General features: G+C 35.4%; 19 protein-coding genes across 31 annotated transcripts; 14 read left to right on the top strand and 5 right to left on the bottom strand.

The window, feature by feature from the left end:
• The first annotated feature begins 676 nt into the window (after positions 1–676).
• On the top strand, positions 677–2935 carry LOC116015650 (60S ribosomal protein L4-1-like). Its single transcript, XM_031255788.1, has 2 exons — positions 677–1865; positions 2601–2935. The coding sequence occupies exons 1-2, from the start codon at positions 750–752 to the stop codon at positions 2712–2714; spliced, it is 1230 nt and encodes a 409-aa protein (XP_031111648.1). The 5' UTR covers positions 677–749; the 3' UTR covers positions 2715–2935.
• Positions 2936–3265: 330 nt separating this feature from the next.
• LOC116015649 (pentatricopeptide repeat-containing protein At5g02830, chloroplastic) lies at positions 3266–8697 on the top strand. The gene is made up of 12 exons (XM_031255787.1): positions 3266–3876; positions 4260–4347; positions 4716–4920; positions 5195–5302; positions 5686–5850; positions 6064–6645; positions 6733–6798; positions 6886–6966; positions 7131–7228; positions 7506–7713; positions 7976–8036; positions 8142–8697. Exons 1-12 carry the CDS (start codon positions 3291–3293, stop codon positions 8504–8506), a joined length of 2613 nt encoding a protein of 870 aa, XP_031111647.1. The 5' UTR covers positions 3266–3290; the 3' UTR covers positions 8507–8697.
• Positions 8698–8755: 58 nt separating this feature from the next.
• LOC116015653 (thioredoxin-like protein AAED1, chloroplastic) lies at positions 8756–11620 on the bottom strand. Its single transcript, XM_031255791.1, has 9 exons — positions 11378–11620; positions 10522–10663; positions 10371–10416; positions 10097–10156; positions 9877–9913; positions 9624–9703; positions 9434–9525; positions 9183–9243; positions 8756–9031 (listed from the first exon to the last, which is right to left on the bottom strand). Exons 1-9 carry the CDS (start codon positions 11568–11570, stop codon positions 8960–8962), a joined length of 783 nt encoding a protein of 260 aa, XP_031111651.1. The 5' UTR covers positions 11571–11620; the 3' UTR covers positions 8756–8959.
• Positions 11621–16519: 4899 nt separating this feature from the next.
• On the top strand, positions 16520–19312 carry LOC116014942 (adenylate kinase-like). The gene is made up of 4 exons (XM_031254911.1): positions 16520–16816; positions 17457–17597; positions 18325–18597; positions 18818–19312. The coding sequence occupies exons 1-4, from the start codon at positions 16520–16522 to the stop codon at positions 18959–18961; spliced, it is 855 nt and encodes a 284-aa protein (XP_031110771.1). The 3' UTR covers positions 18962–19312.
• Positions 19313–20612: 1300 nt separating this feature from the next.
• Positions 20613–22003, top strand: LOC116014936 (two-component response regulator-like APRR7). 2 transcript variants are annotated; one of them, XM_031254906.1, is made up of 5 exons: positions 20613–20831; positions 21005–21166; positions 21277–21410; positions 21511–21623; positions 21833–22003. In XM_031254906.1, exons 1-4 carry the CDS (start codon positions 20645–20647, stop codon positions 21616–21618), a joined length of 591 nt encoding a protein of 196 aa, XP_031110766.1. In that variant the 5' UTR covers positions 20613–20644; the 3' UTR covers positions 21619–21623; positions 21833–22003. The 2 variants fall into 2 exon arrangements, with proteins under 2 accessions (XP_031110766.1, XP_031110765.1); XM_031254905.1 differs by having other exon boundaries at positions 21511–22003.
• A 4939-nt stretch (positions 22004–26942) lies between these two features.
• Positions 26943–31247, top strand: LOC116017900 (WRKY transcription factor SUSIBA2). Of its 6 annotated transcripts, none has more exons than XM_031258562.1 (7): positions 26943–27082; positions 27228–27274; positions 28283–28492; positions 28605–28736; positions 29057–29775; positions 29943–30101; positions 30638–31247. In XM_031258562.1, exons 3-7 carry the CDS (start codon positions 28283–28285, stop codon positions 30822–30824), a joined length of 1407 nt encoding a protein of 468 aa, XP_031114422.1. In that variant the 5' UTR covers positions 26943–27082; positions 27228–27274; the 3' UTR covers positions 30825–31247. The 6 variants fall into 6 exon arrangements, with proteins under 6 accessions (XP_031114422.1, XP_031114425.1, XP_031114424.1 ...); XM_031258565.1 differs by having other exon boundaries at positions 28264–28492; XM_031258564.1 differs by having other exon boundaries at positions 28239–28492.
• Positions 31248–36444: 5197 nt separating this feature from the next.
• LOC116016640 (probable serine/threonine-protein kinase PBL7) lies at positions 36445–39821 on the top strand. Its single transcript, XM_031256996.1, has 5 exons — positions 36445–36639; positions 36911–37107; positions 37827–38016; positions 38129–38520; positions 39200–39821. The coding sequence occupies exons 1-5, from the start codon at positions 36558–36560 to the stop codon at positions 39521–39523; spliced, it is 1185 nt and encodes a 394-aa protein (XP_031112856.1). The 5' UTR covers positions 36445–36557; the 3' UTR covers positions 39524–39821.
• Positions 39822–56474: 16653 nt separating this feature from the next.
• Positions 56475–60840, bottom strand: LOC116014808 (thylakoid membrane protein TERC, chloroplastic). Its single transcript, XM_031254761.1, has 14 exons — positions 60532–60840; positions 60363–60446; positions 59500–59612; positions 59315–59391; positions 59017–59104; positions 58788–58868; positions 58608–58664; positions 58220–58301; positions 58058–58107; positions 57730–57786; positions 57561–57639; positions 57272–57330; positions 56913–56970; positions 56475–56841 (listed from the first exon to the last, which is right to left on the bottom strand). Exons 1-14 carry the CDS (start codon positions 60689–60691, stop codon positions 56750–56752), a joined length of 1137 nt encoding a protein of 378 aa, XP_031110621.1. The 5' UTR covers positions 60692–60840; the 3' UTR covers positions 56475–56749.
• Positions 60841–62088: 1248 nt separating this feature from the next.
• Positions 62089–65421, top strand: LOC116017071 (protein MODIFIER OF SNC1 11). Its single transcript, XM_031257591.1, has 6 exons — positions 62089–62536; positions 63338–63418; positions 63513–63638; positions 63756–63813; positions 63899–63957; positions 64116–65421. Exons 1-5 carry the CDS (start codon positions 62238–62240, stop codon positions 63932–63934), a joined length of 600 nt encoding a protein of 199 aa, XP_031113451.1. The 5' UTR covers positions 62089–62237; the 3' UTR covers positions 63935–63957; positions 64116–65421.
• Positions 65422–66869: 1448 nt separating this feature from the next.
• Positions 66870–69580, top strand: LOC116016501 (dirigent protein 17-like). Its single transcript, XM_031256792.1, has 2 exons — positions 66870–67070; positions 68792–69580. Exon 2 carries the CDS (start codon positions 68814–68816, stop codon positions 69291–69293), a length of 480 nt encoding a protein of 159 aa, XP_031112652.1. The 5' UTR covers positions 66870–67070; positions 68792–68813; the 3' UTR covers positions 69294–69580.
• A 210-nt stretch (positions 69581–69790) lies between these two features.
• LOC116016499 (kinesin-like protein KIN-5D) lies at positions 69791–76509 on the bottom strand. The gene is made up of 22 exons (XM_031256791.1): positions 75870–76509; positions 75300–75429; positions 75053–75211; positions 74465–74944; positions 74296–74393; positions 74065–74221; positions 73909–73978; positions 73734–73810; positions 73598–73651; positions 73440–73520; positions 73243–73354; positions 73063–73149; positions 72798–72973; positions 72553–72714; positions 72356–72463; positions 72082–72240; positions 71900–71983; positions 71607–71812; positions 71423–71524; positions 71225–71334; positions 70999–71150; positions 69791–70245 (listed from the first exon to the last, which is right to left on the bottom strand). The coding sequence occupies exons 1-22, from the start codon at positions 76043–76045 to the stop codon at positions 70039–70041; spliced, it is 3147 nt and encodes a 1048-aa protein (XP_031112651.1). The 5' UTR covers positions 76046–76509; the 3' UTR covers positions 69791–70038.
• A 2824-nt stretch (positions 76510–79333) lies between these two features.
• LOC116015576 (pentatricopeptide repeat-containing protein At2g37320) lies at positions 79334–83085 on the top strand. Of its 3 annotated transcripts, none has more exons than XM_031255681.1 (3): positions 79334–81362; positions 82126–82268; positions 82720–83085. In XM_031255681.1, exon 1 carries the CDS (start codon positions 79444–79446, stop codon positions 80935–80937), a length of 1494 nt encoding a protein of 497 aa, XP_031111541.1. In that variant the 5' UTR covers positions 79334–79443; the 3' UTR covers positions 80938–81362; positions 82126–82268; positions 82720–83085. The 3 variants fall into 3 exon arrangements, with proteins under 3 accessions (XP_031111541.1, XP_031111542.1, XP_031111540.1); XM_031255682.1 differs by having other exon boundaries at positions 82126–82518; XM_031255680.1 differs by having other exon boundaries at positions 82126–83085.
• A 4314-nt stretch (positions 83086–87399) lies between these two features.
• On the top strand, positions 87400–90277 carry LOC116015245 (ABC transporter G family member 20-like). The gene has a single exon (XM_031255274.1). It carries the CDS (start codon positions 87713–87715, stop codon positions 89969–89971), a length of 2259 nt encoding a protein of 752 aa, XP_031111134.1. The 5' UTR covers positions 87400–87712; the 3' UTR covers positions 89972–90277.
• A 1701-nt stretch (positions 90278–91978) lies between these two features.
• On the top strand, positions 91979–94003 carry LOC116017204. 2 transcript variants are annotated; one of them, XM_031257739.1, is made up of 5 exons: positions 91979–92296; positions 92796–92874; positions 92948–93035; positions 93158–93263; positions 93611–94003. In XM_031257739.1, exons 1-4 carry the CDS (start codon positions 92000–92002, stop codon positions 93246–93248), a joined length of 555 nt encoding a protein of 184 aa, XP_031113599.1. In that variant the 5' UTR covers positions 91979–91999; the 3' UTR covers positions 93249–93263; positions 93611–94003. The 2 variants fall into 2 exon arrangements, with proteins under 2 accessions (XP_031113599.1, XP_031113600.1); XM_031257740.1 differs by having other exon boundaries at positions 93582–94003.
• Positions 94004–94081: 78 nt separating this feature from the next.
• On the bottom strand, positions 94082–97005 carry LOC116017203. The gene is made up of 4 exons (XM_031257738.1): positions 96707–97005; positions 96362–96537; positions 94686–94884; positions 94082–94522 (listed from the first exon to the last, which is right to left on the bottom strand). The coding sequence occupies exons 1-4, from the start codon at positions 96786–96788 to the stop codon at positions 94293–94295; spliced, it is 687 nt and encodes a 228-aa protein (XP_031113598.1). The 5' UTR covers positions 96789–97005; the 3' UTR covers positions 94082–94292.
• Positions 97006–97698: 693 nt separating this feature from the next.
• Positions 97699–100945, top strand: LOC116015476. Its single transcript, XM_031255556.1, has 6 exons — positions 97699–97950; positions 98897–99032; positions 99883–99970; positions 100106–100153; positions 100319–100434; positions 100537–100945. Exons 1-6 carry the CDS (start codon positions 97761–97763, stop codon positions 100670–100672), a joined length of 714 nt encoding a protein of 237 aa, XP_031111416.1. The 5' UTR covers positions 97699–97760; the 3' UTR covers positions 100673–100945.
• A 1404-nt stretch (positions 100946–102349) lies between these two features.
• LOC116017270 (protein CANDIDATE G-PROTEIN COUPLED RECEPTOR 7-like) lies at positions 102350–104076 on the bottom strand. The gene has a single exon (XM_031257817.1). It carries the CDS (start codon positions 103965–103967, stop codon positions 102666–102668), a length of 1302 nt encoding a protein of 433 aa, XP_031113677.1. The 5' UTR covers positions 103968–104076; the 3' UTR covers positions 102350–102665.
• Positions 104077–108182: 4106 nt separating this feature from the next.
• On the top strand, positions 108183–114069 carry LOC116016251 (phosphatidate phosphatase PAH1-like). 2 transcript variants are annotated; one of them, XM_031256409.1, is made up of 11 exons: positions 108186–108670; positions 108906–110572; positions 110669–111261; positions 111352–111425; positions 111680–111764; positions 111913–111999; positions 112341–112413; positions 112566–112609; positions 112687–112815; positions 112900–113001; positions 113656–114069. In XM_031256409.1, exons 2-11 carry the CDS (start codon positions 109087–109089, stop codon positions 113713–113715), a joined length of 2733 nt encoding a protein of 910 aa, XP_031112269.1. In that variant the 5' UTR covers positions 108186–108670; positions 108906–109086; the 3' UTR covers positions 113716–114069. The 2 variants fall into 2 exon arrangements, 1 of the variants encoding a protein (XP_031112269.1); XR_004097714.1 differs by lacking the exons at positions 112900–113001; positions 113656–114069 and having other exon boundaries at positions 108183–108670; positions 112341–112451; positions 112687–112752.
• Positions 114070–116551: 2482 nt separating this feature from the next.
• LOC116015513 (myosin-11-like) lies at positions 116552–124077 on the top strand. 3 transcript variants are annotated; one of them, XR_004097630.1, is made up of 19 exons: positions 116552–116846; positions 117503–117721; positions 118425–118520; positions 119014–119066; positions 119272–119368; positions 119508–119581; positions 119765–119879; positions 120160–120270; positions 120662–120738; positions 121433–121499; positions 121672–121737; positions 121894–122001; positions 122091–122221; positions 122446–122512; positions 122605–122660; positions 122736–122832; positions 123034–123104; positions 123194–123738; positions 123842–124077. XR_004097630.1 is itself a non-coding variant. In XM_031255605.1 (18 exons), exons 1-18 carry the CDS (start codon positions 116709–116711, stop codon positions 123666–123668), a joined length of 2118 nt encoding a protein of 705 aa, XP_031111465.1. In that variant the 5' UTR covers positions 116552–116708; the 3' UTR covers positions 123669–124077. The 3 variants fall into 3 exon arrangements, 2 of the variants coding, with proteins under 2 accessions (XP_031111465.1, XP_031111466.1); XM_031255605.1 differs by having other exon boundaries at positions 123194–124077; XM_031255606.1 differs by lacking the exon at positions 116552–116846 and having other exon boundaries at positions 117601–117725; positions 123194–124077.
• Positions 124078–133192: the final 9115 nt, after the last annotated feature.

Genomic DNA, 133192 nt, shown 5'->3' with positions numbered 1-133192 from the left:
TTTGTGGGGGGGGGGGGGGGGGGGGTGTTATGATTTTTTTTTTTTTAATAATTAAAACCAGCAGTTGAAGTGCTTGGAATGATCTATCAATAAGTCAAATTTTCTTGAAGCTTTTCCAAATAAAAGAAAATTTTAATTTTTCAAAGGGTACGTTTGGTCATAGCAAAAAATATATATTTGTGCACTAAATACTAGTAAGATTAATAGTTGAACATCAACTAGAAAGCTATTTATGTACACTAAGTATTACTCATTCCATTTAATGAGATGTTGAGTCACCGTAATTTATTCATCTATTATCTTATAAAGTTAAGGTGTGGAGTTATAGGAGCAAAATTATTTTACTTTTTATGGACAAAATACTAAGGAATAGACTAAAAGTGATAAAAACTCTACTTCAAAAGTTTATTTTTATACCAACTTAAATCCCAAATCATATCCTCATTTAGTCATTTCAATTCGATTTGGAACAAAAAAACAAAAAGGATTGATTTGAATGAAATGAGTTTAATTTCGGAGCTTCACCCATAATTTTTCATTGGGCTCTAGTATTTAAACTAAAATAAAGAATTTTAATATGGGCCACAAAACAAAATGGTATAGCCCAATGGATTAAGAAATGATTTCAAAGCCCAGAAACGGCTGCACACTATTTATTCTCACTTCACCAAGTGACCTAATTTTCACCCTCTTCCCCAAAACCCTAGCCATTGTCTTCCTCACTCTCCCCCTCCCCGTGTGCCGTCGCAATGGCCACAGCCGCCGCACGCCCTCTCGTTTCCGTTCAAGCCCTAGAGAATGACATGGCCACCGACGGAGCAAGCGCCACCAACTCCGTCGCTCTCCCCGGCGTCATGAAGGCTCCGATTCGCCCCGACGTCGTAACCTTCGTTCACTCCAACATTTCCCGGAACTCCCGTCAGCCGTACGCGGTGTCGAAGCGCGCCGGCCACCAGACCTCCGCCGAGTCCTGGGGAACTGGTCGCGCTGTGTCCCGTATCCCCCGTGTTCCAGGCGGCGGAACTCACCGTGCCGGCCAGGGAGCGTTCGGAAACATGTGCCGTGGTGGAAGGATGTTCGCTCCCACTAAGATCTGGCGCCGCTGGCACCGGAAGATCCCGGTGAATCAGAAGCGCTACGCCGTCGCCTCCGCCATCGCCGCCACCGCGGTTCCTTCCCTTGTCCTTGCTCGCGGCCACCGAATCGAATCGGTCCCTGAAATCCCCCTCGTGGTCTCCGATTCCGCCGAGGGAATTGAGAAGACATCCAACGCCATCAAGGCTCTCAAGCAAATCGGAGCGTTCCCTGACGCCGAGAAAGCTAAGGACAGCCAAGCAATCCGCGCTGGCAAAGGTAAGATGCGTAACCGCCGCTACATTTCCCGCAAAGGCCCTCTGATTGTTTACGGAACCGAAGGCGCTAAGCTAGTAAAAGCCTTCCGGAACATTCCTGGTATTGACATTTGCCACGTGGACCGCCTCAACCTCCTGAAGCTCGCTCCAGGAGGCCATCTCGGCCGCTTCGTTATCTGGACGAAATCTGCATTTGACAAACTGGACGAAGTTTATGGCTCTTTCGACAAGCCTTCGGAGAAGAAGAAGGGTTACGTCTTGCCTAGGCCTAAGATGGTTAATGCTGATCTTGCTAGGATCATCAATTCTGATGAGGTGCAGTCTGTTGTGAGACCAATTAAGAAGGAAGTGAAGAGAGCTACTCTCAAGAAGAATCCATTGAAGAACCTGAATGTGCATCTCAAGCTTAACCCTTATGCCAAGACTGCCAGGAGAATGGCCCTTTTGGCTGAGGCTCAGCGTGTTAAGGCCAAGTCAGAGAAGCTTGCTCAGAAGAGACTACAAATCACAAAGGTATGAGCTTTAAGTAATTTTAATTTGAACCAGTTTACAAGTAGTTGAATTTATCACATTTCAATGCTTAATATTATTGTGTGCAATATCTAAGTCATGTCCCCTTATTTTGACCATATTGATTGATCTTGCAATAGTGGTATACATGTCTTTATATAGAATTGCCTTAGTATGCTTGCTTGGTTTGTCAGTAAATACCTATTGTTTCTTGAAATGTTGATTCCATTTGCCCAATTTTGAGCTCTAGTCTGGGATTCCTAAACATCCTTCTTGTGTTGCCACAAAAGGCCAAATCCCTAGCCCCGTCCCCACACCCCGCCCACCTTATTTGTGAAGGTGGTAAGTCACGGTCACTTAGTGGCCCATTAGTTGGGAGGACCAGTTTAGCCTTCCTCCACACATTGGCTGTGGGTCCTTTGGACTTGCCCACAATTTGCTCACGAACCAATTGAGCTACCCGCTACCTGTGTAGGCACATCCTTCTTGTGTTGTCTAGTGATTTAAATGTTTTAGTTTTGTTCTCTGATTAATCCAGCATTCATTGTGCTTGTCTACAGCTTAATCTCTGTTGATATCTTATATCTAGCAGTATATGTATATGTTGAGAAGTTGTTTTTCATTAACATGTTATTCTTTTTGTTCTTTAGCTTTGTTTTCCATGCTTACAAACAGCACTATCAACTTCTGCATAATGTTTAAATGATGGGGATTTGACTTAAATTTCTTGTATTTTAGGAGGAGGCATCTGCAATCAGGGCTGCTGGGAAGTCCTGGTACAAGACAATGATCTCCGACAGTGACTACACAGAGTTTGAGAACTTCTCAAAGTGGTTGGGAGTGTCTCAGTGATTCCATGTTTCTCAGAGAACTTTTACTTTCTAGTGCTGTTTAGTGTTGTTTATGCAATTTTGTGATGAGACATTAATGAAACAAAGCAGAAATGGGGAATTCTGGAAGGGAATTGCTTTGCATTTTTGCCAAGTTTCCCACTTCATTATCAAACAGATTTGGCTTTTAGAATTTTGTTGTGAATTGATAAATTTTATAATTTTGTTTGTTTTCTTTCTTCCTCTTCCAAGTTTTCTTTGGTATATGCCTTTTTGTTACTGTTTTATGGTTTAACTTAAAAGAAGAATTTGGATGTAATGAAATTAATATGAACAATGTTTGGGAAAATCTTAATCAAGTTGGACAAGTTGTTGATTCTTAGCGGGTGTGATTTATTAAATTTTTTTGTTTGAGTCAGTCTAAGGCTTTTTTACAGAGCAAATGTATTTTTTAAAAATTTTGGTTTAAAAATTACGCAAAAAATAGTGAAAATTAAGCAATTTTATTATTTAAAAAAAGAAAAAAAAGAGAAAAAATGACAGAAGAATCCCTTTTAAAATCAAGCTTCTCCTTCACTAAAGAAACGGTTGGCCAGGAATGAGAGAAGCGTTAGTAATCCTTCCCTCCTCTTCCGTTTCTCTCCCGCCGCCCAACCCCGCTGCTACTCCTCCGCCGCACCGCTGCCGTAACCACCGGCCGTCCACCAAGTCCAAACCTAAACTAAAGCCTAAGAAGAAATCCAGTCCCTGCAACTCAGCCTCCACCTTCTCCGCTTCTTCTCCACCTCCTCCTCTGCTCACGCCCACTCCCAAATGGGACTCCACCGCCTCCTACCACCGCAGGAGCCTCAAATTCTACGCGGAAATCGCTTCCCGCCACGCCGAGGACGGGAGATTCCAGGATTTCATGATGATTGTGGAAAGCGTCGTCGTTTCTGGAACCGATGCTGCGAATTTTGCGAGGTTGCTGAATGTGAACCTCATTTCTCTTGGAATCGTGAGGATGATCGAGGAAGGGAAGCTAGGGAGTGTTGTCGAGTTGCTGAGTAGTGTTCAGAAGCTGCAAATTCATCCTCCTCTGCTGCTCGATGGAGCTGCTATCACCGCGCTTCACAGAGATTGTCAGCGCATTGTGAAGTGTGGCAAAGAGGAAGAAATTGTTACATTGATGGAAACACTCCAAGGTAAACACTTTTTGGTGCTCACTAAGCACAGTTGTTTAAGCATGAAGTACTGATGTCTCATTGAGAGGATTTATCAAAGATTTGTGTAATTTAGTAGTTCTACCTTTTTTTTTACTGAAGAGGGAAACCGCACGCAAGGGTTTGCACTCGCATTGTGATTACCAGTTGGTAAACCAGCCTAAGTTGTCTATATAGCTCTGATAGGCTCAAACCACCAGCTCAAAGAAGGCCAGTAGGTTACTGGTTACTCCCACTAGCAGTAGAACTTGTAACTTTGTGGTTATGCCAGTCAATAACCTGACCAATTTAGCTGGGTTGTCGCTAATAGTTCTACTTTGTGAAGATGAATGGTGTTTGATTTGTGTGAGATTACCTGGTTTCAGGGTATGGTTTGCCAATTAAAGAATTTGTGGAGCCCTTGGAAATCATAAGGCTTTGTGTCAGAAAACTAAACCCAAGTGCTGCCATCAGGTACAGGAAAAGCTACATTTGAATACAAGGAATTTATCAACTGCTTTCAAAGTTCCTCAAAATTAGCATGTCACTATGTCTGATGGATGTCCATAAATATGAAAGCTCTGATCTTTAATTTGGAGAAACTAGGACTGGATGAGTTTCTATTGAACTTTTTTTTTCTTTCTATAGCATAATTATTAAAGGTATATGTTACTACCCCATCATCACACTTATTTGTACCTTTCTTGGTGATATCAATTTTGCTCTGTAAACAAGAACAAACTTCTGAACATAGAATTTTACGGGGTGACTGTTGATTATGGAGTATTTGTTATCTTTTAGTTAATGCTATTGCCTAATGCCTTAAATCTGATATTCTGCAGGTATGCACATATTTTTCCACATGTGCAAATTTTGTTGTGTACCATAATTCATGAATTTGGGAAGAAAGGTGACTTGGACTCTGCCCTAACCGTGTTTGAAGTATCCAAGCAGGATTTGGATTCTCCTAATATGTTCGCCTACCGGATAATTATAGATGTGTGTGGTCTCTGTGGTGAATACTTGAAGTCTAGGCCCATATACGAGGTACTAGTCTTGCAAATCATACATAGGCTTGTATTAAACCGTGTTTAAGCTAGGACAATATCAATATAGAACCACTGTTTGATCTAAATCTAAAAGGCAGGAAGGAACTATAATCTCATAATCTTATTGCAATTATTTTGAGTTTAATTAATATGTTTGCAAAATATGTTTTAGAATTGACCAATAAGGGTTTCAACTTTATTTTATTAGATTCAATGCCTTGAAATTCTTCCTGGATAGGTCCATGATTCAATTATATATAATGCCAGTGCAGGAGTTAATTGCTCAAGGTGCAACCCCAAATGCATATGTTTTCAACAGTCTCATGAATGTAAATGCTTGTGATTTGAGCTACACGTTATATCTATACAAGGATATGAAGGCAAGTTTTTGTTATTTTCTTGTTTGCACTCTCAAATTCTCTCCTATCCAAGCCCTCCCTTGAAGATACACATGAATCTTATATGAGAAGGCTATCTTATATTCTCCATATTGGGAAAGGCTATCATTTATGATACTGAAGTAAAATACAGTACTTCTTCCATGACTCAATAGAAGTTTTGATCACAGGTTTCCATTGGTTTCCTTCTTATCTACTTTGTTGTTCACTTGTTCTGGTTAAACCATTAAAGTTTATACACTGGATCTTGTTTATTCTTCATGAATATACCTTCAGGTTTCTTCTTGTTACTTGAAAGCTTAAGTGATGGAAGGGAATCATTTGTTCATTTTATTATTCCTTTTTCACTTTTTTTTTGTATCCAGAAACTAGGTGTTACAGCTGATACGACATCTTATAACATCCTTCTGAAATCATGCTGTCTTGCTGGAAGAGTCGATCTAGCCAAAAACATTTATAAGGAGGTGAAGTGCTTGGAGTCAGCAGGAGCATTGAAATTGGATGTCTTCACATACAGCACCTTAATTAAGGTATTTTCCTCTTTAGCTATCATGTATAGATTCCAAATGCATTAAGAAACCATGTTCAACATTTAGACCTCAGTATAAGAGTATAAAGGGCACCATACACATACAAGAATGAACGCCAAGTGGATAAAGACAACACTTGAAGCCTAAATAGCAATGTTCTCATATGCAAATGCCATTCTCAGTCAATTTTTAAACCTTCTCCTCAATGTTTAGGTCTTTGCTGAAGCAAAAATGTGGCAAATGGCTCTTAAAGTCAAACAAGATATGCTATCAGCAGGTGTTGCTCCCAATGTTGTTACATGGTCATCATTGATCAGTGCATGTGCCAATGCAGGTCTTGTAGACCAAGCAATTCAATTATTCAAAGAAATGCTTCAAGCCGGTTGTGAGCCTACTGCACAATGTTGCAACATCATCCTTCACGCTTGTGTTGAAGCACGCCAATATGACAGGGCATTTCGGCTTTTCAGGTCCTGGAAGGAAAATGGGCTGCAGAAGGATGATTATGGAAGAAATGCGGAAAACAATATGGGGGTCAACCTCGGGCTTGGAAATTGTGCTGGGGTACCAAACTGCACATCTTCCTCAAGTCTAGAACAGTTCTCTATTAGAGTTCCGTTTATACCCACAACATCAACTTATAATACTTTGATGAAGGCATGTGGCACTGATTATTATCGGGCCAAAGCTTTGATGGATGAGATGAAGACAATGGGTCTTTCTCCCAACCATATAAGCTGGTCCATTTTGATTGACATATGTGGAGGTTCAGGAAATGTACAGGGGGCATTGCAGGTAAAAGTGTCTCCTACTTGTTGTTGTTGTTGTTGTTTTAAATCTATTCCTTGTGAACTCTATAATAAATGTCTCGTTGCAGTGCAGATCTTAAGATCCATGCTTGATGCTGGCATTCAACCCGATGTCGTTACTTATACCACAGCTATCAAGGTTCAGAGCTCAATATGCTTAAACATGAACACACGATGATTCTCATTTGAATTTCTTAGATCATGAACTTCCCTCTTATTTCCACAGATTTGCGTGGAACAAAAATCATTGAAGACTGCATTTTTGCTATTTGCAGAAATGAAAAGATTTCAGATAAAGCCTAATATGGTGAGTTAGTACTCTTTGGACTTCAAATACTGGAAGAATTTTTCATTTGAAAACCGGCATATTTGATTTCCAAACGACTATGGATCTTATTAACAGATCTGTACAAGCATTTTCGCATTTGGTATCAATTCTTGTTTTAAAAACTGGGAACATTTTCATTTTAGGTGACTTACAATACACTTCTTAGAGCTCATGGTAGATTTGGGTCCTTGGAGGAGGTAAAACAATGCCTAGCTGTATATCAGGACATGCGGAAAGCTGGGTAAGAGATTCACTCAACTTAGAATCAACATCACAATTCAATAACTGGCAATTTTTATCCCTTTTGGCATTTTTGCATTTGAAATCTTATCCTCAACAATTAAAATGCTAGCTCTGATGTAACTTTTGCCCTATGTAGCATTTCATACTCAATGACAACATAGTTTTGGCCTGCAGATACTGTATTTGCAGAATTGCAGTATAACACTTGCTATTTTAAAAACAATGTCTGCATATACGTTCTTCATTTTCAGCGTTTTATGATGTCAATCTTATAGGTACAGACTCAATGATCACCATCTCAAACAACTGATTGAGGAGTGGTGTGAAGGTCTAATACAGAATCGCCATCGGAAAGAAGGGCAACTTGCTTCCCAGAATAGGATTGATCTAGATCCTAAAAGTCTGCTTCTTGAGAAAGTTGCTGAACACTTGCAGAAGAGTAATGCTGAAAGCCTATCTATTGATCTTCAGAAACTTTCTAAGGTATATACTCAAAGTGTGGATAATCACTGATAGATTTCTACAAGAAAATGGTTCTGGGCTATGATATATTAATTTCATTCAGTATGCAACTCTGTATGTTCACGGCTCAATGTGATTCTAATTTCCTACCACCAGACAAACAACTTATGATATTTGTATCCATTTATAGGTTTTGAAAATTTCACATTTAAAAATCTCTCCTTTTTTGTCAATTCACACAGTTGCTGCTTGATATCAGATCTTTCATACTCTGCACTTGCAGGTTGAAGCTCGCATATTGGTTCTTGCAGTTCTGAGAATGATGAAAGAGACATCCAATCCAGGTCAGGAAACAATGTTTCCGTCTTATATTTTCAACGTGGACTCTTAACACAAACTATAAAAAAAACTTCACAGAGACATTAATTTCAAATTGGTTTCATCTGCAGGAGATTTAACTACAGATGATGTGCAGATCATATTAGGAGTAGATCAAGTAGGCACACCTGCGGCCAATCATGGAAGTGGAGTCAAGGAAACAATAATCGAACTCTTGCAACATGATTTGGGTCTTGAGGTTGTTTCAACAGGATCCAAAACCGAAACTGACAGAAATTATGGCGAGATAAACTCTGCAGATGAATCTTCAGACACAGAGGAGAACAGAGAAAGCGGTGTTTTGCCATCACAATCAGATTTTCCTACAAGGAGACCTGCAGTTCTACAAAAGTTGAAGATAACTAAGGAATCATTGCACTCTTGGCTACAGAGAAGAATGGATGATTCTGAAAGGCAATCCCCTACTGATATGTGAAAAATCAATCTGTAAGATTCTTTTTGTCCTTTGATCTGTAAAGAGTTTCATTTGTTTCTCTTTTAGTAACAGAAATTATAGCACTGTAAATTAGACCTCATGGTACTTCACTGAAATACACTGCTCTGTATAATCATAAACACACTGTTATTGAAAAAATAAAATAAAATTGCCCACCTGTTTCAGATGTACAACTTTTGTTCTTGATATAATTTCCAATTACTTTCTTTATGTTGAGCTGCAACTAAACAAAGGATTAATGCTGTCATAGCATCCCTATTACGGCATCAAACTGCAAGACATTTGCAGAATTTATAACAACAGCCAAATATTTGCATTTATATGAAATGTGCCTTGTACAGGTATAGAATCGGTATAGATCCCGGATTAAAGAACGAGTTATATATATTGGGTATATTTACGTTAACAAGTGCTGGTGCAAGAATAACTCGATTAAGGAGTACTTTGCAAGCAACAAGCCCTCAAGATATCTTCGATTGGTGGATCATCTCCTGCTTCTTTGTCCTGCGAAGAAGTTGAATTAAAACATCAGGCTACATATTAGTACATATGTGTTCATTGCATCATTGATATTCGACTAATATAGTAATATCATATCAAAGCTCCCACAGAGAGAGAGAGGGAGAGAGAGAGAGAGAGAGGAATAAGAGCTAACCTTATGGATGTACAAGAAGTTAGTTTTACCCGGACCTGCAATGACTATTCCACCTTGTTGCCTGAAAAATTAACCAGTAAAAAGGGCTTCGACTTAGTGTACTTATCAGGAACACTTAAACGTCTAATTCTGCTTGTTTTTCAGCTAAGTAAGCTTAATTCTTAATGAATGCCAGGGTAAGATTATACGTAATCCTTTCACCAAAAAGATAGGAGGGCGAAATTCAACCATGTGGTCAGATTATTACATACCAACCACCTCTTTCCCTTGTGTCTTTCTCAAACGAAAGCTCCCAATCCTGTCTGTAACCTTCCATGTATAATTGGATGATTTTCAGACCCGCCTAGACTAACATATATGCGTGTGTTAAAATTTGAAGCATACGGATTCAGTATAAAAAGAAAAAACTGAAAAGCCAGAGAAGATTAAACGATTATATACCCCGGGAGTGAATGTGGTTAAAACGCCAGACACAAATCTCAATGCCTTATATGATGCATAGCTAGGGTCTGCATAAACCTCTGAAATAAACATAGAACTTATATGAAAACATTTGAACAAAGCCTCAAGGAAACTATGGATGTTGAAACATTGGGCTTAGATCTTCTACAAAGCTTAAAATGGTACTAATCCTATTTGCATCACGCGGCAAAACGTAGAAGGTTTAAACAATTGAAACTCTTAATGAACTTACCTCCCTTGAATTTCGTTTGTGCATAAAATGTCTTGGCCTAGAAAACAGAAAAACGTTTGTAACTCTGATGAGTTCAATGAAATCAGAAAACAATGGAAAAGTTAAAAGAAGGCATGGAACTAAAAGAAATTATAGCAGGCAATCAATCAAGTTCGGTAAAAGAAAATCAATAAGCTCGATGCATGGATAGCTGAAGACTAGAAGGCTCGTCATAGGATACCTGATCGACACTACCAGGCCCGATCAAGACAAGTGCCACACCAGCTGCATCCATCTTATCCTGCGTGCCATAAGAAGAATCAAGAGCGTCCCTGATTATTCACGAACAAGTATTCACTATTTTATTGAAACACAGCCATTATCGCCAATCTATTTATTGAGTCTCCTTTCATCGATTTCCAAATTTTATAATAAACCATTATCATTAATCACGATCATATAATGAGTATCAAAATAAGCCAATTGAAAATAGGCACTCTTGGTTCTACCATTACCTTAACTGCAGCAAGATAGTCGGCCCTTTTGCGACAAAGCACACATCTGCAATTACAAACTCGGGAAAACTTTCAATTAGTTACTTTCTGCTTTGTTCATTGGTGACACATCTCACTGGAAATGAAGCACAAGGGACCTTAGAACAGTTACCCGAAATGGCGGGCAAATGCAACTACAGCTCTTCTATCTTTCCACAAATCCGAAATAGGTATTCCTTGTCCATTCAAATCAAACACGGTCACATTGTCCAACACATTGACAGTCTCCTCATTCACAACATTAGACTCGGTTCCTACCAACAATTAAAAGTATGCTCGAATGAAACCGTTAAGGAAAATCCAAGTCACAAGTTTGTGACCGATATTTGTGTGCACAGGTCTCTATGCTATACAATTCAAATTTCTCAAAAGAAATGAAATTGTATATATACTACTGCAAACCCATACCCCATTTCAAATGTGGGACAAATGCTACTCACAAGCCTTTCCGCTCCATTTTTCCCAACTCAAATGAGTAGACCTTAAGAATCAATTTCTCATTCCCCATCCACTCATTATACATTTTGTGCCTATAAATATAATATATCAAATTAAAATCTCTCGTTTGCACTCCCTCATGGGAGGGGTGGGTTCGAGGCTCAGTGTAGGCAATATTGGCTCTTTGTGCTGCATTTGGTTGACAAATTAGTTATGAAGAGATACTATATTGTAACAGAGTCAATAGTCCTAAAAAAAAATCTCTCATTAACAAGAACTCAAATCCACTCTCACCCGACCTAAATCGAAAGTAGACCCCACTAAATATTATACTACAAAACAACCACTTCAAATAATTTTTCCAACATTAATTTTTTTTTTTCCAACATTAATTAACATCTAAGTATAGGGTATAGAGTATAGTTCACAATAACTAATAGCTTCAATATTTTAGTGACAATTCAACATGCTTTCTTGGAAATTGGGATAGCATGAAGGAATATATGCATAAATAGAGAGCAGAAGCTTACCTGCAGAGCTGGAGATAGCACATATTCTGTTGGGTTTTGTTGGAGCTGAGGGTTTAGTAGTGATGGGTTTTGGGCTAAGGTTCAGAGGAAAGCTGAGATTTTGATGAATTGGGTTTTGATAAACGTTGCGGCCAGAAAGCAGCATGGTACCGCCATAGCTTCGCGTTGTTGTTGCAGAGAGAGATACTGCCATGGCTGTAGTGTTCGAGATGGCAGTTCCCGGGAGAAATCAAGAAGAAGTAGACGTGGCAGTGTTGTGATTTTGTGGAAACCCAGGTTACACGTGGCAAACATTTTTTCTAAATTAATTTTTTTTTTTTAAAAAAGTCAAAAAAAAAGAAAAGAATTTTTTTAGTACTACTAGCTATGTTTTGTAACATAGTAGTACTAAAAAAATTCTTTTCTTTTTTTTTTACTTTTTTTTTTAAAAAAAAAGTCAAAAAAAAAAAAGAATTTGGTCTGTTTGCTAGAACCTAAGGTGTCAGGAGACCAAGCTAACCGTATTTGTATTAGCTTTGGCTTTGAGGAATGGATAAGAGTTGAGGCTGTTGGATTCTCCGGGGGCATCTGGATCTTTTGGAACCATCCTCTGAGAATACAAGTGTTGAACACACATCCCCAATTCGTCAATCTTCAAATAAAGGAAAACGACTCCGAACCGTGGCTAATATCAATAGTTTACGGCAGCCCCAACCTTTCACTACGGAAGAAGCTGTTCTCGGACCTCTCGTCCAGAAACTTCAATTGTCAACAATGCTGGTTAACATGCGGAGACTTCAATTCGGTCACATGCAGAGATGAAGTGAGTAATTCAGGCTGCTTTAATATGGCAAGATGCTCCGAATTCAGACAATGGATTTTCCGCGAAGGACTCATAGACTTAGGATTCACGGGAACTGAATTTACATGGATGAGAGGGAATAATTCTGATTCTTTTAGAGGTGCAAGGCTAGATCGGGCCCTAAGTAATGTGGAATGGAGAACTAGATTCCCAAATGCAAAGGTGGAACATCTCCCAATAGTAAACTCCGACCATGCTCCCCTGTTAATCCAAACTGACCCCCGTCCGGATGTAGAAGCAAGAAAGGCATTCAGATTCAACATAGCATGGTTAATACATGCAGATTTCATCAACTGTGTCAAAAGGTCATGGGATACTGGCAAAAAGATTGAGGAGAACAAACAGACCACCGCAGAAGCTTTACAAGCATAGAACAGAAGCACGGTTGGAAACATTTTCCAGAAAAAGAGACGTACCCTCGCAAGAATCAAAGGAGTTCAGAGAAACCTGTCATCACAGGTCTCAAATGGTTTAATAAGATTAGAAAGGAAGCTTAGGGAGGAACTGCAAGAAACACTCCAACAGGAAGAATTACTGTGGTATCAACGATCAAGAGAAGAGTGGATAGTTTCTGGGGATTGTAACACAAAGTTCTACCACACGACTACCTCGGTGAAGAAAAACAAAACAAGGATCAAAGCACTACGGTCTGAGGAGGGAACTTGGATCTCAGATAGAACCCTTCTTTTAGACCATGTCCGCAGCTATTTTAAGAGACTATTTTCAGATGAGCAAAGTAGGAACAACCAGCCGCTACCACATGGTCGGTATCCAGCTCTAGGTGATCAAGATTGGGAAGAAGTGAACCGCCCATTCCATCCGGAGGAGATCAAGCAAGCCCTTTTCGACATGAACCCTTGCAAAGCTCCAGGACCGGATGGATTCAGCGCCGGTTTCTACCAAAAAACATGGGAAGTCACTAGGGGTAGTCTGATTGAGTTTGGCCTTAGATTCTTTTCAGAAGGAGAACTGTCGCAGGGATGCAATGATACCATTATCACCCTTTTACCGAAAGTGCCGAATCCAGAAAGTGTCAGACAGCTTCGCCCAATCGGTTTATGCAATGTTACATACAAATTGCTTACAAAAACATTGGTGTTACGTTTGAAAGAAATCTCAAAAAAACTAGTGGGACCCCACCAGTCGAGTTTCATACCTGGCAGACAAATTTCAGACAATATCATCATCTTCCAAGAGGTGCTCAATACGATGAGGATGAGGAAAGCAGCCGTGGGTTGGTTAGTGATGAAAGTGGACCTAGAGAAAGCATATGACAAAGTAGCATGGAGCTTCATCAATGATACACTATTGGATATAGGTTTCAATGAAAGTTGGAGGCGCAACATAATGAACTGCGTCACCACATCAAGGCTGGCTGTCAACTAGGATGGTCAAGTCTCAGACTGGTTCCACCCGAAAAGAGGAATACGACAGGGAGACCCCATCTCACCTCTACTTTTTGTTTTATGCATTGAGAGGCTTAGCCATATTATCATTGATTCTATCTCTAATGGTAAATAGAAAGGGGTTAAACTTAGCAGACAAGGCCCTAACCTTTCACATCTTTTTTTTGCAGACGATATGGTGCTGTTCGGGGAGGCAACAATGGAGCAAGCTGTTGAGATGATGCGATGCTTGAACTTATTCTGCGAACACTCTGGCCAGACAATCAGTGTGGATAAGTCCTCTTTATTCTTCTCCAGAAACACAAAAACAGAAGACATACAGAATATTGTCAACCATACAGGAATTACAAAGGTGGAAAACCTTGGTAATTACCTAGGTATTCCGGCGATCCACGGAAGACTTAAAAAGGATACATATGCAAGCCTCATTGAGAGAGTTCAGAATAAACTAGCAGGATAGAAGGCAAAAACTCTGTCACTAGCCGGGAGAGTCACCCTAGCACAGGCTGCTCTTAGCTCCATCCCCTACTACACCATGCAAACCACACTGTTACCTAAAGGGGTGATTAAGAGTATTGAGCAATTGATACGAAGCTTTGTATGGGGTAACTTATCCGATTCAAGGAAGACCCATCTAGTTCACTGGGATACTGTGACAAAGAGCAAAGATAACGAAGGTTTGGGGCTCCGCAAACTTGAAGCAATGAATGAAGCTTTTTTAATGAAGCTTGGATGGCGCATACTTCAGAATGAAGACAGTCTGTGGATCCAGGTCCTCAAGGCTAAGTACTCTATCTCCTTGACGGACTGCACCGAGTGGCGTCCCAAAACCAACATGTCGAACGTGTGGAAGGGCATACTAAAAACCGCCCCAAAGCTTCAACAAGGAGTAACTAAGCTGATCAGAAATGGTCAAAACACACAATTCTGGGAAGAAAGCTGGCTCGAAACAAATCCTCTGGCTAGTTATGCAATAGCTCAAATACCTCATTCAGAATTAACAAACACAGTGGCAAACTACTGGGACGAGATTTCTGGCTGGGACTGGGGCAGATTATCCCACTTCCTCCCGGGAGCGCAATTGGACAAACTAGCAGCAGTCATGCTAGACAAAGAAATGGAGGCAGAAGACTCAATTGGTTGGAAGAATGAGGAGTCCGGTAGGTTCTCGGTCAAATCGGCATACAACATTGTCATAAAAAATCCAGACTCCTACAGCCTAGGTGACAGAATTGAGGTTGCAAAGTGGAATGCAATTTGGAAACTAAAAGTACCAAGCCGGATGAAAACATTCCTATGACTAGCCCGTCATGAGAGGATTATGACAAACAGCATGAGGACACAGAGAGGCATCGCATCATGCGACAAATGCACATTCTGCGAAGACAAAATAGAAGACATTGATCATGCCATCTGTAGCTGCCCATTGGCGGAGCTAGTTTAGAGAAAGGTGCAGCCGACAAATTACATGAAGACAAGGCACATGCCATTCAAACCATGGCTAGACTGCGGCATTGCGAACAAAGGAACCAGTAACATACCACAGTATGACAATATCCTCTTTACAGTCACACTGTGGTGGATCTGGAAATGGCGGAACGAGCTGGTGTTCAGCAATTCAACCCAACCACTTCAGTCGAAAGTCCAATGGATCCACAGACAAGTCGAAGAAGTGAATGCAGCGTTTGCCAGAGCAAAGTCCCAATTAGGTATATCCAATGGTGAGACGTGGGGTTTATACAATTGGGAGAAACCAAAAGTCAATGTAGTTAAGATCAACTTTGATGGAGCCACAGACTCTATGACAAACACTGCAGGCTGCGGAGGCGTCGCGAGGGATGCAACGGGAGCATGGCTGGGAGGTTTCACAAGCAAAATAGGATCCTGTTCTCCAACACAAGCGGAGGCTTGGGCACTCCTAAGAAGCATCCAACTTGCAAAACAACTAGGTTGCAAAAAAGTCATATTCGAAGGTGACTCAGCCGAGATTATTAACGGTATGACAAAAGATCAGATGACCAACTGTGTCGTGAGAAATATTTTCAGAGCCTGCCATCAAGAGATAAAATCGTTGGAAGCATGGAGGATGAGCCTAATACCCAGGGAATCGAATAAAGCTGCGGATCACATGGCGAGATCATTCACCAAGTTTCCTAGAGGGATGCATGTGAAGACCAACCCTCCAGATGAACTAGCCCCTGTGCTCGAGAGCGATAGAGCAGGCTACCCCTCATGGCGCTTTATGTATAATAGTAGTTAGATTGTATTCACATTGCGGGTGTCCCCCTTCCAAGTTCAAATAAAAACTATGTTACAATTTACAATAAAAATTTTTCTTTTTTTTATGAACATATACTACATTGTAACAGAGTCAGTTAAAAAACTAATGACAGAACAGACAATGATAACATTAGGACCAAACACGACAAAACTACCACACTCGCCAAATAACTCATTTTTAAAATTTTTAAACAAACCCTAAATTTTAAACTTTAACTACTTATAGTTGAATTCAGTTCCACTCACATTTTTCTTGCCGTTGGGGCGGCTGCTCACCTTTTTCTTACGTATAAGTTACGCCGTTATAAATTTGGCATATGCTTACAGAGATGCGATATGCTAATTTAACGGCATTGGCTTGCACGTGTTAATTTTAGAACTGAAGGGCATTTTCGACAATTCATTCCCTAAATATCGTACTTTTCACCCCAATGACCCGAAAAGGGCGGATCGGGTCACATGGACACGGGTAGGACCACGTGACCCGTTTATCGTAAAGCCTACAATTTCACAAATCGTTTCCTCAATTCTCCCCTTTTTTCCCAGCTTCACTGGAGTCGCCTCTTCCGGTCTTCTCTCCCGCGCCGCCGCGGCCGTCTCCAAAGCTTTCCGGCAATGGCTGCCATGAACCGTCTGCTCAGATCCCCATCCTCCTCGCTTTCCCTTGCGCGGAGGTGTTTATCCACCGCCGCCGCATCGGAGACAGTGAAATCGCAGCCCTACATCCACACTCCTCTCGCGACGGGGCAAGATCCCAAGGCTAAAAGCGTCCAGTGGGTGTTCCTAGGCTGCCCCGGCGTCGGAAAGGGGACTTACGCTAGTCGACTGTCCACTCTCCTCGGCGTTCCGCACATCGCCACCGGCGATCTCGTCCGTGAAGAGCTCAACTCGTCTGGCCCTCTCTCTAAGCAAGTACGTTGACTTTCCATATCTGTAGGGGATCATATTATGTGAAATTTGATAGTAGAAGATTAATTTTTAAAAAATATTGTGAAAGCGACAATTATTATTTAAAGATGTGTATTTGGTGTTATACTAGGTTATAGATATAAAATTATACATCTGTGTACAAGTATTAACATGTGAATCTCTGTTAAACGACTGATTTGATGTGTTAATGGCAAAAAGGAGCCCTAACTTGCTGTATATGACCTAGCCAAGCGTGTCCACTGTTATATTTAGGTTTCTGTTTACTGAAAATGTATGAGAAATTTGGTCATGGAAGAAATGTTGTGGGAATATAAGGAAGAAAATCCCAGGCAATCTTTTGAGTTTCGTGTGAGCCTCTTATCTCAGAGGAATGTATTTTGTAGAACTTCGGGCTTGACCCTCCTCTTGATCCAAAAAGAAAAATAAAAATACCAGGCAATCTTTGAGTTGAGATCTGGTGTTTCTCTTTTCCCATTTTTTGAGATATAGAAGCACCTCGTATAGTGTAGCTTTTATTGAACTAGTATTATAGTGTTTTTTAACTTTGCTCATGTGTGCTTTGTCCTCCTTCCATCACTGTTTGCTCATACGTATTGGCTGGTTTCCTTTTTTCCGGTTTCAGCTTGCAGAGATTGTAAACCAGGGGAAATTGGTTTCTGATGAGATAATACTAAGCTTGCTGTCAAAGAGACTAGAGGCTGGGGAAGCTAGAGGTGAATCAGGGTTTATACTTGATGGGTTCCCTCGAACAGTGAGACAAGCAGTAAGTAGTTTTTCTATTTTTAAAATGGAAATATGTGTGTTCATTCCACTTTGATAGTATGAATTGCATTTTTCTTCCCTTGTATGCTATATATATTAGATGCCTTGGACCTAATCACATTAATTGATTGTCTAGGGCTTGGCAAGATACTCAAATATTGTTTGATTTTATGGACGTAAATAGTAAGAGATGGTGACCATGTTCTGAGATTATGGCCTTGTTTGGCAATACCGGTAGACAATTCACTCTCCTTTTGGGAGAGTGGGGAGCATACATTTAATGCCTAAGGGAATTTTGGGAACAAAATAGCATTTTGACAAAACGCTAAAGGGAAATGCTGCAGTTTGCAGCGTTTCCCAAATCCGCGGTTAGCCCCCAAATAAGCTGTTAACCGAACAAAGTTTTTGGCATTTTGACCAGGTCAAACCACTAAAGCAGTCAAATCCGTTAAAGTTTGGTCAAACACCATTTACCAAACAAGGCATATATGGATGTTTCTAGTTGAAGTGGAAGACTTTAATTGGAGCACAATAACATCAGTTGATTATTACATTCATTGTGATTGCTTCCACCTCCTAGTGGGACTAAATATGCTTTTAATTTTGAGGGAAACATACTTGCATTCGAGCATCTTAATTATTAAAATGAAAATATCCTTTTTTTTTTCCCATGTGATTACGTGTTAGTTATTTATGGATCAGCAATGTGTTTGTTATTAATGGATCAGGAAATATTGGATGAAGTGACAGACATTGAGTTGGTGGTTAATCTCAAGCTCCCAGAAAGTGTATTAGTTGATAAATGCCTCGGGCGAAGGATTTGCAGTGAATGTGGGAAGAATTTCAATGTGGCATCAATTAATCTCAAGGGCGAAAATGGGTCTCCTGGAATGAGCATGGCCCCTCTACTTCCCCCTCCACAATGTGTTTCAAAGCTAGTCTCTCGAGCTGATGATACTGAAGCTGTTGTTAAGGAAAGACTTCGTATATACTATGACAAGGTATTGCTTAAAATGAGCACTGTTCAATACAATCTTACAAAGTGACAACAAATAGAAGTTTCTTTCTACGAGTCCAATAGTCGTTGACATTAAAGCACCACTGAATTTGCGCCACCCCCATCCCTCACCCCACAGGGTGTAAAATTATGCTGCTGTACTTTGTGTTCTTGCCATGGAGATTAACGATAAGATTTTGCTTTATACTTGTTGACACTTGCAGAGTCAACCGGTGGAGAATTTTTATCATAGCCAAGGGAAGCTGCTGGAATTCAATTTGCCTGGAGGGATACCAGAATCTTGGCCAAAATTGCTCGAAGTTCTCAACCTCGATGAACACGATGACAAACTATCAGCTGCAGCTTAGATCTCCGATCAATTGCTTATTCCCTTTGCATGATTGATGCATGCATGCTTAACATTTTATTCAATTTTGCCCCTTTGACTGTCTCAGTTTCTGAAAAATAACCAAACCTAAAGTCCCCTAGCCAAGTAATTGTGCTGGACAAATAGTAGAATTTCTAGAATTGCATTTTTTTCTAAGAGGTATGTTGTACCATAGTATCGGTTTAGTTAAATGAGTTGCCATTATTTTTCCCCCTGAAAAGTGCCGTGTAATAAGCTGCTAGTAGCATAGACACTTCATATAATTTTTCCCCCAGGCCATTAAGGTGGTCTTCATTGATCTATTTAAGAAGAGTTTCCTTTGTTCCTTAAATTTTTTTGTACTCCAATTAGTGACTTTTTGCTCATCATAATTTATATTAGATTTTCAAGAAGTAGATGAGGGTATTTCATCACTACTACAATCTTGAGTTCTTGATTGGCATAGTGTGAGAATTTTATCCTCTTGTGGGGTGGTTCTTTGTGAGAAGTGAGCATCATGTATTAGTTCTCTTGATTAAAGGACTGTTATTTTGCCTTTTACACCTAAAGTAGTAGAAAACATTGGCAAAGAATTTTGCCTTTTGCATCCAAGTAGTAGAAAACATTATGATTTAATTCTTCCACTAGGGAGTGAGGGATTTTGCCTTTTACTAGTAGAAAACAAAGGAGAAAGGCTATTTAATGAAGAGGGAAAGTGCTTTGATTGGTGCATGCCAAATCTTTTATCAAGCATAAAACCAATTTCTTTAACTAAGCTAAAATAGAGATTAAATTCAAGTATAGTAGGTCATGATAATAAACTCTTGTTCACTCGACGATTTTAATTTTTAAAGATGCATAAGAATAAATGTAATGACGGGCTATGCTTATTCATTTTGCTAGTGATATATGTTAAGTCCTAGTGCGTTTTATGCTTATGGAATATATAAAACACACGGGTACATGTAAATTTTTTGAGTAAGTTTGTGCGTGACCCTGAGATATGTAATACTTTTTTAGTTAAAATATAATTTTTATGAGTGCATAGAACAATATTACGGAGTACATTTTAACTAAAAAGTATTTTAGACTTACTCTAATTTTTTTATGTAAATAATAAGTTTTAATTTATTTTAAAAATAACGTCTATAACTAATCTCCGCAACAGATTCTCATTTTTTTTCGGATTTTCCGCCTAAATAGAAAGTTTCTCAAAATCTTTTAATTAAAACCAAAAAAAAAAAAAAATCAACGTACACATGCAAAAACACGCGGGAGCTGCCACGTAGTCACCCTAATTTGTCTCCGCCGTTAGATTTGGTAAACGCAAACTATCAATCTTTTCCACGTCACAGTCTGAGCCATCTCCAACTTTTAAATTTCTGTTAATTCCTAATTTACTTTTTTTTTTTTGGTTTATTATTAATACTCCTTTCTTCAGTTCTTGTTAACTGTTTGATTTTTCGCTATACATCCCAGGCATGTCTGCTCTATCTTTTTCATCCTTTTATATTCTGCATTTCAATCTGTGATATGTTTTGCAATAATCAGTCATTATTTGATGATAAATATGAATTAGATTGTGATTATTGATAAGATTTTTTTTTAAATGATCAGGAAGTTGTTTCAATGATCGTCTATGGCGTAAAGGAAGAATCGGTCGATAAAGTGAAAGGATTTGGAGATGGAGATCCATGCGAAGGAAGAAATGCACGTAACCGGGGACGACGACAAGGAGTTGATGGTTAATAGTGCGAGTGAATTCTGGGAGACGTTTCTTCATGTTACGTCCATTAGGGTGCTGGTGGTGGAGAACGATGACTCCACGAGGCGTGTTATCAGTGCGCTGCTTATGAATTGCAATTATGAAGGTTAGCTCGATTCGATTTAATTTCCTCCAGTGCTTTGATGCAGTGTTTAGGAATCTAGATTGAATATTCATATGCTTGATCGTCAATGGATATGATCTAGTATTGCATAATTGCATCGTCCTTTATCTGACTCGGATCAATAATCCATATTGAACTTTACTGGTTCAGTGCAGTGATCGGAGCTTCAAACGGATTGGAAGCATGGAAGATTTTAGAAGATGAAACCAACCAGATTGATCTTGTGCTCAGTGAGGTAGTAATTCCTTATTTGTCAGGCTTAGATCTTCTCTGCAAAATAAGGAGTCACAAACCGCGCAGTAATATTCCCGTGATTAGTAAGTAACTCCTTTCAATTCTCATCTGTTAAAACTTCTGATAGATAGTGTACAAATTGATGCATTACTCTCTGATCTTTCTGAGATTCCTGAGTTGTTAATTTGTGCAGTGATGTCCTCCCACGATTTGATGAGCTTGGTCTTCAAGTGTTTGTCAAATGGCGCAGTAGACTTCCTGGTAAAACCTGTTAGGAAGAATGAGCTTAAGAACTTGTGGCAGCACGTCTGGAGAAGTAGCCACAATGTTAGTCGAAATCAATGAAGTTGTGCTATCTTTCTTTTTTAGACCACACAGAAATTAAAATTTCTGCTTTTCTCAATGTCTTCATTTCTTTGTTCCTCAGTCTAATGGCAGTGCAAGTGTGGGTGGGAAAGAAACCAAAAGCTCTGACGACGATGGCGAGGATAGTAGAAGCAGCAGCGACTTGAAAACCGGTGGTGGCAATGAATGATGCAGGTTCCATGATTTCCTTGTTTTCATTGGACTTAGTACAAAATCTCATGTTTAACTAATTAGGGTTCATCTTTTTGAGGCTGTGTTGATATGCCACTTAGATTATATTCACCAACTCTTAGAGAAGAGATGTCCTTATCATAGAACCAATAAGTGAAATTTGAGCTTCTGTTCTGTTCCTCATACTATCTAGTTATCTATTTTTTTCCCAGATTGCTACTGTAGTATAGATGACAAGTCTGGGCAAATACCACATTGTAGCAGGAACATTCATGAACAACAACTGGCTAGAAATTTTGTGTGTTGAATAAGATAGTTTTAGAGGATTTCAAGTTCAAATACTATACATTTTGTAAAACTCTGTTCTGTGGCTCAAGCTGGTTATAATGTAAGGAATTAGTTAGCAGAAATTACCTAATATGTATTCCATAACCAAGTGAAGTTTTCTGAGGCATTTCTATTACAATGTAACTCTATCTATAGTATCTGCTCAATATGACTATATGAGTAAGCCAACATCTTTGATTGGTATAAGATTCGAACATGTGACCTGTCCGTTTAAAATGGTAACAATGATGTCTTCGGATCACAAGATACTTGACATATATGAATTGTTATTCTCTGCATTTTTCTTGTAAGGTTGTGTACGCATATTAAAATCATAGTTTTCATCTCTTCAATGCAACAAACCCAAAGGAATTACGTTCAGATTGTAGAATGCAATAGAAACATGATAATTTAGGGAGCTTTGTCCATTTTTAGGTTTTCTTTTTCCATAAAGTTTTTCTTTATAATTTTATTATATGTGCCGGGTTAAATGGATAACATACCAATGACCTTGTGGTCTAGTGACACCCGGTGTCCTAACTGATAACATTAATTCGGATAGGCAAAATTACGGGGTTCAAATGGTAGTCCCATTCTCAATACACCGTTGTTGATGTGTATGGAGGGAGTGATGATAGTCCATATAATATTCATCCAAATTTGGGCACTTTTTTTTAAGTAGGAGTGACAGTGAAGTAAGTGATAATTGAGATATATAAATATATAATGTTTTTTTAATTATTTCTTAAATTGAAAAAATGAGAACTATTTTAAAAAATAAAAAATGGAAAGCAGTGCAATGCTCTCGATCGAATCGAATGTTGATAAAACTTGTTTTTTCATCCATTTTCAACCTTCTGCTGGTAGCTTTTATCTCCAAAATGCAAATTGATTACTCCACTTGCAATATAATACGATTAAATATTGGTGCAATATAATTTATGTAGCATCAACTTTGTCCGAGACTTGAATCTTTATAAATAATTGTATTTTAATTTATATTGTTACAATTTCGTAACACTTCAAGAAGAATTGACGAATCAACTAATTTTATGATACAACCTGCTACCTGTCTATTATAACTTTTAATTATTAATTATTCATTTGAAAACCTGGAAGAAAATAGAATCAGTCAGCATGAGCAACTCAATTGACTAAAAAGCCCAGCAGTGGCCCTATCAGCACCAGAATACAGCCACGAGAACGCGCAAACCTAGATCCCCTCCCACGAGCATTTACACAATAGATACACAACAAACACTATTTCTCGATCACATCCAAACCCTCATTTCATCCAAACCTCACAGATTACACACCCCCTCCCCTATCCAAATAATTACCCCCTAACCTCACAAATTACACACCCCGCTCCCCTATCCAAATAATTTCAACGAAATTCCCCCGCGATATATCGGATTTCAATTGTGAGATCAAATTGAGATTAAAGAAGATGAATTATACACTAAGCCATTTAATTGACTACTTTACCCCTTCATTTAACGTCCACTTAACCTTCATTTGACGGAAGGATCATTCCAGGAACAAATTCAATAGTCAAATGTCTTTATTGTCCAAAAAAGACGATGACTAATTTTAGAAAATCAACATAGTCGGGGGACCATTGCTGAAATTAACTTTATTATTTTATTAATTAATATTAAATTTTAATATAATAAAGTAATGTGCTTTTAACGAAAATATATATAATAAAGTAATAGATAATATATTTGAGATAAAGTAATAAGACTCAAATCTAATTTGAAAGTAACCTGATTTGCTATCAAATTGAGAATGGAGTTACTCAAATTTATAAACATTTATTGGCACTAACAGCTCCTCTCTCTATATATATATATATAGCCCACATATCATTAGCAAATGAGTAAGATTTTTTTAAATACAATTTAGATATTTAGTTTTGTAAAACATTTTGAAAATATTTATAATGGTCTAGAATATTTACCTATAAAACCATCTTAAAATACTTTTTCCTCAATAAAATATTTTATGATTGATAACACATAAAATGCATACACTTGACACATGTTTATTATTTAAATATTTGCATTTCCTAATTATTATTGTATTAAAATGATTTAATTTCTTTCATTTTTAATGTATTAGAAAAACATTTTCAAATTATCTCATGATGAAGGTTGATGATCAACTTGAATCAAACGATTTGTGTGATGAACATTGTTTGTCTAGAGATCTTAAATGATAAATTCTCTCTCGATGCATTGAACAAGTGCTTGACACGTCAGGCATTATTGGATAACAAATCAACTTTTTCATTTCAACCCTCCAAAATGATTTAGATGCACCTCTAATTGCATACTTATAAGTACTCTTCTTTCTTTCCTTTTTTTTTTTTTTTGAAAACTGTACTCTTCTTTCTTCATTTTGAGTAATTTAGGAATGCAGATTACTTAAATATTGTGCCACCTAACAACTAATCATCCTATTTATGTGGTATTAACATTTCTTCATATGGAAATCATGAAATTTGGTCAAATTATCTTCAACTTAGGGAGAAAGAGAAAATTTCAGTGATGATAAATAAACCTCGTCTTAGATCAATATGAAGTCTTCATCTAAAAAAGAGACGTCTTCATCTAAAAAAGAGACAAAGTCTTTTGTCTCGATTTGAGACAGAATATCAAGGGCTTTTATCTGAATTTGCTTAGTCTATGGGATATCTTCTCTGAATTTGCTTCTCATCTAAATTTGATGTGGAAGAATTTGAAGGAGGTTCGTCTAAGATGGAGTTGTTGATGCTATAATGTCATCAAAGTTATAGATTAAATATAATATTCATTCTCTCTCTATCTCTTTTAATGTTATTCCTTACAACAAATGTTCTATATATATTCATATTTTATTAAAAATTGCATTCGATTAATTCAAGAAATACGCAACATTAGCATTTACTTTATTAGGGCGTCAACAAATCACACAACTCAAGCGTTAAAGACTAACAATTTTTAACTTAATCTTATGGTTTGGATTCTCTATCATCTTTTATCTATGATGCATTTTAATTTCTTCATTTAAGGCTTCTTCATTGAGGAGTTTTATCAGTTTTTTAGACAAACATGTTGATTTGAAAGAGATATGTGAGACGAGAGATAATTCACGAGTTATTCTTTTAAAAAAATTGTATGATTTTTATATTTTATAAAAAAATGGTTTGCTCTAATCTCCTGTCTTGCACACGAAGCTTACCCAACGGGTGTGTGCATTTCATATGTCCGCCAGGTTGTCATCATTATTGCACGATTTTTTTGTTTCCTGTTTTTCTTTTCTTTTTTTTTTTTTTGTTTCCTTTTTTTTTCTAGTTTCTCTTTTCTTGTTAGCTTGACAAAAAACTCAAAATAGGACAACTTTAAAAAAGTTGGTTAGATTGTTGACTTGCTAACCAAAAGATACAAACTCAACTCCTTGCGTGAACGCCTTTTTTACTTTCTTAGTGTGGATCGATCAACTATAGACAATTTAGACTTATTTATCTTTCTGTGATCGTTTGTTGACAATAAATAATTATGACTTTCCCTCATCATAAAAAAAAAAATCAAAATAGGCATTCACAATTGAGCTCACCCTTAATATGGAGTATGCTTTTTTTCAAAGTTCCAACCAAAAAAACATATTGGTTTTGGGATTAAAAATAGAGCTATGGAGTAATTAAAAACTTTAAAAATAAAATGAGAGGCACATGAGGTGTTGAAAGTAGAAGGCTCAAGTGTTCAACTACCAATCAATGTTTCAATTCCACGGTTGTTGAACCATCGCCACCGCCCGCACGCGCGCGCCCCGCCATTACCCGCACGTGATCTCTCTTCTCAACTAACATTCCAACCCTCTCAACAATATTTCATTTTCGGATAAATGATGTCTAATAACACATCAACACCTTTAAAAAAAAAATCATTTATTTTGTGTCAAAAATTTTGGATTTTAATTTCATCATTTTAAATCTCTAAGACTTCGACAAATATTTCCACATTGATTATCTGTTACAATTTCATCAATTTAACTTTAATTTATAAGATGATTTCGTAATTTTAATATTCCATTCTTATTTAAAACTTGATCATAAATTGAATAATATTTTTTTTTAAAAATTAATACTATAAAATTACCAAATTATCTTAAATGATTACACTAATTTAATAGAAAATGTAACACATGACCAAGTGTGTTAATGTAGTAATTACAAGTTATGAACTAAGCATGATCATACTTTATATAACCATGGAAAAAAAATTACGGAGTATAAACTAATGAAAAATATCCATTAAGGAGTCTACATGTCTCGGGTTCAAGTCTTAAAAATACAGTTTCGAACATAATTAGTCTTAATGTATATAATCTTAGTATTTCAATAAAAATAATAATGGCCTAAAAGAAATGTTCGAGTGTGTATAGAGTATAATTCTTGTATTAGAAAATTGTGAATTTAGTCCTTACTAGTTATTAACACTTTTTCGATCTTAGTGTAGGATTGCGGTTTCCATCGTCATTAATTAATTAATTAATTAATAATAATAATAATAATAATAAGATAATGATTAACTTTATCCGATAGCCAAAAATAGAGTGAGTTGGCCACTCATTTGGGAGGTTCTTTTGGCTCAAAGCTAAAATCCAAAAAATAAAAGTAAAAACAAGCCTATATAGAAAAACACCCATACTTATTTGCATAGACGTTGTTTCGCATACTTTTTTTTTCAAGTGATTCACTGTAACATACATTTTATAACACATAATATATATTATTCTAAAACATAATGTATATTATTATAACTCATAAAATATATTTTTTTATCTTAAAAATTTCATTATTATAATATATAAAGTATATTATTTTAACTCATAAATTTCAACAACGTTATTTTGGACCGTGGTCTAAACAGCTGTATTTGGTGAAAAACACTCACAAAATCCCATAACCAATAGGTCATTGTTCCAAGTCGCAATCACAATGTCATAAATCTTTAGCACAAAAATGAAGGAAACATCAGTGTCATGATAAGGGCAACCATTTCTGCACAGTGCAAATCAACAAGTATCAGTCTTCTGCTCTTCTCTTTCTCTCTCTGGGTTTGGTCATTGGTGTGTATGCATTTATCTTGGTGAGCATTTCAAGATTCTGTCTGGGCTTTATTTGTTCTTTTAGTGTCATAATTTGAAAATTGAAAATATTTTCCAGATATTTGTGTCTCTCTCCCTTTTTAAATTATTTTTCCTGTTGTTGGATTCTGGGTTTGTTTAATGCAGGTAAAGTTGAATGCTTCTACAGCTCTGTTAAGTGCACAGGCCTCATTGTAAGTCTAATCTTTCTTGTCTTTCTGTTTTTCATTCCAATTTCCAATCTTAATTTTCCCAAAGAACATATGCATGCTATTTAGGTTCACTCTTTTTGGTTAAAGAAAAGGTCACAATTTCTTTAAAGGATTAGTTTGGGTGAATTGTTGTTGCTTTGATTTGATTTTAGATTTTGCATTTGGGTAAAATCTGGGCTAGTCTGATCTTTCTGTTTATCATTCCAATGTCAATTTTCCAAAAATATATATATATATATATATATATATATATATATATACATGATATTCAGGTTAAGTGTTTGTGGTTAAAGATGTTTCCTTTATTTCTAAAAAAGCAACTTTGGGTCAATTGTTGCTTTGATCTGCTTTAATTTTTAAGGTTTTGCTTCTGTTTTTCATGTTAATATGGAGAATTTGGCTTGGGATGTTCTGAAAATACTTCCTAGATGGCTCTGTTTGATAATTCCTTTTTTTTTTATTTAAGAAAACTATAATTCCCATTAGTTTCATCATAAGAATGATAGTTCTTGCCAAAGACCTTGTAGTTGTAGTCTTAGGTTCAATTGATTTCCCCTTAGATGTAGCCAAAAATTTGAAAGAGAGAGAGAAGGACGAGGAGGATGAGGAGAAAGAATGATGGTTCTTGATTTATTGATTACGGCATAAAACATGTGTAATATTTGAGGTTATATACTTATATTCTGTTAAGAATCCCATATTGAAAAATAAAAGAGAAACATATGAGTTTATAAGGCTATGAATTAGACTATCTAATTGATTAGATTCAGTCTTTCTGTGTGGTTTGATTATAATATAATAAACTTGAGATATCATGTGATGCATTAGTAGTTTGGTGTTGTTATCCCGATTAGACGAGTTTTTAGTTAGTTTCAGAAAAGATTTAAAGTCGATAAAGAGTGTATAGCTGATGCAGAGCCAGTGTTTATTGTTTAGGGACGTTTAGTTCAATCTCATGTATGAGTTGACAGTAACCAAATTTTGTTGAAGATGGAGATCAAAGAGGTAAAGAAGATTGCGGTAGCCAAACCTGTTGCGACGAGGCCTACTTGTTCTGCCTATAGACCGTTCTCCGAGCTTCTTTCTGGTGCAATAAATGGATCATCCACCGGGGGCTGTTCTCAGACCGCAGTCATAGCTGCCATTAGACCGAAGACAGTGAGATTAAGGTCAGCGGGGAACCAAACTTTAGGTGGAAAGGTATCTCCTGGGTGGTAATATCTCAAGTTACAAAGATCTTCCCTTTTTTGTTCCTACCACAGGAAACGCCCTCTTTTATGATTTTTATTCTCTCGAGATTTGGTATTCTCAGGTCGAGATGCCTGGCACTTCAGCTTGGTCTCCTCCCGCTAATGTGTTGAAATCAGATGACAAACCGACCATCGTATACAAACCCATGCCAAAGCTACTCTCCAAGACAACTTTTCCTCAAAATTTAAACATGGTTAGTGTCTGGTAAATTTTTTCTAATATCTCTAACATTAAATTAGCTTTTCTGTGCCTGGTTGCACTCCCATATAGAAGGGGTGGGTTCGAGTCTCAGTGGAGGCGATATTGACTCTTTGTGCTTTAGTAGGTTGAGAAAGTAGTTATGAACAGATACTGCATTGTAACAGAGTCAATAGTACTAAAAAAAAAAATCGCTTTTCTGTGCTAGTGCTAGTTTTGTGCACTGTGCTAAGAATGTTTGTTCACTTGAATATTAAAGTTTTGTATTACAGTGAGGGAATTAAAGTATGGGTGATGGTTTTTCGTTCCTTTTAGAGAAGCTCTACATCGAGTCAGCAAAACGAAGCAGCTGAGGAGACGAACCAAGTCAAACCATCTGACATCAGATTAGAAGCTCATCAAAGTTTATCATTGAAGTCAGGAACAGAAAAAAAACCGGTTGAAAACTCGAAAATGGCATTGCAGAACATAGAAGAGGATGAGCGTTCTGTGTTTCAGGCCAGTGGCGTGGACTGTCTTTCGGGCGATGGATATAATTGGAGGAAATATGGACAGAAGCAAGTTAAGGGAAGCGAGTACCCGAGAAGTTACTACAAGTGTACACATCCAAAATGCCCCGTGAAAAAGAAGGTCGAGAGATCAGTAGATGATCAGATTGCAGAAATTGTGTACAAGGGTGAGCATAACCACCCTAAGCCTCAGCTTCCAAGAAGCAACTTGCGGGATGGACAACCGAAAGGGGTTCTCGTCTCTGAGGATACTTGTAATGAAACCAATAACCCCGCAAGGAGCGAGCAACTTACTCTACAAAATGAGCCTTGTGGACCTAGCACCGAGCATAAAAACAACACCATGTTGTCCACACGCTCAACTTATTCTAGCGGGGCTCCTCCACCGTGCTATCCCATTACATCTGCTGCAGCATTCCATGGTGAGGTATCAACTCCCGAAAACTCTTGTGCTCCAAGTGGGATACATCGAGAAGGAAGTCAAGGATTGGAGGCAGAAGGCGATGAACTAAAAGGAAAAAGAAGGCAAGTAATGCATATAATTCAAGTATAGAAGGCAAATGCAAATGGTTGACCTAATATACTTTACCTTATATCTAAATATGCTTTGATTTCTATATGCTATATCATTTCTTCTTTTTTATATTGCTTTCATTAAGGCATTAATCTCATTTGTAAGTAATTTACACCAGGAAGTGCGGGAGCCAAACCAACGATGGAGCGACACTCGGGAATGGTGCAATGGAGACACAGACTGTTGTCGGGAGTACAACTGATTCTGAAACCACGAGGGATGGATTCCGCTGGCGAAAGTATGGGCAGAAGGTAGTTAAAGGAAATACGTACCCCAGGTAAATTTACGTAATTTAGGGGCAGATGAATTGGCACTTAGTTTACAGTTTCCCATGCTATTAATGGCAGTGTGATTCTTTTAGTATGGGATCAAACTCTTTCAAAAGAGCCTCAGTTAATATAATCATCGAATACAGTGACAGGATCTCTCGGTTGTTATTTTGATCTATTGGTACATTACGCCTCTGTGGTTGTTACATCATTAATAACAAAATCAACATTAAACAATCTATAAATCCTTCAATGTTTTATGCATATGGTGCTTCTATTCCCTCCCTGCTAGCAATAGAAATAGCGCTATTCGCCAAAGACCTTGTGGTCTAGTGGCACCCGGTTGCACCCCACATTAGATGGGGTGAGTTCGAGCCTCAGTGGAGGTGATACTGGCTCTTTGTGCTTCATTTGGTTGAGAAAGTAGCTATGAACAGATACTATACTGTAACAGAGTCAATAGTACTAAAAAAAAAAGTAAAAAATATAGCGCTATTCTACTAGCTTGCCTCTGACAAATCTTTACGTTGCAATCGTGATGCAGGAGCTATTACAGATGCACTAGTCCTAAGTGCAATGTGAGGAAGTATGTGGAGAGAGCCCCCGATGATCCAAAATCCTTCATAACGACCTACGAGGGAAAACACAACCACGACATTCCAACAAGGAACCCAAATCCCGAAGCATCGAGATCAAGCACAAGGGCTGCAGCCACGAAAGAAAAATCATAGCCGCGATCAGACAAACAGCCATATGGCACCTGTTGAAAAGCGGGGGCTGGAAACTTACTGCATTGGTCAAGAAATGTCTCTCTTTCTTGCAAATTGTCTTATCTATCATGCAAAGACTTACTAAAAGATAGTTTTTAGCACAGGTAACTCGAGTATAACCTTACCGCTATTTTGAACAGTATGATTTGAAAGGCTTTAAAATCATCAACCTGTGGAATTGGAAGCCATTTTGGCTTGGCTAGCCCAGGAATCCAGTCATGATATTTTCTTTCTTTCATCATTCTTGACTGTTTCTTTACATTCCCTTTTAGTCATGGACCACTGGGCTAAGTGGCTGTCTGTTTTATTACTTGCATATGATAGGGATGGAGAGATGTAAACCAGAGTAGATGCCCAGTTTATTCTCAACTTTATTTTTTGTCATGTTTGTTTCCTAGAGTTTGGCAAATTATTCCAGGGACTCGGGTCCACCTTACAAAATACACAATTTACATACTGAATATTCACAATTTATATACTGAATGTTCACAATTTACATACTAAATGTTCACAATTCAGTGATATTCTATTGAATTTTATCACATGAGTTGCACAGCCAATAGACATGCAAGCTAGATGGGGGCATTTTTTCTCATAATATTTGGCCACTCGCAACCCTTGATAAAGTCTAGCGGGATATCATCGGAAAAGACTGAAAGTGAGGAAAATAATAATAATGCACCAGTAGTGACAATTTTTTAGGTCATGCACCATTAGTGAAAATAACATCAAACTCGTTGGACCAAAAGTGACAAAAAACTCTATCAAGTTACACCTATGTACCAAAACTTAAGCACAAAATTGTTGGGTGATGGGAAAAACTCAGAGCCATTATTCAAGATTGTGCACTGGGTAAACTCCGTCTTATAACTCTAGTCAGAAAATAATCACAATGAGGTAAATCGACCTAGATTGCTCACAGCTAACCGGCTCAAATCAAGAAGACAAACAAACCGCTACCATTAAAAGTTAAACTTAAAACCTTATGATAAACACAAATTTTTGTACCATGTGTGAAGTAGATGATTTCAGCTTTGAATGATTAATATTTGCTTATAAAATCAAGTAATTTACAAATAAATGAATAATTAATAAATACGAACAACTGTACTTTAATGAGTCATTAACATTTTTTTTTAAAATTTTATATGCATCAAATCTTATACAATCTAAATATGTGTTATATGATAATCTAAAAATTGAGGAATAAGGAGCTGTAACACAGCCTAATGGTACAAAATTTGATATGAATTGAAAAGTTCAGCCCTATGAAAATAACAGCATCAGCAGCCTGCAGAAAAAGATACTTGCATTATAATTAACAGCTGTCATTACAAACGTAAGCCACATCTTTTAATAGTAGTATATGCAATGCATTAAAGAAAACTGGAATTTTCTATTCCTAAAGAAAATGACTGTCTTGACTTGTTAAAGTGCGCGTGTATATATGATAAAATGAGAATAGTTCTTTCTACAAAGTAAAGATTGATATCCATTGGTGTTCATTAATAGTTGATGGTAGAGAAAATATGGAGAGGGTTCAGGTTAGAACATCTTTCACGTAAAAAGTGATGATTGATATGATCCATGCATTTGGATAGATCTTGAATGTTGTTGAAAAATGAACAGTAAGAGAAATGGTCACACTTGTGTGAGATGTCTCACGCGGGTCGGGTCGGGTTGAATCAACATGCAAATGTCATACTTATATGCTCAAACGTAATACGGAGTACTAATTAGGAATAAAATTTTTGTCACTTATAAGGAAAAATGTAATACTTTTGAAGAAAAATATATAGTAATAATTTTGCATTTTGATATAAAAATATTATATTTTTCATCAAAAGTATTACATTTTCCATAATAAGTAATGCCCCCTCACTTATAAGGAAAAATATAATAGTTTTAAATCGAAATGTAAAGTATTACATCTGTCATTATAAGTAACAAAAAATTTGTTCGGAATTAGTATTACATTTGAACATATAAGTATGCCATTTGTGCGTATAAATATCACATTTCCATGATGATCCGAGCCGGCCCGATCTGATCCGACTCGACCCGACCCGCATCAAAATGAGACGCTTGATTGTAGCATATTTCATAACAATTCAAATACCCGGAGTATTCCGGGGTATCGATCCACAGGAAAACGGGGCATACCGAACACTAGTTACTAATATATTCTTATGAAGCTAATCCTAACGAAATGGTGTTTGGACGATTGCGAATATCATAATAAATGAGAATAAAGAAAGCTTAGTTGATGAAAACAATATAGAGAGAGTGGGAATTTTCGGGTTTAAGTGTTTAGTCTCCTAATGCCATACTAGGGTGAGATATGTAATTTGGGTTCTAACAAATGTGGATGATTGCTTTCACAAAGGGGAAGGAATTACTCCCATAATTCAAACCCACAATAAGGAACTAATCAAGAACAAGCAATCTAAACGAAATCCCTTAACAAAATTGCCCTCTCCCAAGGTGCAAAAGTCAAGTGCAAGAGTGAGTGCTCTAATACATGCCCTAACTCCCATCAAGACACAACTATAGCAAGATACAAGTAATTTAGGCCTTTAATCACAAGCATCACAATAGAAATCACAATTGCATCATAAGTATAAAACCCAAATATAAAACATAACATTAAAACATTAAGAACAAGGCACAATAGGTTCATAAACAACTTTCACCCAAAAATTCCTAATAAGTTTAGCCACTCATGGCTAGTATTGAATTTAAAGCACAAATGTCAAAAGAGTTTACAAAAACTAAGAAAGTAAAGGAAAGGGGAAGAAATTCTCCCGAATGTAGTCTTCCTAGCTTCTCCTTCTCCCTCCAAAGCTCTTGTAGCTCCTTGATGGTGAGTATCTTCTCCAAAAGTGGTGGATCCCTCCTTGCCTCCTTGAAGAGGAAAACCCCCTTTACTCTCACTCTTTTTGTCTCCAAAAACACAGCTTAGGTCAAGGGTTTTGGGAAAATGAGCCTTTTATAGTGGGAGCAAAAATAAGGGCAAAATAGGTAATTCCGCGCAGCAGAATTTTGTGCTGTCACAGGATTCTCGACGCGTCGAGCCTTGAAGATTTTCCCAAAAATTGTTACGGCAATTTCTCGACGCGTCGAGCCCTGACCTTGGCTCAACAACGTTGCACACTGGAAACTCTGGACGCAAATCTGATCCTGGATGCGTCGAGACCTCAATGTAAGCATTCTTCATCCATATTGACTCCCAATCATGCCTTCGAACGTTCCTTTGCTTTGCATTTGATCTAAAATGGTTTCAAAACACTAACAAACACCATAAAACACTCAAATCAAGAATGAAACCATATCTAATAGAGAAAGCAAGGAATATGCATTGAAGATAGCAATTTAATCCATTTAAGCTCACAAGTTGATTCAAATTCATTAGAAAAATATGCACAATTGAGATCATATCAACGCTCACAAGTATTAGTATAAGAGAGGGTAAATTTAAATTTCTAACAATTATAAAATTAATTTTCTAAATTTTTACTAAAATTATCAATCATTCATAAACATGATGGACGACTATGATACAACATTTTTTATGGGAATACGTTGTTCGTATTTGAACCCACATCTTTATATATTTAACAAGATATATTATACAAAGTACATGAAATTCTTTTAAAAAAATAAAAAAATTCATATATACATATACACACACCACGGTTTACCCGTGTGAACTGCGAGCTTTATTTTCTCAATAATTTCAACATTGGGACAGAAATAGTGAAATATTTTCAATTCACATACCGCACGCCACCTTCCACGTATAAAAAACGGCACTCAATCCAGAATTGTGAGTCACAAAAACGTTATAAAGTTCATTACGATAGATACATAACATTTATTCCAATCCTATATAAACTTCCACATTAAATTAAATATTTTGTCACTATCAACAAAATATTCATGATTGATATATCATATAATTTGATTTATAAATTGATACGTAGTATTTTTTTTTTTAATTTATGAAAAAGTTTGCAGTCGTTACTCGAATGTGCACCTAATTGGTAAAACTGTAAAAGACTGAGATAAATCATCCTTAGTTTCCATAAATAATTAACTCAACTTAACATGACAACTAATACTTATAAATTAATATTCTATATAGTACACTAGCTACTTTTTATTTTGACAAATAAAAATAATATATTTTTACAGATGGCATTTTACAATTTCCTATAATTAGATAATTGCATTTTCATATTGTCAAGACTCAAGAACAGTATAAGCTTACTCTTGCTTGCAAGAAATCCAAAAATCATATTTTAATTTCCTATGCAAATATAAATATTATTGGAGGCCCACTCATTAGTTGCTGAAAGTTTCAAAGCTCCTGAGATTTTTTTATGCATTTTGAGCCAACTCATTTAATGAACCAATAAAATACTGCAATTTTTTTTAATAATTTTTTTTTCATGTCTAATACAATTTACCTCTTTTGTATGATTTCTGAGTAATTACATAAGAACAGAGTTTACTTGATGAACACTTATAAATTATTTTCAGTTTTTGCATTTTTTTTATTTATACATAATGTATTAACTATTTATATTATATTTTACAACTTTTTCTCATATAGTTATAAGATTATGCAGTTTTACATTTATTTTGATTATATAATTTAACATACATTTTTATTCATTTGAATTTTTTATTGCGAGTATTTGTAACTAGTATTATATTATGAAATAACATAAAATAGTATGGAGTACAAATTTAATTGTAAGTAGTAATATGAAATTTTTTTACAATATCATGTTATTTGCATAGTTATTCTTTGTACTTTGTAACTTATACTAGTCCTATGTATCTTTAGCAACATACAAAATATAATATTGCAAAGCACGTGATATTATAATTCACGACATTATAAAATTTTTCAGAATAATAATAATAATCTAGAATATTTATTATATGATATATAGTTATGAACTTATACTCTTTTTGTTTAGTAGACTAAAATTGTTACACATAAGAAATTAAGAATACAACAAATATTGCCAACAAGACATCAACTAATATTTTTAAGGAGGGCGTCATATCACCGAGTGGCCATAGATTTGATTCTTAACGATAGTATCGTGATATTTAAATTTTTATAGTTTATTGTAACGTGTCGTGATAATTTATTTATATATATACTATTGATTATTATATTTATTATATATTTTTCAATTAAAATAAATGCAAACTCGTTGTACTCCTCATCAGTCACCAATAAAAAAACAAGATTTGATAAAAAATTTCTATTTTAATTTCAAAATTCCAACCACTTCAACCCCAGCAACAGTTGACAAATGCATTGGCAGAAAATAATTATAAAATTAGGTTTAGTCTTGAAAGACAAGGATCTACCACTAGAGAAAAATTAATAATAAAAAAATAAATTCTTGAAAATAAAAAAAGAAGCTTTAGGAAGATAAAGACAAACGATAGATGACAGACAAAACCATGTCAGAGGTAGGAGACCAAGTCAATCACCTAAGACATGGGATTTAATCACTAAATCACCTAAGGATAAATCAATGAACTTTAATCGCTTACTTGTACACATCACTCTGTTCTCGTTCTTGGGGTTACCTTTTTTTCTCCACAGAGCTCTCTCTCTCTCTCTCTCTCTTCGTTCTCAACAAGTCGGAGGAGCAGAGAGATAGATAGATGGGATGGTTTCCATGTTCCGGGCAATCGGCGAGGAAGAAAGGCTGCAAGAACATCGCAGTAATCGATCCTAATCCCTCCGGTAATCATTTCAGCTTTTACTCAGCTAAAAATGGAAGTTTTGCTAGGTTTTTAACTTTGTGTGTGTGTGTTGTGAATTTATCAAAGTTGTGTTCTTTCGTGTAATTTAGGTTGAGCTGTGTATGGGTTATGGTGGGTTTTGGCTATGGAATGTTGGGTCGGGTTGATTTTTAGTTGTGATTTTGTACAGAGGAAGTTATACTGTTCTTGATATTCGATGGCATGCGTATTTAGTTCTCTACTTGTTGGGTGTCTCTTTTGTGTTGCGACAGACAAGTCGAGGTCGAGGTCGAGGAATTCATTGAACTCGCAGGATGTGTCTGTTAAGGATGGAGGAGCCAATCAAATTGCAGCCAAGACTTTTACATTCCGTGAATTAGCGGCTGCCACTAGAAATTTTCGAGGCGATTGTCTGGTTGGAGAGGGTGGTTTTGGAAGGGTTTATAAAGGGCGACTTGATTCCAACCAGGTTTTTCTTTAAACCCAAGATGATAGGGAAATTATAATTCCTGTTTAGAACTTTCTTGTTGTTGTTTGAGATATGCTTGGCTTCAATTTATGTGAATTCATGTGTGAAATGGCAAGTTTATGGTGGAAATGAATCGAAAAACTTCATTGATAAATTTAAGGAATACTGATATTGATATTCTTGCCCTTGTCCACAAAAGGCGAAATTCCATCGCCCCAGGGCCCCCACACCCTCACCTTGGCCCGATAGGACAGGATGAGTAAATCACGTTGACTCAACGGCCTATTTGGTGAGAGGACCAGTGTCTAGTGCCCACAAGAAGAGAGGGTGAAAATCCCATACTGCGGCTTGTCCACAATCTCCCATCTATTATTGGGTTGGCTGGAGGTTTATCGAGCTAAGCCATGGTTGCAACATGTAGTTTGCATCGAATTAATGCTAGGAATCAGACTGTTGTAATTTTCTTGTCACATCTTCTGCTATGAATCGGTCATTTCTTGAAAATTCCAACTGTCACTGTACATTGCTGACTAAGTGGATCTTGAATGGCTTGTGTCAATTGATTTCTACTTCCCCAATACTCTCCAACTGAAATTTTTCTCAAGTTATCTTTTGACAAATCCATTGAATTTTTCAACCATTGCCTTGACTTTATAGTTTATACATTAGCTGTGCATTACTTAGTGCGTGATTTTTAAAACTTTTGAATTTTGAGGTAGGTTGTTGCCATCAAGCAACTTGATCGAAATGGATTGCAAGGAAACCGGGAGTTTCTTGTGGAAGTCTTGATGCTAAGTCTGTTACACCATCCTAATCTTGTTAATCTCATTGGCTATTGCGCTGATGGGGATCAAAGACTTCTGGTCTATGAGTACATGCCATTAGGGTCTTTGGAAGATCATCTTCATGGTACTCATCTCGCTTTTCTAGGTGCTCCCCCGAGAGTTTGGGTAGAGTGTTGAGGTCACCATTTACCTTCTAATTCTTTTTGTTTTATTCTATACTGTCCTTTTCCCCGCAGATCTTACACCCGGGAAAAAACAGCTTGATTGGAATACAAGAATGAAAATTGCTGCTGGAGCTGCAAAAGGATTGGAGTATTTACATGACAAGGCTAGCCCACCAGTGATATACCGTGATTTAAAATGCTCAAACATTTTGCTTGACGAGGGTTTTTACCCTAAGTTGTCTGATTTTGGCCTGGCCAAGTTGGGGCCTGTAGGAGACAATACACATGTGTCTACCAGGGTTATGGGTACTTATGGATATTGCGCTCCCGAATATGCTATGACGGGACAGTTGACTGTAAAGTCAGATGTTTACAGCTTCGGGGTTGTACTTTTGGAAATCATCACTGGAAAGAGAGCAATCGAGAACTCAAAAGTTGGAGGGGAGCAGAACCTTGTCTCATGGGTATGTAAGAGAATTACCCATCTTATCTTAGACGTTCTTTTCAATTCTCTTGATCTCTTCGTCAAGTCATAAGGTTTTTTCATCCTTTAAAATGAACATCCAATTGGTTGAGGTGTCGAGGAAAACCCACAGCCACTACCCGAGAGTGTGCATTGGGTAAACCTCGCCTTGTGATTTTAGTTGGCAAAGGATCACAAGGAGGCAAACCAGTCTAGGTTGCCCATAGCTGATCGGCCCAAACCAAGAAGGTTGGAATTTGAACTCATGACCTTGTGGTTACAAGTTTATGGCCTTGTTTGGTAAATAACCAGCCTATCAGCCAATTTTGGCTTATTTGACCACTATTAGTTGTTTGGTTAATAAGCTTTTTGTAACTCCAAAATACTAAAATTCTAAAGGCTACTCAAACAGCCTTTTCAATTAGCTTTTTGAGAAAAGAAATTATACCAAACAGCTATCAGTTAACAGCTAATCTATCAAACAACTTTCTACAATCAGCTAATGTTATCAACTAATCATACCTTCTAACCCAATCAGCTAACAACAATTTACCAAACAGGGCCTATATCTTTAACCTTCTTGGCTGGAGTTATCCCCAATATGCTGATTTGTTGTTGTATGCATATGTATCACATGATGTAAATTCTTTCGATGCTCAAATTTGTATTCTGAATTCCAGGCAAGACCTTTATTCAAAGATCGGAAGAAGTTCAAGCAGATGGCTGATCCAATGCTGCAAGGTCAATACCCGTTAAGGGGCTTGTATCAAGCGCTTGCAGTAGCAGCAATGTGTGTTCAAGAGCAGCCCAACATGCGCCCCGCCATAGCAGATGTTGTTACAGCTCTTAGTTACCTGGCTTCACAAAAGTTCGACCCCGAGTCCCAAGCAGCTCAGAACACACGCTGGTCGCCTTCGGCTTCACCTCGAATGAAGAAAGATAGCGATAAGAAACAAAACGGTACCAATGGATCTGAAAGAGATCGAACCACAAGATTCAAATGAGAAAGTACATGCGGTCACTTTGAAATATTCTCTCCAAGCCTAAATCAGATGAATTATTATGGTCAACATATTTCGAAACGTAAAACAGGCTGGTTGGCAATTTTGTAGCCTATATCCCTCTGTTTTCTTCTACTGCTTAGGAGCTTGCTTTGTTTACATATGTATAGGCAAACTACATTATATTACATATATTTGATTAATTTTTATTTCTTGTTGTATCTACATACATTACCCTCGTGTAATTGAGTTTCTGTCATACATTAGTTACTACTTACTATGATATGTTTCTTTACACGAATTTGTTCTACACACAACCATTGATCCTAACACGACACTCACACATACACTAATGTTTGATTTTAGTTGACAACCTTTTTCTTGGTGCTCGAATAATGTGTTGTATGCAGGTATTGGTGAAGATGATGGATCGAAGCATTCAAATCACAGGTTTCGGGTTTTATCTCGTAAAAGGCGTGGAAGAAAAACTCCAACACAGAAGGACAGTACCCTGCAGCTTGGCAACAAAACTACAGCATCCATCAGTAAGGTACATTTGTTAATATTGCAGTAATGATTAATCCTCAAATTTGTTTATTTTTGAAAGAATATGCAGTTCCATTGCATAAGATTCAGGCTGGTATAATGTAGTGTACAGAATAAATGTGACTATAGCAGACAACACTTTCCCAATAACTTCTTTCACCTAGTATCCATCATTGTCAGAGTTCAAAACCAGGAGTTTGATTTGAAATATATATGGCTTATTTTGAAGGGGTCAACCTATTTAACCTGTTGTGAACTAAACTTCAATTTTTATTTTTTTTTTCTTTTATGAGGTTTTCTCCTCGCCGGCAAAAGGAGGTAAACCAGCCTAGGTTAGGGTTTGAGGATTGAACCTCCAACCTCTCGGTTGTAGGTAGAGCATTCTTACCACTTGGGCTGTCCTTACGGACAACTTCATTTTTTTTGACATACTGTACTGGTATTCATACCCCGCAAAAAGGGATCAATTCAGTTTGGGGACAACTCCAACTGAGTTGGCCGGACAGTTGGATTGGTAACCATAAGGTTTCAAGTTCGACTCTCCATGGGAGTTGTCTATTGGCTTTCTTGGTTTGAGTCGGTCAGCTATGAGCAACTTAGGCTGGTTTACCTTCTTGTGGTCTTTTGTCAGCTAGGGTCACAAGGTAGATTTAACCCAGAGTGCACTTCTGGGTAGTGGTTGTGGGCTTCCCTGTAAATCAAGGCCATTAATTCATATAAGGGCAATTAAACTTGATTATTTACAAAGAAGATGGTTGGGTAGTAATTCCAAATAAATAAATGAGAATAGGTAGAAATTAAAAGCTATTGAATATGAAAAGGCAATTCCAGTGAAATAAATGAGAATAGATAGGAAATTAAAAGCTATTGAATATGAAAAGGATGTTGACGAATATTGAACAGAGGAAATAAATGAGGTGTTGTAAATGCTTGTATGAACAATTCTGGTGTTATGAAAAGACTTGTTCCAGGATCAAGTGCTCTTGAAAGCTATGTATGTTGTTGCTTCTTTTTTTTTTTTTTTTTTTTTACAAATTTTCTTTTGATCGTATAAAATTTGCCGAAAAGGTAAACACCCAAAATCACCAAAGAGTAGTAATTGGCCCATAATAGCAATTAGCAAAACGCGGGAGCGAAATGAGCAAAAATAGAAGCATATATGAAGCAGATAATATATGAAATTTTGAATGAAAATAATTTATGTATCAATAGTCTTATAAGTAATCAACTTTTCCTAATATATATATATATATATATATGAAGTCATACAAAATTTTATAACAATTTATATAATATATATATATATATATATATATATATATATATATATATATATATGAAGTCATACAAAATTTTATAACAATTTATATAATATATATATATATATATATATATATATATATATATATATATATATGAAGTCATACAAAATTTTATAACAATTTATATAATAGCGATTTAGTGTTTAGAATTTAGAATATTTAATGTCACCCTGGGTATATATATAGCTTTTAAGAACGTCAAGTAGATCAGAATGACGCATTAGCTAGGGTTTAAAATAACATATCCTAATGGTGACTTAGCTCTAAGATGCTATATATATATATATATATATATAGTAGAGTTCAGATGCGGCCTGCTCCTTAGGTGTAATTGTACAGCTATTTTGCAGTCATTAGATTACAGCAAGTCAGCAAATCAACGCTCAATATATATGTATTAAAATACGCACCATTTTACATATTAAAATGCACCAGATGACAGATTAAATACATCATTCCGCACTATAACCAAATGCACATATTCACTTAAAATGCACCAACATACGTAATAAAACGCATCATTCTACGTATTAAAATGCACCACAGCGTGGCTCATGTTAGATTATAAACATGCACTATTACACATATTAGAAACATGTGTTAAAATATGCACATTCTACGTATTAAAATGCATCACAACGTGTGCTAAAATGCACAATTCTACTTATTGAAAATCCACATCCTAGATTATAAACATGCACTATTACACTTATTAGAAAACATGTGTTAAAATACACACCATTCTACGTATTAAAATGCACCAGAGGACGGATTAAAACACATCATTCTACAACACAGTTACACACCATTCTATGTATTAAAATGCACAAGAAGACAGATTAAAACACATCATTCCACAACATAGTTAAATGTACCAACATACGTAATAAAACGCACCACACCATTTACTAAAGTGTACAATTTCATTCACGTAATATAGATAGTAAAATTACCATAACACCCTCCACTTAACATAGGCGAATTGCAATTTCCTAAAGTGTACAATTTCCGATCCGATGACAAAAATGCAGCCACACGATCGCATGGGAGCTTCATGCCACATATGAGCCTATATATCTATATGCATATGTTAATATTTCAGTAAAACAACATCTTTCCGTGAGACGGTAAGACACAACATGATTACACACAGTATATTACAAACACTATGACCACTATATATATATAATTAAAAGTTAACTCTAGACTCTGGAGGGAATTGGATGACACTATGACAACACACTATAGACGCATAAGTTTGGATTTATATGTTTCCGATATCTCTCATGATGATATTCGCCCGTTACTTATGGCTCACGCGGTTGGGATGGTTCAACCTCGTTTCTCGTAATATGATGTTTTAGTTAGCTGTTTTTTGTCTTCATTGGAAAAGAAAAGAAAAAAACGCATCATTAATTAATTGTAAGCATCTTTAAAGTGCGTATTTTGGGGAAAATAATACAGTGTAAGTGTGTAACACATTTAGCATCTTAGAGTTAATTCACCATTATATATATATATATATATATATATATATATATATATATATATATATATATATATATATATATATATATCTATATATATATATATATATATATCTATATATATATATATATATATATCTATATATATATATATATATATATCTATATATATATATATATATATATCTATATATATATATATATATATATCTATATATATATATATATATATATCTATATATATATATATATATATATCTATATATATATATATATATATATCTATATATATATATATATATATATCTATATATATATATATATATATATCTATATATATATATATATATATATCTATATATATATATATATATATATCTATATATATATATATATATATATCTATATATATATATATATATATATCTATATATATATATATATATATATCTATATATATATATATATATATATCTATATATATATATATATATATATCTATATATATATATATATATATATCTATATATATATATATATATATATCTATATATATATATATATATATATCTATATATATATATATATATATATCTATATATATATATATATATATATCTATATATATATATATATATATATCTATATATATATATATATATATATCTATATATATATATATATATATATCTATATATATATATATATATATATCTATATATATATATATATATATATCTATATATATATATATATATATATCTATATATATATATATATATATATCTATATATATATATATATATATATCTATATATATATATATATATATATCTATATATATATATATATATATATCTATATATATATATATATATATATCTATATATATATATATATATATATCTATATATATATATATATATATATCTATATATATATATATATATATATCTATATATATATATATATATATATCTATATATATATATATATATATATCTATATATATATATATATATATATCTATATATATATATATATATATATCTATATATATATATATATATATATCTATATATATATATATATATATATCTATATATATATATATATATATATATATATATATATATATATATATATATATATATATATATATATATAAAGGAATTTAAATAAAACAAGGTCTGTGGTCAAGCGGCATGAAATGGGATATATATGGACATATACTACATGTAACAGAAGTAAGACGGAATGACCAGATCGATAATCAATATAAATGAACTCTTCAATACAAGACGGAGTGACAAGACTAATAATCAATATAAATTAACTCTTCAATATAAGACAGAGTGACCTAGCCGCTCTTTACATGAAAGTCTATTTAATTTTCACATAAATCTTTTATATATGTGTGTGAATAGAATAATGAGCATTAAAAAAGTTGTCGTAGTTACCAATGACTCTATTTTAAAGATAATCAGAATTTAAAACTATTAGATCTCGGAATTCATGATTTTTAGGAGGCAAAAATAAAAAATAAAAAAATAGAAGGATGATGCATGGTAGTCCTAAACAAATTAAACCACATAAAAATGTCGCCAATAATGTATTATATTACAATAATAATCTTGATCAAAAGGCAGCATCATAAATCATAATTCATAATTCATAAACATTAAACCAACACAATCTAAGTCTCAGTTCGATCAATCTTAGGATCTCGATCCAATCCACATAATATCATCATCCGCATTTTATTTTAATTTGTTGTCATGAGTACTTTTCCGAAATCCAGGTTTTCCTTTCTCAGCAGACATGCATAAGCATCCACCTCACGAATCATTAGTTCTTGCTTCACCTCCCTAAACAGCTGCTCATCATCCACTCCCCCCTCTTCTTCCATCACCATCTTCATGAAGTAATTGAGACCATTCGATCCCTCAACAAAATGCTGCCGGAAATTATAGCCGCCGGCCACCTTTTTGCCGTTTTGTAGCATGTCCATGAAGGAAATGGCGGGCTTTGACTGTGCCCTCGGCTCCAAATCGCCACCGAACGCTAATAATTCTATGAACGAGATATCTTCCATCTTCGGCAGCGGGATTTCCCGGCGGGTTTTCAGGGGTTCATTAGACGGCGGTATTACGACGCTGGGATACACTTTTGCCTTTGAAACTTTATTAGCACGAAAGTGACCGACCACCGGTTGCGGCGGTGGCATAAAGCCTGCGGGGCAGTCCCGCTCGGGCCGGGGCGGATTGAAACGACGGGACTGGGAAACTGGCACGGGCAGATTGTGCAGAGGGGTGTCTGCAAGTTGGGGAGATGCGATAATGTTGGAACGGAAGAGGGGAGTTGGGACGGCGGCGCCTCCGGTGCAGACACGGCAGGCGCAAGTCAAGAGGTGGCCGGAATTGGCGTCGGCCCAGTCCGTGACGGTTACCTCCGGCGGCGGCGGCGCGTGTTGTTTTGAGGGAAGAGCGGTTGCTTTTTTGTTGTGACTATATTTCTTGCGCTGATACATGACAATCCCTTTTTCTTTCTTGGACTGATGATCATCTCCTGATTTCTTTTCTCCACTATCTTTACTCATTTTGCTTCAATTCTCAAATTCTAATCCCACAAATTTTTCACTTTGCTCCAACCTACATAATTCTCAAAACATTTCATCATCAACAACCTCAAAACAACAAATTAAAATTAATTTCACGAGAATATCCACTTCTAAAAATAGAATGAACATTGGGCATTTATCACTAGCTATATATATGCAACTTCACTATAACCTAACGAAACAAAGTGGAGTAATAATCAAGGTAAACAACAAATGATGAGCACTATTATTAGAGTGGTGTTCGGTATGTACCGAATGATGATAGGTATCAGATGACTATTTGAGTATCAGAGCGCTTGGGGGTGTGGGGACAACACTCCTTCAGTATTATAGTATTTTTATACATGTACATGTTTAGATAGGCATATAAATACGTTTTTATCACCATCACAAATAATAAAAGAATAGCTTCGTTCTCATAGAGTCAGAGACTTGAATATTATATTGTGGAATCATGTAAATCTTGTCTTTTTTACTTTTTTGTTATTCATGCTCGTACTCGTTAATCTCAACCGAGGGGTAACAGGGATCCAAACAAGGTCATACTAAATTAAATAATAGAAGGAATTGGGGAGCATACATTGGTTAGAAGATGTGGCACTAAAATATAAGACTATGGCCAAATATAGTATAAGAATATATATATATATATATATATATATATATATATATATGCATTTAAGTTAGGAAATTTATCAAACAAACAATTCCAGAAATTATAAAAAGTGAGGGCGAGCCACAACTGTCCATCAAGTTTATGATTTACAGTTTTAATAATAATTATTAAAAAAAAAAGATGTAGTCACCGAGACCTTGTGGCCTAGTGGCATCCGATTGCACTCTCATATGGAAGGGGTGAGTTTGCCTCTCAATGGAGGCGATATTGACTCTTTGTGCTTCAGATACTTCACTCTAATAGAGTCAAAAATTGATCACCCTCCTTTCTTTTTTCAACAACGCTTCTCCCCAAATTAAAATCAAATCAGACATCACATTTTACTTGAGGCATCTTCTTACATGAACCCTCACTATATATATGCCAAAAAAAAAATCAAAATAATAATAACATACAACAACAACAACAACAATTTGGTCATTTTAAACTCACCTTATTTTTATAATTTTAAAACAAATGATATACTCTTCCATTACAATTTGGGCATATTTTCCCATTTATATCGACATCCAATTCAATACTTAATATGCACAATTACAACATACAATAAATATAATAACTACAGTAAATAATGATTACTAGACAAAGGCGTCTCTGGTGAAACTTGAATCCAAACTCTCTTCTAAGGTCAGGAATCTCGATATCTTTTTAATCAATAGACAAGAATTCATTGACTATATGTTTCAGATACAATTTCATTTCCCTTTGAGTTTAAGTTATATTCCCTTTGAATATCTCCAAAAATAGCTTATTATATGTTCTTTAAAAAAATAAAAATAAAAAACGTGAAAAGACGTTCAAAACTGACGTATCATTCCAATCGTTTAAACTTTTTTCTATAAAAATCAACATTTTTAATCTTTCCGCTGTGAAATTGATTTTTTTAAAAAATAAAAAATAAAAATAACTCAGAAGTCTGAAATATCGATTTTGCTCTTGCTAATAAAATTAATTTGTATTTGTAACATAAAATGAAGAATGATTTCATCTGAAATAATTTTTTTAGCAAATCAAAATGCAAAAAAAAAAAAAAACAAAAAAAAAACAAACAAACAAACACACACACACACACAACACAACACATAAATTCTAAAGGATGTTTACCTGAAAGCTAGCAACGTTGTTACAGCGAACTTCGTAGAATCTTGATCCACGACACGCCGACATCGACATCATGCGTCAAACATCGTATATCTAAGCAAATGTTTTTTTTTCCTGTTAATCAAAAAATGAAAATTAAAAAAAATAAATAAATAACTCGAGGAAGATATACAACAAAAGAAAATAAAGTACACCTGAGAGTGGGTGCTTGTTTTGGTGTTGTGGCCTCTTATTTTTGCTAATACCAATACCATATTTATATTTTCATTTCATTTTATTCGACAAAATGGATAAAGTTTTTAATTCTTTTTCCTTTTTTCTGAGTCACTTAAGTATAAAGTCAAAAGTTTAAACATATATTTATATTAGGTAAAAAATTTAATTTTTAAAAAATACAAAAATTAATATTTATATTCTTCTTCTTCCTGAGACGGTAGACCTCCTCCAGATCAGCGGCACCGCTCATTGCCGGCCGTCTCACGCCTTAACGACGGTGGACCTCCGCTCGCTACTGCCCGCCTCGCCACTCGCCACCTCCGCCTCGCCTCTCTAGTCTCTATGTCCGCCTCTCTGGCTCTGCAACGGCCCGTCACCTCTCTAGCTCTGTGACAGCGACGGTGGCCAGAAGAATGAGGATGGAGGAGACGAGGAGAAGAAAGAAGAATGAAGAAAACCTAATTTGGCCCAAAATATTGCAAAAAGAAATATATAGTAATTAGGGCCCCAAATTGAAATAAAATCTATTATTAATTTTATTATCATTACTAGTATTTTCGCACGTGTGTTGCACGGAATGAATTTGTTATAATATTTTAAAAATATTTGGATCGATATACAATTATATAAATTATAACATCAAATAGTATATAGCGCAATTGAAGAATTAGTATTGCTTTCCATTCTTTTTTTTTCGGATAATTGCTAATTAATTGGCCTGATTCTTTGCCAATTAGTAAAAAAAATATTAATAACAGATTCCCGTCATCCCGTGTAATATTTATTTCCTTTTCCCATAAAATTTAATATTTCCATATGATTAAAAAGTAATAATTATTATAAAAATATAATTGTTGAATATATTTTTAGTGAAATATTAATAAATTCATTTTGTTTTTTCCTTCTAATAAATAATTAATATAATTATAATTATAATGTAATTGTCGATTATATTTCTAATGAAATATGAATATATTTATTTCCTTTTTTCTTCATAAAAGGAATAAATATTCATTTCCATTTCCTTTTCCTTCATAATTTTTTCCTAATATTTCATTTGGTGGTTACTAATTTTTCCATAGGGGAAGCTATGTTATATTTATAGTGAATTTTTATTATTAATCTTCTTTTTCATTTGGCCTGATTGCTGTGCCAATTAGTAACATTAGTAACATAATATTAATAACATATTCCCGTGTGTAATATTTATTTCCTTTTTCATTCATAAAAAGATTTTAATATTCATTTCCATATAATTAATAAGTAATATAATTATGAAAGTATAATTGCCAATTATATTTCCAAAGAAATATTAATATATTCATTTTCTTTTTCATTCATAAATATTAATATGATTGATATAATTATAATAATTTAATTGTCGAAATAAATTTATTTTCTTTTTTCGTTCAATTTCCAATCAAATATTAATATTAATTTACTTATTCAAATGACCTAAATTCCGTGACGTTTAATTTTCAGTTAATTATTTTTTTTAATATTGTTTTTTTTTGAATTATAATTTCACCTCTGAACATTGTATGAATAAACGAATAAAACAACTGCATATTCAAAGTAATGTAAAACCATGAAATGTTAAGATTTTACAGCCATTAGATTACAGCAAGTCAGCAAATTAACGCTCAACATATATGTATTAAAATACACACCATTCTACGTATTAAAATGCATCAGAAGACAGATTAAATACATCATTTCGCACTATAACCAAATGCACCTATTCACTTAAAATGCATCAACATACGTAATAAAACGCATCATTCTACGTATTAAATTGCACCACAACGTGTCTCATGTTAGATTATAAACATGCACTATTATACATATTAGAAAACATGTGCTAAAATATGCACCATTCTACGTATTAAAATGCACCACAACGTGTGTTAAAATACAAAATTCCACTTATTGAAAATCTTCATCCCAAATTATAAACATGCACTATTACACTTATTAGAAAACATGTGTTAAAATACACACCATTCTAAATATTAAAATGCACTAGAGGACAGATTAAAACACATCATTCCACAACAAAGTTACACACCATTCTACGTATTAAAATGCACCAGATGACAGATTAAAACACATCATTCCACAACACAGTTAAATGTATTAATATACGTAATAAAACGCACCACAACATGTATTAAAGTGCACCACACCATGTACTAAAATGCACAATTTCAATTCACGTAATATAGATACTAAAATTACCATAACACCCTCCACTTAGCATAGGTGAATTGCAATTTCCTAAACACTAAGATTATATTGCCACCGTTAGATTACTTCGATCCGATGACAAAAATGCAGCCTCACAACCGCATGGGAGCTTCAGGCCACATATGAGCCTATATATATATATGCTAATATTCCAGTGAAATAACATCTTTCCGTAAGATTGTGAGACACAACATAATTACACACAGTATATTGCAAACACTATGACACACTATATATATATATATATAATTAAAAGTTAACTCTGGACTCTGGAGAGAATAAGAATTGGATGACACTGAAAACACACTATAGACGCAGAAGTTTGGATTTATATGTTTCTGATATCTCTCATGATGATATTCACCCGTTACTTATGGCTCACGCGGTTAGGATGGTTCAACCTCGTTTCTTGTAATATGATGTTTTAGTTAGCTCTTTTTTGTTTTCATTGGAAAAGAAAAGAAAAAAAACGCATCATTAATTAATTGTAAGCATCTTTAAAGTGCGTATTTTGGGGGAGAATAATACAGTGTAACACATTTAGCATCTTAGAGTTAATTCACCATTTTACATATATCAAGGAATTTAAATGAAAAGAAGGTCTTGCCAAAGACCTTTGGTCAAGCGGCATGAAATGGGAGGTCATGAATTCAAATCTCGTTGGGGACGATATTGACTTATTGGGTTTCAGTAGGTTGAGAAAGTATATAGTAGCAGCTCTTTACGAAATCTATTTAACATGTAAAGAAACAAGACGATGTGACCAGACCTATAATCAATATAAATGAACTCTTCAATACAGGAGTGACCTAGCAGCTCTTTACGAAATCTATTTAGTTTCCACATAAATCTTTTATATATGTGTGTGTGAATAGAATAATGAGCATTAAAAAAGCTATCTTAGCTTAAACAGATTTGCCAATGACTCTATTTTAAAGATAATCATAATTTAAAACTATTAGATCACGGAATTCATGATTTTTAGGAGGCAAAAAAAAAATAGAAGAATGATGCATGGTAGTCCTAAACAAATTATATTAAACCACCTAAAAATGTCGCCAATAATGTATTATATTAAAATAATAATATTGATCAAAAGGCAGCACCATAATTCATAATTCATAAACATTAAACCAACACAATCTAAGTCTCAGTTCGATCAATCCTAGGATCTCGATCCAATCCCACATAATATCTTGTAAAAAATCATGAGTATTTCAAAAAAGTATTATTCAAATAAAAAGAACAAATTAGTGGTGAAATTATCGGATATAAAATAATTCATAATTTTTAGGTTTTGATTTTTTTAAATTACCAACTTTGACTTATGTGGTAAGATGATGATATAGATGTTTTTTCAGATAAAAATTAAGGATTAATATGATTCATTTATTAAGTGAATAAATTGAGAGTTGTTGAAAAATAAGGACAAAAAGATGATTAATTTTATAATTTTTGTAAAATATTACAAAATTTTTAAATTTGTAATACTTATAAAATTAGCTATGTATGTGTTTTTTTTTTTTTTTACTAAATCATCAATCATTGATGAATATTAATAAATGATTGTTATCGGTGTTCATTTTTTATAGGAAGACTATATTCTCATTTAAACCCTCCACACACTAGAGGTGGTTCAAATGAGAACAATCATGGTAAAAAGTGAAGATTGATATTAGCCGTTCATCAGGGTTCATTAGCTCTTCAACAAGGCACAACCCTTTCCCCCCTTAATTTTCAACAAGGCTCGATGCCTCAACTGTTGATGTACCCGAATGGATGAATTATATCAATCTTCACTTTTGAGACTTCAACAATTATCGTAAAGTTGAGGGGTTGAAAAATTGGCATTCATCCAAATTAAATTTAGTTTTATGCATATTGACCCCTTATTAAATGGCAAAATGATATATGAATTATTTTAGAAGACATTTTTGGTCTAAAAAAGTAACAATACAGAACTTAGGGCATGTTTGGTTGGGAGGAAAAACACTTCCAAGGAAAAACACTTCCTCCAAACATGGAAAATGTATAGTTCCTACGTTTGGTTCATTTAAACTCATTTTCCATTGGAAAATGAGTTCCTCATTTTGAAGGAAAAGAAAGGAAAAGAAATTATGAGGTAGAGGCTCAGATTTTGTTTTCCGGGGTGATTGGGAAGAAAAATTGATTTGGCAAGACCATTTTACCATTGGCTGTGTTCTTTTCCTTCTCTTCTTCTTCTTCCTGAGACGGTAGACCTCCTCCAGATCAGCGACACCGCTCGTTGCCGGCCGTCTCGCGCCTTAACGACTGTGGACCTCCACTCGCTACTGCCCGCCTCGCCTCTCTAGTCTCTGTGTCCGCCTCTCTGGCTCTGCAACAGCTCGTCGCCTCTCTGGCTCTGCGACAGCGATGACGGCCAGAAGAATGAGGATGGAGGAGACGAGGAAAAGAAAGAAGAATGAAGAAAACCTAATTTGGCCCAAAATATTGCAAAAATAAAGAGTAATTAGGGCCCCAAATTGAAATAAAATCTATTATTAATTTTATTATCATTACTAGTATTTTCGCACGTGTGTTGCACGGAATGAATTTGTTATAATATTTTAAGAATATTTGGATCGATATACAATTATATAAATTATAGCATTGAATAGTATATAGTGCAATTGATGAAATTGGTTGGATTGATTATGTTTTCTAATGTTTTCTTTGCTTGAATTAGAGCAAATAATTATCCAATTACCCGTGCGATTCACGGATAAATTTTTTTATTATTTATTTAGATAATAAAATTAAAGATAAATTATTTAAAAATCTAATATTAAACATGTACATTTATTTGATTATAAAATTAGTGCAAAAGTATCACTTAATTAATTGAATAATATATGACTTGTTTGTTTACAATTATCTATAAAAGATCGATATTTATATAACTTAAGTAATTATATTATTACAAAAATAAATATGAAAAAAGAGAAATAATTTAACTTTAATTATTACGGAGTATAAAAATAAATTCAACAACCAATATTTAGCTTAATTATCATAATAATTATTAGTCAATTACTATGTTCATTTTGTTTCTCCTAATATTTCATTTCCTTTTGAATATAGTCAATTACGAAATCTATTTAATTTTCACATAAATCTTTTATATATGTGTGTGTGAATAGAATAATGAGCATTAAAAAAGTTATCTTAGCTTAAACAGATTTGCCAATGACTCTATTTTAAAGATATAGTGTCTGTTTGACAGAGCTTATAGCTTATTTTAAGCTACTAATAAGCTATAAGCTCTGTTTGGTAATGTTCTTAAAATAAGCTAGTAGCTTAAAACAAGAGCTTATTTTTGAACGCTACCTAAAGTAGCGTTTCAAAATAAGCTAGTAGCTTCATGATTTTTAGGAGGCAAAGAAAAAAAAAAAGGATGATGCATGGTAGTCCTAAACAAATTAAACCACATAAAAATGTCGCCAATAATGTATTATATTAAAATAATAATCTTGATCAAAAGGCAGCATCAATAATTCATAATTCATAAACATTAAACCAACAGAATCTAAGTCTCAGTTCGATCAATCCTAGGATCTCCAATCCCACATAATATCATCATTATTTTAATTTGTTGTCATGAGTAGTTTTCCGAAATCCAGGTTTTGGTTTCGCAGCAAACATGCATAAGCATCCACCTCGCGAATCATCAGTTCTTGCTTCACTTCCCTAAACAGCTGCTCATCACCCACTCCCCCCTCTTCTTCCATCACCATCTTCATGTAATAATTGGGACCGTTCGATTTCTCAACAAAACGCTGCCGGAAATTATAGCCGCCGGCCACCTTTTTGCCATTTTGTAGCATGTCCATGAAGGAAATGGCGGGCTGTGACGGTGCCGAGCCGGAGGCTAATAATTCTATGAACGAGATATCCTCCATCTTCGGCAGCGGGGTTTCCCGGCGGGTTTTCTGGGGTTCCTTTGACGACGACGGCGGTATTACTACGCTGGGATACACTTTTGCCTTTGAAACTTTATTAGCACGAAAGTGACCGACCACCGGTTGCGGCGGTGGCATAAAACCCGCGGGGCAGTCCCGCTCCGGGCAGCGTGGTGCGATAATGTTGGAACGGAAGAGAGGAGTTGGGGCGCCGCCGGTGCAGACACGGCAGGCGCAAGTCAAGAGGTGGCCGGAATTGGCATCGGCCCAGTCCGTGACGGTTATCTCCGGCGGCGGCGGCGCGTGTTGTTTTGAGGGGAGAGCGGTTGATTTTTTGTTGTGACTATCCTTTGTTGATTTATTCTTGCGCTGATACATGAGAATCTCTTTCCCTTTCTTGGATTGATGATCTCCTGATTTCTTTTCTGCACTATCTTTACTCATTTTGCTTCAATTCCCAAATTCTAATCCCACGAATTTCTTCACTTTGCTCCAACCTACATAATGCTCAAAACATTTCATCACATCAACAACCTCAACTCAAAACAACAAAATTAGTTTCACGAGAATATACTCTTCTAAAAATAGTATACAGATATAGAACATTGCACATTTATCACTAACTATATATGCAACTTCACTATAACCTAGCAAAACATAGTGGAGTAATAATCAAGGTAAACAACAAATGATTGATAAACACTATTATTATAGTGGTGTTCGGTATGTACCGAAAGATGATAAGTATCAAGTGACTATTTGAGTATCAGAGCGCTATTAGAGCGTTTGGGGGTGTGGGAACAACACTCCTTCAGTATAGTAGTATTTTTATACATGTATATATTTAGAAAGGCATATAAATACGTTTTTATCACCATCACAAATAATAAAAGAATAGCTTAGTTATCATAGGGTCAGAGACTTGAATATTCTATTGTCGAATAATGTAAATCTTGTCTTTTTTACTTCTTTGTTATTCATGCCTGTACTTGTTAATCTCAACCAAGGGAAACAGGGATCCAAATTAAACAAGGTCATACTAAATTAAATAATACAAGGAACATAGTATAAGAATATATGGGGTAAAATATTAATGTATAAAGCATTTTTTCACAATGTAGTATCCGTTCATAAACTACTTTCTCAGCCTACTGAAGCACAAAGAGACAGGCTAGAACCCACCCCCTTCCACATAAGGGTGCAACCAGATGCCACTAGACCACAAGTCCACCCCCTTCCACATAAGGGTGCAACCAGATGCCACTAGACCACAAGTTCATTGGCATGTATAAAGCATCTATTTTCATTCATCTTATAGATTGTTTTAAGCTTAAATTATACTGCTAAGTTTAGAAATATCATCAAGTATATAATTAATTATTAGATGTATTTAAGTTAGGAAATTTATCAAACAAACAATTCCCAGAAATTATAAAAAGTGAGGGAGGCCACAACTGTCCATCAAGTTCATGATTTACGATTTTAATAATAAAAATATGCATGTGCTCAATTTTTAAATTATTATAAATTTTTAAATTTAGAAAATTGATCACGCTTTTTTCTTTTTTTCAACAACACTTCTACCCAAATTAAATTGACTAATCAAATCAAACATCACAATTTACTTGAGGCATCTTCTTACATGAACCCTCACTATATATATATATATATATATATATATATATATATATATATACAACAACAACAACAACAACAATTTGGTCATTTTAAACTCACTTTATTTTAATAATTTTAAAACAAATGATATACATCCAAATTTAGTTTTATGCATATTGACCCCTTATTAAATGGCAAAATGATATATGAATTATTTTTTATTTTTTTTTGAATACTACTAACTCTATTACAATGCAGTATCTGTTCATAACTACTTTCTCAACCTATTGAAGCACAAGAGTCAGTATTGCCCCCACTGAGGCTCGAACCCACCACCTCCCATATATGAATTATTTTAGAAGACATTTTTGGTCTAACAAAGTAACAATACAAAACTTAGGGCATGTTTGGTTGGGAGGAAAAGCACTTCCTTCAAATCATGAAAAATGCATAGTTCCTGCGTTTGGTTCATGCGAACTCATTTTCCATATTGGAGAATGAGTTCCTCATTTTGGAGGAAAAGTAATTCTGAGGTAAAGGCTCAGATTTTGTTTTCCGGGGTGATTGGGAAGAAAAATTTATTTGGCAAGACCATTTTACCCTTGGTTGTGTTCTTCTTCCTCCTCTTGTTTCTTCTTTTTCTTCCTGAGACGGTAGACCTCCTCCAGATCGGCGACACCGCTAGTTGCCGGCCGTCTCGCGCCCTTACGATGGTGGACCTCCGCTAACTACTACCCGCCTCGCCACTCGCCACCTCCGCCTCGCCTCTCTAGTCTAGGCGTCCGCGACGGCAACGCCGCCTCTTTGGCTCTGCAACGGCGACTGCGACGCCGCCTCTCTAGCTCTACGACGGCGACCAGAAGAGACGGGGAGAAGAAAGAAAAATGAAAAAAAAAACCTAATTTGGCCCAATATATTGCAGAAAGAAAGTAATTAGGGCCCCAAATTAAAATAAAATCTATTATTAATTTTATTATCATTATTAATACACACGGGCATATAAGTCTTTATACTCATTATTCTAATATCCTTTTACCCCAACTAAACAATAAAATTCATATTCCCTGTAATTTTTTTTCATCAACCAAACAACAGAATTCATTTTCCTAGGAACTACTTTTCCATGAAATTTCACTTCCACTTCTCTTCAAATATTTTTATTTTCCATTAACTAAATGGGCCTTAGTTCCCAGCTTTCAATATTGATACTTTTCATCTGACAAGTTTCCAATTCACCAATTAATGATTATTGAAATATCACATCACAACACAAGATGAAGAAAATGGGTATTTCACATTCTTGACAATAAAATTTGGCAAGAAAAAAAGGGCACAAGTGATGATGGAAGTATCTAAAATTCCTGACAATGGAGGATTGTGGGAGAGGGAGGAAGACAAGACAATGTTACTTAAAACAAGATCTGCAACTTCTCAACATAGAGAGGCGGCCGCCTTTTGGATCGGATGTAATGTGCCTCTAGTCGGACTTCTTGGCAAGACTCAACAACACGCCCGCGCCAAGACAGGTAGCTACGACGGCGAGGGATGCCTCGGTGGTGACATGGAAGCCTGCGCAGGAGTTTTGACGAGGATTAGAATTCGCATGTGCAAGAGAAACGATTGCTTTTGCAGATACTCACCGAAGAAATCCAGGATCATCTTACACCCGATAAAGCCCAGAACAACAGCAATTGCAGGCTGTTCATATAACAAATGCGATTTTTATCAAATATAACAATAGAATTGGTGACTTAGCGTAATGGATAATCTCAGTAAGTAATAATGCAACTCTGTTACGTGTAACAAAACCACAAAGATGTAGCTCGGTTGAGTAACTGAACCTTGTAAACAAGCCATTCACAAAGTTTATACTGTTCTCGTTCATATTATTTATATCGATAGTATGTTGTATACTCGTCAAGTATATATCTAGTACAAGTGTGTAAATGACACGCTCGTTCTGCAGAAAGTGTAAAGCAGAAAAAGAATCAAATATCACCTGTAAATACTCCAACTCTGCCATACTCTCGGAAATGAGCGTGTATAATGACCGTAAACCTGCACAAGCAAGAATTGGCCTTAATAGCATGCGTTTTATCAGAATACATTACAAATATCAACTTCTTGCTAGTTGAGCGGTGCTAAAAAAACTCAGTCCAGAATCGAGATTCATGATTCATCCAAGATTTCAATCAACTTTGATTTAGCCATCCAGTTATAATTGGATGCGGGTGTCACCAAAACCTTTTTGAAATTTAAAATGAAAGAGGAATATAGAGCAACAGTACCTAAAATGGCAAAGATATTAGAACTGAAAACTATGAAAGGATCTCTTGTAACACCAAAAACAGCCGGTATAGAATCAACCTGAAAATAAGCATCAAAATCATCATTAACAAAAAAAAAAATAAAGGAATCTAGGAATTAAACCTTGCATAATATGGACACAGCACGTACAGCGAATGCAATATCACTGAGTTCAATTACGGCTACTGTGAGGAGTAAAGGTGTAGCCTGCCCAAAATGTGTTATGCCTGTTAGAAATCAAGGAACAATTAATTCAAAACAAAATATCTCGTCTTCAAACTTCTTTAGTTAATTGTGTTGAACTGCAAATGGAGAAAACTTTGTTCTCCATTATATAGTAGATGGCGAATAGCTTTTGATCAAAGTAGAAATGCGTTATTAACACATAGCGATGTAGGCAATTGTTATTGAAGTATGAACTATCATTCCTGAAATGAAAGAAATATCAACCAGTAAAATAAATTAAAAGAAGACATACTTTCCGAATGCCATCCTGAACTGTTATGAATCTATTGCCATCATACTCGGCTGCAACCGGGGAAAAAAAAGTTGGATTTCATTTAAACTTCAATCTGGTGCATTGATGCAATATCATATCATGCGAGATTACAAGGATTAAGAGAGAACAATACAGCCATACAGGTTACAGGAATGAATCTCTGGCAAGTCTTTACTATGAAGTTGTCAGAAAGATCAGTATCTTCATCTTCTTCGGCAAACAGCTGTGATGAAATAAAACAAATAACATAAGCATGGCGAACCAGATTGCAGGAGATTCTTACGCCAACAAGATATAGATTATAACGAAAGCAGAAGCTGAACCTTGGTTTTTAAATGAAAAGATAATGTAAAACAATGAAGGCCTAAAGCACCTAAAAATTAATATTCGGTCTTTATTTCTTACTCGTGCAACAATTTTTTTTGTCTTGAAATGTACTAGAATATTGATGAAGAATATGAAATCTAGGCAAGTCAAGGAAAAAAACAGAGTACAAAGTTCGATACAAGAGTCAAGGAAGAAATGGCACCTTGAATGATGAGTAAAGGAGTACCGCTGCAAATAGTAGGTTAACTGCCTCGAACCTCTAAAAGAACATCAGAATATTTATGAAAAACTAATTCAAGTTACATATTTTGATAATTGGTGTGTGTGTGTGTCTGTGTCCTATATTCTTCCCGTATGTATCAGTTGGGAATTAACTGGTAACCTGAAGAGTTGCTGTCCCAAGCAGTATGATAGACAATCGGAAGATTATTGCTCCAGCAATTCCATATGAAAGCACCCGATTCTATAACCCAATGCATGGTAGGTTTGAGTCATGAACACAATCATAACAGATATACAAAGAAAAAAAAATAATGGACTATGTGAAAGGAAGTAGAACGAGAACAAAAATGTGGCAAGTAGCAAACTTTAGAAGGGACTAAATAGAATACCTGATACATGAGGGGCACTTTAAAGTACTTGAATATCAAAACAAAGACGAACAAATTGTCCACTGACAAGCTCTGCTCTAGTATATACCTGACAATGAAAGCAAAAACAACGGAGTGAAACTCAATATCGATTCGCTAAATATACCATCTTGAGACCAAGTAATAAAGAAAAATCCTCCATAGAATATCAGACAGAAGTCACCTTAAAACTAATTTTAGGCAATAAACTTGATTATACAACAACAAACTATACAACTTATGGAATTGAAATGCAGGTAAGAAACTTGCAATTTTTTACCCAGCAAAAAACTCAGACGCCTTTCCAATTCCATCCTTGAAACCCAAACCAACACCAAATGTTACTGCGGACAACACCTAAAATAATGAAGGGCTATACTCCCTTTAATTAGAATGTTCAATATCATCAGAAATAAATTTGACAACTTGGCAGTTGGCATAACCGTGATCAAGGAAAGTGCTTACACATAGAGCAACAATCCTAACTGAAGATGCATAATTTTCAGACCCATCAGTACTGCAAGAGCTATCAATATCGTTAATGCTCTTATGCGATTGAGTACGTGACTTCTCCTTCTCTGCAAGACAGTTTTACCAGCCAATATTACTTTATAACAGAAAACACAACTGCATACCATCAACTATCAACTCTTGTAATTTCTATAGCACTCCAACAATATTAGTTTTTACTCATTCCATTCCACTCAACAATGACCTCAATTCTATTAAGTAATAACCCAAGGAGTAATGCTAGATACCCCTCCTATTTTTCCCCTCCCATCCATCCCTCATGATAAGGCATTAGTTAATTGGTTACTATTTTTTTTTTAAATTAGTGGTGGGTTAGTCAATTCATGGCACCCAATGAGTGGAAGCCACATCAGGAGGGGTAAGAAGCATTTTCCTAACCCAAATTCTAGGAGTTGATAACCATAAGGCTTCAAGTTCGACTCCCAATGGAGCAGCCTATTGACCTTTTCAGTTTTAGCAGATTAACCTATGCTTGTTTACTTCCTCGTGGTTAGTTGCAGGCTAGGACCACAAGGCGGGGTTTACTGGGGATAGTGGCTGCAGTTTCCTTAGTCATAAATAAAATTAATTATTTAAAAATAAAAATAAAAACAAAAACAAACAAACTCTACAAAACTACCTCTGCTACTGCCTACAAATGTACAGTGGACAGCAAGCCCACATAAATAAATCTTTATGAGCCTAATTCAAAGATCAATAAGAGTTGCTACAGCAATTATATCTTTATAAATATGTACCCAGAAAAATCTCCTTTTTGTTTCATACATTAAGAACAACTCAAAGGTCGAAATTCTTGCCTGAAGTAGACGATTGTTCTCCTTGTTCGGTTTTTCTTGAGCACACAATTGCAAAACTATGCCTTCGCCCAAAACTACACCCAGCTGAAGGTTCAAACGCACAAATAAGCATTCTATCGAGCTCAAAAAGCTGATCTTTTTTCAGTGACAGATAAGTGTAAATCATTACCTGAACATGGTGGTGGAGAGTGAAGTGGAGCCAACCGAATCCGAACCCGTCTTGGGTTCGCATCAAACGGGTAGATTGGGGAATTCCTGAGGGAGGCATAGGTGAAGCCTGAAGGTGGAGCTTGGGTACTGCTATGTTGGACTATAGAAGCCAATTTCATGGCTTCAAATCTCAAGGATTCTCCTTTATCGAACAAATAAAGAGTGAGCGCAAAGAATCAGAGTAAGTTGTTCTTCGAAATATCAGTTTATGAATATTGGTTGAAGATGAGCGGATGCGGCGTAGCCACAAACAATTGGGGAGGGTATGTGCATCGGTCCGAAAATCAATAAACATTTCTCTTTCACTCTCTCAAGTATTTATAAATTATTCATTAAAAATATTGTATACTTTAACATGCTGTGACTTTAACTGTAAAAGACCATAAGGATATATTATAATGAAGTAAATTAACATAAGTTGTGTATAATTTATCTACTCAAATCAATAAATTCAATAGAAAACTTCATTCGGAGTCGAATTTGAAATCCTATGGTTATCAAGTCAAACTTTCGATTTTATAACTTTTGTGTAATTAAATTATTTGATGTTTTTTTTTTTTGAAGGAAACTAAGTACTGCATTATAAAGCAACCAAGTGAGAAATACAAGTCGGATAAACAAACATCCACGACCTAGAACAGCCTGGACAAACAATGAATTAGTTACCTGTGCCAAAACATGAGCCACATGATTTACTGAAACATTAAACAAAATATTGAAATGTGTTCAATTAAAAAAAATTAAAACAACTAAACAAACAAAATATATTTAATTGAAACATTTTTTGATTTCTCTTAGTACAAATTGAATTGAAAATATTTTAACTTTCATTCCAACCAGCAAACAAATTGAATTGAAAATATTTTAACTTTCATTCCAACCAGCAAAGTTGAAGAATGACAACACATTACATCATAGTAAATGTTATGTAAATAATGTGACTAGATTCTATTAGAGAAACATTTTTCAAGTTTTTCAAAGTACCCTAAGAGAATTTGAAAATAAAAATGTATAAATTGTACATACTCTATTTGTTTAATGGTTTGATTGTACACAATTTAAATGCAAAATCCAATTACACAAAAGATTGATAAGTTCAATGATCCTAAAATATCAAAAGCCATAATTTACACAGGTATGAAATCCTACTGCGATTTTGATCCCCAAGCCTTGTGAGAGAGGAGAAATTGCCACCATTGTCCCCCTCTAGATTCACCCATACTTTGTGAGAATTAGACACCGATTCTTTATGTCAGGATCCTTGAAAGTTGAGACAATTAAATTCGCGTCGGTGAAGAATACTTATAAATGAAATTTTTATTGGCCATTTTGAGGCAACTAATATTAATATAGAATACTTTTTGGGAGTATTATTAACTTTATTATAATGTAGCATCTGTTAATAATATTAATATTGACTACTAATTGTAAAAAAAGAAAAAAAATATTTACCAAATCACAATTGAGGGATAAAGATATACTCCGTATGATTTCCCCAATACCTCAATATCTTAATCGGCTGGGCTAAAAGTGCCAAAAACCAGAGGGTCCAGAGCTTAAACAAGTCCGGAATCTTACAAAGCGCTCACGTTTCGTCTGCGGAATTCTCACCCAACGATACCATTGCAGCAGAGCAATCAGTCTACTGCTCCTTCCACCGCACACATGGCGACGACCACCGCAAAGAACACCGAAGTTCCCACGAAAACCCTACCGAAGACCCCATCTCAACCGTCAGATCCCAATCCGACGGCGGACGCCGAGGCTTCTCACCTCACCAACCCTAACCCTTCGACCTCACCATCTAAGGGCGAAACCAAGGCGGCGGCCACCACCGCCACCACGACGGCGGTCAACAACGTAAGCAGCGAGGGCGATGTTCAAAAGAAGATTAAGCGCGCGGAGAGGTTCGGAATGCCAGTGCAACTGTCTGAAGAAGAAAAGCGGAATTCGAGAGCTGAAAGGTACGATATTTAGTTATTTACTATACTACAGTTTAGGGTTAGGGTTCCTATTTCGTTTTCGTTTTATTTAAATTTCGATTTTAAATTCAGGGTTAGGAAATACAGTGAAAAGAGCTTGTTTTTCCTATTTCTTTCTTTAAGATGTTGCCAACCCTAAGGTGCTATGCAATTGTAATATTTATAATAGTCTGCAATAAGTTCTATACCAGGCGTTTTCTTTGTCCAGAGGGCCTTTTTGGTTCAAGTACATGGCTTTGTCAATCTTGTATGCTCTTCCTTGCTTTGGGTTTACTTTGATTTGATTGAAACTAGAATATGCAATGGGTATAAATTATGAGGTGCATGTTCTCCATTTGCTAAATTTCTCACCTCACATCCTTAATATTGTATGGCATGTCAATGTTTAAGTCTCTTGATTTGTTTATTATGTGAATTATTTTGAATAAATATGGATTGGTTAGATAATTTGGGAAGTTTATCTTCTTAGGTTAAGTCAATCTGCATCTTTACCAGGGTAGTTCTAGGGTATTGCCTCTTTGGGAGTCCAGTGGAGTAAGCTGATGTTGGGGAATACTTAGGTTCCTTGCATCTCTTGTTGTATTTCTCTCTGCAAATGGATAATTCAAAGAGCAAGAGTAATTGTTCCTGTTACAACTATTTCTATTATGGTGTTGTTTGCCCTGTCCTTGAGATTGCTAGTCAGGTGACAGGCCAATGGCATTCCAAAAAAAAATTATGAATTATAAATTGCTCCTCTTGGTTTTTGCATCAGCCTTTCGTATTGAACCTGTCTTATTTCAGGTTTGGCACTGCATCCTCATTACCTGGATCAGATGCATCAAAGAAATCAGAGGAACTGAAGAGGAAGGCTAGGGCAGAGAGGTCACCTAATCTACCCATTTGATCTATGATTGCATATGGCACTTGTATTCCTTGTGTGACTGTTTGTTTGTTGACTTTTCTATCATGTGTTTAGGTTTGGGATTGCTCAAACTACCACTACTGATGAGGATGCAAAGAAGAAGGCAAGGCTTGCTAGGTTTGCACCACTGACAAAGGTTGATCCTGCGGAGGAAGATAAAAGGAAAGCAAGAGCTATCAGGTAATACTTATACAAATGCAAGTTTTCACTCCTTTAAACCACTGAACATAATTCAAACATGTTTTGCTAAATATTAGAGGAATCAGGGTATATTGAGTATATTATGTAAATTTTCAGGTTTTCACAATCTGAGTCTGATACTCCATCTCAAGAGAACGGAAAAGGAAGCACTGAGGTGATTTTTTTTTTTTGTATGTTCTGCACATGTGCTGTTTAATTTGTATGATTTATTCTTTGCTGATTTAAATATTCAATCTCAGGAGTCCCCTGTTTTAGGCAAGGTTGGAGGAACCTGAATTGTGTGAGGCCCTGTTCAAAAGTAAGCTTTCCTCCAACTCCAAGATTTGGATGTACTGCTATGAACTTACTGTTATTGGTTGCTTCTCTTTAGGCATCTATACTTGAGCTGCAAATTAATTGTCCTTACCTGGTTCTCTCCCCCATACTTCTTTTGGGGGATTTTCCTTTCTTTTTCAGGCTAGCACAGGTTATGAGACTGACATCTTGCAACTTCACCAGTAGTTTTAAGTACAACTAGGCGTTCATTTTGGTACTTATCTGTTCCGTAGAAAATTTTTCTTCAAGTACAGAAAACGGCTCTTGCTATTCCCGGTTACATACATGTGGTTAATTTTTGGTTTCCCTGGTGAGCCCTAGGACTGTTGGAAGCAACCCCCTTAGTATTGACCTATCTGAAATGGCCAGTAAACAATGTCAAAAATGCAAATTGCAGACTGAAAGTTTCATAGTTTAAGCATCTCTCATATAACCAACTTCCTTTAAGTATTTTCTTATTTCTTGATATTTATTTACTTAATGTCGGATGCCAAAAATCTGATTCAGAACCGTCAAATCATTTCTAGACTTCTAGTGCACTGTGCACGTATAGCTTATCCAAATTTTGCAATATAGTGCATTAGTGCCAAATGCCTGTATTCTGTTGATGTTGAATGTGACCAAGGTGTGACAGATGTTTAAAATGGTTTTCAACTAATATTATCTTGAACCTATTTCTTAGGTGTAAGATCATTGCAATCTTGAGGTTTCTGTTCATCAGAAAATATAAATCATAAGTATGTTTTTGTTGCATTAAGAGATCAATTAGGAACCTTCTAACTTCCAGTTGCATCCATAGATCTTTGTTTGTTTCAACATGCTCATAGACATTCTTGGCAATCTTAGGCTTTTTAGGAAAGGTAAGGCTAACATTTTTTGAGTTATGTGGTAAGTAATATCTTTGGCAAGTCTTTACAATCATTTACCATGATAACAAGGCTACTCTGCATAAAGTTTAAAACACCATGATTATGTGCCCATGTTTACCTTAGTGTCAATTTTGTACTCCGCATTTGTGTCCCAATCTGATTTTCTGTCTTAGAAGTAGATGAGGAAGCACAGCATGATGATGAAACCATCTATTGGAGAACTTTCATTACTTGTGTCTTGTGTGTGATCGATGATGATTTTGCTTGTTAGGGGTTTTACCGTCGAATATTTTTCTAGTCTTTGGTATTAGAATTTGACATTGTGAGATGGCCATTTTGAAGGGGATTTGATGCTAAGGAAGGTGTTTCTGACTGGTCCTACTGGGTGAACCATTTAGGGTTACTGCAGTGCAGGAATATTATATCACATGTACTTGGAAGAAATTTATTTGTAATTTTTATCTTGGTTAGAATTTAAAAGACTTTTAGGTGAGCAGAATTTTCAATATGCTTTTTAGTTGTGGTTGTGAAGACAATCTTTAAACTTAATGCACTCTTCAGTCTCCATTCACTTCCAATTTTGTTTCCTGCCTTATATTTGGTGCTATGTATATGTGCAATGGTATTCCGTAACTAATTAACTACATCTCTGCTATTCTAACTGAAATCTTGAAGATCCATAGCACTGCTTATTTCTTTTCAATGTTGGCTTAAAATATTATTTCATGAAAAATAGAAACTTCAGAATTTTAAAAACTACAAATAAAAAATGAAAATTGGTGCTTTTTGCCCTTGAATTATATACTTGGTCACATTTGTCCTTTAGTTGTTTGTGGATTTTTTTTTTCCGTTCTTGAGTTTAAAAAATCATTTTACAGATAATTGAGGAATAAAAAATGATTACATTATAATTGAGGAATAAAATGTGTTATTTCATTTTGTGTGTCTAGTTATTTTATATATATTTAAAAGATTATAATGAAGGTACTATTAAACACAGAAAATTAATTTTAAAAATAATTTAACATATTAAATAAAATAAACAAAGAAGAAATAATTAATTTAACTAATAAATACTCCCTAATAAATATACAGGTAAAATGTGATTGGGATTTGAGAGAGTATAATTAGGCACAAAAATGGTCATTCTGCCAAATTTTTTTAAAAAAAACTTCCATTAACAGGTCCTTTAAAAATGGTCACCTAAATCAACTATATACAAAGGAGCCATATATCATTCTAATATTTTATGAGTATACACGTACGCATCGTATACATTTTTAATAAGCACTCGGACTACGGGACTTAGTGTAATTTATACTCCGTAATTTAATATTTTGTAATATTTACTATTAATATTATACTCCGTAATTTAATATTTTGTAATATTTACTATAATATTAATATATAAAAATTATATTAAAAATGTTTTTATATACAAAAAAATATGAATATAAATTAAAATAAAATGTTGAACGAAAATAAACAAAGAAAAAATTGGTGCAGCCTATATATAAATAGTAGATAATAATGAAAATGGAGTAGGAGTAGATTTTGGTATTGTGATAAATTATTTTTCACACCGTTTTATCAATACTTTAACAATTATCACCTTAGAGTGCAGAAGTAAAAAAGGAGTAACTATGAGTTTGAGTTCGTTACGTAAGATCTTTCTATTACACGATTTATCACTTATATGTAGTTTGAGTAGTTTACCGAGTGCGCAACAGCAACAACAATAATGATTTGAAGCCTGCAAGGACAGCTCAGTTGGTTACAAAGGTGAAGTTTGAGAAAAAAGATCATGAATCGAGTCTCACCAGCGACAATGTAATCCTTGTGCACAGTAAAAAAAAATGTCTAGCCTCTATGTTCAGTTAAATTGCCATGATTTACAGTCTCTTTGAGGTTAGAAATTCAACGTTTTGGGAAGAAAAACAATAATAATTTGAAGCTCGCTCCAATTCGGTTTTAGAAATTATAAATAGTAAGCTCAAAAATCTGAAAAAAGAAAAAGACACAACGATTCAACGAATGACTTTCCTTTATCCATATTGACTATTGCGGTCGTTCAGGTAAGATCTTGGTGCGCCTCTTTCTCTCTCGGTCTGTCCCTCTGTCCGTATTCTTCTACCATTTCGATTCTCAGGTGCAAACCCTAATGCTTTCTCCCGCTCCTCTTACCCGTGCTCTATGTTGTTGTGGTTGACGGCTACTCAACATCCAGGTACTCATCGCACTTGCATTCATACTTAAATCTTCATGTTCCGGAATTTACTCAATTCGGTGGAGCTGATCTTTGAGTTTCTGATTTGATCTTACTTTCCGTTATTCATATAGTTCCGCTTGTCCTTATTTTGTGTCTGTGGAAACTCTTCTGTTTGTGGAGATTTCATGTCTGAGGGGTTGAATTCTGTAATGGCACTGGTGCCTGCCAAACGTCACAGCAATAGATCATTTACTTTTTATCTGCATCCAGTTTGATGAATAATAACATTGTATCTATATAATTAGGGAGGGAATAGAGGTAATTCTAATAGTTTAATGTGAAAAATCAGGAATGCAATGCATCATCTTCTCAGTTTTTGCTAATCAGTAATTGTTTTTATATAATCTGTAAGAAATTTATGCGAATAAGTCTTGTGTTAGACTGTTTTTCCGTGAGATGTGTAATACTTTTTTATTAGTGCATAGAAAAGTATTACATTTTAACTAAAGAGTACTATTGTCATGTGAGACAGTCTAACACAAGACTTACTCAATTTATGCCTAAAGAGTGATAGTTGTGCGTAAGCCCTTCTTTGTGCTCTGTGATACTTGCATGTTCAGGCCTGAAAGGAATGATTTGTGGTGGCATTGTCATGATTTTTCCTTAATGATACAAGGAGTGAATTACTTTTTAAAGGAGTAAAGTGTTGTTGAAATTGAATACAATCTGCACATTAACTAGATTAAGTACCCGATATCATTAAAAAATAGTAATAAAAAGAAAGGAAAACTACTTACTATCTTAAGATTATACTACTTGGGAATTGAAACCCTAGCTACATCTTAAGAAAAAAACAGATTGGTTTTGTAAAGTGAGCCTGCTACTTAATGTGCATTTATTTGTTTTACATGGGCAACTCATTGTGAATGTGTGTAGTTCTTGCATTTCTTTTATCGCAGGAGATTCATGTGGCGAATGTTATTGTAGGGTAGACATATATCAAAGCTATATCCTATCCACCATATTGTTGGCTTTGTCCTCTAACTAGACATCCGAAGGTGACTGAAACATATTGACAGATTCATCCTTGAGAAATACCCATAGATAGTCATAGGGACTTTTGGGATACAGACACTTTATTGCCTTACAATAGTAAAATTTTCCAAGCATCATACTTCTAGCTTTTATTTGCTTGTGTGTTTGTTACTTTCTATAGAGGATGAACTATTATTACACAATTTAATGTACTCGTGTGTGGATTGGGATTTTATCCTTTCTTGATTATGTTGTTTAAATTCGGTTGCATGAAACTCTTAGGGCATCTACTTTTATTTGGAGAAAATAAGTACTCCTTTGTCCCATTTATGTGACCTACTCGTACTACGTGATTCGACTCAAGTTATTTATAAATAAATTTTTTGTAGTCTTTAATTTAGTATTAATTAATAAAACTGTATATTGAAACTTATATTAAAATTCTATCAAACACAGGAAGTTGAATTTCAAAGTTATAGGAAATTGCTAAAGAAAATAAACAAAAAAAGAAGAGTTGGACCAATAGATAGTGAATTAGGTCATATAAAATGGGACTATGGGAGTATGGGACAAATGGAGTAGTATTCTGTGTGGCGTCACTCAATTCATTGTAAATGTGATTCATAAGCCTCTTTTAATTGGTATGTTTTTTAATGCCATGATCTAACACAATCATTTTTATTTTTGCATCTTCATTTACCCAGTGTTTAATGAGATTCAGTGAAAATGGATTATACAAGCCAAGAAATGGACTTGGACTCTTTCTCAACTGGGGTCTTTGAGTTACCTGGAGAGCCTGCTGTTGTTGTTAATGGATTGCCTCCCCTTCCTCCGAATGACGGAAACCTTGTTCCCTGCCCTGCAATAACTGATGCGGAATTACATAGAGATGAGGGTTTTGGACAATGGTTGGAAGGAAGAGAAGTTCAGAAGTTGTTTGGGGGCCAGTTTTACATTGGCAAAGTTATCAAATATGATGTGGAAATGCATTGGTATAAAGTGGTGTATGAAGATGGTGATTCTGAAGAACTTGATTGGCAGGAACTAAAAGAGATTCTTCTGCCCTTGGATATAGATGTTCCGTTAAAGACACTGGCAACTAAGATCACAAAGAGTACACAGAAACATGCCCAGGAGTCTGGAAAAACTGATATTGCATATAGAGAAATGGGGCTTCTTGAAAGCGGTCAGATTAACTATTCTTAGTTGGTGCATTAATTGTAGAGTATGCTACTCTTGAAACATACTACTTTTCAGTACAAATCAGGCATTTAGAATACTAATTCACCCTGCTGGTCATCGTCGTTTATTGCAACTCTTCTGTGCACCGAATGTACTCTTCTCGCCCCCCCATACCCAACGTTTTATAAATTTTGTTGACATCATTTACCAGCAGAATGTTTTGTGTTTGTCAACTTAAAACTCATCTGTACATGCAATTTACTTGGATTAATGCCATATATGGTCACAATGTCACATTGATTTCTTGTGTACATTTTTCTGCAGCAAATTGGATTTTATGGCCAGTTAGTACATAGTAAAAATTTGTGAACATAGTGAGTCCAGTAAATTTATGTGACTACTGGAAGGAACAATTCTTGAATAGACTTTGCACACAAGTCTTCTAGATATTGACATTTGTTACTTTAGCTGAATATAGAGATGTTTTCAAAAGCCTACTCAGATAATAATTGGACCAGACATCAAACAACATCACCTCTTTTTATGCAAATTTAGTAAATGAAGATTTGTTTAACAAGGGAGATCCTAAATAAGCTTTTCATTAGTCTGCACAGATAGCTTAGTTGATTTCTATATAGTAGATTGTGGACAATAACACAGGATCGAGACTGTGATTTACTGATTTACCCCTTTACTATTCTGTTGGGACGAGATGTGAGGGTCCTGGGGTGAGGGGATTCTGCCTTTGTGGACAAGGGCAAGCTTTACATTATAGAGAGAAAAATCCGGCATCCATCTGGGCTATTTTATGTGATTCTGATTTTATATTTACATCTCCATTAGCTTGGTCTCCAATTCCACCTTCCTGGAATGACTTCAGTAACTCCAATGAGGGAGTTCTCAGGTTCTCTATGACTTCTTTGCTTGGCAAGTTGAACTTTATCCTCCTTGGAGTTGAATCTAAAGTTTCACTCACCTGGTCATCATTAATGAAAGAAATGAACATTTGAAACTGGAAAAATTGCAAAGCAAAGAGAAAGAGAGGGAGAGAGATTTACACAGTGAAAACTACTGGGAGGAGGAACGTTTTACTATGATCTAAAAGACAATATTCTACCACATTCAACATGAATATTTATCTTTTATTTTATTTATATTACCCATGTAGCCCAGCTTTGCCGGACTACATCCTGGATCCCATGAACCAACCCCCAAGACCCATGAGGAGGTAAATCGAGCTTGCCAACTTTAAGACCCAACACCAAATCGTATACTTTTATGCACAAGGAATCCAACCCAAGCCTAAAAAAAGGAGTTAAGGAATCAAAATTGTGACTTCTTTTTATTGCTTTAACCAAAGCATGCCACTTCAGTAAAAAGTAAAAAATAGAGTAAACAGTGAGAGTACATGTAATATTACTTTTTAGATAATTCTTTAGATATTGTATAGTCAAATCACAAGTATGGACCTCTTGCCCCCCAATTGAAGCCAAGAATGTGAGGCATACAACAGTGAACAGTCAGAACAACATCATTTTTATTCCAATAATATATCATATTTGAAACTTTGTTAAGGATGTGCAAACTGCAAAATCCTTGCGTTGTTGTTTATTATTATTATTATTATTATTATTATTATTTTATAACTCTGTTTATTTCTTGATTTTGAAATAATATTAGACAGAAAACAACTAAACACTACAATGCGGTTGTTTACGTTTAACAGTACCTTGTAATCATCTGTGAAAACTCTTTCTGCATTACTGGCAATCTCAGAAATTTTGTGTGAATGAGTCATTTCCATTGCATTTATATCATCAATGCATGGATCTACACATGTTTTGATCTTCTCACACTCTCCATGGTCCAGTTTCATCAAATCTGCAGTGAGTAATTTTATCAGAGGACAATAAATGTAGTCAGAAAAAAAATAGTAATCTAAAAATGGTACATACATTCTGTAGAAGAAAGAAGATTCTTGTTAGCAAGATCAGTTTCCTCAAGTATGAATGAAACACAAGCAGAAACTCGAGCATGGACCTGTTCGTTTCTTGCCATTTCACTCCTGAGGTAAAGAAAAAGCCAAAAAGGTAAGAATAAACTGATCTTAATAGAATTTTATGAGTTTCATTTCATAGTTAAGAATAGCTTACTTAACAATGGAGTCAATAGTATTGGTATTTCTAGTATGTTGGCAAATAAGAGATTCTTGAGCATTCCTCCATTGCTCTTCAACTGCATTTGAATTTTTAACACTGCATGTTTACCAAAAGAACTGCTAAATTCTTTCATGGTGGCAGCAACATCAGTGTTTGAAATATTAATCTAAAGATTTACCAGCATCTTAAGCTTTCTTCTAAGCCACCTTTCCAGGTTTCTAATATAGTTCTATCCTCTATACGATGAGCATGTGTTGCTTCAATGAAACTTGCCCATTCATCCTGAGTAGAACAAGTGCAATCTTGGATTTTTGAAAATTCCTGATTTAGATTGCTGGTTCTACTATTAGCAGACCTTTCAAGGGCATCGAGTTCTGTTTGAACCTAGTTAAACCAGAAAAGGAATAAGAGATACAAAAATACTTTACGGAGTAGAAGATATTGAAAAGCTTTTGAAAAGGGAGTGCATACGAGATGTTTCTTCCGTGCATTTGAACTTGCTAGGAGCAATGCCACTTGTTCTAATATTTCCCTTTCTTCATTTGCAGCCAGTTCCTATCATGGATCAGAAGAGAAAAGAATTTTTTTTTTTTTAAAAAAAAAAGAAGAAGAAAGAATTATTAGATAAGGGCTAAAGAATTTGAGGTAATTACCTCAAACTTAGTTCTGATGTCACAAATTTGCTGACTATTCTTTCTTTGTGATTCTTCCTCCATATGTGCCAAGTTGGAGACAGACGTGTTTAAATTCTTGAAGAAACTCAAGAGAACTTCAGAAATTAAATTAGTGGCTTGGTATGTTCGTGATTGATTCTGTTAGTCATAGAAAGGCAAAAAATGAAATAAGAAAGCATGATGAGTTCCATTTTGAAATGCCAGAATATAGAATCTCGATTTTAATAAAGTTTCTTGCTCCATGCCACTGTACCTGTTGTTCCTGTTGTAGAAATGCTTTCATCTTTACTTCCAGACCATTAAGGTTGTGTTCTAGACCATTAAGTATTGAAACAATGTCTGAGGAAATCTTTCCAACAAGCTGCACTAAATATGGGATGAATGAAGTGGCAGGTTGGTGGAAAAACATAACAAATCTCACTTAAAAGTTAAAACTGCTAAAAAACTCACATCCATAATTGAAGACGAATGCTTCGATACTTCTGATGTAAATTTTCCAAATGCCAGTTGACAATTTTTGCAGTGTTCTTCTGCTATGTCAGCCAAATTTTGGACATCAAACACGTACACTTCTTTTAGCTTCTGGAGCAGATTCTGAAAACCCTCAGTTGCCTACCCTTAGGTACAGATAAAGATTATGAGTTTCAATTGCTGAATGTTATTAAAACAACATAATTACAGGTTCTTTAACTAACCTTGGACTTTGCAGATAAAAATAATTTTGTGTTTTCTTGTACAGCTTTCAGTTGCTGTGCCTCTTGTGATACAGAAGCTGCTACATCTGTCTTTAAAAGTTCAAGCTGCTGTGCCAATTGATTCTGGAAGTTCTGGAGAAGAACTCGGTTTCTTCGCTCTCTAAGATTATTATTTTCTGTTGATAAAGTAAATATTTAATAGAAACAATTAGCATATAATTGGATGAAACTGCCAAATCTAAAGCTTTGAAACAAGAACACGAACCTATTTCCGAACATAATCTGGATACCTCTGATTCTGCATTCTCTAGCTCAGCTCGAAGCTCAATTGCTTTTTCAGTAAGTGCCTTCTCTAAATACAATGTTGAGAATCAAATTCAAAGATCTTCAGTTTAAACTACTCTTGTAAATAAAAGGCAATTTACAGACACAATACTATACATACCAGATGTGATGAGATTAAATACCAAATACTGCTTCTGTCTAATGGTTTCTTTTGCTTGACTGTATTGAGCTTCTACTTCAGATAAGGATTGTTCAGTTTTCTTGAGTTCTGTCTGCCATTAGAAGCAAAAAATATGAGACCTTTTTCTCTTGGTTTCGGCCATTAGGGGAAATACCCCTACTTAATTGCTCTTTTACCTTGGCCATTCCGAGTTTTTCACCTAAATCTGCTGTCAACTTTTGCTGGTTACTATATAAATCTTCAAGTTCTACAATTTTCTGTTTCAAATATTTCAGTTATTAACCAGGGCAGGAGACTATGAGAAAAAGGTAAACTATACTTGGGTGATATTTACCTTGTTTTTAAGCTCAAGATCAAGTTCCATGAGTCTCAGTTTTTCAGCCATTGCCTACAAAAAGGAAGATAAAAGACTTAGTCCTTTATGTTGATATGAGGAGAAATTTGTTTTTATCAATAGCTGGAATTAGCACCTTCTGGGCAGCCTCATCAGACTGGTATCGATCTCGGGGTATGTAAATTCCATTCTTCTCCCTTGTTGCTAGTAATTCTAAGAATTTATGAAGAAAAACATGAATACCATGATCTATATAATGAAACTTCCAGATGCATAAAAAAGTCTGATCACAAGGCTAAATGCATACAAACCTTGCTTTAGGCGATCCATCTCAACGTATATATCTTTGATGAATGCAGATTTTACAATTTTCTGGTTAACCTGAAAATGGAACCACACCATGAAGTCTTCAAGGAGACAACATAAAGAAGAAAAAAGAATCTCAGTTAACACATTGCTTTACAAACCTCTGGTCTGTTCTTAATGATTTTAGCGCGAAATGCATAGTCAAGAGTACTGAGAGTCTCATCCAAGCATTGAAGAGATGGAGAAACTGTGGCAATTATGCAGGTCTTTGTCTTTCCTCCCAATGAGTCCTTTAATAGCCTCGTCAATTTGCTATCCCTAAAATCCCACATATATCTTTTTTCTAAGCATACATTTTCAATAGTTCCTTCAAAGTTTAGCTTTATATTTACCTGTAGGGAACATGCCCAGAGTGATCAGCCAATGCATTGATGACTCGACCTAGTGTAAGTAAACTCTTGTTTATCTCACCAGCTTCCCTCGCTCTTCCCTGTAAAAAGGAAGATCTTGATTTTGAATGATGATGGCCTAGATTTGACACATAAATGAACAATGCAGTACCTCTTTGGCACCGGAACGCAGAATGTTCTCTGATCCAGCAAGATCAACTAGGTTCAGTTTCCCACATTTGATCAGCTCCACCCCCTCTGATACACATTCCTTGATTTGCACCGTGATGGAGAATATGGAATGAGAGCGGTTGCTTTGTTTGTTTAGCAGAGTCTCTGCAGTATGCTTTTTCGCAGAACCCCTCTCGAGAATTCTGTATATTTCATCTGCACTTGACACTATCTCCTCTTGCAGGCCTTTGATGAAGACAGCACTCTTGCCATCTTCCATCAGTTTCACTGCCTTAAGCTGCTTCTCATCTGAGAATGATCTCGAATCCTCTTCTGCGGAGAGCAGATCTGTTATTTCCTCATTGTAAAGCTCTATGAATGTCACCTTCATCATATACTCAGCTTTTTCAGACTCCAAACTGTTGAAAATCTGCTCTACAGCTCTTGGAATCACCCCAGCATTCTTGTGAAATTCCCCATTCTGTCATCATTAAGAATGAAGAAAAAAGGGACCAAAACTATTCTAAGCCACACAAAGCAACAATACTACCAAATAAAGAGAAAAGCTGTGGATTTTTATAGTTATGACCTTCTCCTTCCCTCCTTCCCCTTCCATTGTATATGTTTTTCCAGTTCCGGTTTGGCCGTACGCAAAGACAGTGCAGCTATATCCTTCAAGAGCATCATCAACAAGAGGCGCTACAGCTTGGTTGTACAAGTCCTTTTGTTGAGTTGATGGACCAAATACCTAAAATCACAGTGAAGATGCAAATACATATTTCCATTCTTGGCAAACAGAATGTGACAACTGACAAAGCATCATCAAAATACCAAACCTTATCAAAGACAAAAGTACGATTCGTCTGTTTAGCATTCGTGTTTAGGATTGCAGACACCTCTTGTTTCTCCTCATCACATGATATCACTAGTGGAGCTTTAGCCCTTACCTCATCCTCACTTGGTGGTCTGAAACACAAAAACCAGATGACTTCATCTGAGCTGGTAGTAAAAAAGGGCAGATTTTTCTTGACAGAAAGCATTCAAAATTTCAAGAAAATGTTAGAAATATGTACCATTTAACCTGGAGAATACACAGAAACAACAGTCTCAGCTAAAAGCACACCATACACTCACAGAGAAAGGGATTTCCCTATACAAACTTGTAACCACAAGGTCATGAGTTCGAATCCCAACCTAATTGTTTGAGCTGGTCAGCTATAAGCAAACCTAGACTGGTTTACCTTCTCATGGTCCTTTGCCGGCTAGGACCACAAGGTGAGGTTTACTCGTGCACACCCTTGGGTAGTGGCTACATGTTTCCCTCGTCATCCAAAAAAAAGGGATTTTCTTGACAGAAAGCATTAAGATTTCAAGAAAAGGTCAAAGAAGATGCATCAGTTCCCTACCTGCAACGCAACACCACTTTCACATTCACTGGTTTATCGTCGCTTAACCGCGAATCTCTGGAAGGCTTTTCACCTGACCACAGTGTTGATCCTGTAGGTGACATCCATGGAAGACTCACACCTCTCCTCAACCTCGAACTATCCATCAATGGCTGTTTCTCCCTCTCTGCACTCATGAAAACAATAGGGGAAAAAACAAGAAGCTGCAGAAACCGAAACCACCTCACTAGCTCAGGCAATTCTGCAAACGCCTCTAGTGCATAGTAACTAAACACCAAACGTTGAAACCAAAAAGGAAATGGAAAAACCAAAGAATCTGCATCCACTGTTTTTCTTTTTGACTTATTTGATCACAACATGTGTTTTTTGAATAATATATATGCGAAAGATTGAAACATACTGCACACAAAATCGCCGGCCAAGTCGGCTTTTTTGGAAATTTTAGAAATATAATATAATACTTTTCAAACACAGTAACTGATTGATGAAACCTTCATGGAGGAAAAGACAGAGTTTTCATTGTGATGATATATTGATATCAACAAAAAAAATGGAGAAGAGTGAAGAAAATCCATGGCTGTTACAAGCCTTCATAGGCTTAACAGCTAACGTAATTTTCCTTTGAGCGTTTAACTACTTTTCATCAGTCATGAACCGTTAAGAAAATACTTAATTGATGACCCCATTGACCATGGACCGCGAATTAATCTCATTTCTCAATCTAATTCTAATCTAAGATAATTAAGTGTTGAAAATTAAGAAAAAATTGTTATGTCATTTCTATAATTACGGTGCTTCTGTTTGATAGTATATTTGCTGAGATAGTATAATAGTGCACTTATATATGCATTATTTACAAATGTATTATCAAGGGTTTTTAAATGCATTGTAATAATTATAGAATTGTCACTATTTCTTATTTTTATTTTTTTTTCTTAATTTCTTCCCATGGATCATCCTATATTGATGGATAATATTAGTCCGCACGTTTTCACTATAATTATTATATCCTGGACTCGAATCCATCATGCGCATTATGGACCATGTCTAGATTATGTAATTGCAGTTAGTATATTATGTACCTCCGGTCAACAAATTATGTACTTGTTGCCATTAACATATTATGTACGTTTAGTTTATTTACAGGTCTATAATTTGTTAACTGAAGTTACATGATGTTAACTACAAATACATAATCTCATTGTCGACCTTGGTACACAATATAATTTGTGTTATTAGGAGTACTAGTTCTCATGGAGTTGTGTGTGTATATATATAATGTCATATGTAGGCTCTATTTAACAGAGCTTATTTATGAGCTTATAGTTTATTTTAAGCTTGATAATGTTAAAAAAAATAAGTTAGTAGCTTCTAAATTTTATTTTCCTATCTTTATCCTTAATATTATAAATAAATACTAGGTAACACCCTTTACCCCTCTCAATCCTTTTAACCTTTTAACAACTCTTTAATTTTCAGCTTCTAGCTTATAGCTTTTTAGCTTTCAACTAGATTTGCCAAACATAGTCGTGATAATGTTTTTGTGATGCCCGCATGTCAACTCAATTGGTTACAGGGGTGAAGTTTAGGAGGAAAGACCAGAGATCGAGTCACACCTATATCAGTGTGTGGGTGAGCAACCTCTCAAAGTGAGGGGCTCCTCTCCTCGTGCGCAATGAACAAATGTCTAACCATTCTCCCAAATGCTACACCAAAATTTATATATATCATTCGGAGATGATAATAATTATGATATTAAATGTTTAATTTGAAATCAATTATAGCAATGAGCAATTCATGTAAACACAATGAACATTTAGCACAATTATGATAAATGTCGAACACACACTTGACTAATTGGGCACTAGTCTCAACATCATAATTAGCATTTTAGTAAAACTTTATCAAGATTACAATTTGGAAAGCTTATTCCCAAAGTGGTAGCACTTGTGCTTGGAACATGATGGCAATGGATTAATGTTTCTTAAAGATAGGTTACAATATTTGACTTAATTAGGCTTTAGAATTTTTTTTTAAATGAAAATTTAATTGTTGGACCAACTGAAAATGTATATTTGGTTGCTTGTAAATACTAAATAGTTTTTAATAAAACATATTGGAGTATTTGTAAATTATTTTACATATTGGGACAACTCCATTTAAGTTGATTGAACAGTTAATTTGATAATCATAAAACTCTCTGTGGAAATTGTATATTGAATTTTTTGGTTTGACCTCCCTTGTGATCCTTTGCGGCTTTGCCACCTAAGTCACAAGGCAGATTTGGTTGCTTGTAAATACTAAATAGTTTTTAAGAAAAATTGTAATTTATGTTCTTCACAAATATGTCAATTATCAATGTCATTTCTGAATTATTAGTGGTGTAAATGTTGCCCATCAATTTTTAAAACGTGACATATATTGATCAATGTTACCCCTGAATTATTACACTTGCAAACCCTTAATACACTTAATTTTTCAAATAGACTAATATAGTGACCAATTAAGTATCAACTAACAAATATTGATCAAATGTTTTCGAGTTAGTTCCAACAATGGTCCCGCGATTATGCTGATTTTTAAAAATTGCTATCGTTTTTTAATTTGGACGAAAAAAGACAGTTGACTATTGAATTTATTCAAACAATGGTTCTTTCGTTTATGTCCAGTTAATGAGGCATTATGTGTGCGGTAAATTAGTATTTTCATATTTCGTTTTACATACAATATATATAATTGACGATTGCTAAGCACCTTGTATTCAATTGGCATATCTGTGACTCTCTTGAAAGGAATGTCACGAGATCAAATTCTAGTGGTAGCTACAAGTCTACAACATTTATGGCATGTTTGGTTGGATGGAAAATTAATTCCATGGAAAATGTTTTCCATAAATATGAGGAAAATAGGTAATTCTATTGTTTGGTTGGATGGAAAATGAATTCCATGGAATTCCACTTCCNTGGAAAATGAATTCCATGGAATTCCACTTCCCAAAAGCTAAGGAAAACAAATTCTTTGGTAGGAGTAGGTATTTTGTTTTCCATAGATGGTGGGAAGAAAATATTAAGGCTTGAACTATTTTACCATCAACAAAAGTTATTAATTACATATGTATATATATTATCACTATTATTACTAAGGGCATTTTAGTCTTTATATTCATAATTTCTTACCATTCCAAATTCAACCAAACAATGGAATTCATATTCCCAGTAATTTCTTTTCCACCAACCAAACAGTGGAATCCGTTTTCTTGGTAATTTGTTTTCCATGAAATTTGAATTCTATTTCCTTTAAATATTTTCCAGCGAACCAAACGGCCGATAGAGAAAATATATTAAACATATAGTATAGTGTAGATATTACTTCAAAAAAAGGGAGGAAAAAGGGTGATTAATTGTCGCCTTTATACTCCGGTGATTGATGCGGAATAATACATGATCACCGCGTGCTTGATTATCGCCTTGTGCTCAGCCGCCTCCGCCGAATGGTTGTAGACTTGTAGCTTCGTATGGTACAGGGAAATGAGCTGAATGACACGGTCGATGAATGAAAATACACTACGATATATATGAATAGGAAAAGGCTAATACACGCCATTTCCGAACGCGTATGCTCTGCAAATCAATCGCCATTTCTTCCGCATACATTATTTTCTTGCGGAGTTGACAAGTTTTCGCAGCCCAGAAGACTCACCAGACGGCTTAAACCCCCAAGGTTTCTGGATATTATCAAAGCTTCAAAGCCAAATGTCACTGGTAAACGGGGGGCCCATCTTCGCCTCATTGAGGAATTTCTTCAAACAGATATTAGTCAGCTGGATTGGCACCGCTCCGGTGAAGAAAATTCAATTGAATTGCTGTCTAGACTTCACAGACAAGGGTTGAGAACTGACCCAAGTGTTCTATCAAATGCTTTGAGTTCATGTGCGTCTGAAAGAGCTGTTAGTGTAGGAATTCAAATTCACTGCTTGGTAATGGTGAATGGGTTTCTGTCGAATGTCTATGTCGGGAGTTCTTTGATAACACTGTATGCGAAATGTGGCGTGGCGGGGGATGCATACAAGGTGTTTGAAGAAATGCCTGTGAAGAACGTGGTGTCGTGGACGGCTGTGGTTCATGGGTTTTCACTAGAGTTTCAGGTGGATGTCTGTTTGCAGTTGTACAGGGAAATGAGGACCTCTGCATTGATGCCCAATGAATTTACGTTCACAAGCTTGCTTAGTGCAAGCACAGGTAGTGGGTGCTTTGGTCAAGCTAGGAGTGTACATTGCCAAACAATTTGCATGGGTTTGGATTCTCATTTGCATGTTGCAAATGCACTTATTGCAATGTACTGTAAAGGTGGGGAGATTGAGGATGCTCATTATGTATTTCAAAAAATCAATGGTAAAGATTTGGTTTCATGGAACACTATGATTGCAGGTTATGCACATCATGGGCTTGCACCAAAAGCTATTGAACTTTTTGAACAAATGAAGGATCAGAAGGTGAAACCTGATTCCATTACTTTTCTTGGGATTTTATCTGCTTGCCGTCATGCAGGATTAGTCAAACACGGTTGGTTTTATTTCGATTCAATGGCTTGTTATGATGTGAAGCCAGAGCTAGACCATTTTTCTTGCATTATAGATCTTCTTGGACGAGCAGGGAGGGTAGAAGAGGCTCGTAATTTGATCAAGGAGATGCCCGTGAAACCTAATGGTATAATATGGGGTTCACTGCTGATGTCTAGTAGGCTTCATGGGAAAGTGGAGGTGGGGATAGAGGCTGCAGAAAATAGACTCATGCTTGAACCATGGTGCACTGCTACACACTTGCAGTTGGCAAATCTATATGCAAGCATTGGCTTGTGGGATCAGGCTGCAAGAGTACGAAAAGCAATGAAAAATAAGGGGCTTAAGAGTGACCCAGGGTACAGTTGGATTGAGATACGGAATGAGGTTCATTATTTTAGAGTAGAAGACAGATCACTTGCCCAATTGAATGAGATTGTTCCTGTTATGGACATTTTGGCTGATCACATGAGAGATCTTGGTGAAGAAGAAATAGATTGCTCACTGTGAGCTGTAGTGCCTGACATAATGGTGCACTATAACATAGATAAGGCTGCCATGGATTACTCATCAAAGAATTGCAATGGACATATTTGCTTAATGTTAAGAGTCTCACATTGGAAACATAGGAGAGAATATATGGGTTTATAAAGTCATGAGTTAGACTAGCTAATTGATTGGATTTAATCTTTTAGTGTGATTTGACCCTCTTAGAATATAACATAGTATCAGAGCTTATTGTTGCCATACAAAACTCTGATGTACACGCAAGGAAAGTGAAAGCGAAGGTCTATAATTTCAATTTCATGAATTACAGCATCTCCAGTATTAGTCTGACAGCTCACCTAAAGCCTAGAAGGCTCTTCATGTGGTGCACTTTTTTTGAAGTTTGGGGATGATTAACTTGGATGTACACAGACTGGGCACCAACTCTAGTAAGTTACATCACAAATTAAAGGCATAGTAATAGCTACTGGATCAAGATATTTTATTTCCATACATTCTTCTAATTTATGGGGTACGGTTAGGATTATTTTGCTCCTTATTCCCTGTCTTTGACTATGATGTTAATAGGTACATTCATGTGTTAGTTGGGGAGTTTATAGGTTTATGACTTATGGTTGTCATAACAGAAACCTAAATGAAATAAAATTTTAGATTACAGTTGTTTGTTTCTTATTTTATGTTTTCTTGATTTCCCAACAACTATCTTGATAAGGTCAGCTTGGAGTTAAAATAATCAGGTCACAATGTCACATAGATTTTTCTGTTACAGTAAGTGGTCTTTCTATAAATTTTGATGCTTGAAAATGATATGATTAGCAGTATAGTTCTTGTTAGAGAACATGGATTCCGCTGTTATAAAGGAGACAGAACAAAATTTGTTGGCACTATAAGTGAAGAATCCAAGACAGTTTATAACCAAAAATGTAAGAAACCTGCTAATACCAGGTCCTTAACTCTCAAAACCTAGATCCCTAAAGCAAGGAGACATCAAGAACATGATTCCAGCTCATTGATTTCTTTATTATATTTCTTGAAAGTGAAATTTCATAAACTGCAATTGCATGTTAAATAATATCCAAGGTGGAAAACTGCAGATAAAATCAAATTCAAGTTTCATTCCAGTCTTTGGTGATTTTTACATGAATGTTATTTAACTTGTTCTATTGGCTATTGTTTTCAAATGAGGTGCAGTCTTTGGTAGACTGGTAGCTGGTTTCCCCCTTTCTGGTACTGTACTGTGAGTTGTTGCAGTCCAGAATGCAAAGAGCATGAAGCCCTAAACAAAATTGGAAATAGTCAATGGAGATTGGTTGAGTTCACCCAAAAAAGGCCAGGTTCGATTTCTACTACTAGCAATCTCCTATTAAATATATTGCGCATCTATGGCAACCCAAACTAAGTTGGTGAGATTGTTGGCTTGGTAAGCATAAGATTCCAAGTTCGACTTTCACTAGGAGCAACCTGTTTGTTTTCTTTGTCTGAGCCAGTCAGCTATGGAGAACTTTAAGCTAGTTTACATAAGCTCATTGTGGTCCTTTGTTGATCAAGGTTACAAGACGAGATTTACCTAATGTACATCATCAGGTAGTAGTAGTTGCAGATTTTCCTCATTACCCAAATACATTGTGCATCTTCTTTAAAACTTACCGTACCAGTGTACCATCCTGATTTTATACTGAAGTCAACAAATCTCGAAATGGGTAGCCGAGTGGGGTGGAGTATGATTCTCGTACTTGAAGATTATTGCCATGCTAGTGTGATTTCTTTCTCATGTGTGGTTTGCAGGATATTATTACAACAGTGAATTCTATCTAGTGTATACTCTCGGGCAGTGGTTACGAGTTTTATTAGTCAATCAAATTTTTTTAAAGAGAGAATTGAGAAGGAAGAATAGTAAGGTCCCAGTAGCTGAACTCCAATACCTAATGTGGCTTATAGTCCAAATGATGAAAGCATATGGTTGAAGAATAACTGAAGATTCCCATCCAGCCAACACAGGCTTCAATTGGAAAATGGATTTCGTGAGGAGATGGAAGGCGTGTGCAGTAGAGATTAGGAATTTGTTGGCCACCACTCACCATATCACAACCATTTGGAAATTGGAATTGACATTTCCCATCATTATATTAATTAACCTTCCTAATTACATCATTACCATGCTAAATTACTTTCTAAATTATGCACCAAATTCTAAGCTTACGCTAACCGTCTCGTCTTAGGTTGTACCCCTTCTTAGGCTACATGAAAAGTCTACTTATGTGTAAGTAACATGATTAAGTAAATCAATGAAAAGTCTAGTTATGTGTAAGTTGCGTTTAGGGTGATTAGACTAGTGATAGAAAGGGAAATATTAATTATATAAACATATTTTTGGTTATTAGCGATCCATATTGTGTGTATCTCTTTCGAACGATTAATTAACACATTAAAATGTGAAGAGTAAAATAACTTTTAAAGAAATTGAGATATTGTTGTGTGCTCTACATCATTAATTAGATTCAAGCATCAAATTATTAATGTTGATAAGAGTGATAGATGGCAACCCAGTTTGGCTGTGGCGAGTGACGTGGCGCGAAATATTTTGCGTTGGAGTTGTTTCATGCCTACCTAAGCCTAAAGTTAAACGCAATATAACATGACCTTAAGTTATGTTACATGCCTACCTGAGCTTGAAGTTAAACGCAATATAACATGACCTTAAGTTATGCTAGGATAGAAACTTTGTAGAGTTGAATTAAAGAGTGATTTGTAGGTTAGTATTAAGAAGATTGAAGGGGAAATCAAGAGAATGTATCTCCATATATACGAATATTTTGGGTGATGAGGGAAACATGTAGTTATCATTCGATGATATGCACAAGGGAAACCCATATGAGTATTTGAGTGGCTATTAAAGAGTAATTGAACAAGATTGTCATTGAATGGTAACACACATATCTATATAATAAATCTATACTAAAAGTATTATATGACTGGTTGATAACTTTCACAATCAGATCACCTCGACTACTACTACGATCTCCATATATTTCAAACTCATCTTAAATTGGCCAAATCTTGACTTTTCACTAACCTTATGAGATTTGTTAAAACATAGCAATACAGGTTTTCATTTTCTTTCCTTACATCAAAACAAATAAACCATTTAATATAATCAAGATTGGACATAATCCAAGGGTGACCACTTCCCATAAATGATAGTATTGATTACTAACATTTCTCAAAATGTCTTTCACTTCCATATTTGGCTAAAGCCATCAAAAACTGGAATACAATAGTGATGAATACCGTATAATATTGGTAATTTTCTGTTATTATTTATTCTTTTTAAATTTTTTTTTATGTAACCACCATTCAAAGTTTAAAAATAAGAAATTTGCACTTTTCATCGTTAAGTTATAAAGTATTTGTATAATTCTTCCCTGAGTGTTAGTCATGCTCACTTTTCGTTCAGTAATACTAAAATTGTAAATTTCGTCCCTAATATTTTATTAGTAAATGGATGAAAAGTGCAACGTCAATGATAACTTAAGGACGAAAACTCCAATTTTTCCTTTAAATTTTTAAACACATCTTGAATGATTAGAGTAATGTTCATACGCTCAATTTTTACCTCATTTTTTATTCATTTCTTACATGGCAATGTGGCATGTTCTGATTCACTCATAAAAAAGATTGGACCATAATTTTTACTACTTTATTTTTCTTATATCAATAAAATAATAATACATCACGCAAGTTTTACTCTATATAAGTGTATATATCAATTTTTCTTAGAGATATGCGTCAAAAGAGTGAAAGACAAACGTACTACTATACGAACATTTTTTTCTTAATTATTGGCACATGGATTTTAGGTGAGGCAGCCAATTATTTCGTTCTTTTGAAAAAAAAGAAAAAAAAGAAAAGGAAATACGATGAAAAATGTACGTAAATAGGTAATACTACTTGGAAAAGCAATCAACTTAGTAAATAAGAAGAACATGGCTTAACCCCAAAAGGGATGATCGAGTGGGTGAATCATGACTTTCATACTTAAAATTGACTAAAAGTCACAAGATCAATTGTTGCGTGCTCTGTCGAACTCGCCGCACAATATCAAAATAAAAATTTATATTCAAACTTTTTAAATTTAATAATTTCATATTAAAATTTTTAATTTTTATGCAATTATATCTAATTTTATTATCGAAATTGTGATGATTCGGTGCATCACCGATAGTCAATTAGGAGGTGTATTAAACATATTGTTAATTAATAGACAACTTAACTATTCCTTGCATCCCTACTTTATGTTGTGTCAGATTCGATTAAGGTTTGATTCAAATTATTTACAATTTAATTTTTTGTAATATTTAGTCTAAAATATTAGTGTATAGAACTTTATATATTTAAAAATTATATCAAAAGTAATATTAGACATTAAAATTATAAAAAAAATATTAAAGATAGAATCATAGAATTAGTTTAACTAATAAATAGTAAACATAACGTTTAAAATGAAACAAAAAGAAAACTATTTTGGGTTGGATAATAACATTTGATAATGTTATTTATGTCTCATATGTTACTGGGAAATGATATGTGTTAGAGCAAAGCAGAACAAAGACAAAGCACCTATGTTCGGGGTTTGCACCTAATTAAATTGGTTCACTAAGTGGGTCGTGGGTGCAATAGCAACGCCCTCTCCGTACAATACATGAGTACTTTTGTAAATGTACTGTAGGGTTACATATATAAATATGATATTTGTAACAATGGACATAATATCATATAACAATTATTAATTAAAATAACTGCTTTGCTCTCCTTGAACACACTGTCGAACCATGTAAATCATGTATTCTTCTTCATATTATGTTTGTTACTGATTTCTTGATCTCATTTTCTAAACGGATAAAATTACACAAAAATATCAAATTTGGTATGAAATAACTAAAATTTAAAAATGTTTATATAGTTCTAATTAACCAAAGGAAAAAAAAAATTACGAAAAGAAAGCTAGGCTATAACACACTTTGAAAAGCATGCATTCAACTTAATTAAGTGAAAAGTGGAATAACATTGAGTGCAAGAAACTTAATTTTACCTAAAATAAAATAACATTATATTCACATTTTGTGAATAAAATAATATGTTTAAAGAAAATTATTTTGCATTTGTTAATACTTAAGTAACTCAACGTCGTAAGTAGTCATGATCTAGAAAAAAATCCCTTGTTTAAAAAAATTTGTTTTGCATTTGTTAATACTTAAGTAACTTAAAGTAAGTAGTCATGATCCAGAAAAATCCCATGTTTTATACTTTTGTGATAAATATATATTTTTTTCTTTTGAGACTTGTTGGAAGAACCATTTTCACAAGCTGAAAACCACATTCTGAATTTTATAAGCAAAACCATTTTCACAAGAAAAATGGTAGAACTGTGATGGTTGTTTCCTTCTTTTCTTTGCTGGCCTAGCTAGCCTGGTACTCACCTAAATTTCGACACTTCAAATCATATCTAGACATTATATAATTATGAAAATATTACTATATTAATTTGTTCGGTAGGTATCAATAGTATCAAGTATAATCATATACATTATGTTTTTTTATATGAGTACGTACTATCAGTATTGTAACTAATAGTATCCATCACAATAAAATATACCGTACATTGTTGTACCCGATATTATCATATCGTAAAAAAAATCATATAATTTATTATTATTTTTTAAAGTGTCAATTAATACTAGTGTTAATTAATGTTTGGTTGTACATAATACTTCTAAGTTCCAACATAAGTGGCAGAAATAATACTCGCTCTCTCTTTTTTTCAAAAAAAAAAAAAAAAAAAAACTCGCTCTATCTCTCGTGCCCCTAGCTTTCTAGGGGACTTTGGTTCATTCCTGTTGGGAATGCTTCTCTAAATTACAATTCAAATAGCATGACAGTGTAGTGTTCTTCCCATTATTAGACCTGATTGAACTATATATTTTCAAAGTGGATAAATTGTTAAATATAAAAGATAACTCTCCCTAGCTAATGCCCTTGCCAATGGCCCCTAGCTCTCTAAAATTATCATTAACCATACCATGTCTGGATACAAAAATTTGAAACCCAAATTTATTTCAGCACATGTTCTACCTTTAGAATAGACTAATCTACGTGTTATATATCCGTCTCTAGACCATATTCAGTCCCATACAAAATTCACTACATCGATCTCCAATCCGGTCCAAATAACTGATCAATCATAACTATCGTCTCGTGATGTATTCTAAATATATATGGTGACACCATATACAAAATCCTATAATAATATTAGAAAAATGAAAATAGAGAACAAATTAAAAATGATGTGAAAACTTAGTTAATAGGGGGGGTGGGGGGGGATTGAGACTTAGCTTGACTAAGTAATATGGGAGAAGAGGAGTGACATATATTAGTGATGCATCTTGGCAGCGGAAGGCATCCAACTCTTCACCTACTGACCATTCTTTACATCTTTCAAACCTCATCTCAACACGAAACTAACCATATCTCCCCCTACAAATCTCAAAATTTCACTCACAATCTACTTTAATTTGCAATCCGCCCAAGAAACAGCGTAACCAACAGCCACTCCGATCCCAAAAATGTTAATCCATACTTAGCCTTCCCTAATCTCTAGCTCCCAATTTCTCTCCATCTCCATTATCGTCTGTGTTTGTACAGTTTAATTTTGCAGTGCAGCAGTGTACTGTTGCTGTGTTTCGGAGAAAAATAGGAACGTTAAGGACGTTGAATTGTTACCATGTCTCAAGCTTCTTCCAGAGATGACATGTCGACGGCGAGTGATCTTCCGTTTTTGGGGCCGCGCCAGGCTATGGAGCTTCAAGAGCTCACGCGGAGGCCGAGGCATAGCGTCTCCATGACTCTCGGCGAGCTTCTGCACCGCGTCGGAGACTCCGCCGGTGAAAGACCTAACAACGGCGGCGGCGCCGCCAATGATCATCGTGTTCTCCAGCTCTATGATCCGGTCCCGTATCCCAGCTCGTTTCCGTTTGTTCTGTCGTTCCACAATCTGTCGTACAGCGTGAAGGTCCGGCGAAAGATGGCGGTTCCGGCGTGGCTGGGGAGGAGTACGGCGGAGACGGCGGCGGCGCCGCTGTCTCCGGCGGAGAACGACGTGAAGGTGTTGCTGGACGACATCTCCGGGGAAGCCAGGGAGGGAGAGATCATGGCGGTTTTGGGAGCCAGCGGGTCGGGAAAATCGACGCTGATCGACGCGTTGGCTAACAGAATTGCGCGGGAAAGCCTGGGAGGAACGGTGAAGATGAACGGCGAGATTCTCGAATCAAAGCTGCTCAAAGTGATATCGGCGTATGTTATGCAAGACGATCTTCTGTTTCCGATGTTAACAGTAGAGGAGACGCTGATGTTCTCCGCCGAGTTTCGGCTCCCTCGCTCCCTCTCCCGTTCCCGGAAGAAGGCCAGAGTTCAAGCCCTAATCGAGCAGCTCGGCCTCCAAACCGCCGCGAAAACTGTGATCGGCGACGAGGGCCACCGCGGCGTCTCCGGCGGGGAGCGCCGCCGCGTCTCGATCGGAATCGACATCATCCACGACCCTATCGTCCTCTTCCTCGACGAGCCGACCTCCGGCCTCGACTCCACCAGCGCATTCATGGTGGTCAAAGTTCTCCAGAGAATCGCGCAGAGCGGCAGCATTGTAATCATGTCCATCCATCAGCCCAGCTACAGAATCCTCAGCCTTCTCGACCGTCTGATCTTCCTCTCCAAAGGCCAAACGGTTTTCAGCGGTTCCCCTTCCAGTCTCCCCAGATTCTTCCAGGAATTCGGAAATCCAATCCCGGAAAACGAAAATCGCTGCGAATTCGCCCTGGATTTCATCCGAGAACTCGAGCAATCCTCTGAAGGAACTAAGAATCTAGTGGATTTCAACAAATCCTGGCAGAGAAAATTCTCCCCTTCCTCAACCTCCAACCCTAACAATGTGTTTCCAAATCCAAAACCCTCCCTCAAGGACGCCATTAGCGCGAGCATTTCCAGGGGGAAATTAGTGTCCGGAGCTACAAACATAAACTCAACTCTTTCACCTTCCGTCCCCAAATTCGCCAACCCGTTCTGGGTGGAAATGGTGGTGATTGGGAAGAGATCCATGGTGAATTCCCTGAGAATGCCGGAGCTATTCGCGATGCGATTCGGCGCAGTTGTTGTAACAGGAATCATTCTCGCAACAATCTTCTGGAAGCTCGACGATTCCCCAAAAGGAATTCAGGAGCGATTAGGGTTCTTCGCCTTCGCCATGTCCACAACCTTCTACACCTGCGCAGAAGCCATCCCTGTTTTCCTACAAGAGCGATACATTTTCATGAGAGAAACAGCTTACAACGCCTACCGTCGATCCTCCTATGTTCTCTCCCACTCCATTATCTCCCTCCCATCCTTAGCGCTCCTCTCTTTCGCCTTCGCCGTCACCACATACTGGTCAGTAGGGCTCGCGGGCGGTTTCTCAGGCTTTCTCTTCTTCCTCCTCTTCGTCTTCGCCTCTTTCTGGGCCGGATCCTCCTTCGTCACATTCCTCTCCGGAATCATCTACAATGTCATGATCGCCTACACGCTCGTCGTCGCAATTCTCGCCTACTTCGTCCTCTTCAGCGGCTTCTTCATCAACAGGGACCGAATCCCGCCCTACTGGATTTGGTTCCACTATGCTTCTTTAGTGAAATATCCTTTCCAGGGAGTTCTGCAGAACGAGTTCGACTATCCGGACAAGTGTTTCGTGAAGGGGATCCAGATTTTTGACGGGTCGCCATTGAAGGCCGTCCCTGAAGCTATGAAACTTAAGCTGCTGCAGAACATGAGCAAGACGCTGGGAATTAACATCACGAGCTCGACTTGTTTGACCACAGGGCCTGATATCTTGAAGCAGACTGGTGTTACTGATATAAACAAATGGAATTGCCTTTGGATCACCATTGCCCTAGGGTTCTTCTTCAGGTTGCTGTTCTATTTTGCTTTGTTGATTGGGAGCAAGAACAAGAGGAGGTAAATTGATCAAACATGTCATCAATCACACAGGGGGAAGTCTCATCTAATCAAACATTTCTTGAAGATCATCATTTCTTGGAACAAAAATTTGGGAATTATATATATTTTTCTGTTTTCTTTTTTGTTTTTACTTTGATCATTTTCCTCCTCCTTCTTCATCTTCTTCTTTTCTTCTTCTTGTGTTTGTTTGAAGATGGTTGTATGGTAGTTCAATTCATGGGGTTTCTACACATAGTTACAAAGTAGATGTACCAATTATTGGTAAAACAGCTTTAAGATGTAGTCCTAATAACAGTAATTATTTTCAGATAATGCATATTTGTTTGGTTTTATTCTCACTGATAATTTAGTAATTTAAAATATAGAATTTGGCTTGAACAACCCCAGACTTTTAGTTAAGTCAAAAGAGACTCACACCATCTTATCCACACTTACATGGATTTACCCTGTCTAAAATTAAAAACTCAAAAAGTTAGTGGTGTTTCCTACTAAAAAAAACTTGTCCATTTTTATAATGTTGCCTTAATATAATTTATGGACTTCATTTATTTGTTTGAGATTTTTCTGGAGTGCCAATTGACATTGATGTTGATAGTACGCGGCATAACGATGTATGTTATATCTGATTGTACATGTGGTATTGACATCTATCAGTATCCAGTGCAACAAAAAAAAAGTACGAGTAATTCATAACATATTTTATTGTATCATGTATTAGTGATATTGGTGTTGATAGATATAGTAGAAATTTCATAATTTTAGAGTAGACTTACCATAATAAAAATAGTGACTATGACCTCCACCATACCATAAATATATCATTGTTTACAAACATTATTCGCTATTTATCAAACAATAACATTATTTACCGAATAAACCATTATTTGTATACATATCCACCATTATAAATCATTCTAGTTTCATTGACAAGTCTAATGCATTTAATTTTTTAAAAAAAACTACCTGTAAATTCGTTGGTCTTGGGCATAACATGAGATCACATTTTCATTGAAGTGTTAGACTTTATAAACATGCCGATAGAACATGATATCTTTGGATAACATTTATAATAAGACTCTTTGTTAAACAAAATAAGAAAATGGTTAAATAAGCCACTAAACTTTATTTGAAAAGTTAATTAGGTTCTTAAACTTTTAAAAAAGTACCAATTACACCATTTAACATGTTAAATTGGGATAATAAAACTTAAAAACCGATAAATGACCTGCTATTTCATGTCATTTCAGTTCAGACGTGATGGATCCACTTTGTAAAGTAGACCCGGGTCCATGGTATAATTATTGGTAAAACACGGGTTGTTATGCCGTGGACCCAGGTCCACCTTGCAAGGTGGACCTGGGTCTACATTCACATACACTGTACTCTACATTCACATACACTATACTCTACATTCACACTTTGTAAACTTCACATTCACACATTACAGGATTATATGTTTAGTAACTATATTACCAATGTTATGCATTCACACATTCAAAACTCTATATTCACAGGTCCTATACTCCATATTCACAACTTGAGAACTCCACATTCACACTTACAGGGCTACAAGTTGCTAGAAATCTATTACAGATTCACACATGCATAACTCTACATTCACGATTTCTATACTCCATATTCACAATTTGAAACCTCAACATTCACACATTTCTGGGCAACTCTACATTCACACAATCATAAATTTACATCCACGATTTCTATACTCTACATTCACACTTTGAAACATCTACATTCACACATTTTTTGACAACTTTATATTCATCAATATGTTTACTAATTTTTTAAAAAAAAAAACAAGAAACAAAAACGACGTAGTTTTGGACCCAGGTCCACCTTACCTTGCAAGGTGGACCTGGGTCCACAGCATAATTTGCCGTAAAACACACCGTCATCATAATGGGCCTATGCCAATTGAGGCCCAACAACATTTTAGCCCATATAGATGGCCCAAACATTCCGAGGCGCGAAAGCAAAGTCCGCGCTCGAATTATCCCAATCCAATCCACAAATGTCGTTCTTGTTAGCAGCGGTGGCTCCGCCGTGTTTCGCCGTAATTGAGTCCGCAGCGAGCCAGCCACGGCGGGGACGGAACTCGAAGAACACTCAAAAGAGTAAACAGAACGTGAAAACGACCAAGCCTTCCACCGCCGTCACCTCGACTACGAACAATCCACCTGGCTTCGGCGGAAAGGGGAAAAATCCTGTGTGGCAATGCGTACAGAATTGCGGAGCGTGCTGTAAACTTGATAAGGGCCCCGACTTTCCTTCCCCTGAAGAAGTTTTCGATGACCCTTCCGACATTCAGGTCTCCTTTTTATCCCTATATTCTCTCTATTAGTGCCTTGTGGACCTTTCGGGATTGTTTCTGATGCCAAATTGTGTTAATCTTAACTAAAGCCTTAAAGAAAATGTCTAAATTGATAGTTGTATTGGATATATATATATATATATATATATATATATATATATATATATATATATATGCTTAGTCTTATTCTATTTATAAAGTTTTTCAACCGAGTTTAAACTTGAACCATTGAATCTTAAAGCTATATTGACTTAATATATATACACATGTGCTTGGAGCATATATATATATATATATATATGCTTAGCCTTATTCTATTTATAAAGTTCTTCAAACCGGGTTTAAACTTAAACCTATATTGACTTGATATATATACACATGTGCTTGGGGCGGATTCATGCATCCATGACATAGTCTGGTGAAGTCGGGAAAAACTAGGCATTTGTATGTATCTGTATGTATGTATATGTAATGCAATGAAGTTTGGTGATTTCAGTTGTACAAGAGCTTGGTGGGTTCAGATGGTTGGTGCATACACTATGAGAAGAGCACAAGAAAGTGTTCTATATATGCTGGTGAGTGTTTTTGCTGCTTCTGCTTATGTTTACAGTTTGAATTCCATTTTCCCATTTTGTTGTGTTGTTGTAGAGCGACCGTATTTTTGTCGAGTGGAGCCAGAAATTTTTGAGACACTGTATGGAATTGACAAGAAAAAGTTCAACAAGGAAGCTTGCAGGTCTTGCATAAACATTATATTCTTTTCTGCTATAGTATAAATTTTTTGAAGTTTTTTACATGTGGAATACCATTGTTAGTACTAGAAAGGCTTTTTGTTAACTGGACAGTGTTTTATTGCAGCTGCTGCATAGACACTATCAAAGCAGTGTATGGATCAAGTTCAACAGAACTGGATACTTTCAATCAAGCAATATGGAATACGACAACATAGTGAAATTTGAGTTTTGTGAGTGCTTCCAATTTCTTGTTTCCACTTCTCTAGTTTGGTTTTTCTTTGATTATGAATTTGGTTGTTTAATTGTTGATAAAATTCGAGTTTCAGGAGGTATTCATTCTTAGGGCTTGACTTAATGAGCTAGAGTCATTGAAAAATTTAATTCAAGCCCCGCTCTGATCATTGTAGATTATGCTGTTATCTGCATTTAATTTAAGCATAGAGGAAACATTTTACCTAGCCCTTACACATCCAAATAATTGTTCAACATGTGATTATCCCTGGTTTGCTAACTACAAATCTATTTCTTTTTTACCTTCGGTTGTATAGAGCTTGAGGCTCTTGTCTTTCTCATGCAGTGTGTCAATTGCAGTCCTACACACTCATGTTTACGACAGGATGCTCTATGATGGGGTAGGTTGGTGCATCATCAGAAGTATATTGGATTATCGGTCAGGACTATATTTGCAAGAAAAACAATGCATGGCAGGTACAATGAGTGCTAGGGATGAGGGATCAAAAATTAACTCTAAAGCCCAAACGGAAAGGTTGGGAAGAAGAATGAGCGGGGGGACTGAATGTCTGAATGTTCAACCTTTTGTTGCCAACTGTCAACTATGTTATGCTTAATGTAAAGAGGGAAACACACCACAGGTTAGAATATGGGGCTTTAATGAAGCAGCACAGAATTGTAATGCTTAGTCAGTTTAGACATATAAGTCACTAATTGACTCTCATCCTATTGCATTGTCTATCATTTTTTTTTTTTTGAATCAACTGATTTTCCTATATGTTGCCATTTCGTGATTCCAAGATTATAAATATCCTTGTTGGGACAAAAAAAAAACTTATACATGTGAATATAATTAGCGTTGTATGTTTCTCTGTACACAGCAATAGTTCTATACTGCTACATGTGGAGAGCCTTGCATCACTAACTTTAGCATTACAGATGAAAATGATCATTTGCATGAGAGATATATACCCTACCACCACTCCAAAATAATGATGATGATGATTATGATAGAAGTGTACCAGTATCTATATCACACGGGTGAGAGGACCAATGCCTAATTCATCCTCAATGTCATCCCCCTCTTCAAATAGTTTCAGGAACCGTGCTTGCTCCTGTTGTCTTCTCCTTTTTTGCCAATACTTGTATGCAGTTAGCCCTCCAACAATCAAAACAGCTGAGACCAAAGCTGATATTAGCAGTACTAGAGTCCAGTCCATTCCCTTTTTCTCATTTCCGTAATCAGAGTGAACCGGTGCTACAAAAATACAAGACAGAAAGGTAAGGATGGGCTGAGAGAAGCGCACACAGATTCATATAGGCATAAGAATGATAAGATTAAGGTTTCAATCGAGCAAAATGTTTATCCTAACCGAAAAGCAGTGTTAGCATAGAGAGGGAGAGAGAGGAGAAACACTCACCACCTACAAGAGGGACACACTCTAGACACAAAAATGTTGCATTGAACTCGTTCTCCTTGGAATGGGTGTATTTGCCATCAGCACTTGTAAATGCAGAAACACAAAATTCCCACTCATCAAATGTATCATCTAATTTTATCATGTCCTCCTCATAAAACCCACATCGTTTGCATTTCTTATCTAAAAGTTCTGTCAGAGGCTGAAACATAAACCCAATTCCAATACTATTATTATTCCAGAAGGATATATCTATATAATTATGATGGGAAAAATATAGACACACAATATAAATATATATGTATGTATGCATGCATGTAGTTTTACAAAATATGAAACTTCAATTAGAAACCAAGCCTGTAAATATATATATATATATATATATATATATATTCAGGTTTGGATGGATGAATTGGGAATCAACTTTCTAGCCAATACCATGTGCAAAACAATTGCATCTATACATTGTGATGCAAGTAATTCAGCTTCATAGTAGTAACCTAGAGAGAATGTAGAATAACCAAATTCTGGAAGTGAAAAGACACTTGAACATAGTTGTCATCCAGGGGCAGAAGTAGTGAACCAACAGCATCAGCTAATATTGGATTGCTTTTTAGCACTCAAGGCTTGTGTCACTCAGCAGGGGTTCAAACTTTAAAGGGTGCCCAATTCACATATGCCTTTACTATGCCTCCAGGAGAAAGAACCAAAGAATGAGTCATAGAACCTCAGCTTTAGTGGTCTAACAATTCATAGAACATCAGTTTTAGTGGTCTAACAATTACCCTTTAGTACCCATATGTAATGTTCAGTCAAATTAGAAAATGTGTAGTTCAGCAATTGGTTAACAGTTCATTGATCCTAATTTTTTTTTTTTGGGTTATGGGTGGTTTGCAGAAAAAAAAAAATCACCTTCAAACTGGATTTAACCTGACTGCAATTACACTACTAACAACACTAGTAAATAATGTAACAGAAACTAAAAACGATATGAAAAATCAAAACACATTTCCCCTATTACCAACTATGACTAAAACTTAAGGTCTTCATGAACGACCAGATTAATTCCAGCCCACCTCCACCTATACCTCCCCGCTCCCCATCCCCAAAACAAGGCATATGTAAATTCAATCTGTCACACAAAAATGAAATCAAAGCAAGGCAGTCACAGCTGATAGGTAAAATCACCTTATACATTAGCAATGTCAAGAGAAATAAGGGGGTTTAGTTTAGACCTAGACAAAAAATCTTAATAAAGCAGAATCGTAGATAACTTCCTTTGTGCCAGGCTTACATGCTAAAGTACACAATCAAAGTTAGTCAGCCTACCTCTGAACTGAGGTTCACCTAGCAAAAAACTACAGCTCCTCTTTGCCTTTGAAGGTAGGAATCACTTATCAGTTGTCAAGGCTAGTTTAATAAATTTTATGAAAAGTAATTACCTCAAGGAAAACTAACTTCTTTTATGAAGTTCTCTTAACATTGTAAATACTATTCTTTCCCTAGTGATGCAATAGCATAGAACCTCAACATCATATACTTAGCCAAAGTAAAAGAAAATGTCTGATAGGCTGAAAACGCCTCATTTCAAGTCATAATCTACTACACTAAGCTATGAGCTCGTTTACTGTCAGTAGAAAGAAAACTAAGAATTATATAAACAATAACTCATCACGCACCTGCCAAGATTCTTCACCTGTGAAGTTATACAAATAGTCTTTTTGCTTCACATCAGGCAAAACTGTCATGTTTTCCCCTTTACACCGAAAGTAAACAGTCGGTTTGAATCCGAACAACTCATGAGTTGTGAATATTTCAATTGAATCAAGCGTAACTACTGCTGATGTCATCAGTTCTGCGAAACAATTAAAAAACAAGGTTAAATTTTTACCGAGGCTTCTCCTTTTACAGACTCAAAATTAATTAACCAATCGATAAACCGCGACTGAGATTCAGAGAATGAATCTGATCAGGAACTAAGTCAGGCAAATAATAGAAAAACATGTAATTTTAAATAAAATTACCTGGCATCCAGGTAAGAAGAATCGAACTGTACAAGAGGAAAATGATAGGAAGCCGGAATCGTATTCGACGGCGGATTGTCATGAACCTTTATTCTTTCCTTGTAGCTGTGGATGATCGAGCTAAACCGACCAGATGCGATTTAGGAGGGGCGGATACAAGCACGTCCTCTGCTTGAACGGAGACGGCGGTGGTGAAGGACGTTGCGAAAGGTTGCGTTAAAGGACGGAGGAGAAGTTCGCGCGGTTGCTCGATGGTTCTTGGCGTCGGCCGTTTTACTGTAATTTCTCAATTTGCTTTATGAATATATCAGTTGCAACAAATTCTCTGCCCACCCCTTGGGTTTTCTTTTTTTTCTTTTTTGGTTCCACTTTACATTTTAAAAAAATATATATTTGTTTAGGATTAGTAACTTTGTTACAATATCAGTTCATAATTACTTTTTCAATCTACTGAAACAAAAAGAGTTAATATTGCTTCCACCGAATATTTGATTCTAGTAATTATAGTATCTTTTTATACATATTTTTTCAATAGAGAGTTTCAATATGTGATATCCTATTTAAGAAAGCCGCATAAATGTCATTAAATTATAAGCTACAAGATTAATCACGGACAATTGTTATACCGTGGATCATGGTCACAAAACGACGTTGTTTCAATAAGTGGGAGAAACTGTTCTCGTAAATCTCGTAACTGATACTACAGTTCATCTCAAATGATACTACAGTTGTGTTGAACTGATATTACAATTGTGTTGAACTGATACTGCAGTTGCGTTGAAGGGAATTGTAATTGCGCGAAAGGGACCGTTTCAACCCTTAATTTTTATTAATCAAAAGGACGTCGTTTTGATGCGCGAAACAGCAGCCCAGTTATGTTGGGCCACACTTTTACGAAGCTTGGGTTCATTTTCTAATACTTTCATTTAAAATTTCAGATCAATCAAACGGCGTCGTTTTGATGATTTAGGTTAGTGAAGTGAGAACTGCCATTACCGTCTTCCTGGATCCAGAGTGACCAAAAAAAACTTCTCTCCATTCTCCCATCTCCAAGATGACGAGCCTACTCAGAAACGCTGCGAAGTCGAGCCGTTCGATCCAAGCATGTTTGGGAAATCAACGGCTCTCCTCGCTCCTCCGCGACACTTCCAGAAGGTTCACAACAGAAGCCGGGGCTCCGCCACCACGGCAGCCGCAACGAGGAAACTTTCCTCCCAGACCAATTCCCGATTTCGAACCAAATGGTCCGATCTCAAATCTATCGTTTTCTAACTCTTTCAATTGTTATTTTTATTTATTTTTAAATTCTTCAACGTGATTGGTGATATGAGGTTGGGGTTTAGGGTTTTTGCATAATTTCAGCAGTACTTGCATAAATTGTGGAAGTTACTGTTTTAATGTGATTGTTTATCCTACTTGTCATGTATGAAGCAGCTTGTGTATGCATTGGACTTCCTGAAAATTTTAAACTTTCATGAGTGAATGGAGCTGCCTGCTGTCCATGAACTGTCTAAAATTTATAATTTTTTAAACTAAATTTATTGCAAATTTTCTGTTCACTAAATGTTATATTGTGCTTCTATGGAGTTTGGAGCAATATAATTCCTAGTAGTATATCAATTTTAATGGACTTTCATGTTCACTTCACTTTGAAGTAAATGTTCAACTTATCCAAAATGAACATAAGTTAACCTATAGTGTGAAATAAACAAGAAGTTCAACTGAAATGAACATGTAATAGAAACAATTCAAACAAAAACAGAGTTCTGTAGAATTGGAAGTCAAGCATAATAATTTACATCTACTCACTTAGGTTTCAGCATTTCAAATGTAAATTTTAGACAGACTTTGATACCCTATCCTTTTTTTGCATGCCTTATTTTATTCATTTCTTTCACTTGCTTTGGAAATGGGTGATTGATTTACTTGATAATGCATAGTGGATATTAATTTAAGGGTGAACTGCGAAAGTTGTGGTGGCAATCAGATTTTATACTATTTGCTAATTGCTTTAAAGAAATCTAATCCATACAACCTTAAAATTTTAAAACCCAAATGATGTAATTTACAAGGAAAGAGTCACATTGATCTTTGACTTCTGATATAAATTGTCTACTTTGTCAACTTTTTATATGAGGGATGCAGAGTATAATTACATATATGTGTCTAAATCTCTCTCTCTGTCTCTAGGTAAAGTGTATGGGAGGATAAATTCAATTGGAAGGTTTACAACTAAGAGTGACATTATAGCTATGATGGGAGACTCTAATCTGACTTCGGAAGATATCAAGTTTGATTACAACATAACCTTCAATGGAAATGCAGCGTAATTTCTTAATGCACTTTCCCTCTTTAAATATTTCAGTGTGCCATTCTTTAGAGATTATACGTTCTTTGATTCATTGGTTGGAAAGTTTCTAGTAAGCCACTATTATCTTTTGCTGTTTCATGATGTAAGAAAAATTTTCAGAGAAAGGTTTAAGGAGACGGTGTTAGACTGTTAGATAGAAGTAGGCTATCTGTGGTGATGCAGTGTTGAAGAATAGTTGGGAGTCTGAAAGATAGGAAGGAGAAGGTCTCATGATTGCTTATTGCTCGCCTTTTTGTTGATAGTGCCAACCTCCTTTTTACGCTGCCTTCCCAATGGCTTTTTCCCCACATTCTTTTATTATGCTCCTCTCTTGTGCAACATTCCTGGGCTGTCTGTTACTGTACTTTCCTCCTTTGTCCGTTAGAGAATAGTGGACTTTGACCTAAGGACTCAGATTAACTGTGGAGAACATGACCAAGTAATCACCCCCAGCTCAATTGGTAGGGCATGCTTTTCACGTCTCGAGGTTCCGGGTTTGACTCTCCTTAGCCCTCTTCATGTATTTTTCCTTGGGCCCATTAGTAAAATGGGGTTTTACTTTTACCCCCCAAACATAAGGAATCATAGCTTGTTGATTTGGAACCTCCATCTCCAAATGCTTTATTTAATTTATCATTTCATGATGGATTGTGTGTTACCAACATACTTTCTTGGTTTACAAATTTGGACATGATAGAATCAGGGCTTCATGCTGTTGAGTTCTTGGATTCACTTCAGCAAAAAGAATCCCAAAAAATAAATAGATAACTAGAACAAAAAAATTCAGACAGTTTTTGTTAACATTGCAGTTGATTCATGTGAACAGGGTAATGCAATTCCCTTCTCAAGCGGATTATTCAGCTGCAGTCAGAGCAGTAACTCCAAAGACAACACGGCAAGGTGGACTGTATAAGGTAGTTTCTCATGCATTGCCTGATATGTAACTTTTTTTTTTAATCTCTTTTTTAATTGACTTTCATTGGGAGGTAGCAGGCAAGAATTCATTTTTCATTGAAGAACTTTACAGTTTGCAATTACTTTGGTGATAGGTTGATCGTATACAATGGGAGAATCTAAAATCATATGATGGAAAATCAGTAAGGGAAATTGATTATCCTGTCAATGTTTAATGCCTTTTGTCTTAGTTTGTTTTTATTTTAGAAGATGAAATCTCATGCAGTGATACTGTCTTTATTAAGTCTAGTGTTTTTGGCTGGGTAATGACAACCATATTTTTTGTCTCTGTTTTACCCTCTTTTCAGATTTTACTGCAAGGGATCCCTCGCAATGCACAAATGGATGATGTGGAACGCTTTCTTTCTGGATGCCAGTATGATATATCTTCCGTCTCAATGTTTTCCCGCACAATGCAACCAAGGTAGAGTACTGCTCCCTCTTTCCCCTTCCCTTTTCTCATTTATTCATGCGCCCTTTCTGAAATGGATCATTTTTGGTTGCGGTGGGGGGGTTGGTATTGCAGATATATAGAAAATCAGGAGGCAATTAGGATGGCTGTTGTGAACTTCCCATCACGAGCTTCAGCTTCACATGCTTTTATCACCAAGAACAGAGGTTTCTGTCTCAATAGCCAAATTGCCATTCGAGTTCTGCATTAACAGCTCTTTTATAAGCTCCTTTACATCATTTATACTGTTTCGAGGGAAAATACCCATTTCATCTTGGTGTAGTACTGTAGTTTGATCCCTTTTAGAATGTTGATGAAATAACCTTTGTGAGATGGGGTTAGGGACTTAGTGGTCTGATTTTTTTGTTATAATTCACTCTCTTTCTACTGCAAAGAGACACTATTTGGTTTAGGGTGCTTTAACCATGAAGTCCAGAAAATGGTTCTATTTGCTAGTTATTAAAACCCATCTACTCTTAAAATACTCAAATTGTGCCAAATGATTTTTTTTTCTTTTTTTTTTTCCCTAAGAAAAAGTGAAAATTTGCTTCATTATTTCTTTTAATTGAAGCTTTAGATCATTTACCACTTTAATCGCTCTTTAAAGTGTTGTTCGGATGAGTCATTACTGAAGGGTTAAAAGAAAGAAGGCAAATTTTACTGTGGACCATGGTATGAGCTCTGCTTTAGTTTAATTTTTTACAAACATTAATTTTATTCATTTGTTTTACCATGGATCAGGTTTCATCCTAATACAAAAACTTTGTACTTAGTTAATAGTTTTTGTACATGTAAACAAATAACTTAATAATTGCTTACACATAATATAATAGCTACAGGTACAGAAATTGTCAACTGCATGTACAGAATGTGCCAATTACATAATCTAGATGTTATTTTTCTACTAGGGTTTATAATGCAAGATATGTAAGTTTATTGTGTCATGATATTCTATACACAATAAGTTCATTATTACAACATTAAAATATCATTTTAATTTATTTTACTATAACTTATTTGACAATATACATGAAAAAAGAACTGGTGTAATTGAAGTAGTTGGATCATCCTAATATCACCGCTATTATTCTAATATGTAAAATTTTAATTTCACAGTTTTCTTAAATACATACACCCTTAAAAATGCGTTTTATGCTAGCATTAAAATGTTTTCATTTTTCATCATCACTTTTTAAAGAACTTTTTTTTTAAAAAGACATTACATTCATTGCATAAACATTAACTTGGTAAGCCGTATGGGCAATCAAACGCACATAGAAGAAGATAAAGAACCTGCAATGCTTCTCACAACATCATTGTAAACTGTAAAGACAACCAAAGGCACACAGAACAACTGTCTGACCACATTAGCAGTACAAATAAATAATATTGGCAAAGATCTTGTAACATTTCTTAGTGCTGACTACTTATTAGTTGAAATATACAACTTGATTTGAGCCGATCAACAATGGACACAGTAAGCTGGTTTACCCGCTCGGGTAATGGGCACCGTAAGTTGGTTTACCCATTCAAGTAGTGGTTGCGGTTTACCTCATCACCCAAAAAAAGTGAACTTTTTCTAAGGACAACTATTACATGCAAAACAGATGTGGTTGGCATCATGCAGTCAAGAACAAGAACACAGAAACATAAAATGGAAGATGGGAAGTTAGCAAAGTAAAAAAACAGCCATTAACCAATTTCAGTGGAGGACAGTAGTCTTTGAAAATCTCAGTAACCAGAAGAGACAGGGAGTGGTTTACCATCATGTAAAACTACAAAGGAATGGACATTTCACTCTAAAACTACTTCCATAACCAAAAACAATAGTCCTTTTGAACTCATCTAAAACTACTCAGCACAAAAGACAGAAGAAAAGCTAGTCAAGAGAGTCAAGACAAGGCACTACCATTTCATAACAGTGAGGTTTTCCATAACCAATTTGAGTACATGAGAATAATGTCATAGTTTGAAAACTGGGTGTTGTTCCTTAACTTCACAGCTATTATAATCAGAAAAAAAAAAAAAAAAAAGATAGGCAACAAGGGTAAAAAATAAAAACAGATGGTAAAATAGACAATTGGAATTCAAGTATTCAACACAGCAAATCTAGCTACCACCTCACAGAGCAACTCACAATTGCAGGGTTGAGAGCCACAAACAAGTGCAAAATGAGATTAGCCATGGCTAGCTATTCCAAACCTTCAAAGCTCGAATTCCTCATCGCGAAGAGCCAGCTCCGCAGCCTCCTCCTCCTCGTCATCAAGAGCAAAGTACTGATTCTTTTCAACCGGCATAAACATATAAAACATTGTAATGTAGAACGCGAGATTCGCAATCTCCTCTGCAGCATTCGCCACCCACTGGTACTTGTAAGCAGCAATGGTCCTTAGGGCAAACACCACAATCCTAGTGAAATAGAGATACCCAATCACAACAATATAGAACTGCCTGAAAAGAGTCAATTTCGCTAAGTTCCTGGCAGCCTTCCCATCAGTCTTGGATGTTTCCCTCAGGCCCCGAATCGACCACACAATGGGGAAGATAATTGCGCAGCAGCACACAATATCCACAATCAAAAACACCTGGTTCCATGTAACCCAGTCCTTGATGAAAGGCCCGGTTTCCCCAATCACCACAGAGGCCACATTGGCCAAAACCTGGAGGGGAATCACTATCATCAACACCTTCTTCTCCCTCTCCTGCAGGAACGGCTTCAGGAACGACCAGCCAGTTCCGATCAGGATAATAACCGTGAAGAGCAAGACCACGCGAATGAACTGGAAAATGTAGAACAATACATCCCATCCGTGAGCCGTTCCGCTCACCTTCACGTAATGCTTGTCCTCCGCGGCGCAGATTAAGTTCAAGGCCTTCATGATGAGTAATCCCGCCATCAAGAGATGGATCCGGTGGACTGAAGTCTTGTTAGTGTAGCAGATGTACACCCAAAAACCGAGAAATCCGAAGTAAACTAGCGAGAAAACGAAGTATAGAGCAGGGATCTGAGTGAGACCAGCGGAGAGATAGTCCTTAACCCTACCGTCGAGGTTGTAGAGCTCAGTACGGACCTCCATAGAAACCTTAGATTCCGGCGCACAGTTAGCGAAGAAGAGAGAATACTCATTGGGAGCCGTGATAGGGTAAGAGTGGTTAAAAGAGGAAATAGGCGGCGGGGAGAGATCACGGAAAGTGAAGAGAAGGTTTATATACTTGGAATCGAGCACGCAGAACTGCGGATTCTGCTGGAGCTCGAGCAGGACCTGGATTAGCGATTCCTGGGAGAGGAGGAAGAAGCCGAGGTGAGACGGCTCCGGCGCGGCGAGCGTGGAGAACACGGCCACCGACGAGACGGTTATGGCGGCGTGACCCGAGTGCGTGAACCCGAACCGCTCGAACAGAATCATCGGCCGGGAATCTGAAGTGATCTTCAGGGTTTTGATCTCGCCGGCGGCGAGGTAGAGAATGGAGAGGGAGAGGAGGAGGATCAAGGGTAGTTTCGTCATTCTCGCAGGCGACGGAGATCGGCGGCGAAGCCTGCAAGCCGACGGCGAGGAGGAAAATAAAGAGAAAAGCAAAGAAATGCGTTTGGGAAGCAGAGACGGGGAGATAAAGAAGAAAGAAACAGCGTGGAGATTACTTTAGACTTGGGCGAGCTTAGATCTGAGGGTATATTTGGTATTTCACACCCCACTATTCAGATCTAAAACTATTTTCTTTTTTAGACCCAAAATTACTCCCCAAAAATTAAAGAAAATCGTAGGGGATGAACCGTGAACGTGCGACAAATAGAAATTATTTTAAGAATATTTGTCTTTTAAAATTAATTACAGAAATAAATGAATAAATCTACTCCGCAATAGAAAGTAATATTCGTTGTTATTTCAGCTCTATGCCTTCAGATTCAAAGTCTCATTCAATTTAATTCTATAATAATGACATTTTACCTTTATAATTAAGATATTTATTTAATTAAAATATGCTACCCTCTTAAATTTACCGAATCCTCAACCTCAAGAGCCCCACACCTCGATCCAATAGAGCAACATTTGCTTATTGTGTACAAGGAGCCCCATCATTTTGAGATATAAGTGTGAAATAGGATATTTAAACTAATCATTTGTGGGTAATTAAGATTTAGGTCAGTAAACATATCATGTGTTTTTATCTTTCACTAAACGATCTGCGAATCAGGCAGTTCACAAGTTAGCTATGCAGTATGTGTCTATAGCTAATCAATTGGAGTGGTTCACACACACCCCTCCTATCATTTGTAATGTTTTAGCTTCTGATCTTATTGAATGAATCATTGTTATTTCCAAAAAAAAAAAGAAAAAAAGATTTAGGTCAGTAAACTTAAAATGCTTCCAATTGAACCATCAAACAAACAAAATACATATATTGGGATAATTTTTTCCCCTAATATAAGCCATCCTTATTACTTATATGATATGTACTAACATCACATTTGATTCACAAAATAGATCGATAATAGTATAGCATTCATACTCCCTTAAAATTCGATCATTTTGGGAATCAAACATGTTGTAAGAGTTTTATTTTTCTCCATCATGCTAATTGGAATGAAAGGATGATATATTTCAACTCAAATTGCATTGGAATAAATCAAAAAATATCTCAACTACATATATTTTATTTATTTGATAGTTCAATTATACATATTTTAAGTTCATTAACCCAATTGTACATAATTTATTATATGCTTAATGACTTATATATTAGAATAATATTACATATGATGGTATTTTAATCCGGTCACAAAACTAGGGAAATAAAGAATGTGAAACGAGATATAGGGCATCTAGTACTCTTTCGGTTTTTAATCGAATTCTTAATAATCAATGGTGGTTGATTACATACTAGTAAGATATTACAATATGAATTCTTCACTGTTAAGTTAAAAAACGGATGCCTTCTTAAAAGAATTAATAATTCCATCCTTTTTATATGCCTTTAAGAAAGTAAAATATTCGTTGCTAGTCTCAGGCTCTCAGCATTATGAGACATGTCTTTCACATCCTCCACAAAATAACATTAACCACGCCCCAAAATTGCATCGATAGGAATATTGGTCACAAAAGTTCCAAATTTTACCACTTATTTTGCTCAATGTTCCAAACACCTCTACTTTGCATAGACCCAATTCTTCACTAGGTTCTCGCTCAGCTCAAAACCCCATTAATATCAATCAATACATAAATATGAAGAAATAAAAGTTAGAGGGAAATATAAATAAAGAGTTAATATCACAAATGTTCATTTGATTATTGGGCTAGTAGTCATTATAGTCATCGACTTTCAATTTGATCAAAATACGTATCTTGACTTTCATTTTTTACCACAGATAGTCCTCTGTTAAAATTTTTGTTAATTAGATGTGTGTTGAATCTAGGGGTATTATGATCAAATTAATTGTTATGATTATGATTACATCTTTTAGAGTTATGTGGGTTAATTTAACTAACATCATAGCATTATTCAACTCGAAAGATCCATAGTAAACGACACATTTTAAAAAACTTAGCACTTGATAAGATTACAGGTCAACCTAATTAATTCTCTGTAACTAGCGCCACAAAGTCTCAAAGAGTTGTTGGTGGAGCTCTAGATGCTCAAGTTCATCATCATGTCGCTAATGTGCATTTAAAATATAACAATTATATATTGTTATGTGAATATATGAAAATATAATTATGCATTCATTATCATAATTTTTTTATATAACGATAATTACTTGATTATAATAGTTAGTATTTGAACAAGTCACACGATTTAAATCTCCATTATTGATTGGTGTATCACTCACGTGGGGACACTTTATTTAAACACTATAAATAAGAATATCATTATAGACAATGACGTATAACTGTACAAGTAAAATAAACATAAAATTATTTTATTACTACTATGAAGAACATAAAATTATTATTACTACTATGGATTGATTTGACAATTTGCTAGTGGCTACTTGAGTCAAAAGGAGGAAACACGCAAAAAAGAAAAGGAAGAAGGGAAAAAATGAATTGAATATTCTTGTGAGTACTACGGAATATATTTTTTTAATACTATTGACTCTGCATCCCACAAGGATCAAATGTAACTTTTCACTTGGGAGGGCCACAGCTATGTCATTTGATCACAAAGTTTTTGCCATTAGACCAAATATATAATATAGTGATATATAATAGATTAAAATTTATAGGGTAAATAAAATAATATATATATACAAATAAAAAGACATTTCTCATATCTAGAAGGTTATAAGTTCAATTATTAACAACATATTATTGGTTGAATCCATCATATAGGGTATTCACAATACGATTACCTTACATGTGTGTTTTGCAAATTATTGTACATGAATGTGGTTTACCTAGTGTATGCTATCGAACAACAGTTGCAGGTTTCACTCATCACAAACAAAAAATAAAATGAATAAATAAACTATGTAAAACCAGAAAGATAAGAAGTTAGGCAATCCTAAGCTAAGTTGATTGAATAATTGACTTAATAATCACAAAATTTCAAGTTTGACTTAATAATAAGCTATTGACATTTTTTATTTGAGTTGGTTCTACCTACCTAAGAAGTTAATAAATTCTTATTCCATAGTTGAGTAGCTTGAACTACATTAAATTTCCTTAAATGCCAAGTACCTTGTGGTCTGATGGCATCACTGTTACCATTCCAAACGGAAGGTCTCAGATTCGAGTCTCATCCCAATCAAGGATGTTGGCATTATCATGTTGTTTGAGCCGATACTAGGTATAGGTTAGACTGTATTACTAAAAAAGATTTCCTTAAATACTATCCAATTGATCTACTACACAAGTATGTCCTCAATCAGAGAATATGCTACCATTTTTTTTACTTACTGTCTCATGCTAAAAAAAAAAAGGGCCTATTAGTAACTTTGTTCACAAGTATTGCACAATGGAGTCCCGAAATGGGTGTTTGAAGGATGAAATATGATTCTCATATTATAATGTCATATATTTAATTTTTGTCAACATTCTCTTAAGGTGATTTACTTTTTTTTTTTTTTTGTACAATTTGTAAACTATTACACATGAATAATGTTTACTTAATGCACATTTTCAGAAAATGATTATTGTTTCCTTAGTTACAAAAAAAAAAAAAGAGTATGACACAAAAGGATAGTTAATTAAAACTACATCCATACTCATGGAATATTTTGGTTTTGAGTTATTATTTGTGTTCATAAACTTTAATCACACATCAATCAATTTGACAAATTGTTCAGGCACCCACCTTTCTCATATAGGATTCGTTGCTCATAGTTGCTCTAGACTCATGAGAAGCTTTGATTGAATCTCTTGTGTTTATATTAGGAAAAATAACGAACCAGATTGCCCACACATTAGTTAAGCCAGCTGATTCCTAGCTCCCAAACATGTGACCAAGCTAAGTTCCACCTGTTTGTATTTGTTTATTTTTTTCCCCTAATGTTACAATAATAACAATCTTCGTTTTCTGGTTGTCAAAAAAAAATCAATTTGACAAAATTTATTGCAATTTCTGCATAAAATAGTTGGAATGTAAATAACTAAATATACAATCAAGCTCGTGGAAAAACTCTACAAAAATAAAAGAATAAAAAAAATAGCATGGTCGTCGGGTCATCACATGCGATAAAGATCAAAGTACAACCGGGAAGCTTCATCTCCTTCAAACGTTCAACTCCATTACGGCGACCTCGCCTTGCAATTCCCAAAAACCCCCTCCAACCATTCTGCTACTGCGATCCAACATTGTAATTCCGGTAAAAACAGAGGGCTTTTCAAGGAAACCCAATTCCAGGGAGAATGCGAAATTAATTACAAACGAATTTCTGATTCTTTGTCCCAAAAACATTTCATTTCAATCCATTTTTTCCCCCATAAAAATCAAAACAATTTTCAAGAAAAGTACTTCACTGCGTTACCGTTCTCGCATAAGAAACATCGCCAATATATCCCAAATTCCCAACCCCTTCTAGAGAGAGAAAGTAGAGAGATAGCCTCATAACAGTCGCGGAATCTCCCTGTATATACAAGGGAGATAGAGAGAGATAGAGAGAGAGAGAAAGAGAAAGAATTCTCAGAGTAGAAAGATTTTCGGTTGTGATATTGTGGCGTGAGGGGGCGTATCGAATCGATCCGCCGGCCATTGTAGCTTACAAAACTTGGTATCAACCCTTAAGCCTTTATTAATTATATTTTTTGGCATTTTAAAAGATTCTTGGATTGAGCTTCAAAAAAAAAAAAAAAGATTCTTGGATTGTTATTCATTTTTGTGGAATTAATGCTACCTTGGGTATTTCGTATCTTTGAGCATCTTGATGTAAAGTTGCATGCTTTGGGGTTTGTTTACTTAATTTACTGGTGCATTTATTTGTGTTTGTTACTTGTTGTTGTGTGCAGATATCTTCCTTGAGAAGAACTTGGGGAGATTGCAAATTGGGTGTTTAGGGAATACATTGGTTTAGAATCTGGGAGGTTCTATAGTTGATAAAGATTGTATTGGTGACTGGGTTGTGGGGTATTGTTCACCATTTTGGGGACTGATTTATTGTGTGTGTTAGTTTCTTGCTTGGTGGAGCAGATGAATGTAGTGGGAAAAGTTGGGAGCATTATAACTGCAGGTGTGTACTCTGTTGCCACCCCATTTCATCCTTTTGGTGGGGCTGTTGACATTATTGCTGTCAAACAGCAGGATGGGAGTTTCAGGAGCACGCCTTGGTATGTTCGGTTTGGGAAATTTCAAGGTGTTCTTAAAGGGGCAGAGAAGGAGGTTAGGATAGAAGTTAATGGTGTTGAGGCTGATTTTCACATGTATCTGGACCATTCTGGGGAAGCCTATTTTATCAGGGAAGTTGACAGTGATAAGGAGAATGAGGGAAATGAATGCTTGAAGGATACCGATAGTTTTGACGGTTCTCGAGAGGGCAGTAGTATTGATAATGCTAATGGCGGGGAAAGTAGTCCGGGGGTGCATTCTAAATCCGAGCCTAATGATGACGAGTCAGAGATGCAAGATGAGCGTCTTGCTTTTGGTGTAGATCGATTTGAAAGGACAGAGTCTGGCAGGAGATTTTATGAGTTTGATGATGTGGATTCTTCTCTTGAAGGTTCGATTGACTTATCAGGGTATGAATCCAGTCTCTATGAAAATTTAGAAACTGTGGAGCAAGTGTTAGAATCTCAAAATTCTGGCTCAGAAGTTGTTTTAGTGAGCGTGGATGGCCACATATTGACAGCACCAATCTCGTCGTCTGAAAGGAATACAGAGAATGTAGAGTTGGCTACACCTCAGTTTCATCTTGGCCCAGGTGAAGAAACTGACTTTTGTGAAACTAATACAGATATTAACACTGAAAAAGTTAAATGGGGTACTGATAATTTGAGCAGTACGGGAATATCTTCACAGAGAGTTGCTTCCACAGATGCTAGCAGCTCAAACAGTGAGCACGGTCCTGCAGAGCACTTGTTAGAAGTTAGCAAAGGAGATGGAGAACATCTCTCCCAAGTGCAAGAAACATCGTATGTAGAGACTCAGGATCAAGACCTTCTTAGGAATGAGAGTGGGGAGAGCACACCATCAGGCATCAGGAAAGGCGATATCTTCGCAAGCTGTTTGACACTACCAGAACTGGCCTTGCAGGTTGAAAATGAGTCCAAGCTATCAGACATAGCTTCTTCATTGGACATACAGGAAAGTGCTAAAGGTTCAGAGGAAGCGTCTCCAAGGAGCCCTTTAGCAATCAATGAAACTGAAAATGGATCATCTGAAAAATTTGAGAATGATAATGGGCTACCTTCTAGTCGTGATATTTCCAGCAGTTCTCCTTTGTCTGTGCAGGTTGAAGTCAAAGCCCTTGAGGGCGGTACATTAGATAATAGTGATTCTGACAGGGCACATGTACGTTTTGTTTTTAACGATGAAGACTCAGAGAAACAGATTGAAGGAACACCAGATGCAAAAGAATTAGAAAGTAGCCAGCAAAGATCAGATGAGTGCACTCAGTGTAAAAATACGGAGCAAGAGACAACAGCTTCTGCTGAAGATATGAACATTGGTACAAGCACAAGTATGATCAGTCCCTTGATTATGTTTATACTTTTTCACTCACATTTATTTGACTTTTGGTGATCTTCTTAATGCATATTCTTCTATGTATATGCAGGATTAGAGATTGCTCTCTGTGGGCACCTTCTTCATCCTGGAATGGGTTCGTGTGCTGCTGCAGAAGTCTTTAATGCAACTCGCATATCTGAGATGGAATTTAAAAATTCTGCAAAATCAATAATCAAGAATGAAAATTTGGTTGCTAGAATTCAGGGGAAATACTTGTCATGGGAAAAAGCTGCTTCAATCGTACTCGGGTTGGCTGCTTATGACTTGGAATTACCTATTGAATACACTGATGTTATTCCTGTTGAGCATGGGGGAACTCCAAGGGTAGATGATTCTGGGCTTGAGAGGTCTGCTTCTGGACGGCGATGGAGGCTCTGGCCAATTCCATTTAGAAGGGTTAAGACACTCGAGCATACTAGCAGTAATGTGTCAGCTGAGGATGTTTTTCTTGATACTGAAAGTAGCTTGCATAACCAGGGTGCAGATCCAAGTCCGACAGCACGAGGAGGCAAACTATCTCCTCGCAAACAACTTGTGAGAACTAATGTTCCAACCTCTGAACAAATTGACTCTTTAAACCTAAAGGATGGGCAAAATATGGTGGTCTTCATTTTCTCTACCAGGGTTCTAGGAGTACAGAAGGTATGTGATCTTTCATGTGCTCGATATTTGTTACATTTTGTACTCCATCCAACTGGATTCTTTACGTGGCTAGTTGGATTTCTGAAATAGGTTGAAGCTCATATATACTTGTGGAAGTGGAATGCAAGAATTGTGATTTCTGATGTTGATGGTACCATTACCAAGTAAGCCTTCTTCATTCACTTGTGCATGTTTTGAAATTTTAGAAAAATTAAATTAAATTCAAGGTTGCATATTAGAATTCTGTTTTTATGAGTATGCATACATCATACTGGTATGAAATCTATTATGTTTAATGATGGAGGCACTTAGCCCAATTGGATTTCTTTCTATAATCAGCAAATTATGCTATTTTCTAAGAGGACTGTGTATGTAAAATGTGATGATATGGCTTACAAGCGGCAACCAAAATGTGCAGGTCTGATGTTCTTGGGCAGTTCATGCCTTTGGTCGGGAAGGATTGGACGCATTCTGGAATTGCTAGACTTTTCTCAGCAATTAAGGTATGTGTGCTTCTTTTCGGTGATCACTTGTTAATGATTGACACCATTCACATAAGAAACATTTTTACATGCCACATACTCTTCCTCAATGACAAAGTATTGTAAATCGATGCATTTCTCTGAGAAAATAGTACCTGGAAAACTGCAGGAAAATGGGTATCAGCTACTTTTTCTTAGTGCACGTGCAATTGTCCAAGCATATCTGACCAAAAGTTTCCTGTTCAATTTAAAACAGGTACGTCATGTTTTGTTTTTTATGTGTAACTTGGTTGCTGGAGTATACTATATCCTGGCTTTATGCATTACTTGACATAATCTGAAATGTGCTTGACTTAGCATCATTTAAGTGAAAAAAAAAAGGTTACTGAAATGTTTAACGAACTAGTTTTTCCCCTTTTTCTTATTTTAAACGGAACAATATTGGTGTGAAGTTAAAGATGACATACTGGCTTCAACTGAATCTAGTAGTGTAAGATTTGTGTGGATCTGTTCTCCGATGTTCCCTCTTTGGTTGTTCTGTGTGTAAACATTATGAAAAAAATTATGCTGACTGGGAAACGTTTTGAATGCTTGTAGGATGGGAAAACCTTGCCCATTGGGCCAGTTGTTATTTCACCCGATGGTCTATTTCCGTCATTGTACAGAGAAGGTAACACATCTTGTTGACAGATATTCTATCGAGTCTTGGGATGTGATTGCCATTTGCCATTTATACAAGTTTTTTATTTTTATTTCAACGGTAATATTTGGGTGTGTGTGATTCTTTTATGCTACAAGTTAACATACTAAATTCTGTCGCAGTGATAAGAAGAGCTCCTCATGAATTCAAGATTGCCTGTTTAGAGGTCAGTATTTAGACTTGAACAAATCTTCTTTGATTCTTTAAACGTTTGCGCCATTCTGATACTAAAAATATTTGCAGGATATCAAAGCTCTTTTCCCTCCAGATTACAACCCGTTTTATGCAGGTTTTGGAAATAGAGACACCGATGAACTTAGCTATAGAAAAATTGGAATTCCGAAGGGCAAGATCTTCATAATTAACCCAAAGGTAGTGCCCTTTCTTCAGCACGCTGTAACTCTTTTCTGGGTTTTTCTTTCATTTTTACCTAACAGAGTTCAATGAATTTTACAGGGTGAGGTAGCTATTAGTCATCACCGAATTGACGTCAAATCATACACTTCGTTACATACTTTGGTAAACGACATGTTTCCCCCAACATCAATGGTTGAACAGGTAAGAAATTTCATATCCGCGGACTCTCAGACACTTCTATTACCATTCTCCCGCATAACTGTGAGTAAACACAGATCATTTCCTAATGCTTCTGAAAGTTACAGAGGGGGTGTTTGGTAAATTGTTGTTAGCTGATTGGGTTAGTGAGTTTGACTAGTTGATAGCATTAGCTGATTGTAGAAAGATGTTTGGTAAATTAGCTATTAGCTGATAACTGATTATATGCAAAATGACTTTTTCAAAAAGCTTATTGAAAAAGCTGCTTTGAGCAACTTTTTGAATTTTAGTGTTTTGGAGCAATAATCTGTTACAAAAAGCTAATTAATCAAACACTCATATTGGTTGTTTAACCAAGTTAAACAGCTAATAATGGTCAAACAAGCCAAAATTGGCTGATAAGCTAACTATGTTACCAAACAGGGACAGAATATTTTGCGCCTAAAATTCTACAGTCCTGTCTGGTAAAGTTACACACAATATATGCCAAACACGTCGAAAGTTGATCCTTTAATCTTATAATCTCTCGATAATCTTGTTGTATAAGCTTTACCAGACGAGCCGGCTTTTTGATTCTTGCACTTACTGTTTCGAGTCCTTGGATGCGTTTTCTACTCACCGCCTGTGTAACAACCGTGTGCAAATGTTCATTTGCAGGAAGATTACAACTCGTGGAACTACTGGAAAATGCCACTGCCCGATCTCGGTAGCTTGTAGAGATTTGGTTGGTCTAGGAAGAAGGTATTTGAAGTTTTGACAGAGATATCTCCAGGACTGACAGACATTCTTCAGCAGTGCAGGATGCCCACCATTATTGATGCACTTCTAGTCTAGTATATAGTGCCCAGTTTTGTGACCACAAAGGGTATTCATATTGTCTCCCAAAAACAGGCTTATGTTGTTCCTTCTATGAATACAAGTCATCAATAACTCAAATAATGCAATGTCTACAACTTTATATGTAGTCATGTGTTTCAACAACTATAGCCAGTAGCCTGTACATTTAGTAATAACTTGCTGTTACTCACGCTTATTATTTGATTTACGGGAAAGCCCATACCGTTTGAAGTATTTCGGGGTGTTGAGTCACAAAAAATGAGATGTGGGTGTTGAGTCACAAAAAATGAGATCTTAAACACTAGTTATGATTGATTCTTGTAAAGTTAGCTTGATTGTAATTGAGTGAAAATAATTAAGCTAAATCTAAATTAAATGTAACTAATAAAGAGATAGAGAATATGCAACAAAGGTAAAATGATATAGGAAGGTCTAATGCTTATTGGAAGCAAAACTAAGGTAAAAATGTAATTTAGTTCATTGTGAAAGGAGGAATTATATTGCTTGAAATTGTGCTAAAGTGTGTCATTTCCTTGGTTTATCCAAATGTATTAATATGCAAGATTCCCTATTCCTATTGTTTACAAGCAATGCTAGCTCAATAACAACATAAAGTTGTTCATTCTAGCCCAAACACAAGTCAATCTTATAAAGTGTGTCTACTTTGTGTGTTATCAATTATATTTAATTTTGCTGGTTGTCGACTTAGATCACCTATAAGTATCAGCGATGAAGTGATAATACGCACGATATTGGTAAAGACAAATCAAATCCAATTGCATTTGCCCACTTACTTAAAGTGGGATGGTAGTCTAAACTACTATGTAGTTACTGGTGGGATCAGTAACCTAGTCCATCTTACTGACGATAGTAAATACTCTTCAAGTATGTTGATAGTTATCTACTCCGTACTTACTAAAAGTATGGATGATAGTACAATTACTACATAGGTATCATATGTGAAGTGATACCCTTACCCACCGGTGCCGGTTATGACAAATCAAGTCCGGTTTTTGTTGCCCACTTACTAAAAGTGGGGATGGTAGTATAGACTACCTCGTAAATACTTTCAAGATCAGTAACCTAGTCCATCTTACCAACGGTGGTAAAGACTCGTCAAGAGTGTTGATAGTTGGATACTTACTAAAAGTATGGATAGTAGTATGGTATAAACTACTACATAGGTATCAATTGTGAAGTGATACCCTAGTCCATCCAACTGGTACTAGTAAAGACACATTAAGTCTAATAATAGTTACCTACTTACTAAAAGTAGGGATGATAGTACAGACTATCCAATCACAATAATCTAAGTACTTGTGATTATTTCTATCGGATCTGGATCCCTGCTCGTCGATGGTGGTCTTCCTTGGTTTTTTTTGTGAGTTGGAGGATGGTCTTTCATGTCTCTCCTTCCCATTGGAGTTAGATGTTACCCATCATGCCTGCTACCTACTTCTTCATGCGCTTGTGGCTATTTTATTTCGCTTGAAAAATGATATATGCACTCTAAAGGAGTAAAACTCCCGTCACGTGTCTTGATTTTATTAGAAGAAGATGAAAAGAAAGTAATAAAAACTGTGACCCACATTTTTTAAAATGAATTCAAGGGTGACATATAAGCATAGAGTAGAAAATGAAGTAGAATGTGAAAGTATGTGTAGTATTAGTCATTTCGCTTCTTATATAGACTTTTTTTGATGCCTCATGCTTGCTTCCTGCTTAGCTTAAGGGATGGTTCCCTATAGTGTTAAAATCCACTTATTGTAGTTTTACCAGTTTGGTTTTTTTTTTTTTTTTTTTTGTTTTTTTGTTTTTAATGAAAACTAGTTTGTCTTCTTTTATTTGCATTGATTTAGGCTTACTTGTATTTTGTCTGCCACCTTTATTATGGTTGGTGACTCATATTTGTGTGGATTTTCCTCTTAGGCCGAGATATCTTATTTTTTGAATTAATAGTGAAATTTATTATTATCAAAAAGTATAGGAATAAGGGTCAAATAGGCCACCGAACTACACGCGAAATTGCAGTTAGGCCATCGAACTAAAAAACAATGCAATTGGGTGTTTGAACTGCACAAATTCATGAAAATTAATCTAAAGTGACTTGTTGACTTGATTTTCGGGTTACCAACTTTAAAAATAATATTTTAAAATAATTTTAAATAAATAAATTAATTAAAATTAAAAAAAAACAACAAACAGGAACAAGTCGATTGGGTCCTTTTTTTAATTTTTAATTTTAAATTTAATTTTAATTAAGTATTTTATTTAAAATTATTTTAAAATATTATTTTTAAAGTTGGTAACCGGAAGATCAAGTCAAACAAGTCACTTTGGGTTAATTTGCATGGATTTATGTAGTTCAGGGACCCAATTGCATTGTTTTTGAGTTTAATTGCCTAATTGCAGTTTCGTGTGTAGTTCAATATTCCAAAAGTATATTTAATGAAGAGACAACGCCAATCGAGTTGGTATGACTTATTAGCTGGGCACAATAAGTTATTTAAATTAAAATATAATTAATGTATTTTAGTACTAAACGTAGGATGGAAAAATAGGTTTCCATATTTTTTCAAATTAAAAATAAATAAATAAATATAAAAATTACGGAGTACTGTAAATGGCAACATCTATGGAGTAAAAGGTTAAAAATGAGGAAGGAAAAGGAAATTCGCGGTATAAAATGGTGATTGGCGCTCGAAACCATAGGCGCCAAACTCGCACCGCCATTGCTAAGTCGCTTCTCTTGTTCTCACCGTCTTTCTCCAATATTTCCGTTATGCAAAAAAAGATTTCCAATTTTCAGTTTGATCCGATGCGTAATTTCGACTCTTCCAGGCAACTACGTAGACGAAGAAGCTTGATCGGCGATGTCATGGCTACGATCGGCGGTGAGCAAAGCTGTAGAAGTCGGCGGCAAGAGGAAAATCACTCGCAACCTCCGCAGCGTCGTCCAGCATGCCGGTTACGCCGTTGTCGACGGTGCCAAAGTAGTTCATGATCGATCTGTAAAATTTTCTCTCTCTCCCGCGTGTTTCTATGTGTGCGCTTTTGTAGCCGGCGAAAAAAAAAAAATACAGTTTGAAATAACAGTATTAGTAATTGAACTTTGTTTAATTCTGAAAGGTCGTTCATGTACTCTTACAGGCCGATGATTTAGATGTTTGGTATTAGGAATTGTACGAATTACATTTTATTAATTGATTGATGGCGATTTGTAGGAACTAGAAAGTAGAAACCCCCTGATTTTGCTATAAAATTAAAAAATATATTTGTTCTCAAGTACTGGGGATGAGCTTTGATCCGCTGTCCAAGGATTCCAGTCAAGGGCGTGACTACCTAATTTGAAGTCTGGAATTACCTGTAAGACAGTTTCCAGCTTACGTGAATCGACTGTAAAAAACACTTGCAGATTCTAGATATGAGTGAATATCCAAGTCATATAGAGCATTGCTCGAAACTAAACTTGTCTTGGTAAAAACTCAAGGTTAATAAACAGAGGCCACTTTGAATGCCAAGTAGTACATTATTCTTCATTTCCACTGTAGGATGATATTGAATTAATGTGATTAGTAATGATGCTTATCTTTCTCCTTGTCATATCTTCAGTTTATTTATCCTCATGGTCTCTGTTGAGCCTTTACTATATGCTTTTCAATTTTAGGGTCCTGGAAACTTCAAGAGTGTTAAGCATGCTTTGAAAAGATTAGAAGAACAGTCAGTTTCATGTAGAGGCATAGAGAGACTTCAGCAACTTCGCAGGTGGTTAGTGGCTCTAAAAGAGATTGAGAGACTACAAGAAGCTAGGGTGGAACAAGAGAAAAACAATGACCCGGAAGATATTTCCATTGCGAAGAAGGATCTTCCTAGAGAGCCTACTGTGGTAAGTAAGTCATCTTGTACTAATCTGCTATATTGCTTTTTCCTACTTTCATTGCTACGGAGAAGCTCTCATCACAGAATAAATGTGAAGTCTAATATGCTCACAAATGGTGCTGGCCATGATAATTTGACAGTGTAGTGCATTTACTTTGTTGTTGTGCAGTTATTTGGGATTGTCTTTTAAATTTATGAAATGAAAGGTCAGGCAGTTCGATAAAAATGCTGCTTGTGTTCCACTTATTACACTGCCCACTCCCTAATTGCCTACAGTTATATCTTCTTACACTTAATTATAATGGGAATGCAAAATAATAGAGATTGTGACTTCAATGAATAAAATGCAAATAACTGGTTTGAAATATGCCCACAGGTTTTGCGTATGATATTTGCACATCTCAATGTTTAACTCAACTCTTAAATGCACCTTATCATGCATATTTCTCTGTTCTATTCTTAGGCATAATAATGCCTGAAAGTAATCCGTTCCTTCTATCTGTACAGTAAAAATATGTTACAGCCATCCCTTTTGGTTGGCTTGATGGTTTGGCGTTTATTATGCTTTGTATGCTTGACAGAGCCTTAGATGTACCTCCGAGGACAGTTGATAAACTGCCATTTCTTTTTTCTTTCTTTTGGTAATTAGCATTATTCTTTTATTTACTTAAGTAAGCTCATCTTTTATCCTCTTAATATACAATTGATAGGTTTTATATTATGATCCTGATCTTGGTGGGGAACCAATGAATTTCAAAGATGTCTTTCTTCGCAGTCAAGCTCTAGAAGGCATCGTCTTGTCTGTGGTGAGCTTAACAGATTTCAGTGCTTTACTAGTTTGATCATCTGTTAACCTCTTCTCTAATTGGCATCAGTGGCCCTTTACCATCTTGGAATTCTCTGTTGAAAGTTTAATTGACCAAATTTGGAGTGAAATGAAAAGTGTTTTGTTTCATTGATTTATTCTATTTCAATTTCTTGAATGTTTAAGTATTATCAGAGCTATTAGTTCTATAAATGCTTTGGGGCTTGTGAGAGGATGATGGAAGAGATGACAATCCAAATTCATTATTTGTTTGATACATTCATGAAAATTGAAAAGATGGAAATAAATAATCCAGAAACAGATTTTATCTTCATTTCTCATTGTATGCTTTGTAGTCACTTTATTTATTTAGGCATAGTATTTGGCTTGGACATTAGCCAATTCTTTTATTCCTTTGAACTCCACATATATGGTTTATCTCTTCTTTTTCTTATTCAAGGGTAACTGGTGGTTAAATGTTCTGTTTGTCTCAGATTCTTGAAGCACCAGATGAAGAAGAAGTGTCATTGCTTACAGAGATCTTTGGGTAACTCTTCATTGTTCATCTCGTTTGCTTCAAATGCTCTCTTTTTGGATTTAAGGGTCCTGCCTGAAGGATTATGACCTATTGATTATTGTATAGCAGAGTTACTTTGCAAAATATTTTATGTTCATACTAATGGAAAATAATATGCATGGAATAAATATCATTGTTTCTCAGTTCTTCTTTGTTCTTTTTCTTGGATGTATAGACTTTGTCTTACAGGTGGGAAAGAAGTTTGTGATGCAACAATAGCCAGCATAGAAGCTTTGTCTAAAGCTTTCTCAAGCTATAATGATGAACTGCTGGTAATGGAATAAGAAACCATGTTCTGGCATACATTAACGATGACATTTCACTTAGGACCTTCATACTATGTGGGTAATTTCATTGTCCTAAAGATATAAGGAAGTCATGTAATTTTCTCTGTCCTTTCCATTATTCCAGGCAAAGAAGGAAGATCTGCTTGTTTTTGCACAAAGTGCAATTGCTGGTTTGAAAGTAAATGCTGACTTAGCAAGGTTGTTAGGCATAATCTTGCTATTTTGTGATTTAGGTGCTATGAAACATGTAATATTTGGGGAGTAAATGCACTGTACTAAACACCTGATAGCATGGGTAGTTATCCATTTTTCTTGCCTTTGGCACTGATGCAAAACTGCAATCGTAATTTTTATCTTAACTGTTTCATGGTCTGCGCTCAGAATAGATTCTGAAGTCTCCAACATACAGCAGGACCTAAACAAAATGCAATGCTGGCCACCTTCAATGGAAGTTGATAAAAGATCATCTGAATTGTCTACAGCTACAATAACAGAGGCATGTTATATATACCTGGGATTATTATGCTTTATCATAAACTTCTACCATCCAAATAAGAAGTGATATAAAAGCACTGCTTAGCATTGCGAAGGCACGTAACTAACCTGGTTTTAAAATTTCTCATGGTATTGAGACTTGAAGATATACTGTGTTAAGTATTAGTAAAGTAGGACCTCTTTATAAAGTTATTTATAATCTCCTTTGAGTATGATACTTGAAACTTTTTAAATCATCATGAAATTTTAAAGCTTGTCTAAACTTGATCTTTTTTTGGCAGGCTTTAAATGATGAACTTTCCCAGCTACAATTATATACCAAATTGGAGTCACTTTTGTCAAAGGAGAAGCGTATGCTTAACAGGAACTCACTAGAAAACCATTTTCAAAAGGTTTGGCATCTAAGTGATGAATTACTTTTCCTTGGAAAGAATGTTCTGCAAAAATCTACTGTAGTAATTATAACTTGAACTAATTTAAGTTTTACTCCCCTGCATGGCATTCCACTTTTTGTATCCAAGTGTCAATTTGACAAATTTGGTCCCCTGGACAGAAATGGTACTTTGTTAGGGTTCCATTATTAACCATAACAGAAATGCCATTTTTGGGTCAATTTCTTATAGTTGATGGGAGTATGGGACTAATACTAGAATAAAAGTTGGACACTAATGATCCCCTAAGTTTCAAAGATAGAAATGGTCCTCCAACTACTGAAATTTTGACAAAGATAGTTCTTTCTCACACTGTTTAAACTCTCTACCAATCTTTTTGGTCAACATGTAGGTTGACAAGTTAAAGGTTTTGTCGGCATCACTTTCATGCTCTGCTTCAAGAGCTGAAGAACACATTTCTGAGAGCAGGTTTGCCGCTATGCTTCTTTCATCATTCTCTGACTAATTTTTTTATGCTTGAGTTCTTTTAACAAATATATTTCATCTCACTAATTTAGTGACCCTAAATAGGGGAATTGCAAAAACAAGAAGTTAAAAGTGGACAGAGTTCTAACCAAGGTGTGATTGAACATATGAGTGAAGAGTGTATGGATTATACTAGAATCTTTCATGGAAATGAGTCAAATGACAATGAAACATTTCTATATAAAATTTGGTTTTACTGAAGTTTCTGCTACTCTGGATTGCTCTTAACCATTACAATTTGATGCAAGAAACTATGCACTCTCCTGTTAATGAATGAAGAGGAAAACCTATACAAAAGGTGTGACGTGATGCACTTCTGGAATTGTAATTCTGCAAGTGACATTCAGGTTTCATGGCTCGCTAAATTTAATATTTTGGAGGATCACTTGGGTTTCATGGGAAAAACGTCCAGTCTGGTTAAAAAAAACACAATCAACATTCAAAGTTTTATGTAGTCAGCACAAATTCTCAAATTACTGAAAGCATCGTGTGGCAAGCAATTTGCAAGATGCATTTAATTTCTTTCAATATTTCTTGGTTTTTGTAATAGAGTTGTTTGCTGCTTCCCAGGAAGTAATTTGTAGAACAAAATATTTAATGCTATTCTCTCAACTTCTTATGCATTTTCTTGGAGCAGAGTTCAGAAAGAAGGAGCTATTAGCTTCCGTGTCTCAAAAGGGAATGAATTCTCCCAACTTGAAAAGGTGATGTTCCTTAGTTGAGTCATGCCCCCTCTGTTGACAGATAACCCTAGTATATGCTTGCAATTATTTTCCTCAACAATTGGTTTCCAATTTGCCTCTGGTTTATGGGAACTCTTGCTTGCTTTATTTGAAGTTGGATTTTAGGCTCCTTAACTACAATTGCCTTTTTTAGGAACTGACAGTTGAAATTGAAGAACTTGAGATGCAAAAAGACCACCTTGAAGCTGAGTTGAAAAGGGTACTTATGCTTTCTCTCATTGTCCTAGAGAAAATGTATTACTGATTAATTTAATTTTTCAACAATATATGTTCTTTACATAGTTAATGAGATATTAAATAAGTAAAATAAGAGTTAGTGTTAGCTAGACTTGTTTCGTCTAATAAATGCTTGTAGGTCAAAACAGCATTGATTTCTGCCCATGCCCATCTTCGCAATGCCAAGGAAGAAAGAGATCAATTTAATGAAGCTAGCAATGAAATTCTTCAGCACTTCCAATTGAAGGTATGATATCTTATAATATGTACTAGTTTGATATGCAATTTGAATCTAATTCTAAGTTCTACCATTTTCATTTGTGTTGATAAATTTAGGAGGATGAGCTGTCTAGATCTGTTGCATCATACAGAGCTGAGGCAGATGTTTGTGATGCATTTATTTACTTTTTAGAAGACACCCGGGGTTTTGAATCGTCATACATTAATCAAAAACAGAAACATGTGAAGTATGGAGCTCTCCTGGATGTTTCTCTAGCTATTTGTTTTGATTTTTCTTTCCACTGTAGATTTGACAGTGTCAACCTGCTCGTTTCTGAGTTCGATCTATTAATAAATAGATGGATGACTCCATTAAAATTAAGAACAAGGGAAACCTGCTATACCTTTAAAATTGCATATGTATATTCTTGAATCATGCAAAATTTAACCATATCTTTGGATGTTGTTTAAGTGAGGAATTGGAGAGATGCGAAGGCTGTTTTCTGGATTTGGTGATTCGTGTCTTATCTGCATACAAGGTATTTGAATAGTTTCAATTGGAACTAACTGTTTTTGCTTTCAATATCTATCTAATATGACTTCTATAGCTATATTCCTTTGAATTTATCAGGATGAGCTGGGGCCTTCTTTTTTGAACCTCAAGAAACTGGCGGAGAACTTGAGAGGGTATTGTTCATCAGTCGTCACTGCTTTGAAACATTTTCATTGAGGAGAACTGTGTTTCTAAGTTTGGACTACCAGGTCGGAGATCTCAGCTGCTGTTCCAAATGGCGAGAAGAAGAGTGCAGTTGATGCAAGACGGCGGCTAGAGGAGGAATACCTCAAGGCAGAAACCAAGGTATAATCTTTTGCCCCACAGTCGTCTATGCATGCATGCTGGCTGGCAGACTTGCCCTGTCCTTTTGTGTATAGTTTTTACTGTTTTATCATATCGTGTATTGATGCATGATTCTCAACCAGAAAAATGTGTCTTTATGATGCATGTTCTATTTTTATTCCTTCATTCTTCTTTCTTCCCCCTTCCCCTTGAACATTGCAGTTAATAACCGCATTGAGTGTCGTGGAAAGCATTAAAAAACAGTTCTATGCTCAAGTTGAAGGAATTTCAAGGTAATATGATCCTGTGTTTTTTCCTCATACTTTTCTGGTATGTCCACTGAATTTGAAACTTGACAAGAAAGATGAGTGTTATTATCCAGGAAAGATGACGAAAATGTAAGAGAATTATTTGATAATCTTTCCAATATTAAAGAAGAACTGGAATCCATGCAAAGACCATCTCTGGAAGTTGAAACTTCAAATAGAAGGGCAGATAAATCATCAAAAGTAGCGCCAGAAACTACCACTGCTGCTCCCCAGTTTCTGAAACTCAATTCCGAAGCCATGAGCCACGGATCAGCTCCCAAAACTGAAACACAAAAATCAGTGAGAGCGAATCTGAGAAAAAGCCTATCGATGGCCATCCGTTCGGCAAATGACTCAGTAAGCTTCACACGAGAAGACAGCTTCACGTCCCATAAAATCCTGAGAACAAAGACTGGGGATCCCGCCGCTGAACTATCCAAGTTGAAGATAGAGTTGGAACTGGAGAACAATAGCAGAGACCATCCTTTCGACGAAATTGACGACTGGGAATCCGATGTAATCGTGAAAAACAGAGAACACGGTGAATGATTTATTTACTACCATTTTACCCATACCTCATCTGACGCCTCTACCCCATATTTGGTGTTTTTACTCTGAGGTTAGTATGAATATATCCATCCCCGTTACTTCACTCTTGGAATTTATGTATTATTTCGTTAAATTTTGAATTTGAATATTGCACACAAAATCTTCCAATGCAGAAGATTTGAACAGCTGAGGGACACTTGCCGACATGTCCCATCCTTGTATGCTTTGTTGCCTTGTTATATTATAAATCCAACCTTTTGATGATTAACAGTTCTGGTCCTTCTGGAGCACGGAGGAAAAAAAGGTTATTAAGGTCTTTTTCATTCTGACATTTGAATTCTATTTTTATTAATTTACTCGAATTCCTTGACCATGTTAGATTTAGAGGGAGCGCTGTTTTTTTTTTTTTTTTTTTTTTTTCAAGAAAAAAGAAAAAAAGAAGTACAGTTGTCGGTATTAGGATGCATAATAATACAATGTAATTTTGTAAAAAAGAATAGAATATTAGAGTTGAAGTTGGAGGGAAGGAAGTAGAGAAGAAAGGTGGGGTCATGTCAGAATGCGTGTCCGCTTTGTCAGATGAGGTCATGTGAGTAACCTGATGTGGAGTGGCCTCTTCCTGTGTAAACTACGAGTCCTCTGATTAAGCCAATCCCCCATCACAATTTCTGTATCTTATCATTTTTTCTTTTCTTTTTCAACTCTGTTTCACTTTCACATGTACACAACTGTAATTTTCTGTCTTTCTTTTTGAGTTAATACCCAATATAGTCCTCAACTATAGTGGTTTTACTCAATTTAGTCCTAAGTGACTTTTTGTACTCTATTTAGTCATTGACTTTGATGGTTTTACACACTTTAGTCCTCTGTTAACAATTCCGTTTGTTGGCTGTTAATAACAAGGTTAAAATGGTAATTTCATTTCTCTTTTATTTTTATCAGATTAATTGTTAATTATCTTTCCTAATTTTCTTCTCTCTCCTTCATTCCCTTTCTCAGACCCTAAACACACTGCAAACCCATTTACTAATTTTTTTTTCTCTCTTCTGCCTAGTCAATTTTTTTTTCTCTCTTCTGCCTAATCAATACAATTCCCTTATTCCCTTCCTTAGGCCTTAAAAACAGACTGCAAACATATTGACTCATTTAAAAAAAAAAAAAAAACAAAACACTTCCTTAAAAATAAAGAAATAAATAAATATTTGCAACCAATACACAAACACCTTAATAAAATTAAAATTTGCATCCAATGCACAAACATCTTCATATAACCTTAATCCAAAAGAAAGACATTCAAGTGTAAATTTGTCATACAAAAAGCATCAAACATGTAATATGCGCTAAGAGCCCTAGTACATCAATTAACAGCCTTATACAAAATAAAAGGGACATGTTATACAAAAGCAGTGATCAACTAATATTTCATCATAACACTAGTCCTTAGTTTTGGAATTGTTGTCCGTTGTCCTTTTGATGATAGGTAGCTTTGACACCTTTTCTTTATTCCTTGGAACATTGACTTCTTCACAAGCAACCACAAGAGGAATTTGAACATTAACATCATCTTCATTCTCAGGCTGAGTATGGACTGCAATAACTTCAGCAATTCCTGCACCAAATCCTCCATCCATAAGTTGTTCATTATCAGCTCCTTCATTCTCATGTCCTTGATTAACTTCTGTAGTTGATGTATGATGATTTTGAGGTTGCGGTGTCGTTTTGGTTCTTACCATCTTTTTTGGATTTAGCTATAAACAATAATAAGCAAAGTAATAAAATTAAAGTTAGTTGTGAACTAAATTAATTAAATTTTTAAATTGAAATTTTAAACTTACCAACTTTTCTCTCACAACAGGATCTTCTGGACATCTTCTAGAATTATGACCTATTTTTTTACATTTACCACAATGCAACTTGATTTGACTCCTACTGACTTTAGTGGGATCTTTTGACTCCTTTGGCTGCTTGATAGTTTCTTCTGCACTTTTTTTCCTTAACTTTCTTGGTCTACCACGCTTTGATGTCTTATACAATGGTGGAAGTAGTGGTTCTCTATCTGTCAATGGCCATTCTTCAGGCCCACACATGGGTTTAATGGATCCTGCATAAGTTTTCAAGTAGCTATCTGTGGAGTAGAATGAGCTAACATAATCTACTACTGTTTCCTTGCCACTTTTCATCCAAATTGCACGAATAGCATGCTTGCAAGGGATTCCTGTCAACTGCCATTTCCCACAACTGCATGATTTTTTACCCAAATCAACTTCTTGTTGATCCTCCCACATGCCCCTAATTTCAAATAACTCATAATCACATTGATCACACAAATAACCAGCAGCAGCTTTTTCATTGGCTTCAATCTTTGCAACAATTCTAGGACATATTTTAGATGTAGATGCCTTTCAATTAGTGGCTGTTTCCTTGCCTCTAATATCATAGAATTAAAGCATTCAGAAATGTTGTTCACCAAGATATCACACTGTGGAGTTGTGGAAAAATGAGACCTCGACCATTCACTAGGATGTTTATCAGATAACCAGGTAAAGGCATCTACATCTAACTCTTTAATATCCTTCATTGCTTGGGTGAAACTGTTTATAGTTGTTGCCCTAGCTGCTGCCCATAAATAATCTTTTATTGCTCTACCTTGGAACCCAGCAAGCTTCATATTGCCGTGCAAGTGTCGCACACAAAATCTATGATTTGCTAAAGGGAAGACAGTCTCAAAGGCAGGTATTAGTCCTTTCTGCTTGTCAGAAATAAAGGTCACATTATGCTCATCTAAAATCTCCAAGTCCTTTTTAACAAGTTTTAAAAACCAAATCCAAGATTGTTTTGTTTCCCCTTCAACAATTGCATAGGCCAAAGGAAATATTCCATCAGTTGCATCAATCCCAACTGCTGTGAGTAATTGACCTCCAATTTTTGCTTTTAGAAAACAACCATCTACCCCTATAATAGGTCTGCAGTATTTGTAACCTTGCATACAACCCTCCCAACACATGTAAATTCTCAACAATCTCTTTTGTCCTTCAATTTCTTCTAAATCACTAGGTTGTATGATACAAGTAGACTTAGGAGTTGTTTTCTCAATTTCAAGCTTATAACTCCACAATTTTTTAATTTGATCTTCTTGTTCTTCTTTTAAATCACCCCTAGCAAGTGACATGGCCTTATAGCATTGCCTAGTTGTTAGGTTGTATTTGTCATCAGTTTTAACTCTCTTTTGAAACTCTTCAATTGTCCAAGTGCTATGACTTCTTATTTCTCTTTTCCATCTCTTTGCAACCTTAGAAGCAGTGATCAACTTATTTTCATATTCCCATCCACAACCTTCATGTTTATCATTGTAACTTAAAACTCTCCAATTAAAACTATTTTGAAGTTTCCTACAGTTGATTTTCCAAGGGCAACCTTCACCTTTACAACTTATTGTAACTCTAAGCTTGTCATTCTTTTCAAATTTCAAATCTTTTCCGTTGTTGATAGCATAATTTTCTATAGCTTGCTTAAACTGTTCTTTGGTAGCAAATGTTAACCCTTTGCAGAATATAGGTTTTTTCATTTCAGTTGATCTAAAAATGGGCCATTTGCTCTCTTCTTTCTCACCATCACTCACAAGGTCCTCATCTGATAAATTAATTCCATCATCACCTCCATTAGTAGGATGCAACACATTATGTTCACAAACTACTACTGATCCTACACCTCCATACTCAACTGTTTCATCAACATATTTCTCAAACTCCATATCATCCATTATCCCTTCATTCATCTCATAATCAGAATCAATAAATTCTTCCAAAAATTCATCATCAGTATCACTTTCTTCTTCTTCATCATCTCTAAAATCCCTATCACTTTCTTCTTCATAGCCTGCAACCCAAATTTCTAACTCCCTAGGACTAGCTTCCAAACAATGGTTACCCAAAGACCATGTTTCAGAATCAGAAACCAACTCAGTCAACCCACTCCCAATTTTGGAGTACAATTTCACCTGTAGATTGCAATAGCCCAATTCTTCTATTTTTTCCCTTAATGTAATCAACCCCCACTCATCTACATTCATGTAATCCCACCAATCTGTCATGCCTCCTACATATTCTGATTTAACTTTTCCTCCATGTCTAATCTTAAGTGTGAATAAATTACTTTCATGTACTCCATCTGTTTGAAAAAAAAAACATATATATATATATATTTACACAATTGCATACTAAAGACAAATAAAATTACTCAGTATAATACTTTGAAAAAAAGCAAATTGCATACTAAATTATAACATACTAAACTTCATACTAAAGACAAAGGCTAGTTAATTTCAGAAGTATTTTTCAAATGAATCCAATGAATCCAAACAGTTACCAAACACAGCCTGATCACTTTTCAAATGAATCCAAACATAAGAATTTTTAGTTAATTTCAAATGAATCTAAACACAAAACTATTAACAAATAGCATTAACACTAATGAATCCAAACTCAAGCTATTAGCATTCTGTTCATGTAGTATCAAAAAGAAAAAATTTCAATGATCAGGCATCCAACATAATTAAGCCAGAACTTCAAACCGAATCATAAGCCAAAACATCAAACAGATTTGAAGCTTGATTCAATCTTACAGCCATTAAGAACCGAGTTAAATCCAAAAAAAAAAAAAAAACTATCAACAACATTTTTTCGTCAGTACCGTATTTTGGCATGCATTTGTTTCCAATTCTTCGTCTTGAATCCCCCATGGTGTGTTGCTTCCAGTTCTGCGTTTGCTCAATTGCTCCCAATGCCAGCAATGGGTAACATGGTTCAACAATTGCTGGCCTGCTTGTGCTTCTGGTGAGTTTGCCGTATCATTGCTTCCAGTGAGTTTGCTCTGTATTTGCTTTGGGTGAGTTTGCTGTGCGTTTCTAGGGCTTGCGGAAGGGAGGGGAAATTATGCGTTTCTAGGGGTTAAGGAAATTGTATCGGCAGAGAAGAGGGAGAGGGAGGGGGAAAGAGAGGCGGGAATTGTATTCGCAGATGATTGAGGAGATGGAGAGAGATTAGGAAAGATATTATTAATTGATTTGATTAAAAAATAAAATGCAAATGAAATTACAATGTTAACCTTATTATTAACAGCTAATAAACAGAATTATTAACAGAGGACTAAAGTGTGTAAAAACATTAAAGTCAAGGACTAAATAGAGTACAAAAAGTCATTTAGGACTAAATTGAGTAAAACCACCATAGTCGAGGACTATATTGGGTATTAACTCCTTTCTTTTTTATCCAACCAGCTTATTTATTTCATCATCTGTCTTATTATTTTTTCAACAGAACTTAATAATTTTTTTTTATTCAGTATTTATTAGGAAATTTAACTTTACTCTTTTTAAACAACCAAATATAAAGTGTTTACATGTATATAAGATATCCAAGTTTCAAATTATGTGTTTTTTTGTCTACAAACTTTAGATAATCATATAATATTAGAAACAATTGCATTTTCAATCTCTATGTTACACTTTTTGTCTATAAAGTAAAAACTTAAGAAATCATTAAATGGGCAATAACAAGAGATACAAAGATTGCTTCAAACTCGAGAATTAAAAAAGTAAGGATATAGATTGGAACTATAACATTTTTTAAAATCTAAGTATCATATATATGCATATTAAATAACTAATGGCAAAAATCACAATGCTTTTCATTTTGACTAAAGTAATAAGAAGGGTGTAGGTCTATCAAATGTAAGATAGTATAGGTCTCTATAGGACCATAAATTTTCCACATTGTAAAAGTTCCTATTTCTCTCTCTCGAGGTAACCAATTCAAAGGATACAAACAAAGGTCTCGGTCTTGGGAAGAGAAAGACCCTTTCATCTTTCAATATTATATGCTGTTGCAAGACACAGGAAGAGAGGTGTTCAAAAGAAAATGGTTTTGCCTCCCTATGGTAGCAATGAGTGGCAGGGTCAAATGAACTTTCAAAGTTTGTCATCTCAAAAACAGTAATTCTTTTAAAAATATATATATAAAAAATTTCCTCACTTAGCCACTATGTTTTATTTCATGTGTCCAATTCAATTAACGATATTTAATTAGTATTAATATATAACATTTATATATTTAAAATTACATAAATGTACTATTAAACATACAAAAAATAAATTTTAAAAAATAAGTAAAGAGATAATAGCGAGTTTGACCAATGAATTTAATTAAACCAATGGAATATTATATATCTTTTCACTTTTTACCCTTTTTTTTACTTTTTTTTTTTAGCCTCTCATTAGATAATTTTTATTTATTTTCCCTATTAAGATTATAATATGTAACATGAGTTTTATCGTGTTAGTAGACTAATCAATTTTTTTAAAAAGGTTAAATTATGGTTTTGACCAGGTCAACGAGAAGATCCATCATAGTGTAACGGAATTCAATTTTTGATTTTTCGTGATGGTGCAAAAAACCAAGTATGGAGGGATGGGCAGTTTTTTTAATTTTAAATTCTGTGTTTTATGTTCCAGAATACAGAACTGCATACCTTGTGGGTTTTGCAGGATTGTGCTATTATTTTAAAAGAAAAAAATGATAAATATCTTTTTTAAATAGTAAAATTCTTGTTATAAGTCTTAATTTTATTTAAAAATAAAAATTATAATTTATTTTTAATTAATCAGAGTATGTCATATAGAATAAGAAGGGAATACGAATATGAAGGGAATATGCATAGTAATAACACAATTTTGTTATATAATTATTTTGTAAAACAAATAGTTATATAAAACAAAATTTGGTACAAAAAAATTTGAATTTATTAGCAACATTTTTAACATTAAAAATCATCAATAAATATTTTGCTTGCCATTAGGCAGTAGTGAAATTCTAATTCACTCCAACTAAGGTTTCAATTTTTATTTTTTTTTTAGCATTTCCCTTTATGAATTTTAAATATTTTGGCAAATTCTCATGAACAAATTGTTATTTTAACAATAATAAAAGTTGTTATTGTTATTTTACCCCCATTAACATGAAGTAGTGAATATTATAAAATAAAGTTTAAAAATGTATTATGATTCATTCTATTTTAGTAATTTTTTTAGATGACGAGAAAAATCTGCAATCATTATCTAAGGATGTTCACTTAGTAAATTCTGTTTTTTGTGTAATAGATCATTAACTACACAAGAAAAATAAACCAAATTAAGAAAATCTTGTGAAACAAACTTGACCGAAATACGATTTTAGTCATTCTTTCCCAATGCAACATGACTCATTCTTTTTTTTTTTTTTTTCCAACCCATACACTCTTTACTTTTTGTCCTTTGTTTACACTAAAAACTAGGAATCACAACATCCTTGTGTTAATCAATACTCTTTTGATTTGATACACAATCAATCAAAACATGTCATGTCAAAATCATTATTAGTAAAATTGAAATATTCCTTCAAAACATCTTTCTCAACTTTGCAAGCACAAACATTCATGTTTTACCTTTTTAATTCTAATTTTTAATTTCTATGTATTTTCTCTTTGAATTTGAACACCGAATTTGAAAGCTTCTCACCGCTCCTTCTTGGAGATTAGTGGACGAGATAAATCGTTAAATGCATTTGGCTTACAAACCCCAAAATGCTTGTACATGTCCATGACATAGCCAAATTCACGTATTATTTTTTTTAAAATCCATGTATCATGTGACAGCTAGCAAAATTGTTTTTTCAACATATTTTCTTATGGATATATTATCACGATGTAAATAATTTGTTACATATTTGATATTTTATTTCAAATTTACAAGTAGATGGATGATAACTTTGAGATTGTGGCATTTATTAAAAAATGCATTATTAGATCAATGTTTAAAATAAATTATTGAACACGCGTAGTATTGTTTCATTGGTTGCTTGGAATGATCGAACAGTTAAAAAACAAAGAAGAGACGAAAAGAGTGTTGAATGACAACTTTTTTTGAATCATTTTTGTTGGTGTGATGAGTGGATATTTACACATTCAATCCATTTCAAATTGAAACTCTAGGGTCGGGGCATTTTGGTGGGTGGGTGGGTGGATGGGTTGGGGGAATGAGCAAAAGCTCTCAAATTCTTTAGATACAATTATACTCTTGAACTAAAAAAAATATTTCGTCAGTGTCTAAAATTCACATTAGTAACTTATTAAAAGTGTACCTTTAAAAAAATTGTGGGTGTTGATATAGAGTTTTTTTTTTTTTTTTTTTNAACATGAAGTAGTGAATATTATAAAATAAAGTTTAAAAATGTATTATGATTCATTCTATTTTAGTAATTTTTTTAGATGACGAGAAAAATCTGCAATCATTATCTAAGGATGTTCACTTAGTAAATTCTGTTTTTTGTGTAATAGATCATTAACTACACAAGAAAAATAAACCAAATTAAGAAAATCTTGTGAAACAAACTTGACCGAAATACGATTTTAGTCATTCTTTCCCAATGCAACATGACTCATTCTTTTTTTTTTTTTTTTCCAACCCATACACTCTTTACTTTTTGTCCTTTGTTTACACTAAAAACTAGGAATCACAACATCCTTGTGTTAATCAATACTCTTTTGATTTGATACACAATCAATCAAAACATGTCATGTCAAAATCATTATTAGTAAAATTGAAATATTCCTTCAAAACATCTTTCTCAACTTTGCAAGCACAAACATTCATGTTTTACCTTTTTAATTCTAATTTTTAATTTCTATGTATTTTCTCTTTGAATTTGAACACCGAATTTGAAAGCTTCTCACCGCTCCTTCTTGGAGATTAGTGGACGAGATAAATCGTTAAATGCATTTGGCTTACAAACCCCAAAATGCTTGTACATGTCCATGACATAGCCAAATTCACGTATTATTTTTTTTAAAATCCATGTATCATGTGACAGCTAGCAAAATTGTTTTTTCAACATATTTTCTTATGGATATATTATCACGATGTAAATAATTTGTTACATATTTGATATTTTATTTCAAATTTACAAGTAGATGGATGATAACTTTGAGATTGTGGCATTTATTAAAAAATGCATTATTAGATCAATGTTTAAAATAAATTATTGAACACGCGTAGTATTGTTTCATTGGTTGCTTGGAATGATCGAACAGTTAAAAAACAAAGAAGAGACGAAAAGAGTGTTGAATGACAACTTTTTTTGAATCATTTTTGTTGGTGTGATGAGTGGATATTTACACATTCAATCCATTTCAAATTGAAACTCTAGGGTCGGGGCATTTTGGTGGGTGGGTGGGTGGATGGGTTGGGGGAATGAGCAAAAGCTCTCAAATTCTTTAGATACAATTATACTCTTGAACTAAAAAAAATATTTCGTCAGTGTCTAAAATTCACATTAGTAACTTATTAAAAGTGTACCTTTAAAAAAATTGTGGGTGTTGATATAGATTTTTTTTTTTTTTTTTTTTAAACTATCCGATGATATGCACGGTATAAATTCTGCTCTTGTCTAATAGCTGAAAACCACACAAACGAGGTAAATTACACTAGGAAAACC

Source organism: Ipomoea triloba, chromosome 4 (genome assembly GCF_003576645.1).
Source record: "Ipomoea triloba cultivar NCNSP0323 chromosome 4, ASM357664v1".
NCBI classification, from domain to species: domain Eukaryota; kingdom Viridiplantae; phylum Streptophyta; class Magnoliopsida; order Solanales; family Convolvulaceae; genus Ipomoea; species Ipomoea triloba.
This window is presented reverse-complemented; position numbering and strand designations above follow the sequence as displayed.

What these genes read in the sequence shown, in the direction of transcription:
- LOC116017270 (XM_031257817.1), bottom strand. Translation starts at nt 103,967, where the DNA reads ATGACGAAACTACCCTTGATCCTCCTCCTCTCCCTCTCCATTCTCTAC.
- LOC116017203 (XM_031257738.1), bottom strand. Translation starts at nt 96,788, where the DNA reads ATGACAATCCGCCGTCGAATACGATTCCGGCTTCCTATCATTTTCCTC. An exon ending in TCTTCTTACCTGGATGCCAG is followed by an intron (nt 96,538 to 96,706) that starts GTAATTTTATTT and finishes ATTGTTTCGCAG; the next exon opens with AACTGATGACATCAGCAGTA. An exon ending in CAGGTGAAGAATCTTGGCAG is followed by an intron (nt 94,885 to 96,361) that starts GTGCGTGATGAG and finishes TTTATGTTTCAG; the next exon opens with CCTCTGACAGAACTTTTAGA.
- LOC116015653 (XM_031255791.1), bottom strand. Translation starts at nt 11,570, where the DNA reads ATGGCAGTATCTCTCTCTGCAACAACAACGCGAAGCTATGGCGGTACC. An exon ending in ACTATCTTGCTGCAGTTAAG is followed by an intron (nt 10,157 to 10,370) that starts GTAATGGTAGAA and finishes TATGGCACGCAG; the next exon opens with GATAAGATGGATGCAGCTGG. An exon ending in ACTTCTTGTACATCCATAAG is followed by an intron (nt 9,032 to 9,182) that starts GTTAGCTCTTAT and finishes ACTTCTTCGCAG; the next exon opens with GACAAAGAAGCAGGAGATGA.
- LOC116014942 (XM_031254911.1), top strand. Translation starts at nt 16,520, where the DNA reads ATGGCTGCCATGAACCGTCTGCTCAGATCCCCATCCTCCTCGCTTTCC. An exon ending in CTCGAACAGTGAGACAAGCA is followed by an intron (nt 17,598 to 18,324) that starts GTAAGTAGTTTT and finishes TTAATGGATCAG; the next exon opens with GAAATATTGGATGAAGTGAC. An exon ending in TTCGTATATACTATGACAAG is followed by an intron (nt 18,598 to 18,817) that starts GTATTGCTTAAA and finishes TGACACTTGCAG; the next exon opens with AGTCAACCGGTGGAGAATTT.
- LOC116014936 (XM_031254906.1), top strand. Translation starts at nt 20,645, where the DNA reads ATGGAGATCCATGCGAAGGAAGAAATGCACGTAACCGGGGACGACGAC. An exon ending in TATGAATTGCAATTATGAAG is followed by an intron (nt 20,832 to 21,004) that starts GTTAGCTCGATT and finishes GGTTCAGTGCAG; the next exon opens with TGATCGGAGCTTCAAACGGA. An exon ending in TCTGGAGAAGTAGCCACAAT is followed by an intron (nt 21,411 to 21,510) that starts GTTAGTCGAAAT and finishes TTTGTTCCTCAG; the next exon opens with TCTAATGGCAGTGCAAGTGT.
- LOC116017071 (XM_031257591.1), top strand. Translation starts at nt 62,238, where the DNA reads ATGGCGACGACCACCGCAAAGAACACCGAAGTTCCCACGAAAACCCTA. An exon ending in AGGAAGGCTAGGGCAGAGAG is followed by an intron (nt 63,419 to 63,512) that starts GTCACCTAATCT and finishes TCATGTGTTTAG; the next exon opens with GTTTGGGATTGCTCAAACTA. An exon ending in AGGAAAGCAAGAGCTATCAG is followed by an intron (nt 63,639 to 63,755) that starts GTAATACTTATA and finishes GTAAATTTTCAG; the next exon opens with GTTTTCACAATCTGAGTCTG.
- LOC116016640 (XM_031256996.1), top strand. Translation starts at nt 36,558, where the DNA reads ATGGGATGGTTTCCATGTTCCGGGCAATCGGCGAGGAAGAAAGGCTGC. An exon ending in AATCGATCCTAATCCCTCCG is followed by an intron (nt 36,640 to 36,910) that starts GTAATCATTTCA and finishes GTGTTGCGACAG; the next exon opens with ACAAGTCGAGGTCGAGGTCG. An exon ending in TTTGGAAGATCATCTTCATG is followed by an intron (nt 38,017 to 38,128) that starts GTACTCATCTCG and finishes TTTTCCCCGCAG; the next exon opens with ATCTTACACCCGGGAAAAAA.
- LOC116015245 (XM_031255274.1), top strand. Translation starts at nt 87,713, where the DNA reads ATGTCTCAAGCTTCTTCCAGAGATGACATGTCGACGGCGAGTGATCTT.
- LOC116015649 (XM_031255787.1), top strand. Translation starts at nt 3,291, where the DNA reads ATGAGAGAAGCGTTAGTAATCCTTCCCTCCTCTTCCGTTTCTCTCCCG. An exon ending in ATGTACAGGGGGCATTGCAG is followed by an intron (nt 6,646 to 6,732) that starts GTAAAAGTGTCT and finishes GTTGCAGTGCAG; the next exon opens with ATCTTAAGATCCATGCTTGA. An exon ending in CTTATACCACAGCTATCAAG is followed by an intron (nt 6,799 to 6,885) that starts GTTCAGAGCTCA and finishes TTATTTCCACAG; the next exon opens with ATTTGCGTGGAACAAAAATC.
- LOC116014808 (XM_031254761.1), bottom strand. Translation starts at nt 60,691, where the DNA reads ATGAAATTGGCTTCTATAGTCCAACATAGCAGTACCCAAGCTCCACCT. An exon ending in TTGGGACAGCAACTCTTCAG is followed by an intron (nt 58,665 to 58,787) that starts GTTACCAGTTAA and finishes ATGTTCTTTTAG; the next exon opens with AGGTTCGAGGCAGTTAACCT. An exon ending in CAGAGTTGGAGTATTTACAG is followed by an intron (nt 56,971 to 57,271) that starts GTGATATTTGAT and finishes TTATATGAACAG; the next exon opens with CCTGCAATTGCTGTTGTTCT.
- LOC116015476 (XM_031255556.1), top strand. Translation starts at nt 97,761, where the DNA reads ATGACGAGCCTACTCAGAAACGCTGCGAAGTCGAGCCGTTCGATCCAA. An exon ending in TCCCGATTTCGAACCAAATG is followed by an intron (nt 97,951 to 98,896) that starts GTCCGATCTCAA and finishes CTCTGTCTCTAG; the next exon opens with GTAAAGTGTATGGGAGGATA. An exon ending in GGCAAGGTGGACTGTATAAG is followed by an intron (nt 99,971 to 100,105) that starts GTAGTTTCTCAT and finishes CTTTGGTGATAG; the next exon opens with GTTGATCGTATACAATGGGA.
- LOC116016501 (XM_031256792.1), top strand. Translation starts at nt 68,814, where the DNA reads ATGGATTATACAAGCCAAGAAATGGACTTGGACTCTTTCTCAACTGGG.
- LOC116015650 (XM_031255788.1), top strand. Translation starts at nt 750, where the DNA reads ATGGCCACAGCCGCCGCACGCCCTCTCGTTTCCGTTCAAGCCCTAGAG. An exon ending in AGAGACTACAAATCACAAAG is followed by an intron (nt 1,866 to 2,600) that starts GTATGAGCTTTA and finishes CTTGTATTTTAG; the next exon opens with GAGGAGGCATCTGCAATCAG.
- LOC116017900 (XM_031258562.1), top strand. Translation starts at nt 28,283, where the DNA reads ATGGAGATCAAAGAGGTAAAGAAGATTGCGGTAGCCAAACCTGTTGCG. An exon ending in TTCCTCAAAATTTAAACATG is followed by an intron (nt 28,737 to 29,056) that starts GTTAGTGTCTGG and finishes CGTTCCTTTTAG; the next exon opens with AGAAGCTCTACATCGAGTCA. An exon ending in AAAGGAAATACGTACCCCAG is followed by an intron (nt 30,102 to 30,637) that starts GTAAATTTACGT and finishes ATCGTGATGCAG; the next exon opens with GAGCTATTACAGATGCACTA.
- LOC116015513 (XM_031255605.1), top strand. Translation starts at nt 116,709, where the DNA reads ATGTCATGGCTACGATCGGCGGTGAGCAAAGCTGTAGAAGTCGGCGGC. An exon ending in GTAAATGCTGACTTAGCAAG is followed by an intron (nt 119,582 to 119,764) that starts GTTGTTAGGCAT and finishes GTCTGCGCTCAG; the next exon opens with AATAGATTCTGAAGTCTCCA. An exon ending in CTGGCGGAGAACTTGAGAGG is followed by an intron (nt 122,661 to 122,735) that starts GTATTGTTCATC and finishes TTGGACTACCAG; the next exon opens with GTCGGAGATCTCAGCTGCTG.
- LOC116015576 (XM_031255681.1), top strand. Translation starts at nt 79,444, where the DNA reads ATGAATAGGAAAAGGCTAATACACGCCATTTCCGAACGCGTATGCTCT.
- LOC116016251 (XM_031256409.1), top strand. Translation starts at nt 109,087, where the DNA reads ATGAATGTAGTGGGAAAAGTTGGGAGCATTATAACTGCAGGTGTGTAC. An exon ending in GTTGATGGTACCATTACCAA is followed by an intron (nt 111,426 to 111,679) that starts GTAAGCCTTCTT and finishes CAAAATGTGCAG; the next exon opens with GTCTGATGTTCTTGGGCAGT. An exon ending in TCCGTCATTGTACAGAGAAG is followed by an intron (nt 112,414 to 112,565) that starts GTAACACATCTT and finishes ATTCTGTCGCAG; the next exon opens with TGATAAGAAGAGCTCCTCAT.
- LOC116017204 (XM_031257739.1), top strand. Translation starts at nt 92,000, where the DNA reads ATGTCGTTCTTGTTAGCAGCGGTGGCTCCGCCGTGTTTCGCCGTAATT. An exon ending in ATGACCCTTCCGACATTCAG is followed by an intron (nt 92,297 to 92,795) that starts GTCTCCTTTTTA and finishes TGGTGATTTCAG; the next exon opens with TTGTACAAGAGCTTGGTGGG. An exon ending in AAAGTGTTCTATATATGCTG is followed by an intron (nt 92,875 to 92,947) that starts GTGAGTGTTTTT and finishes GTGTTGTTGTAG; the next exon opens with AGCGACCGTATTTTTGTCGA.
- LOC116016499 (XM_031256791.1), bottom strand. Translation starts at nt 76,045, where the DNA reads ATGAGTGCAGAGAGGGAGAAACAGCCATTGATGGATAGTTCGAGGTTG. An exon ending in GATGGATCGCCTAAAGCAAG is followed by an intron (nt 73,811 to 73,908) that starts GTTTGTATGCAT and finishes ATAAATTCTTAG; the next exon opens with AATTACTAGCAACAAGGGAG. An exon ending in ATGCACGGAAGAAACATCTC is followed by an intron (nt 71,813 to 71,899) that starts GTATGCACTCCC and finishes TGGTTTAACTAG; the next exon opens with GTTCAAACAGAACTCGATGC.